Source organism: Neoarius graeffei, chromosome 7 (genome assembly GCF_027579695.1).
Source record: "Neoarius graeffei isolate fNeoGra1 chromosome 7, fNeoGra1.pri, whole genome shotgun sequence".
In the NCBI taxonomy this organism is placed as follows: Eukaryota; Metazoa; Chordata; class Actinopteri; order Siluriformes; family Ariidae; genus Neoarius; species Neoarius graeffei.
This window is the reverse complement of record NC_083575.1, coordinates 89,680,299-89,824,477: the sequence shown is the minus strand read 5'-3', so window position 1 is coordinate 89,824,477 and position 144,179 is coordinate 89,680,299. Positions and strand designations below refer to the sequence as shown.

General features: G+C 42.2%; 1 protein-coding gene across 1 annotated transcript; it reads left to right on the top strand.

Annotated features, from left to right (window-relative positions):
• Positions 1 to 65,068: 65,068 nt before the first annotated feature.
• On the top strand, positions 65,069 to 66,358 carry LOC132888947 (uncharacterized protein K02A2.6-like). The gene has a single exon (XM_060925033.1). The coding sequence runs from the start codon at positions 65,069 to 65,071 to the stop codon at positions 66,356 to 66,358; it is 1,290 nt and encodes a 429-aa protein (XP_060781016.1).
• Positions 66,359 to 144,179: the final 77,821 nt, after the last annotated feature.

The window sequence follows — 144,179 nt, the reverse complement described above, 5'->3', positions numbered from 1 at the left end:
CAAGAACTCTCTATTAATATCGCCAAATTGGACCAACAACTCGCTACTTGCCCCTCTCCCAGTTTACTTAAACAACGTGTTGATTTACAGACTGAATTTGATCTCATTACCACTAGTGATGCAGAGCGACTTCTCTTACGATCACGCTCCACATATTATGAACATGGCGACAAGGCAAGTCGGCTCCTGGCTCATCAACTACGTCGCCAGGCAGCCTCACGTATGATCCCTCAGATAAAAGATTCATCTGGCTCATTGCATAAGGATCCCATTACCATTAATTCTGTTTTTCACTCATTTTACTCCTCTTTATATACATCTGAATCTTCACCTGACACCACTGAAGTGAATTCATTCCTGGATAGCCTCAATTTTCCTGTGTTAAGCTTAGATGCTGCTAAAAAACTTGACTCCCCATTAACGGTAGAAGAAATCACTCTCGCTGTGAGTAGCATGCAAAATAACAAAGCTCCTGGCCCTGATGGATTCCCAGTTGAATTTTTTAAGAGATTTCAGGAAAAACTGCTCCCTTTACTGCATGCTCTTTATAAAGAATCACTGGAACATGGCACTCTCCCTCCCACTTTAAGGCAAGCCTCCATAAGTCTCCTCTTAAAAAAAGATAAGGATCCAAATCTCTGCAGCTCATACAGACCTCTCTCATTAATAAATGTAGATGCTAAGATCCTTGCTAAAGCTTTGGCCTGTCGCCTGGAAAACATTGTACCAACTATTGTCTCACATGAGCAAACTGGATTTGTTAAGGGGCGGCAGTTATTTTTTAATGTCCGCACACTCCTAAATATTATTTATTCTAAAACTACCACAACAACACCCGAAGCAGTAATCTCGGTTGATGCAGAAAAAGCTTTCGACAGGGTTGAATGGGACTATTTATTTACTATACTAAAGAAATTTGGACTGGGAAATGGGTTCATTTCATGGATACGTCTCCTTTATACATCTCCACAAGCAAGCATCTCCACTAATGGCATCCAATCCAGTTTTTTTACTCTAACCCGTGGTACCAGACAGGGGTGTCCCCTATCTCCTCTATTGTTCGCACTAGCTATAGAGCCCTTGTCAATCTTTCTGAGGTCCTCCTCAACTTTTAGAGGGATCTCACGATTGGGCACAGAATTTAAGTTGTCACTTTATGCTGATGATTTATTGTTATATGTCTCAGATCCTGTCCTTTCCATTCCCACAATTTTATCTGCTTTCCAGAGATTTGGATCATTCTCAGGCTATAAAGTGAATATCTCTAAAAGTGAATGCTATCCTATTAATGCTTCAGCATCACAGCTTACACAGTCAGATATCCCTTTTAAGATGAATCTGTCTGGCTTTAGGTATCTTGGGATCAGCGTTACTAGAACGTTAAAGTCACTTTTTTCTGCTAATTTTTTACCTTTAATGTCTAAAATTAAATCTGACTTCCAAAGATGGAGAAGCTTGCCTCTCTCGTTAATTGGAAGAATTCACGCAGTTAAAATGAACATTTTGCCCAAATTTCTATTTTTGTTCCATTGTCTCCCACTTTTCCTGCCAAAGCAGTTTTTTAAAACAATTGATCAAACTATTTCTGATTTCTTATGGTGTGGAAAGGCTCCCAGGATCCGTAAATCCATACTTCAGAGATGTAAATTCAATGGTGGATTGACACTTCCGAATTTCCAACTGTATTATTGGGCGGCACATATTCATAAAATTTCATTTTGGTTCAAATCTACCAATCTGCCATGGTGCAACTTGGAGGCACAGTCATGTGTTTCATCCTCCTTACCTGCTTTACTTACCTCTTCTATTCCATCTAACCCCTCTGGCTTTACAAATAATCAAGTGGTTCTCTCCACACTTAAAATTTGGTATCAATTTAGGAAGCACTTCAAATTTAAGTCAGCGTCTACATTAGCTCCTTTACTGAAGAATAATTTATTTCAACCTCCGTTTACAGATTCAACCTTTCTTGCATGGCATAATAAAGGCCTGAAATGTTTTAAAGACCTTTACAAGGATGGTATTTTTCGCAGCTTTATAGATCTCTCAAAAGAATTTCATCTCCCACCTTCTCATCTCTTTCGATACTTTCAAATTAGACACTGCGCTAAAGCTTTGTTTCCAGTTTTTCCTTCCTTACCGCCTACTCTACACTGGGAGGTGTTTTTAAACCGCGATCCACTTCAAAAATCATTTATTTCTAAAGTTTATAACGAACTTCTTTCTTTTGATTGCTCGCCAGTTACTAAAGTTAAGACTGCCTGGGAAGATGAACTGGATCTAAACTTGGAGGATGACTGGTGGGACACTGCTCTTAAGAAAATTCACACAAGCTCATCCTGTGCTCGTCTCACACTTATACAGTTTAAAGTACTGTTTAGAGTCCATTTTTCCAAAGCTCGATTGTCTCAAATCTATCCCAGTATTGCTGACAAATGCGACAAATGTCATGCCTCATCCTGCAATTTAACCCATATGTTCTACTCTTGTCCGCTACTCTCTTGCTTCTGGTTGAATTATTTTGATACCATGTCTAAAATACTATCAGTGACCATAAAAGTCTCCCCCCATGTTGCTATATTCGGGCTCCCAGAGGACCATAACCGGTTTACCTCTCATCAATTGGATATTTTAGCTTTTACTTCCTTACTGGCAAGACGCCACCTTCTACTCCACTGGAAGTCGACTAAAGCTCCCTCGAGTCGTCAGTGGCTCAGTGACGTCATGTCTTTTCTAAAGTTGGAAAAGATCAGATATTCAGTGAACGGTAACTCTGCTAAATTTTATAACAAGTGGCTTCCCTTTCTTACATTCTTCCACTCTCTCCAGTCTCTGCCCCCTAACTGACGGACCCTCTCGTTCCCTTTTTTTTTTTTTTTTTTTTTTTTTTTTTCCCCTTTTGGTTTTATTTGTACTGTGTAGCTTTAATATTTTAATTATTTCATAATAGAATCTCGTTATCAATTTTTATTTTTTTTTTTTTTGAATTGTGTAATGTTCTTGTTTGTATGAAAAAAAAAATCCTAATAAAAATATTAAAAAAAAAAAAAAAAAAAGAAGCAGTTTAATTCGACATTAGCCGCATTATATTTGTATTTTATTATTAAAATGCTTGAGAAAAAGGATTTCTCTGTTAGATTGGTCTGAACTACATCACTTGCGGAATGTGTATTATTATTATTATTATTATTATTATTATTATTATTATTTTATTTATTTATTTATTTTTTTTGGGGGGTGGGTTCTCCCAGATGCACATTTTGTACTGAGAAACAGACAAGAGTTTTCGCTCAAGAGTAATACAATGCCAATATATGACAAACGCTGTCATTGTTCAGGCTGTGATTCCATAAAACTTTCAATCTGCTTGTGTCTGATTGTCCTCTTTTTTTTTTTTTACCCCATTTCCCCTCCTAATTTGGACTTGACACATGAAACAAGCCAAGCAAAATGCTGCTCATGCTGCATCACAGGGTAGCATTACACACTATCTGTGCTATCAGCCCTCTTCCACATACACTTTCACAGACACTCACCATTCATCATCATCTACATAGTCCTTTATTAGTCCAAACAAGCATGGGTTGGACTGTCATCTGGTGCTTTTCCTCCATTCGACTTGATGTTGTGCAAGGCAACTGGATATTCCTTTGGATCGTAGATCTTGATCAACAACCTGATGCCAGGTTTTCCGAGGGTGGCCACGACCCTTGGAACCATTCACCTCCAGGCACTGAACATGTTTCAACCAGTTGCTTTCATCACATCTCTGTATGTGGCCAAACCAACATAATTGACAGCGTTGTACCTCGTTTTCAATGGAGTCAGTGATGACAAGACTCCTCAGTTCATCACAAGATTTCATCTCCTTCCAGGAGGAGCTATACATCCAACGTACCAACGTGGCCATTTCATTACGAAGAAGTCTCTGAACATCCTCAGCTTTTAATGGCCATGTTTCACAACATCAATGTTGACCGAACAGAGGTTTGATACAATTTGCCCCTCACTTTCAACAAAACAGCTCGGGAAGTCAGAAGAGGCAGCAACTCGTAGAATTTTTCCATCCACTGTGCACTGTGTTGATCACAGAAGATTCAACTGCACCACAGGCATCCAAGATATCACCAAAATAGCAGAACCTATCAACAACGCCCAGATTGCAGTTACCAAGTTGTCACAGATTGTTCTGAATTAAAATCTCCAGAGGAACGTTTACAGCAGAAGCCAATAACCTTTGATAATGAACCTTTAATGCCACTATATCTTTCATGAACCCAATGACTGCAGTAAGAGCAGAATAATTGCTGCCCACACTTTTCTAGCAGACACCAAAGGGGTGCTTGCCAGTTTTATTGGTAGTACCATGGTTGTACTGAGAAATCATTACCTTAGTTTTACTAGCTTTCACTCGTAGACCTTTCCTTTCCATACCATCTTTCCAGCTGACAAACAGGTCATCTAGTTCTAGGCTCTCAGCAATCGAGATGAGATCGTCTGCATATCGCATCTCCCAAGGTAGCCCTTTCCTCAACTCTCTTGATAAAGCTTCCAGAGCAATTATGAAAAGCAGAGGACTCAAAACAGATCCCTGGTGAACACCAAGTCTAACTGGAAATGCCTTGCCTAAAGTGCCATTAATGTTTACTGCACTTTTAGCATCCTCATACATAGACATGATGACTCGAATAATCCAGTCCTCGATACCAACAACTCTCCCCAACTTCGCCCATTCCAAAATTTTTCGAGGAACCCTATCAAAGGCCTTTTCAAGGTCAACAAAAGAGAAGTATAGGTCTTTCTTTTTTCCAGGTAACGTTCTTGCACATGTCGTGTAATAAAAATCGCAACTCACCATTGGAGAGAGAATATAACCCTCTCAGGCAGAGAACATAGACAGTTTTGTTCTCCTGATGATGGATGGTTGGAACACTGTTGGTCTCAATCATCTCTTTTTCTTTTGCACTTCTGAGGAGCCCAGTAACTGGATCTTTAGAGGTGATGATACACAAAACAACTTTTTGGGCAATGTTGCCAGGCAATTGCATTTCAACACTTTCCCATTGAGATCGGGCAACATAATTTCTATCTGAACGATTTTGATCTTTTTGGGCAACTTTTTGAGATCATCCAATCAGAGTGCCAGTAGCAAATCACATGACCACCTGAGAGCTTCTGAAATTTTCAGTAAAGAGGGTGGCATCTCTGGCAGTGGAGCAAAGAAAAAGAGAGACAAATAATATCTTTTTATGCCGGTAAGTTATGTGTAAACCCAAAATGCGGAATTTGCCTCATTTAATGCTTAGAAAACCAACAGACATCAATTTTTATGTGCTCAGGTTGTAATTAAGACATTGATTTTTTGCAGCTAAGTGTAAACTGCCATTAGCTAACCACCGCTCCATAGAGATTGAATTGGATTTTGCTAACTAGCAGTGGTTTTTGCTAACATAGTTAGCTGAAAGTTATCGCTAGCTACACTACCATTCAAAAGTTTGGGGTCACCCAGACAATTTTGTGTTTTCCATGAAAAGTCACACTTTTATTTCCCACCATAAGTTGTAAAATGAATAGAAAATATAGTCAAGACATTTTTCTGGCCATTTTGAGCATTTAATCGACCCCACAAATGTGATGCTCCAGAAACTCAATCTGCTCAAAGGAAGGTCAGTTTTATAGCTTCTCTAAAGAGCTCAACTGTTTTCAGCTGTGCTAACATGATTGTACAAGGGTTTTCTAATCATCCATTAGCCTTCTGAGGCAATGAGCAAACACATTGTACCATTAGAACACTGGAGTGAGAGTTGCTGGAAATGGGCCTCTATACACCTATGGAGATATTGCACCAAAAACCAGACATTTGCAGCTAGAATAGTCATTTACCACATTAGCAATGTATAGAGTGGATTTCTGATTAGTTTAAAGTGATCTTCATTGAAAAGAACAGTGCTTTTCTTTCAAAAATAAGGACATTTCAAAGTGACCCCAAACTTTTGAACGGTAGTGTATGTAGAGGTAATGTTAGCTCTCTTGCGTCAAGTTAAAAGTGATGGGCGGCTGATTTTTTTTTTTTTGTGAGTTGTAATAGAAATTGTCTACAAGTAACTTATCGTCTAACTTATTGTCTAACTCACCTGGTTGCCCGTTGCCGGCAACATTGCCCAAAATGTTGCCCCGTGTATCATCGCCTTAAGAGCATGTTTGTACCTATTAGTCCATTTGCATCAAAGCCAAATTGAGATTTTTATTTTTTAGCTATTTGGTTTGTTTTGGTTTCACATCACAAATAATTACATCCCAATACATACTGATAAAACTCTTATGAACTAATAATAACCTTTGGCAAGTTTGAGTAGAAATCACAAGCACAAAGAACATGAGGTAAATAAATGATGATATAATTATATATATATGGGTCCGTCTCAGAAACTGGTCTCTCATTTGGGACATTATGGTCAAAAAATAAATTTTCTAATTTTACTTTTTTTTTTTTTTGCATTTACCGAACACTCAATGTTTCTTTTGTCATGTTTAATAAGAATAAAGATAGCATCTTGCTTTATCTGGCCTCCACTGTGGAACATTGTTTTGATTACAATTCAAATGCTTTTGTAAAATTGATTTACATATAAAATAACTCCATCATGAAGAATTAAAGCCCCTCCTTCACAGATGAGTGAAAATATTGAATAAATTTCCTCTTTTTGATTGCTTGGGTTAAAAATGCCAAGTTATGATGACTGAATTGATTTTTCACTTAAATATGAATAATATGATACAGTTTGGGTATTTGATATGGTGAAATAGGACACAATGGAAAAATCAAGAACGCACCGGAAAGATGAGAATAACGGCGGTGGTAAAAGAACAGCGACTGTACCGGCTGAAGGTCGCGCGGGTCTCTGCTGCGGCGCGCGAGCAACGGGACATCACTACCGCACCGGACGGAGCGCGAGGCGGGGGCGGGCGGGGCAAAATGACTGGCCGTAGATTCTATCAAAAGTTCGATCTAAATTGACCATGGTTGCAAAATATTGGCCAAAAATCCGCAAACACTACGAAATATGAAAGTAAGATGAAAAAGAAACATTCTATTGCCTTATACTGCAAGACTAAAACAAAATAAAACTGTCAAAACTCACCTTTTCAGCGATAACGTCCGAACAGATCACCCGCGTAACAGAGAGACCGCAAATGGAAGCACGATCAACTTCTAACTGTTGGAGTGGAAAATTCCATTCTACACATGCAAATTGTTAATGCGTGTCCTTCCCCGCACACAAATAACACGCTACGGTAAAAAATAGACCACGACTCATTTTATAGCTCAGAAATTCATACAAGACCAGCTACCATCGTAACATATTCTGTAAGAAACATATTCTATACCTAACTTTCAGCTTTCATTTTAAAAAACAAAATCGCAGATTTATAACTAAATTTTTATATGGCGTAGTGATTTTAAGTTCCTACTTTTGGTGAGGTAGCGACCTCGACCCTGAGGCTTTCCGTTTAGATCAAAATACACGATCGTATTGGTTTTGGGTTTGCGGAAAATAGAGTTACGACGGTGATCAAATATTTTGCATGATGTTTTATTATGGGTATGATTATTCTGTAAGCGCACCAATCCTTAGGCGTATAAAGTTACAACTTAAAATACAATTAGTGATAACTGTAGACTTTTCAGTGGACTACAACCTTTTTAAGGGAATGCGATGTAGTCGACCGTTTATCATGTCCCAGATCAAGCCGCCATTTTTCCACAAATTTGCAGAATTTTTGCCAAATTCTGAATAGAGTATTCACATCAAAGATTTAGTTTTATCTGTATTATTTCTTTCATCATTTTATTTCAAATTAAAGCCAACATCATTCAAAACCGTATAGTTTATTGACTGTGAGTATATTTATTGGGGTACCCCCACAGTACCCAGTTTCTGAGACAGACCCATATAGCTAGTTTTAAACATTTTGCGTACCTTTTTCTTTTATTTTTTTCTCAAATCTCCAGAACACATGGCATTTATGCGGTTTTCTGTCTCAGTCTGCACCTCATGGCTTGTTTTACAGTTCACACCTACAAAAATACTCAAAACACACAGCATGTTTGATTCACTTCCTGCAGTTGAGTCAATCAAGAGTCAAATCGCTTTCTAACTGCAATCGAACTGCAAGAGAGTAAGCACACCAGGGTTCCTGGGAAACAGACTGCATGTGTGAAAGCACCATAATATTCCATTACTGCATCCATTAAATCCTATCATCACTGATGGCCAAGACATCTGGGATAACAAATGAATTTACTGAAAAATAAAACACAAAAAGCTATTCCAATCCAGTTTAATTCATGTAAAATAATCTGGAATCGGTGGCACACCAAACAGTTTGTCACCTCTATTTAGCTGTTTGTGAAGTGATGAACTGTCAGACAGTGTGTGTTGATAGTGTGCAGTCGTGTGTGGAAATGATGTGGATGACAAACACAATTAGTGATTCCAGACGCAAGCGCTGAGCTAAACATCGTGCAGGGGCTGAGTGATGACACGCGGCACGTCAGCACGCATCTGACGAGACGATGAACAAATTGGCACCTGGGGGAAAAGGATTGTTTCAAGTGTTTTTGAAAACTGAGAAGGAAATATACGCATACCGGCCCGAACACACAAGAATGCAGAGAGACACATAAGCAGGGTGGACAGATTGCAGAGAAGCGAAGCATGAAGTACACAAATAAAACCGTGTCCAGAAATGAGCGATGATAAAAAGCAGTCATGCTTTACACTGTCCCTGTCTTCATGCATGACTAAAAAGTGCAAAAGAAGTGGAACGCAGTCGATATCAAATGTAAGGTGCGCTAATCAACGCAAGCATAGAATTTTTCTCATGAAATCAACTTGAAAGAAAAACGACAGGTTAAACTGTGTGGAAAAATGTGCGGATTAGGTTCTGATGTGATCGGAAAATCATCATGAGGGACCTGAGGCCAAGTGCAGACTTTGTTCATTAGACAAGCTTTTGAAGTGGAAAGGCGAGCTAACAGACTGCATGAATTAATAAATCATTTTACAGAAAGGTGAGTCACTTCACGAAACTCTTCACTTTGGCTAGAAGATCAGTTTCAGTGCAGAATATGTCTGTCTAGTGACCAAGATATACAAACAATTCCTGTTTATACCTAAAAAAACCCAGCATGGGCTCTTTTAACCCAGTTTCGTTGTTAATCCAGTGTGCTCAATTGATTTTTTAACCCAGCATGAGGGTAAAAATGACTACACAACTGGATTATCGACTCAAGCCTTTATGGTTAGTAAAGTGTATACTGCATTACATTAATGGCATTTAGCAAACACTCTTACCCAGAGTGGCATACAACATACCCAGAGCAGCCTGGAGAGCAGTTGGGGGTTAGGTGCCTTGCTCAAGGGCACTTGAGCCACACCTGCTGGTCCAGGGAATTGATCCAGCAACCTTTCGGTCCTAAAGCTGCTTCTGTAACCATTATGCCATGGCTCACAGCTTGGTAATGCTTCCAAGAGATGAGGTGAGTAGAATTGATAACGTGCAGTGGTGCTTGAAAGTTTGTGAACCCTTTAGAATTTTCTATAATTCTGCATAAATATGACCTAAAACATCATCAGATTTTCACACAAGTCCTAAAAGTAGATAAAGAGAACCCAGTTAAACAAATGAGACAAAAATATTATACTTGGTCATTTATTTATTGAGGAAAATGATCCAATATTACATATCTGTGAGTGGCAAAAGTATGTGAACCTCTAGGATTAGCAGTTAATCTGAAGGTGAAATTAGAGTCAGGTGTTTTCAATCAATGGGATGACAATCAGGTGTGAGTGGGCACCCTGTTTTATTTAAAGAACAGGGATCTATCAAAGTCTGATCTTCACAACACATGTTTGTGGAAGTGTATCATGGCATGAACAAAGGAGATTTCTGAGGACCTCAGAAAAAGCGTTGTTGATGCTCATCAGGCTGGAAAAGGTTACAAAACCATCTCTAAAGAGTTTGGACTCCACCAATCCACAGTCAGACAGATTGTGAACAAATGGAGGAAATTCAAGACCATTGTTACCCTCCCCAGGAGTGGTGGACCAACAAAGATCACTCCAAGAGCAAGGCGTGTAATAGTCGGTGAGGTCACAAAGGACCCCAGGGTAACCTCTAAGCAACTGAAGGCCTCTCTCACATTGGCTAATGTTAATGTTCATGAGTCCACCATCAGGAGAACACTGGACAACAATGGTGTGCATGGCAGGGTTGCAAGGAGAAAGCCACTGCTCTCCAAAAAGAACATTGCTGCTCGTCTGCAGTTTGCTGTTCTGTATGGAGGAATGGGCTAACATTCCTCCAAGCCGGTGTGCAGGACTGATCAACAGTTACCGGAAATGTTTAGTTGCAGTTATTGCTGCACAAGGGGGTCACACTAGATACTGAAAGCAAAGGTTCACATACTTTTGCCACTCACAGATATGTAATATTGGATCATTTTCCTCAATAAATAAATTACCAAGTATAATATTTTTGTCTCATTTGTTTAACTGGGTTCTCTTTATCTACTTTTAGGACTTGTGTGAAAATCTGATGATGTTTTAGGTCATATTTATGCAGAAATATAGAAAATTCTAAAGGGTTCACAAACTTTCAAGCACCACTGTACATGTTATCAATTCTACTCACCTCATCTCTTGGAAGCATTACCAAGTCCAAGAGTTGCAAATTTGGTTGTGTTCTCTGGGTGGGCGGAATGGCATCCACTTCCCCCCTGGTCAATCACAGTGACATGAATCAATCATGGATGTGTATGAGGTGATGGATGCAAAAGAGGGCAGATAGTGCTTTCCTTTGAATATATTACAGTACCATGTGGTGCAGCATGGGCAGCAGTTTGAACTGATGTGTTTTGCTGGTTTCTGTTTACCTTTCCTTGTTGGGACCAGTAGTGTGATTGTAGAGAGCTGGCTGATGGGTGGGAATTGGCAAGATCAAATTGGGGACAAAATTGTGGAGAGAAAAAGTACATCCAATTTCTCATACTTCAGACTTTTTTTCCCCTCTCTCTGGTTGCCACTCTGTCTGGTCAGGCACAGTGGAAAATTGCAGAAAATGAATCCTGATGCATCATGCTTATTCTTTTTCACATCCACATACCCTATGCTTGATTGTCCATTATCAACCCAGTTTTGATCACAGTGACCCAACTACCTGCCCCGATAAACTCAACCCAGCAACTGAGTTGTAAAAATAACATAGCATTTTTTTTTTTTAGTTTATATTTTATAAATGATAACACATTAAAGGCTATGATGCTGTGGGCCAAATATAAACACTACATTAGCATTAAAATGAGCATTAACATTAATGGGATTGACATAAGACCATTTTGCGAACAGCTCCCAGAGGTGTGTGTTTGTGGTCTGATCACTTCACCTCAGTCTCCACGAAGCAGAATCGACTCAAACTCCATTTAATCTTTCTGACCTGTGAACAGAGATTTGGTGCCATGCTGATTAACCCAGATTCTCTTTTACACACCATGCGGCTGAATACACATCACAAATCACATGCTGACTGACGACACCAAAGATGTCAACCCTTACACACTCCACTGCTGCTAACATTGATGCCTTTTTAGCCAGTTCTTACTGACAGTATATATATTTTTTTAACTTCCAGCGTTGCAATGTTGTTCATGCATATCTAGCTGAAATTATATGGGTTGCTTGCCTTGTTTATTCTGGGCTCAATGCCCTTTGAGGCATTTATTGTTTATGCTTTAGCCTCATTACCAGGGCTACAAGCAATTCATCAGTCTTTCATAAGATACTCTGTGTTAATAAGGCTTCCAAGGTGGAAGCTTTCTTTTTTTATCCTCATGGACTTGCATGTTGGTTTGAGTTATTTACAGCGATTTTGTTAACATGCATACTTGGATATTAACCCGTCCTAACAATTTGTTGTCAACGATACATCTCCATAACATCACTATCTCTCCAAATCAGGATCATTTATTTGCACGACCCTCCACAATTATTGTCCCTCACTTGTAAAGTTTAATAAAAAGGATTAGGGAAAAAAAAAAACACCTTTTGGTGAAGTCGCTTCATGTCACACTGGAAAAAAAAAAAAAAGAAAAATCCAACCTTTAATTGAAACAAATTTATTCAGAGAAAAACAAATCCGTCATCAAGAAATAATTATTTTAAACAAAAACATGTGCCATGATTATTAGCACCCCTGCATTTAATACTCTGTACACCCTCTCTTTGCCAGGAAAACAGCTCTGAGTCTCTCCTATAACATTTTATAAGGTTGGAGATCCAGAGCAGGGCATCTGAGCCCGTTCCTCTTTACACAATCTCTCCACATCATCCAGGGTCCTCGACCCTCGCTTGTGCTCTCTCCTCTATAGCTCACCCACAGGTTTTCGCTGGGGTTCAGGTCAGGGGACTGAGATGGCCAAGACAGAAACTTGATTCTGTGCTCAGAGAATGATGTTTGTGTTGATTTGGACACATGATTCGGATCATTGTCCTGCTGGAAGATCCCATGATGACCCAGTTTTAGTTTCCTAAAATGCAGAGGCAGACAGATTCTGATTTAAAATGTCCTGGTGTTTCATGGAGTCCATGATGTCATGGACCCTAACAAGGTTTCCAGGGGCTCTGGAGGAAAAACAGCCCCAAAACATCACAGAACTTCCACCATATTTTACAGTAGGGATCAGGTTCTTTTCATTATCGCCATCCTTCTTTTAACACCAAACCCACCACGAGTGTTTTTTGCCAAAAAGCTCTATTTTTGTTCTATCGGACCAGAGAACACGGTTCCAATCAAAGTTGTAGTAGCATTTCGCAAACTTCAGGTGCTTACATTTGTAGTTAACTGACAGAAAAGGCTTCCTTCCTGGCAAATAATCTGTTGGCTATGAGGTGCCAAGTGTCACCGGGCCCATTTCGTGGACGAAATGCATTTCGTCCATCACAGAATGCATTTCGTCATCACAAAATGCATTTTGTCGGACGAAATGCATTTCGTCCATCACAGAATGCATTTCGTCATCACGAAATGCATTTCGTCCATCACAGAATGCATTTCGTCATCACGAAATGCATTTCATCCATCACAGAATGCATTTCGTCATCACGAAATGCATTTCGTCCCACGAAATGCATTTCGTCCATCACAGAATACATTTCATCCATCATGAAACGCATTTTGTCCCACGAAACGCATTTCGTCCATCACAGAATGCATTTCGTCATCACGAAATGCATTTTGTCGGACGAAATGCATTTCGTCCATCACAGAATGCATTTCGTCATCACGAAATGCATTTCGTCCATCACAGAATGCATTTCGTCATCACGAAATGCATTTCATCCATCACAGAATGCATTTCGTCATCACGAAATGCATTTCGTCCCACGAAATGCATTTCGTCCATCACAGAATACATTTCATCCATCATGAAACGCATTTTGTCCCACGAAACGCATTTCGTCCATCACAGAATGCATTTCGTCATCACGAAATGCATTTCGTCCCACGAAATGCATTTCGTCCATCACAGAATGCATTTCATCCATCATGAAACGCATTTTGTCCCACGAAACGCATTTCGTCCATCACGAAACGCATTTCGTCCCACGAAATGCATTTCGTCATCACAAAATGCATTTCGTCATCACAAAATGCATTACGTCCATCACAGAATGCATTTCGTCATCACGAAATGCATTTCGTCCCACGAAATGCATTTCATCCATCACAAAATGCATTTTGTCCATCACGAAACGCATTTCATCCCATGAGATGCATTTCGTCCATCACGAAACGCATTTCGTCCCACGAAACGCATTTCGTCCATCATAGAATGCATTTCGTCCATCACGAAACGCATTTCATCCCACGAAATGCATTTCGTCCCACGAAACGCATTTCGTCCATCACGAAATACATTTCATCCCACGAAATGCATTTCGTCCATCACGAAATGCATTTCATCCCACGAAATGCATTTCGTCCATCACGAAATGCATTTCATCCCACGAAATGCATTTCGTCCATCACGAAATGCATTTCGTCAGACGAAATGGGCCCAGTGACAGTTGGCACCCCATAGTTGGCATGGACATGGAGTCTGATGGTGGTTTTGGAGACTCGGAAACCCAAATCTCCAAAACTTTTTCATGTAATTCACCAACAGTGATCCTTGGGGATTTTTTGCCTCTCTTACCCTCACTGTACGTGGGGGCAAAATAAACTTGGGTCCTCTTCCAGGCGAGTTTGTAACACGTCCACTTTTTTATTATTGCCCTACGGTAACAGGACATAGGAAATGGACATTTTCAGGCGAGGAGCTATATTTTATAACCATTCCCTGACTTATGAAGGTCAACACACTTCTCCCTCATTTAGTTTGTGTGTCTCTTATCTTTCCCAAGTAGATGTTGAGGGAATTTGGCCTCCGTGCCACCTCATATTTGTTCCCGAGTTAATCAGGAAGTCATGGATTACAGCTTGAAGGTTCCTACACACTCCAATCAACTCAAAAATACTGTACAATTTAAATGGGAAACATGTTTCAGTTACACTGTGTTCACTATCATTTCCTGGGGTGACAGTAATAGTGGCACATCTGTTTTTTGTTGAAAATATATTTCTTGATGAGGGATTTGTTTTGCTCTGAATAAATTAATTTCAATTAAAGGTTCGGATTTTTCTTATTTGTTTCAGTGTGAGATGAAGATACTTTACCAAAGGGTGGATTTTTTTTCCTAACCCTTTTAACTGATCTTTACAAGGGTTGCTAATCATCATAGAGGGCACTGTATATGGAAGAAAAGAAAGTTTGGAAAAAAAAAAAAAAACAACAACAACAACGAATGAACTGCTTCAGTCACATCATCAGTGTCTTTTGTATTTACCATCACAGCATGAATGGGTATCTGAATTAATCAGTGCAACACCCGCTGTTCAAAACACGTTCAATAAAAATAAACACTCAAGTAGTTCCAAGAAGAAATAAGCATCTGTGTGTAATCCCAGTTGCTAATGCTGAGACATTCTGCACTGCTGGAAAGAGATGACTTGCTAAACTGTAACAACTCCATTGCATTTGAGCACAGATGGACATGTAGAGATGAAATCTGAAGATAAACCCTCCATCTGCTGTTCCCATCAACGCTGCAGCCTCCTGCATGTGCTACGATAAAGGGACAGTATTTGGTCCTGCAGAGCTGTTGGAGAAGAACTTACAGGTCAGGCACTGATCGAAAGTACATCTCCTGGCTGAGTTTTACACAGCAGAGCCACTCAATACCGATAAAGCAACTTTACCTCAGCATGACAATATTGCTAATAATTATTGAAAGCTAGGAGGAACTGAGAAGCATTATGAAAATTAAATCAAGCTTAATGCTTACAACTAGCTTTAAATTGAAGATGGTCAAAGTGATGTTTTCAAGATAAATATAGCTTTTAATATCAAATGTTCCAAGTAGGAAGAGGATGCTGGCGTTGTTAGGGGACATCCATCTGGGCATGGATATCAAGTTTGAATGTTTCCCCTCTTTATTGGTAGTTAATAATAACTTTTATATGTCAACCGCTGCAGAGGTTTAAAACATCCATCCATCCATCCTCTACAGTGTCCTCCACAATTATTGACACCCCTTTTAAAGATTAGAAAAACATTAACCTTTTGGTGAAGTCGCTTCATCTCATACTGAGAAAAAAAAAGGAGAAAAATCCAAACTTTAATTGAAATATATGCATTCAGAGAAAAACAAATCCCTCATTAAAAGTAATTGTAATAATTATGTTCTTGTGATGGCGGCACGGTGGTGTAGTGGTTAGCACTGTCGCCTCACAGCAAGAAGGTCCGGGTTCGAGCCCTGTGGCCGGCGAGGGCCTTTCTGTGTGGAGTTTGCATGTTCTCCCCGTGGGTTTCCTCCGGGTGCTCCGGTTTCCCCCACAGTCCAAAGACATGCAGGTTAGGTTAACTGGTGACTCTAAATTGAGCGTAGGTGTGAATGTGAGTGTGAACGGTTGTCTGTGTCTATGTGTCAGCCCTGTGATGACCTGGCGACTTGTCCAGGGTGTACCCTGCCTTTCGCCCGTAGTCAGCTGGGATAGGCTCCAGCTTGCCTGCGACCCTGTAGAACAGGATAAAGTGGCTACAGATAATGAGATGAGATGAGACGTTCTTGTGACGGCAGCACGGTGGTGTAGTGGTTAGCGCTGTCGCCTCACAGCAAGAGGGTCCGGGTTCGAGCCCCGTGGCCGGCGAGGGCCTTTCTGTGCGGAGTTTGCATGTTCTCCCCGTGTCCGCGTGGGTTTCCTCCGGGTGCTCCGGTTTCCCCCACAGTCCAAAGACATGCAGGTTAGGTTAACTGGTGACTCTAAATTGAGCGTAGGTGTGAATGGTTGTCTGTGTCTCTGTGTCAGCCCTGTGATGACCTGGCGACTTGTCCAGGGTGTACCCCGCCTTTCGCCCGTAGTCAGCTGGGATAGGCTCCAGCTTGCCTGCGACCCTGTAGAACAGGATAAAGCGGCTAGAGATAATGAGATGAGATGTTCTTGTGACGGTGGCGTGGTGGTAACACACAGGCAGTGGCCTGTCTGGATCCAAAGTGGTGGATTTTTTTGTGTCATTTTGTTCCTCTGCTCGACACTATATAGCAAATGGACACCCGATCAACTGGTGTTCGTGTCTACCATCGCCAGACACTCCTATTTTTTCCATCTCCCATCACCTATCCTCACAATATTCTACAGAGGGACTATTGACAAAGACATGCGGTTAGGTTAATATGAGACGGCCTTGGGCTGAGGTGCCCTTGAGCGAGGCACCGAACTCCCAACTGCTCCCCGGGCGCTGTTAGCATGGCTGCCCACTGCTCTGGGTATGTGTGTGTGCTCATTGCTCACGTGTGTGTGCATGTGTGTGTTCACTGCTTCAGATGGGTTAAATGCAGAGAGGAATTTCACAAGTGTGTGATGAATAAAGTTCTTCTTCTTCTTGAGAGCATTCTGAGCAGCTGCATCATGGTCTGGTTTGGGAATTGCACCGTCTCAGATCGCAAAACCCTACAGCGGATAGTGAGGACAGCTGAGAAGATCATCGGCATCTCTCTTCCCTCTATCATGGACATTTACACCGCATGCTGCATCCGGAAAGCTACCAGCATCATGGCCGACCCCACACACCCCTCACACAATCTCTTCATCCTTCTGACGTCTGGAAAAAGGTACCGAAGCATTCAGGCCTTCACAGCCAGACTCTCACAGTTTCTTCCCACATGCTATCAGACTCGTCAACTCTGAGGGACTGATTCTCATGGACTGTTGAACAACCACTCACATTGCAGTATTTGCACAGTGAACAATATTGCACTCTTGCTTGCAGTGGTTACAACGTCTCTCTCTTTCTCTCTCTCTCTCACACACACACACAAGGTTTACATTTATTTATTCCATTTTCATACACCACTTCAATTCCTCGTGCCATCAGACTTCTCAACTTGGACTGATTCTCACGGACTGTTGAACACACCACTCACAGTGCAATCTTTGCACTGTGGACAAAAATGCTCTATTGCCTTACAATGTTTACAACGTCTCTCGCATGCACAAAGTTTACATTTATTTATGTCCTTCCATATACTATCTCAATATGCACACTCAACTCTGCACCTTATGTGGTTGGTTGAAGAGAGCAACTGGACTTGCTTGAAGATTCTTGAAAACGTTTCGCCTCTCATCCTAAAGGCATCCTCAGTTCTGTCTGACTAATAGGGAGTATCCAGTATTTATCCTCTCATGGATCATCATAGAATCCGAATCAGAATGCTGATGGCTGCATTGTAGGTGGCTGATAAAAGATGTCATAGACACCCACCTCTGTTCAGTGATGGTCGTTCCAGGTTGACAAAATGAACGATCCTCTCTGGCTAAGATGTCTGCCAGGTACTATGTACCTGGATGACTGAGAATCTTCACAGACATGTTTCTACGCACTTTGGGATGAGATCCCTTGGACTGGTGCGGGAGTATGAGAGGACTTCCAGAAAACTGGCAGACATCTTAGCCAGAGAGGATCGTTCATTTTTGTCAACCTGGAACGACCATCACTGAACAGAGGTGGGTGTCTATGACATCTTTTATCAGCCACCTACAATGCAGCCAGAATACTTGAAATTTCAAGGCAACCGTCTGCATTAAGAATTTTATGTTTTGCCAACGATGTGCCCATGATAATCCAAACTATGATAAAACTGTTATCTTTATTAAGAATTCTTAATTAAGTCAATTTTCAATTCCTCATTCTGCCAACATAGATTTCTCTTTTTGCTGAACAGTGGCATTCACAGTAGTGCAAAAAGGCAATTGAGGTTATCACAATTTTTTTTTAGATTTTTTTGGGGCTTTTTTCACCTCTATTTGGATAGGACAGCGTAGAGACAGGAAATGAGCAGGAGAGAGAGACAGGGAGAGATCGGGAAACGACCTCGGTTTGGAACCGAACCCAGGTCCCCGGATTTATGGTATGGCACCTTATCCACCTGAGCCACGACGTTTAATTTATCATTAAACTATACATGCCTTTTTTCATTGTTCTACACAATTACAAAACTTCAATATTGAAATAAAGTTTTTAAAACCCACATTGTGGGTATGGCGTCGTGGCTCAGGTGGATAAGGCGCCATACCATAAATCCGGGGACCCGGGTTCGATTCCGACCTGAGGTCATTTCCCTCTCTCCCACTCATTTCCTGTCTCTACACTGTCCTATCCAAATAAAGGTGAAAAAAGCCCCCCAAAAAAGTCTGATAACCTTAATTGCCTTTTTGTACTACTGTGAATGCCACTGTTCAGCAAAAAGAGAAATCTATGTTGGCAGAATGAGGAATTGAAAATTGACTTAATTAAGAATTCTTAATAAAGATAACAGTTTTATCATAGTTTGGATTATCATGGGCACATCGTTGGCAAAACATAAAATTCTTAATGCAGACTGTTGCCTTGAAATTTCAAGTATTCTCAACTATTCTTTTTTTATAGTGTATGATGATTCATGAGGGGATAAATACTGGATACTCCCTATTAGTCAGACAGAACTGAGGATGCCTTTAGGATGAGAGGCGAAACGTTTTCAATAATCTTCAAGCAAGTCCAGTTGCTCTCTTCAACCAACCACAGAGTACTATGTACCTGGATGACTGAGATTCGTCACAGATATATAACTCTGCACCTTATGTTGCTTGTATCTGCATTTTATGTTGTTTGTGTCATTTATTGTCTGTTATTGTCTATTGTGTCATTTACTCTCTGCAGTATTGCACTCTTGCACTTTATGTTGTTATCTGTAGACTTGTAGTCCTGTGATGTTCAATGTAGCACCGTGGTCCTGGAGAAACATAGTTTCATTTTAACTGTGTACTGTACCAAGTGTATATGGTTGAAATAACAAATAAAAAGACCTTGACCTGATTTTCAAACTTGTGCCATGATTATTGTCACCCCTGGAAATGACAGTGAGCACAATTCAACTGAAACACGTTTCCCATTTAAATCGTACAGTATTTTTGAGTTGATTGGAGTGTGTAGGAACCTTCAGGCTGTAATCCCTGACTTCCTGATTACCTGGGGAACAAATATGAGGTGACACAGAGGCCAAATTCCCTCAACATTAACATGGGAAAGATAAGAGACACACAAACCAAATGACGGAGAAGTGTGTTGACCTTCATAAGTCAGGGAATGGTTATAAAATATAGTTCCTCGCCTGAAAATGTCCATTTCCTATGTTCTGTTAGGGCAATAAAAAAGAAAAAAAAGTGGACGCCAACTGGAACTGTTAAAAACTCGCCTGGAAGCGGCGGAACCAAGTTTATTTTGCCCCCCACGTACAGTGAGGAGGAGGAGGGTAAGAGAGGCAAAATAAATAAATTTAAAAATCCCCAAGGATCACTGTTGGTGAATTACATGAAAAATGAAAATCTTGGGGTTTCCAAGTCTCCAAAACCACCATCAGACTCCACCTCCATGCCAACAGGTTATTTGGAAGGTCTGCCAGAAAAAAAAGAAAAACCTTTTCTGCCAGTTAACCAGACACATAAGTGCCTGGAGTTTGGAAAACACTACTACAACTTTGACTGGAACCATGTTCTCTGGTCTGATGGAACAAAAATGGAGCTTTTTGCCAAGAAACACTCGCGGTGTTTTTGGTATAAAAAGAAGGATAGCTGTAATGAAAACAACCCGATCCCAGCTGTAAAATATGGTGAAAGTTCTGTGATGTTTTGGGGCTGTTTTTCCTCCAAAGCCCCTGGAACCCTTGTTAGGGTCCATGGCATCATGGACTCCATGAAACACCAGGACATTTTAAATCAAAATCTGTCTGCCTCTGCCAGGAAACTAAAACTTGGTCGTCACTGGATCTTCCAGCAGGACAATGATCCGAATCACATGTCCAAATCAACACAAAAATGATTCACTGAGCACAGAATCAAGCTTCTGCCCCGGCCATCTCAGTCCCCTGATCTGAACCCCAGTGAAACCCTTTGGGCTGAGCTGAAGAGGAGAGAGCACAAGAGAGGGTCGAGGACCCTGGATGATCTGGAGAGATTGTGTAAAGACGAATGGTCTGAGATGCCATGCTCTGTATCTCCAACCTTATAACATTTTATAGGAGAAGATTCAGACACTTTTTTGTTGAAAATAATTCTTTCTTGATGAAGGATTTGTTTTTCTCAGAATAATTTTACTTCAATTAAAGGTTGGATTTTTTTCCCTTTGTTTCCGTATGAGATGAAGCGACTTGACCAAAAGATGGATTTTTTCTAACCCTTTTTACTAATCTTAAAGGTCCCATGGCATGAAATTTTCACTTTCTGAGGTTTTTTAATGTTAAAATGAGTTCCTCTGACCTTCTTAAGTCACCCCAGTGGCTAGAAATTTCATAATGTGTAAACCAAACTATGCCCAACATTTGAGAATGGCGCGTCAAAACGGCGTGTTGATAAACTCTTCCCTTTACTACGTCAGCAAGGGAGATGATCCCCACGCCCCCCCTCTGGATTCCCACCCACTGTATGAATTGCCCGCCCAGTTGTAGTGAGGAGACCATAGAGGACACAACAACATGGCATCACCTAAGCGAGCGAAACATGGAAATTGCGCTGTACATGGATGTGACAACACAGAAAAGAGTCTGTTTTTACTGCCGACGGGAGAGCCCCTGAAGACACAGTGGCTTAATTTTATTTACTTCAATAATACGCCGTCGAGTCTACCTAAGATGGTGTATGTTTGTCGGAAGCATTTTCCTGAGGAAAGTTTCCACAACTTGGGACAGTACAGGGCAGGTTTTGCACATCAACTGTCACTGAAGCCTGGGTCCGTACCAAGCATCCCTGCCGCATCAGCCACAAACACCGAACAAGTAAGTGTATAACTGTTCAGTTGTTTTGCCGTGTTTTAAAATCGGTGCCACGTTAGCCTTGCAATGGCTACATTAGCTGTGCAGCTAACTGCTTCCTGCAGTTAGCCAGGTACTCTGCGCTACAAAACCAAAAAGCATGCAGCATGCTCTGTTAAACTGAGTTTAGTCTGGAAATTGACTGTAACTTATGAGCTTATGTTTTGCCGTGTTTTAAAATCGGTGCCACGTTAGCCTTGCAATGGCTACATTAGCTGTGCAGCTAACCGCTTCCTGCAGTTAGCCAGGTACTCTGCGCTACAAAACCAAAAAGCATGCAGCATGCTCTGTTATAATAGCCAATCAAAACAGTTTTTACAAAGACACCCACATTCTTTTTTTTAAGTCACTCGTTCATTTTATTTGTTTGTTTGTTCAGTAAAAACCCAAACATTTGTTGAATTTATTTTATTTCCTCGTGTCACACCTTAATGATGTCAGCGCGCAGTATTTTTCCCTTCGCGGTTTGTTCCTTCTCTCTCGCCATAGTAAGACACCCACATCCGCTTGTTCTGACCCACTGGAGGTAGCGTCACAGTGCTGTTAGCCAATCAGAGGTAACACGTTTACATGTCATGAATATTAATGATAAGACCCGCCCCCACCCTCTACCCTTCCCCGCCTCCATGCTTCTCATTAGCAAAACGACGCACTGGGAAAAGGGCTGAAATGGGGCTTTCTCCCAGGAAGCTATATCTACGTGCCGAGGGTTCATTTCGAGAAAGGCTGCGGATATAACATCCGGAAACCTCCACGTGCCCGTTTAAAGCATCAACAAACCACCATGCCATGGGTCCTTTAACAAGGTGTGTCAATAATTGTGGAGGGTAGTGTATACCGCTTATTCATCAGGGTCACGTGGGATGCTGGAGCCAATCCCAACTGACTTTGGGCGGGGTACACCCTGACCCGGGCACCAATCTATTGTGAGGTTGTTTCAAACAACCACTGAATCCCTTTATCCATGATGCTGTGAGGCGACAGTGCTAACCACTACACCACCATGCTGCCTGAATCAAAAATATTTAAGCAAATTGGCTCGATTTATGCTTTCTTCTGAATATCAGAATAAAACTCTGAGTTAGACATGGAATTCCTTTGATACCATTATTATCTGTCCAACATTTGGCAAAAGTTGACAGTAACACCGAGCATGTTGTAACTGAACACGATAGTTTAATTAGGTTATAATATACTGTATTCAGTATCACAGCACGTAAGGACAAGGTTAAATGTACCGCAGTCTGAAAGCAGATAGGAAAATGACAAGTAATAAATTGCCCAACACTGTTAAAGCTGTGAAATGGATAGATTTCTTGTTTCATCTATGAAAGACCCCAAGGATCCAAGGCAGAGAAGTGTGTGACCTCAGCAGTCAGAGTAGTTAAAGAAAATTTCATTGTAAGACTTTGAACCTATTAGCCATCAAACACAGCATCTGCTGAAAGCAATATGAAAAGAGCCATGTGAACACTTTTTAGTGGCACTTAATCAAAGGAAATCCATCTCTTACTTTTATCTTTTTAGAGCCAAGTCTATTTCCGTTCCACACAAGGTCAGTCTGGTCCTCTGTGCACACTGACCTTTTTTTTTTTTAATGTTAGCTGGACCTCATGTCATATTTATGATTTATTGAGAAAAAAGCATAAAACAAAATGATTGCCTTCTATAGAAGGTGAGACAATGTGTAATTTTACGAGTAAATGATTTAACAATTCCCTGACTGTCATAAAACCCAATCTATTATATTGCTGTTAAATATAATATAATATAATATAATATAATATAATATAATATAATATAATATAATATAATATAATATAATATAATATAATATGTGTGAAATCTACATGCATAAGGAAGGTGAATCTAAAATCATCTACATAGTGCCTTGCGCATACTGTGATTTTATGTAGAATCATGAATCCCTGATCTCAACCTTGGATGCAAGTACTGCAACCCTCTGTTGTTGTTGTTGTTTCTCTTTATTTTGGCAAAAAAAGCAAGTGCTTGTGATTAAAGGCAGTGGTATTGTCAGTATTGAAAAACCCAGTTTCAGACACTTCTACACGAGGAAAATCTGCCAACATCAGGGCTCAAGTCAATTTTATTTGTATAGCACTTTTTTTTTAACAATAGACATTGTCACAAAGCAACTTTACAGAACAGATATAAATTTTAATCATATGGATGTATCCCTAATGAGCAAGCCTGAAGTGATGGTGGCAAGTGAAAACTGCCTGAGATGAGGAAGAAACCTTGAGAGGAACCAGACTCAAAAAGGAACCCATCTTCATCTGGGTGATAACAGAGATCATGATTATAAATAACTTGTTTTTATAACTGTCTTATATGGTCAAAAAGTGCAATTGTGTAACCGGGATATTCATTATAGTTTTGAAATGAAGTCTATTTTGTTGAAGTTATCAACTTATTGATGGAGACTTGAGTGTAAAACTGCTCCATGATAACTGCAGTCCTAATATTATCATGGCAATTGTAGTCCTAAGCCATTGTGGCAAAACTATAAGTGTACAAAATCCAATATGGCTGCCAGGATTTGATACAATGGTATCAGGTTCACCTAGCCATTAAAACAATACGGTGAAAGATTTAAGGCCTAAATGTTTCTTAAACCTGTTTTTGTTTTGCCAAATTTTCTTTGAAAGCACATAAATTTGCAAAGTAAAGTAAATCAATATGCAATATTGTGAAATGTGCATTAAGAAACATGAATACATGATACAAATCAAGCTTTTATTGTTAATACTATGTTTACATTGATATATAACTAATATGTTTCTCAAAGTTTAATAAACTTTGTTTATTAAACTTTGAGAAACATATTAGTTAAAACTAATATGTTTCTATAAGTTTTAATAGTTCTTTTTTTTTTTCTCTCCATGCTCTTGCAGAAGGCGGTCACATTCTCTCCCTCTCCCTTCCCTTATCTTTCCTGCTTCTGCTTCTGCTGTCTCGTCCATCTAAGTGTCTATATTCTGAGAGACTCTTTCCGCATTACTCTCCGAGCTAAAAACCATGGAATTGATAAACCGGTCTCTTCACGCAATTAACACAATCTTCTCGACGAGAAGCCTGGGTTTGGGGGAACCAGCTTGTCCTGCCGGAACGTTCGCAGCTGGCTATACGATGGACGCATGGGAGAAGTAGTGGGTCGTGTGCCTGGCGGTTCTTTCTGTGGAGGACATTGAAGACATCTACCTATTCGGAACCATGATTACAGGACTTTTGCTGATTGGATTATGCATTGCCCTGGTTTATCGAGGAAATCAGAAAACGGTGACAGCTGTTCAAAGCCCCATAAAGCTGCCCGACATGATTGAAGCGGTGGGCAGAGCTGTCGGCACTCAGACTGTGGCTATTCAGAACTTGACCTGCAACGTGGATAAGCTTGACCCGCAACGTGGATCTTGGAGAATCTTTCGGCTTTGCAGTGGAAATTAGATTGTTTTGGAGACCAAGATGGACATGGACATGCAGCATAGGTGTGAAAAAGAATGCGTCTGCTCTCTAAGACCAAACAAATTCCAATCTTATCTATTTCAGCTCCCTAGCCAGCACTGGCCTTGGCCAGGTCGTTGCTGGGACAACAATTCCCCTGGAGAACACTGCTGTTAGACTCTCTCTTCGAAATTCCTTCCCCCACTCCCTGCGGTCGCCGCTTTTCACCCCCAGTGTGACAAGCGGGTGCGTGACCAACGCCCTCATGGCTGCAGGAGCGGACGGCTGCTTGCTTGCACTGGGTTACCTCTACCTCCTCCCCTCCCCCTCTACCCCCCCACCACCCCTGATCGCCTCCCCTTTCCCCTCCCCCCTCAAGTCCTGTGTCATGATGTAAAATGTACTTGTGTTTTCTTGTGCTTATGTGCTGAGGTTTTTTAATGTTCCCACACTGTACTCCCGCAGGAGCATAGAGTGGGGGTGTTATTTTTTCTCCTCTCCTTTCCTCATGTTCTCTGTAATTTCTTTTTTTCCCCTGTCTTCCTGTACTGTCCCCCTCTGTAAGGACAGGTTGATGGTCAATTTCACTGGTAAAACAGTGATAATAAAGGGTCCATTCCAAACATGGTACACTGGTCCATTAACTTACAGTCTGGTCACCTCAGTAACATAATAGCATAACACTGAGCACCTAGTCTGAATAATCAGTGTCCTCATCATCAATAGACTGGTTCCAACACCCACTACTTCCCTGGCATGAACAGAATACGCTGCAGTTGATCCCTGTGCTACGGCAACCACACCTGTGTGTACTACATGCTGTTTCACTGCTACAACTACATTTCATAAGTTTTAATAGTTCTTTGGGTACAAGAGCAGTGCCTTGTGGAAGATGTCCCTATCCATCATCCATCTGTTGGACGTAATGGCACGGATGCTGGATCTGTTGCATTTCTCCAGATGGCAACCTGCAAATGTGCACAGGCGACATTTTCCCCAAATGCTTAATTTGTGGGCAGTAGACTTTTTAGTTTGGGAGTACTTGTTGTGCTATGACTCACTCTGGATGTCCAAATGTTGTATCAAGCTTCATACAATGTGTTGCATTTACTCTGATTGTAACAAGCTAGCATGAAGGATATGCTTTGTGACAGGATATCATCATGAGCACTCATTACATCTCCAAGATGATTCAGCAGATACTTTCCAGACTTCAGTACATGAAGTGCAACTGCCTTCCCTACCCCATAATATGTTCCAACCGTGTCACATCCAGTGAGACCATGGGCAGCAAGAAGGTGAGGCATAATATCACTGTGTTTCTCTATGGATGCATGCATGTCCAAGATCTCCTTTCCATGAATCAAAGAAACCATGAAGATCCTTCCAGTGATACCTTGCATGAATGAGTGATGCATCAGCAGCAGAAAAAATATCTGTATAGTCAGCAACTACCAAGGAACAGTCTGGCTGAACATAGGCCACATGGTGTATAAGAATGGTGTCTGCCTCTTCATGTTCAATGGACATATCATGTTGTACAATGGCCACTCTATGGTGAAGTTCAATGGGAGTCTGCAAGCTGCCAGTATCAGTAGGCTGACATGGGTGCTGTGTGAGACGGCTGTGTGAGACGGCTGCCTCTCCAGTAGCTCTGTAGTTTTTAGCTCTTTAAACCTCTTTTTTCCACCTTTTTTTACTTTCTGCTCTTCTTACGAAGACATAGTGTGTTTTACTTATATAACATGGATATTATTAACTTTAACATGCAACCAGGAGCCAGTTTTCTCACTTATTCGAGAGAGGAGCTGCTGGCCCTGAAAACAATGGGACAAGCCAGGATACAACACCCCATCCCGGCTGAGCTGAGGAGGAAACCCAGGGGCTGCAAAGCTGGAGCTAAGCTAAAGGCTAGGCTAGCGGACAACCGGCGGTGCTGCAAACCATCCATTCCCTCCATTATCATGGGGAATGTGAACTCACTGCCGAATAAAGTCGATGAGCTATCTGCTCTGAACAACCAGCGGATTTACCGGGAGAGCAGCTTATTTATCTTTACGGAGACATGGCTAACACATCTCGTACTGGATGCTAACATGGACCTGCAGGGATTCACTGCTGTGAGAGCTGACAGAGACACTAACACATGCGGGAAAAGCAAAGGTGGGGGACTCATCATTTATGTTAACAACCGCTGGTGTAACCCGGGACATATCTCTGTAAAGACAGTTTTATGTTGCCCAGACATGGAGCTGCTAGCCTTTAGCCTGCGGCCATATTATCTGCCGAGGGAGTTCAGTCACGGGATCACCATCTGTGTTTACATCCCTCCGAGGGCAGATGCAGCCGCTGCATGTGAGAGGATTCACTCTGTCACAGCAAGGCTGCAGACACAGCACCCTGAGGCATTTATGATCATTTCTGGGGACTTTAATCCCCAGAATCCACAATACTTTGGACTCTACTTTGGCTGCTTTTTACCAGGCTGTGGATTGTCCAACAAGGAACAACAGGACAATTGACTTGCTGTATGCTAATGTGAGGGATGCATACAGAGCCACACCCCTCCCCCCACTAGGGAAGTCTGACCATGACCTGGTTCATCTACAGCCAAAGTACACCCCCCTGGTTCAAAGGCAGCCTGCAACAACTAGCTCCATCAGGAGGTGGTCCCCTGAAATGGAAGATGCCCTCAGGGACTGCTATGACATCACGGACTGGGATGTGCTGCTTAGCCCACACTGTGAGGACATAGAGGTGCTGACACACTGTCTGACGGATTACCTTAACTTCTGTGCAGACATGGTCTCCCCCGCTAAGACTGTATGGTGTTACCCTAATAACAAGCCATGGGTAACACAGGAAGTCAAAGCTGTCCTCAACAGGAAGAAGGCCGCCTTCAGGAGCAGGGATAGGGAGGCGATGAAAGCAGCATAGCAGGAGGTAAAATGCTGTGTGAGGGAAGCTAAGGACAGCTACAGGAGAAAGGTGGAGCAGAAGCTGAAGGAGAACAGCATGAGGGAGGTCTGGGAAGGTGTGAAAACCATCACAGACCACAATACAAAGACCAGAGTTGTTGAGGGGACAGTTCACCAGGCTTCTTCAGTTCTTCAGTTGGTTCAACCAGCCCACGTCCCCCCCACCATCTCCCTCACTTCAGCCATCTCTCCTTCTTCCCTCAACACACCTCCCACCAGTCATCACAGCAGCCCCCTCCTCCCCCACCTCAACACAGACTCCTCCATGCATTACTGCAGACCAGGTCAGAGGTCAACTGAGGAAGCTTCACCCCAGGAAAGCAGCAGGCCTGGACAAGGTGTGCCCCCGACTACTGAAGACCTGCGCTGCTGAACTGGGTGAACCACTCCAACGCATCTTCAACCTCAGCCTGCAGCTGGAGAGAGTGCCCACCCTCTGGAAGACATCATGTATCGTTCCAGTTCCCAAAAAGAATCGGCCCAGCAAGCTGAACGACTTCCGACCGGTGGCACTCACTTCACATCTGATGAAGACGTTGGAGTGGCTCTTCCTCAGCCTCCTCAGACCCCAGGTACAACATGCCCAGGACTGTCTGCAGTTTGCATACCAGACAGGTGTTCGTGTGGAAGACGCCATCCTCTACCTGCTACACTGAGCCCACTCGCATCTGGATAAGGGAAAGGCACAGTGAGGATCCTCTTCTTGGACTTCTCGAGTGTCTTCAACACCATCCAGCCCCTACTGCTTCAGGACAAACTGAACAGGATGCGAGTGGACCCCTGCCTGGTCACCTGGATCTCCAGCTACCTCACTGACAGGCTGCAGTACGTCAGGCTGAAGGACATCACATCTGACACTGTGATTAGCAGCACTGGAGCACCCCAGGGCACGGTGCTGGCCCCTCTTCTCTTCACCCTGTACACCGTGGACTTCTGCTACAACTTGGAGCTGTGTCACATTCAGAAGTTTGCTGATGACACAGCCATCGCTGGGTGTATCAGTGACGACAGAGAGGAGGAGTATAGGAGCCTGGTGAGGGACTTTGCTGTGTGGTGCAACAGGGACCATCTGCAGCTCAACACCTCGAAGACCAAGGAGCTGGTCACTGACTTTGGGAGGTCCAGACCAAGGTCATGACCAGTTCTGATTGAGGGAGTTGAGGTGGAGGCTGTGGATTCCTACAAGTACTTCAGGCTGTGGCTGGACAGCAAGCTGGACTGGACTTGCAACACCAACCACTTGTACAGGAAGGGACAGAGCAGGCTGTACTTCCTGAGGAAGCTGCTGTTCTATCATTCTGTGGTTGCCAGTGTTGTTTTACACTGTGGTGTGCTGGGGGGGCAGCACATCCAAGAAGGACACATCCAAGCTAGACAAACTGATCAGGCGGGCTGGCTCTGTGGTCAGCATGAAGCTGGACTCTGGTGACAGTGGCAGAGAAGAGGTCTATGGACAAACTGCTGAACATCATGGACGATACCAGTCACCCTCTGCACACCGTCATCAGCAACCAGAGGAGCCTGTTCATTGACAGAATGCTCCTTCCCAAGTGCAGGATGAACAGACTCAAAAACTCCTTTGTCCCTCATGCCATCAGACTGTACAATCCCTTTCTGGGGGGAGGAGGGGTAACAGGAGGATAGAGGACGGGAAGGAGCAGTAGCCTAGCCTAATAATAAGCAATATCGGACAACGTGCAATATAAAGTGCAATATCTCTCCTGCCGCCACCCCCCTTATCCCCCTTTTTTTCTTTCCCTCCTTCCCCCCTCCCCCTTACTCTCTTCTCCATATCTTATTCTTTTTATATTTGCATATGTAAATACTTAATTTATTTTAATATTTCTAGAAGTTTTCCTCTATTTCTTTTGTCTGTTTATCTGTAATGATGCTGCTGGAATCTTAATTTCCCTGAGGGAACCCTCCCAAAGGGATCAATAAAGTTTTATCTAATCTAATCTAATCTAATCTAATCTAATCTAATCTAATCTCTAGTAACAACTAATCGGTTGGCCTGAAAATAAAATTGTACATATTTTCAATATATGAAGTAGCTGATTAATACACAAACTGATATATGTTTGATACTAGTAAATCTGTTTCAGAAATTACCTGGAACTCTTCTTTGCTTGTTACTAGACCTTCACAAATGAGGTGAATCAGTTGAGCCTTGTTCTTTGATCCTGTCAGGTGGCCATCTTGGATTTCTCAAAATGCTCAAGGGTGAGAAGTCCACACCCACCTGGAAATAAATACTTGGGCCCAATACTAAAATAATATGAAGAGAAAAAAAAAACTTTATCAAAAACTTGCTGGGTTGACCCCAGTGGCTTCTAGACTAGATGCACAGAAATGCAGATGGGCCATGAGGCCCACACCAGAGCGACAGAGTTACCCACGACTGCGGCACAAATGGCCCGGCCAAGCCACCATGGAATGCCTGGCCTTGTGAGCTTTTGTATACTATTCTCCTCTCCTAACAAAGCACTTTGCACAGTAAGGTAAGACAAATGATGTCATGTCCCCATCGTGTTCTCTCTCTGGACCTCCAGACCTGATACCAAGTAGTGCACAAAAGTGCCACAGACCTGACGGGTTTGGAAGTTGCCCTTTAGTGACAACTAACTTGCTGAGCGATGTCATCCATTGGCCATTTGAGTGGCTCTTTCACATGCCATCTGGTGGTGTGGCATTGACCCTGTTGGGTTCATCTGCCACATTGCACCAAAAAGTGCCCTGCTGCCAGCACTTTATTGGTGATGTACTATTTAACCCATAGCTGGAACCCAGGCAGGTGCTACCACTCCGGGTAAGAGCAGACCTGGGAGCAACAGTGATTAAGGGGTAACTCCACTTTCCCCAATACTCAAGTCCTCCCAGACCTGAGACTCACCACCGGTTGCAGTTTAAAGTTATACCCAGGACTCACATCCAGATAGTGAGGCAATAGTCCCATGAATGTAACACAAACATGAACTTGTTTTTCCTGTATCATGCAATAAATGTTATATTTCTTAGCTTAGCAGTGTTTCAGAGATGAACAAGGTTAATACTATCTATGCATATGGGCCTATTCGAATTACTACATAAACCTAAAGCTTATTTCCGACTGCTTGTGGTCTTGGTAGAAATACTTCTATATTAATTAATTGAATGCAGACATTTCTTGACAGTATCATTACTGACAAAATTATTAGCTCAGTATGTGAAACTACTCAAGCAATTTAAAACCATCTGTCTAGATCTCTTTATATATTTTTGGATGTTATTAAATATATTCCAAAATTTGTATTCAAGTTGTATAGTGTAAACAAATAATTGTGGTGCTGTAAGTGAATCCCATGCCATAATTATCCTAAACCCATTCAGATCCAAAACAAGTGTTGCCAGGCAAAACAACCCTCACCCGGCAGCACTTATTTTATACCTATATGTTGCTAATGGTAAAACTTCTCAGTCATCAGCTGTCAGGTTATAGTCCTATGAAAAGCCATGACCTTGAGTTTGACATTTCAGAGTCATTCAAGGTCAAAGGTCATGGTGGCAACTGAAAGCCCATATGGGACTTCTTATATGTTGATAATGGTAAACATCTGGCTATCATGAACCATTTTAAAGTTAAAGCCTTTTGAAAAACCCTGACCTTCAGTTTGACCTTTCAAGGTCACTCAAGGTCAAAGATCATGGTGCCAAATGAAAGTGCATATGGCACTTCCTATAAGTTGATAATGGTAAATCTCTGTCTATCATCAACCATTTTCAAGTTACAGCCCTCTGAAAATCTGTTACTTTGAGTTTGACCTTTCAAGGTCACTCAAGGTCAAAGACCATGGTGCCAAATGAAAGGCCATATGGGAGTTCCTATATGCTTATAATAGTAAACATCTGTCTATCAGCAACCATTTTTGAGCTATAATGGAAAATATGTTATTTTAACCGAACGGTTGACCCTTCCAGTGACTTTCACCCGATTACCCCCAAAATTTAATCAGGTAATCTACGGACCATTGCCCACCTACCCTGAAAAATTGAAGTCAATCGGTGCAACCGTCTAGACGCTAGATTGTTAACAGACAGACAGACACAAACAAACCGCACTGATTACAATACCTTGCCCCACTTACTCCGTTGCGGGTGAGGTACCTAGTTTTATCCAAAACCACTCAGTGGGCAGAGATGATTGCTTTACAGTCTACACTATTCAGCCAGGAATGGGATTCTTTATCACATTCTGCACAATTGCATGTTTTAGAAACACATTCAATAGAAAGAAAGAAAAAAAAAGCACAGTGCACACGATGATCAATTTGAGGATTCATTGGACATTATGGTCAGAACATTTTCTGATAGGGAAGCACCAACAATTAATTGTTTCCCTAAAGGGACAACTTGAACTTTTTATGGCAACACACTGTATATGAAACTATTTTCCAAGGTGTATATCAGGAAAACTGAACAAGATGCACAGTGTACAATATAGCCAGGAGCATCTGAAGCTCACGTGGGATTTTGCCCATAGTTTATGATCCAGCTAATAAGTCCATGCTAACTCATTTTCCCCTGCATCAATGAACTTTTTTGCATGTTGGTAATTTGAATTCCATTTTGAATGTTGGAAGTCTGTACTATTATTTCAAACGATCCAAGTGAATCACGTGTCTCACAAAGATTCTTTCTAATTACTTAGCCTAACTGACTTGTCACTTAAATTGAATGGGTTTTAATCCATTCTTTAATAAGCCTTCATAACAACTAAGCAGAGGGGAACCATCAGGGCCTTCTAGGTCTTCAGAGAAGCCCAAACATTATCAGCATTTCAAATGTTATATTTAATTTCTTTCATTATTTTGTAATTTCATTATAATTATTCTCTTGTAATTCTAAATTGGCCTCATTTTCTATCAAATTTACTTCATAAATGAAAGGGTTACTGTCCCTGAAAACATTAAACTCGAGTTATTCAGTGAGATTTTTTTGTTTGTTGTCTCTAGGCTGAGAAGAGTTTAGAGCTGGCTCACTCACTGGTTAGGACTTCACTGACGGGACATAAGGCCATGGCAGTGTATTTTTATGTAGGAAGTGACAGATGAATTAACCAATCAGATTTTGATTTGTAATGGGAGGGACCAAGGCTCGAAGGCCAATGTGAGCTTAACCGTGAGTCGGCACCATCAGCACAGCAGCACCAGCAGGTGTAACCTTCATCAGTAGTGTTTGCGAATGCTAATAAAGCGGTCAAGCCAGTGCTATCAAGAACAAGTAGCACAGGCTAACGACCGAAAAATTAAGATTTCTGTCTCCAGACTCTTCTTCCATGCTGCACACTCGCTACAGTATTTTTCACTCAGACTTAAGTATTCATTTCCCTGTGTAATTTAATTATTTACTTTTAAGATCAGCATCAATAGCTACACACAATGGAGCGACCTGGCAGCCTGCCACTCATCCCTTGCAAAATCCTTTGCCCTGTTTTTTTTTTTTGTGTGTGTGTCTGGCTAAGTTTTGGCTGAGCTCAAGTCCCAGCTCTAAGAGTGATGGTTCACCACTTCAAATAGGCCTATTAATAATATCAAGATAAAACAAGCAGATATTTTTATTCAGAATATGCTCCGTTGATGGAGAGTTCAGGAATAAGATCCTCTATGCTTCAATCAATATAAAAATATTAATGTACACATTTAAATAATGATATCTGAAAAGTTGTTTTAAGTTAAGTTCATAAGATAAATCTTTAATGAGTGGTCTGTGGGTTATTTTTCTTTTCTTTCTTTTTAAGTTAAAGGAATCCTTGGCTACAAAAAGTTGGAGACCCCCTGCTGAACCCAGCAAAGGTGTCTTACTGTGCATCCAAGGAATTGCCTTGGTTTGAGTACGTCATTACACCCAAACTTAAGATGCTAAACACCTGCTGACACTCTCTGATCAGGCTCAGTGTGACACTTTTAAGGAGCACAATCCTCCTTTTGGCGTATTGAATTATTTGGCAGGAGCCCAAAGAGAAAAGGATGGAGCTGTGTAGTCAAAACTGGGTAAGTATATCGGACATGGTGCTTTTTTAAAATCTCATTTTCTGCCAAATTTAGACAATTTGTTTGTCTTTAGTGACTTCTGTAATATCATACTAACAGATGGCTTAATCTTTAAAGTCGCACAGTGCATTGGTGATGCGTTACATTGAGTTTCCCTTAACTGATATTACAGTGGTGCTTGAAAGTTTGTGAACCCTTTAGAATTTTCTATGTCTGCATAAATATGACCTAAAACATCATCAGATTTTCATACAAGTTCTTAAAGTAAATAAAGAGAACCCAGTTAGACAAATGAGACAAAAATATTATACTTGGTCATTTATTTATTGAGGAAAATGATCCCATATTACATATCTGTGAGTGGCAAAAGTATGTGAACCTCTAGGATTAGCAGTTAAAATTAGAAGGTGAAATTAGAGTCAGGTGTTTTCAATCAATGGGATGACAATCAGGTGTGAGTGGGCACCCTGTTTTATTTAAAGAACAGGGATCTATCAAAGTCTGATCTTCACAACACATGTTTGTGGAAGTGTATCATGGCACGAACAAAGGAGATTTCTGAGGACCTCAGAAAAAGCGTTGTTGATGCTCATCAGGCTGGAAAAGGTTACAAAACCATCTCTAAAGAGTTTGGACTCCACCAATCCACAGTCAGACAGATTGTGTACAAATGGAGGAACTTCAAGACCATTGTTACCCTCCCCAAGAGTGGTGGACCAACAAAGATCACTCCAAGAGCAAGGCGTGTAATAGTCGGCGAGGTCACGAAGGACCCCAGCGTAACTTCTAAGCAACTGAAGGCCTCTCTCACATTGGCTAATGTTAATGTTCATGAGTCCACCATCAGGAGAACACTGAGCAACAATGGTGTGCATGGCAGGGTTGCAAGGAAAAAGCCACTGATCTCCAAAAAGAACATTGCTGCTCATCTGCAGTTTGCTAAGGATCACGTGGACAAGCCAGAAGGCTATTGGAAAAATGTTTTGTGGACGGATGAGACCAAAATAGAACTTTTTGTTTTAAATGAGAAGCATTATTGTAGAACCAGAACAGGTGGGTGGAGCACAGAAGCACGGCAGGCCAGAACTGAGTTCTCAGAAACTCTTTTATTTTTAATGATGTGTGGCTTTTCACTCATTCAGTCTCTCACACATGCATTCGGGTCAGGAGAGAGCTCCCTTTCTCTGCTCTCTCTCTCCTTTTATAGGGCGCTGTCACTGGGGAAGACATACAAACACATATTAACTCACATCAGGTGCAGTGATTCTGCCACTTACCTTCCCTGACTCCGCCCTCCATTCATAGACTGATGCTTGACCCCGCCCCTGCTGCCACATACCCCCACTGCCCGACTCAGGCTGGGGAGCCGTCCGGCCTGCAGCTGATCCCCCCCCCGACGGGAGAGGACATCCGCCACGACCATCTGCGCCCCTGGCCTGTGGACCACCTTGAACTTAAATGGCTGGAGTGCCAGATACCAACGGGTGATCCACACGTTGGCATCCTTCATGCGGTGGAGCCACTGGAGGGGGGCGTGGTCCGAACAGAGGGTGAAAGGGCATCCCAGTAGGTAGTAGCGGAGGGCGAGGACCACCCACTTGATGGTGAGGCACTCCTTTTCTATGGTGCTGTACTGGCCCTCAGGCACCGACAGCTTCCGGCTGATGTACAGCACTGGACGATCCTCCCCCTCCACCTCCTGGGACAGAACAGCCCCCAGTCCTTTGTCCGATGCGTCCTTCTGCAAAACAAAGGGGAGAGAAAAGTCAGGGGAGTGTAACAGTGGCCCCCCACACAGTGCAGTCTTTACCTCAGAGAAAGCCCGCTGGCATTGCTCCGTCCACTGGACCGGATCTGGTGCCCCCTTTTTAATGAGATCAGTCAGCGGGCTGGTGACGTCCAAATAATTAGGTATAAACCTACAATAGTAGCCAGCCAGCCCCAGGAACTGTCTCACCCCCTTTTTGGTCTTGGGCCTCGGGCAGGCCGCAATTGCTGCTGTCTTATTAATTTGAGGACGCACCTGCTCATTGCCCAAGTGGAAGCCCAGATACTGTACTTCTGCCCGCCCAATCGCACACTTCTTCGGGTTGGCTGTGAGACCTGCTCACCTCAGCGACCTAAGGACGGCCCTTAGATGTTTTAGGTGTCGCGGCCAGTCATTACTATAAATAATGATGTCATCTAAGTACGCGGCCGTGTAGGTGGCGTGGGGGCAGAGGACCCTATCCATAAGCCGCTGGAATGTAGTGGGCGCCCCAAACAGCCCAAAAGGAAGTGTGACGAACTGGTGTAAGTCAAATGGTGTGGAAAAGGCCATTTTCTCTCAGGATAACAGAGTCAAGGAGATCTGCCAATATCCCTTTGTCAAATCCAGTGTCGAATAAAAACGAGCCGTGCCTAGTCAATCAAGCAACTCGTCAATACGAGGCATTGGGTACACATTGAATTTAGACACCGCGTTGACTTTTCTATAGTCCACACAGAACTGGACTGACCCGTCGGCCTTGGGAACCAAGACCACCGGGCTGCTCCAGTCACTGTGGGACTCCTCAACGATGCCCATTTTGAGCATGGCCTTGAGTTCTTCCTGAACCACCTTTTTTTTTGTGTTTGGGCAGTCTGTAAGGGTGGCTGCACACTACCACCTCCGGGGGCATCTCAATGTGGTGTTCTATGAGGTGGGTGCAGCCGGGCAGGGGTGAGAATCTCATCTCATTATCTCTAGCCGCTTTATCCTTCTCTACAGGGTCGCAGGCAAGCTGGAGCCTATCCCAGCTGACTACGGGCGAAAGGCGGGGTACACCCTGGACAAGTCGCCAGGTCATCACAGGGCTGACACATAGACACAGACAACCATTCACACTCACATTCACACCTACGCTCAATTTAGAGTCACCAGTTAACCTAACCTGCATGTCTTTGGACTGTGGGGGAAACCGGAGTACCCGGAGGAAACCCACGCGGACACAGGGAGAACATGCAAACTCCACACAGAAAGGCCCTCGCCGGCCCCGGGGCTCGAACCCAGGACCTTCTTGCTGTGAGGCGACAGCGCTAACCACTACACCACCGTGCCGCCAGGGGTGAGAATATGTCAGAAAATTCTGTCTGCAACTGGGCGACCTCCGTGAGTTTCAACAGATTGAGGTGGTAAATCTGTAACGCCCCACCCCTGTCCGTTCGCCACACCTCATAGTCGACGTCCCCGACTCGCCGTGTGACCTCAAAGGGTCCTTGCCACCTGGCGATCAATTTGGAGCTCAAATCGGGCAACAACATCTCCCGGTGTGAATTCCCTAAGGCACGTGCCCCTGTTGTACAGATGGACTTGACGTTCTTGGGCCTGCCGCAAATTCTCCTGGGTTAGGTGCATGAGGGTGTGGAGTTTGGCACGCAGGTCGATAATGTATTGAATTTCATTTTTGCATGTTGAAGGTCCCTCCTCCCAATTTTCATACAGCACATCTAAAATGCCACGTGGCTTATGCCCATATAATAATTTGAACAGTGAGAACCCTGTGGAGGCTTGTGGGACCTCTCGCACTGCGAATAACAGGGGCTCGAGCCATTTATCCCAGCTGCATGTGTCCTCGCTTACAAATTTTCAAATTATGTTCTTGAGGGTGCGGATGAACCGTTCGACTAAGCCATCCATTTGTGGGTGATAAATGCTAGTGTGGATAGGCTTAATTCCCTGTAACCCATACAGTTTTTGCAGTGTGTGTGACATAAACGTAGTGCCTTTATCAGTCAGAATCTCTTTGGGGATTCTGACTCGGGAGATGATGCGGAAGAGTGCTTCTGCAATACTGCGTGCTGAGATATTGCAAAGAGGCACTGCTTCCGGATATCGCGTTGCATAGTCCACCAGAACTAAAATAAAGTGATATCCTCGTGTTGACCGATCTAATGGCCCGATGAGATCCATCCTAATTCTTTCGAACGGGGTCTCGATTAATGGCAGAGGGTGCAAAGACGCTTTTGGAATGGCCACTGGATTTACTAATTGGCATTTGCGGCACGCTGTACACCACCTACGGACATCGCCGCGAATCCCTGGCCAATAGAACCAGGCCATTATTCGGGCTCATGTCTTACCCTGCCCTAAGTGTCTGGCCATGGGATTAAAGTGAGCCGCCTGGAATATAAATTCCCGGCGGCTCTTTGGGATCAAAAGCTGTGTTATCGGTTCCTTTGTCTGAGTGTCCTGCATCACTCGGTATAACCTATCCTTAATAATAGAGAAATAGGGGAAGGACGGGGTGGCATTTGGCTGGAGCATTTGACCATTGATTACTCTCACTTGGTCAAACGCATGCCGCAGAGTCTTGTCTCGCGACTGCTCTAATGGGAAATCCGCAAGGGATTCCCCGAGAGAGGGAGGAGGAGCCTGCTGCTCCTCACTCTGACGCAGTGATGATGTAGATGGCTCTGCGACAGCTGCTCCTGCCAATGCCACACTGGGACCTCTCCCCACTAAATTATGGCAGGCCCCACTCTTCACTAAATGTGACATTAATTCCTGAAATCCCGGCCAATCAGTCCCCAAAATTATTGAATGGGTAAGGCGAGGATTAACCGCTGGCTTTACTCTAAATTTCTCCCCTCGAAATAGAATGTGGACCGACACTAAAGGGTAGTTGTGAACATCCCTATGCACACACAACACCTTCACCAACTGTGCTCTCCCCAATGCCTCGTCTTGCACCAGGCTTTGGTGGATTGAGGTCTGATTACAACCAGAGTCCACCAAAGCCTGATACGTATCCACTTGGATACTCACTGATATGCGATATGCTCCGGCCCGATCGAGGGCGGTCTCTGACATGTCGGGGATCTGGACCACAGCGCCCACCTCCATTGCCGAGTACTGCTGCTGAAGGTGCCCCGGCTCCCCGCAGCGCCAGCATACCAGCCCAGGCTCTCCCTCTGCACTGGTGTTTCGGAGCTCACTCACCTGAGGGGGGGAAGATACAGACATGGAAGTAGGAAACGGTAGGGCACCGCGGGTGCAGCGGGCCGGCTGGGTTGGAGCTGGCCCCCACCTCCGCGGTGGGGGAATGGGGTGAGGACGAGAAACAGAAGGGGGGAGAGAGAGAGAGGGGGGAAGAGGAGACATACTGTCCTGCCATTGGAACAGCCACCATATGGTCCTCTGCCAGCTCGATGGCCTGATCCAGCGATGCCGGGCGATGGCACTGGACCCACTCCGCTGTTCCTTCCGGAAGTCGGGCGATGAATTGTTCCAGCGCCACCAGGTCGATGATTCTCTCAGCATCATGATTGTCGGCCCTCAGCCACCACTGGCAGGAGTCCTGGAGTTGCTGGCCAAACATGAACGGCCGGTCGACCTCTTCCAGGCGCAGCGCGCGGAAGCGCTGCCATTGCTGCTCCGGGGTGCACCCCACACATTGAAGGACGGCCCTGCAGAGGTCGGTGTAGACCAGCCGGCTGTCGGCGGGGAGCTATAGCTCGGCCAGCTGCGCCTCGCCTGTTAGCAGGGGAAGGAGGCGCGCCACGTGCTGTTCCACTGGCCAACCCCATGCCTCTGTTGCCTGCTCAAAAAGAGCGAGGAAGGCTTCGGGGTCATCGTGCGGATCCATCTTCATTAGGGTGAGGTGGGGAGGGTCTGCGGCGGTGGTGATGGTGGACCCCGCTGATGCGAGCAAGTGCCGGAATGCCTGGCAATCTTCCTGCTGTGCCAGCACCAGGGCTTCGAACTGTTGTTCTTGCTCCTTCTGGAGGGTGACCAGCGCCTGGTGCTGGCTTTGTTGGGCCGAGGTGAGGGCATGGACCAGGTCCTTGAAGGGGGAGGACTCCATGGGGCTGTCTCCTTCTGCGCTTCATCCCGGGTTTCGGCACCACTGTAGAACCAGAGCAGGTGGGTGGAGCACAGAAGCACAGCAGGCCAGAACTGAGTTCTCAGAAACTCTTTTATTTTTAATGATGTGTGGCTTTTCAGCTCATTCAGTCTCTCACACATGCATTCGGGTCAGGAGAGAGCTCCCTTTCTCTGCTCTCTCTCTCCTTTTATAGGGCACGGTCACTGGGGAAGATGTACAAACACAGGTTAACTCACATCAGGTGCAGTGATTCTGCCACTTACCTTCCCTGACTCCGCCCTCCATTCACAGACCGATGCTTGACCACGCCCCTGCTGCCACAGTTATGTTTGGAGAAAGGAAAACGCTGCATTCCAGCATAAGAACCTTATCCCATCTGTGCAACATGGTGGTGGTAGTATCATGGTTTGGGCCTGTTTTGCTGCATCTGGGCCAGGACGGCTTCCCATCGTTGATGGAACCATGAATTCTGAATTATACCAGCGAATTCTAAAGGAAAATGTCAGGACATCTGTCCATGAACTGAATCTCAAGAGAAGGTGGGTCATGCAGCAAGACAACGACCCTAAGCACACAAGTCATTCTACCAAAGAATGGTTAAAGAAGAATAAAGTTAATGTTTTGGAATGGCCAAGTCAAAGTCCTGACCTTAATCCAATCGAAATGTTGTGGAAGGACCTGAAGCGAGCAGTTCATGTGAGGAAACCCACCAACATCCCAGAGTTGAAGCTGTTCTGTACAGAGGAATGGGCTAAAATTCCTCCAAGCCGGTGTGCAGGACTGATCAACAGTTACTGGAAATGTTTAGTTGCAGTTATTGCTGCACAAGGGGGTCACACCAGATACTGAAAGCAAAGGTTCACATACTTTTGCCACTCACAGATATGTAATATTGGATCATTTTCCTCAATAAATAAATGACCAAGTATAATATTTTTCTCTCATTTGTTAACTGGGTTCTCTTTATCTACTTTTAGGACTTGTGTTAAAATCTGATGATGTTTTAGGTCATATTTATGCAGAAATATAGAAAATTCTAAAGGGTTCACAAACTTTCAAGCACCACTGTATTTAATGCACTCATTAATCTGAACAAACAATAAGCTTCAGCAATAATAAAGAAATGTGATATTACGTAGAATTCCATATAATTTACCACAAAGTAAATGACAGCATGTTCCTAAATGTTGATAGCTTACAGAACTCTGGTCTCCAGATGTTAAATTTGGAACTTGGATCAGCTCCAGTTATGAATTTTGCCAGTTATACCACACCATTGTTTCACAATTTTCAATTCAGATTATTCAGAAGGTGTTGATTAATTTTCTATTACACCAGCTCTGACAGCTGCAAATCACAGGTTTATAGTAATGAGACCGTCAACGACGGTGTAGCTCATTCCGGCCCTGTCTAGTCCAGAAGGAACAATCTAAAGTGGGCAACCTTGCACAGTTCTACTCTCAACCAGTCCAGCTCAAATATTATTAAAATATCTGACATTAGTCTTGTCCATGAATTTACACCAAAATATCCCTATATATCGAAAGGGTATAGTCTGGTCGTAGTTGGTGCAAAAGGTCATTGTAGTAGCATTATATACAGACTTGGTACTGCATTTTAAACTGCGGGTGCCCTCCACTGTTCTTGTCCATGCCTAGTTGATAGTTCTGCTTCAGAAATTTCTGGAGCTCAGTCACAACCCAGTGTTTACACAACAATGAACTTTCAGAAGTCTACACAAGAGATTTATCGAGCCATTATTACAATAATCTGTACTTCAGTACCTCCCACATGATTACTCAGCAGTCAGTCAGTAATATCGATAACCATGGCTAAATAGTAAACACTATGGTAGTGATGAAATATCATGAGCTACTGAAGTTCTCAGCTATATTTGTTTGTAAGATTGCAGAAGCTGTTGAGATCCCAAGAACCACACTGAGGTGACAAATGAAGATGATTATTACTAGACTTAGTACACTATGCCAATAATCAGATCTGGCGCAAACCGACTGCTGGTAAATTATTAGGGATTAATTAGTCCTGAACTTTGTTAATAATTGTAATGAAGCACATCTGTGTAGAAGCAATATACACCCTAGGAATACCAACCTATTTGCCAGAAAGAATCCAAAACAGTGAGGAATTGACCGAGAAGAAGTGATTTTTGTTGAACTGCTCATTAAGGTTTAATTAGTCCACAACTTCATTAATAATTGTAATTCAGCAAATCTGGGTAGAAGTCATATGCACCCTAGGTACCCCTACCTTCAAGCCAGAAAGAATCAAAATCAGTGAAGAATTGAGGGAGAAGAAGCGATTTGTGTGGAAATTGCTCATTAGGGATTGATTAATTACACCATATCTTCATTATTAATTGCAATTATGCAAATTTGGGTAGAAGCCATATGCACCCCAGACAGATCTACCTTCCTGCCAAAAAGAATAAAAATCAGTGAAGATTTGAGAGAGAAGAAGCGATTTTCATTAAATGTAGATGACATTGGATGGATGACGGATGACAGATGGACAACACATGATGACATATGTTCATCGCCTGTTGGCCGGATGAGCTAATAATAATAATGCACTCATTCTAATACATTATCATTTCTACAGAAACAATGTCCAAAGGAACTTCTACAGTAGACAGTCCACAAATGGATAAAAAACAAACAAACAATGTGTATAAGAGTACTGAATATTGGCATGGCTGTGATTCAGCGTAGGCACAAGCCTGCAGGCTGAGTGCAGTAGCTAATCACAACTGTACCAATAGTCAGTATAATCGCACTCTTGTTAGATTCAGATGAAGAAGAAACAGAAGGAGGGATGCAAACTTTACTGAATACACCTTTAACAGAAATGTCATATACCTGTAAATCAATGTAAGCTAGCTTCTTTGGGAACAGAAGATTTGGGCCTATTGTGTCCAAAATGTCACTTAGTCAATATTAATTTCTGGTTTATAGAACTGTTGTATAAATGTAATATCATACTCAAAGTTGTGCTGAATATCAGCACAGCTATGATTAGCCTACGACTGAATCACAGCCAGACTGATATTCAGTACAAAAGTCCTTCTCATGTGATATTTCTTAAAGACCAACCAAAAGTAGTGCAGAAGATAAGTGAAACAATCGTTCAAATGATGAGACAAGCAACAAATTTGGCATGAATTACTCTGAGGTTATTTTTGAAGCAAAACTTATTAGCCACTTAAAAATTCAAGATGGCCACCATTTTTCAAGATGGCCACCAATGCCATCCATCCATCCATTATCTGTAGCCACTTATCCTGTCCTACAGGGTCGCAGGCAAGCTGGAGCCTATCCCAGCTGACTATGGGCAAGGTACACCCTGGACAAGTCGCCAGGTCATCGCAGGGCTAACACATAGACACAGACAACCATTCACACCCTCCAAAAATCCATTTGAATTCCAGCTTGTAATGCGACAAAACAGGACAAACACCAAGGGGGATGAATACTTTTTGCAAGACACTGTACCTGTACTACTACACCCCTTACACTGCACACTGTTTTTATTCACTAACATTAATCATACATTCAAATAGAAGCAAAGGTACCTGAAAATGACACAAAGGAGATTCTGATATATTTAAAAGTGCTGGAATCATTTTCTGCATCGTAAATAACATCGGAATCGGAATCAATATCATTCATGTTGGACATCTGTATCAAATTTTGTGTCAAAACGTGATCGTATTGTCAATGGCTTGAAAAATGGATGCTGTTTTGAAATTTTAAGTGGATAAATATGACAAATATTCACTTATCTGCTGCACTAAAAGTTATAAAAGGTTTAAAGGTATTCTGGAAGATTTTTTAACAGGTATTGATTATTGTGGTTGGAATTCTACTGAGCACTGGTGAACACTGAGCATTGATGAACGGAGGCTTATTTGGTTTATTATTTTTAAAAAAATCAGTTAATACATGTGTTAGTTACTTTATAATTGGCCTCCAACCTGAAGTTCCTGATTTGTTCATGTTAATTAATGGGATAAATGATGTTCGTTAAGGGATCATCAATGTAAAGCATCACTAGAGCATTTTATCTCAGTTACTCATTGGTTTTAACGACTAAAAAGGGATATGATTTGCACCAAATTAGCCATGTGACGAATGTTAATATCTAAAGGTGTAATAAAACAGGATGTATGGTGAGAAAGTGTTAACTGTGTGTATTCATAGCTTGGCAGCAGAGAACAGTCTGTGAGTGGAAACACTCGAGACGCTGTATTATATTATCCAGATGACAATTACAGTGACAAATTAGACTTTCCAGTGTGCATCACTGGAACAATGGAGGAAATGAGCTGTTGCCATATTCCAGCTACTAAAGAACATCTTTATGTTCTGAAAAATAGCTGACAGAAAATCTTTTAACACTCAGTAGATAGTGGATGATCAAATTTTATGTGTAGGCCTATATAAAGTGTGGTTGTGCATCAGTGGCCATTTTGTCACATGCTCAGAAGTAAATTAAGAAGGTTTTATTGGTAATAAAATATTGTACTGCTCCCTAAAATGTTATTCTAATCTAATATAGAGCTAAAATTGCCTTGGTTGAATGTGACAAACATTTAATTGGTTGCATGCAGGAAGTGTGCATTATTCATATCCCTAACACTGTGTGCAGATTTGTGGAAGAGCAGCTAAAGGTTGATAAAACATCCCTCGCAGAAAGACGAGACACACAGCGCCTGGCAAATGGCTCCAATTTTGTGGTTGAAAATAGATATGGATGAATAACTAAATGTCTGGCACCATTTTTCTCGCCGTGACAGCGCTCCCTCTGGGCTTTTTTTTCCTCTCCTCCATGCTCTGTTCAACCTTTTTCGAGGTGGGAAATCCATTGAATTTCAATTTCTCCTTCTGTAGGGAAGGAACACCCTAAGGGTAGAAGATTTGACACAACTACATTCCAGGAACGACATGATATCTCTATCAGGCTCGGAGAAATAGCACCGGGACAGGAGAGACCCACAAACACCTCAGGAAATATTTTGAGGAACATTAGATATGAAAAAGCGGAGATGAAAAATATGTAAATTGAGGTTAGTGTCTCACTCTGAAATGAAAGATAAAAGGACAAATGTGTGTCATGAAGCATGTGATGAAGAAAGGCTTACAATTCCTAAAAACACAAATAAATAAATAAATGTGTGCATGTTTGTGTGGTTATACTAGAGCTAATGCAGTTTTGAGACCATCTCGTCCATACTGTCAGGACTAGTAGAGCAGGCGAATGCAAAAACGGACCATTTATTAAGTAAAGTGCAAACATACAACCAAAATGTGAAAACATAAACATAAAGTGTGGATACAAGGCAATAGCCTAATGGTTAGAGACGCAGCTTTGGGACCAAAAGGTTGCCGATTTGATTCCCTGGACCCAAGGAATGGCTGAAGTGCCCTTGAGCAAAGCACCTAACCTCCAACTGGTTACTCTGGGTATTTTGTACATTGCTCTGGATAAGAGCATCTGCTAAATACAATTTATGTACAACCCCGATTCCAAAAAAGTTGGGACAAAGTGCAAATTGTTAATAAAAACGAAATGCAAAAATTTGCAAATCTCAAAAACTGATATTGTATTCACAATAGAACATAGACAACATATCAAATGTCGAAAGTGAGACATTTTGAAATTTCATGCCAAATATTGGCTCATTTGAAATTTCATGACAGCAACACATCTCAAAAAAGTTGGGACAGGGGCAATAAGAGGCTGGAAAAGTTAAAGGTACAAAAAAGGAACAGCTGGAGGACCAAATTGCAACTCATTAGGTCAATTGGCAATAGGTCATTAACATGACTGGGTATAAAAAGAGCATCTTGGAGTGGCAGCGGCTCTCAGAAGTAAAGATGGGAAGAGGATCACCAATCCCCCTAATTCTGTGCCGACAAATAGTGGAGCAATATCAGAAAGGAGTTCGACAGTGTAAAATTGCAAAGAGTTTGAACATATCATCATCTACAGTGCATAATATCATCAAAAGATTCAGAGAATCTGGAAGAATCTCTGTGCGTAAGGGTCAAGGCCGGAAAACCATACTGGGTGCCCGTGATCTTCGGGCCCTTAGACGGCACTGCATCACATACAGGCATGCTTCTGTATTGGAAATCACAAAATGGACTCAGGAATATTTCCAGAGAACATTATCTGTGAACACAATTCACCGTGCCATCCGCCGTTGCCAGCAAAAACTCTATAGTTCAAAGAAGAAGCCGTATCTAAACATGATCCAGAAGCGCAGACGTCTTCTCTGGTCCAAGGCTCATTTAAAATGGACTGTGGCAAAGTGGAAAACTGTTCTGTGGTCAGACGAATCAAAATTTGAAGTTCTTTATGGAAATCAGGGACGCCATGTCATTCGGACTAAAGAGGAGAAGGATGACCCAAGTTGTTATCAGCGCTCAGTTCAGAAGCCTGCATCTCTGATGGTATGGGGTTGGATTAGTGCGTGTGGCATGGGCAGCTTACACATCTGGAAAGACACCATCAATGCTGAAAGGTATATCCAGGTTCTAGAGCAACATGTCCTCCCATCCAGACGACGTCTCTTTCAGGGAAGACCTTGCATTTTCCAACATGACAATGCCAAACCACATACTGCATCAATTACAGCATCATGGCTGCGTAGAAGAAGGGTCCGGGTACTGAACTGGCCAGCCTGCAGTCCAGATCTTTCACCCATAGAAAACATTTGGCGTGTCATAAAACGGAACATACGACAAAAAAGACCTAAGACAGTTGAGCAACTAGAATCCTACGTTAGACAAGAATGGGTTAACATTCCTATCCCTAAACTTGAGCAACTTGTCTCCTCAGTCCCCAGACGTTTACAGACTGTTGTAAAGAGAAAAGGGGATGTCTCACAGTGGGAAACATGGCCTTGTCCCAACTTTTTTGAGATGTGTTGTTGTCATGAAATTTAAAATCACCTAATTTTTCTCTTTAAATGATAATTTTTTTCAGTTTAAACATTTGATATGTCATCTATGTTCTATTCTGAATAAAATATGGAATTTTGAAACTTCCACATCATTGCATTCCGTTTTTATTTACAATTTGTACTTTGTCCCAACTTTTTTGGAATCGGGGTTGTAATATATAGACGAGAAGCCATTTCCAGTTGAGAGGACGCTGTGTGCATTTTGGCTGCCGCTTCTCGTCGGAGCGTTTGCTTTTTCTTTTTTCCCCTTTATTTTTCCCTTTTTTTTCTTTTTTCCCCTTTATTTTTCCCTTTGTGTTTGTATGGTTTGATATTTGTTCTTTGTTTGAATGTTTTGTCCACCGGTTTTGGAGTAGCTCCAGACCCAGTTTTGGGCATCGGTTTCTTCAGGCCTTGATCCGCCATGAGTGATCCCTGTGCTGCTCACTATGGACTGCAGTGAGCTTGTTGCTCTCTTTAACATTGGGGTTGTCCAGCAAACTAAGCAGCGATGCTTCTGTGCTTGGTGTGGTGTTCTGAGTGATGTTGTCTGGTGGCATTGTGGTGGCTTTACAGGTGGTTTGGGACATACCAGAGCTCTGTACAGCAGCACTTCTGTGCTTGCTTTGTGGATCCATGGCACAGTGTTCTGAGCATCACAGCAGCTACGTCACTGTAATTATAAGTTGGGCGGCACGGTGGTGTAGTGGTTAGCACTGTCGCTTCACAGCAAGAAGGTTCTGGGTTCGAACCCAGTGGACGGCGAGGGCCTTTCTGTGTGGAGTTTGTATGTTCTCCCCGTGTTTGCGTGGGTTTCCTCTGGGTGCTCCGGTTTCCCCCACAGTCCAAAGACATGCAGTTATGTAGGTTAACGTCGGGTGGCCTTGGGCTGAAGTGCCCTTGACTTAACCCCTGACTGCTCCCTGGGTGCTCTAGTGTGGCTGCCCACTGCTCTGGGTGTGTGTGCATGTGTTCACTGCTTCAGATGGGTTAAATGCAGAGGATGAATTTCACTGTTCTTGAAGAGTGCACTGTAAAAAAAGAATAGTTAAGAATACTTGAAATTTCAAGGCAACAGTCTGCATTAAGAATTTTATGTTTTGCCAATGATGTGCCCATGATAATCCAAACTATGATAAAACTGTTATCTTTATTAAGAATTCTTAATTAAGTCAATTTTCAATTCCTCATTCTGCCAACATAGATTTCTCTTTTTGCTGAACAGTGGCATTCACAGTAGTACAAAAAGGCAATTGAGGTTATCAGACTTTTTTCACCTTTATTTGGATAGGACAGTGTAGAGACAGGAAATGAGTGGGGGAGAGGGACGGGAAGGGATCGGGAAACAACCTCGGGTCGGAATCAAACCCGGGTCCCCGGATTTATGGTATGGCGCCTTATCCACCTGAGCCACACCCACGATGTGGGTTTTAAAAACTTTATTTCAATATTGAAGTTTTGTAATTGTGTAGAACAATGAAAAAAGGCATGTATAGTTTAATGATAAATTGTGATAACCTCAGGGGCATCGTGGCTCAGGTGGATAAGGCACCATAAATCCGGGGACCCGGGTTCGGCTCCGACCTGAGGTCATTTCCCGATCCCTCCCCATCTCTCTCTCTCTCTCTCTCTCTCTCTCTCTCCCGCTCATTTCCTGTCTCTACGCTGTCCTATCCAAATAGAGGTGAAAAAAGCCCCAAAAAAATCTAAAAAAAAAAAAATTGTGATAACCTCAATTGCCTTTTTGCACTACTGTGAATGCCACTGTTCAGCAAAAAGAGAAATCTATGTTGGCAGAATGAGGAATTGAAAATTGACTTAATTAAGAATTCTTAATAAAGATAACAGTTTTATCATCGTTTGGATTATCATGGGCACATCGTTGGCAAAACATAAAATTCTTCATGCAGACGGTTGCCTTGAAATTTCAAGTATTCTCAACTATTTTTTTTTTACAGTGTGCATGTGACAAATAAAGGGTTCTTCTTCTTCTGAAAGTATTATTATGAAGCAATATCAATGACACACAACAATTACAACAGACGCTTGACATCCAGACACTGAAAAACTAGAACTTAGAAGGAAAATTATCTCAGTCCAAATGAAAAACCTAAAAAAGCCTTGAAAACGCTTGCACCAGCCAAGTCGTTGGTAATAATATGACACAAACTGTTACATCAAATGCCTCAAGAATAACATATAGCATATTGAGAATTACAGAAGGCAGAAACATACTCTTCAACCACAGCAAATTCTGTTGGAAAAAAAATTGCCCCACCATCTCCAAGTTCTCTGTCTGTCCCCCTGTCTGTCTCACTCTCTCTCTGTTGAGTTACATGTCAATCCTGAGACACCAGTGATGCTGATCTCTTCTGGTCTTCGGACCTGCCCGATCCATCCTGATGCCCTACTTCTGGCTGGAGTCTCATCACATCACTCCTGTGGAGGACAGCCCCATTTGGACAGTCAAAAAAAAAAAAAAACTTAGAAGTTGGCTCTGGACACTTAGTTTTGCTATGATGGCTGATGACTACAAGTACAATCACCATGATAACTTCAGGACTGCAGTTGTCATGAACAGTTTTGCACTCAAGTCTCCGTCTGATAACTTCAACAAAGTAGACTTCATGCTAAAACTATAATGGATTTCCTGGTGGCACAGTCATACTTTTTGACTCCTGTATATAGGACACAGTTAAAGAAGCAAATTATTTATAATCATGCTATCTGTTATCACTCAAACTAGGGCGGGTTCCCGTTTGCTCTCAAGGTTTCTTCCTCATGTCGTCTGAGGGAGTTTTTCCTCACCACCATCACCACAGGCTTGCTGATCAGGCATAAATTAATTGATTAGGGATAAAATTAGCTGATATGTTTAAAGTCTTTAATTTTCTGTAAAGCTACTTTGCGATAATGTCTGTTGTTAAAAGCACTATGCAAATAAACTCACTTGACTTGACTGAGTTCACTAGGGTGTTATCCAAAATCCTAATTCTCACTGTTCTGTAGCACCATAGTGGTGGTGGTGGATTATTCTGGCGCCACTGCATAAGGGTGTAATAATAAAAGAAAGTGATTTTAAACTGCAGTCAGTCAAGTTATCAAATAAGAAATTACAGACCTTCAAGTAACCCCGTGAGCAGTCCTAGCATGTTTATAACACTCAGATCTTTTTTTAACCTTCATCCTACCAAGTGGGGTCCATCTGGACCCCGCACCTATATGTTTGTTTGCCATTTTAAAAATATGTGACATACTGCCTCACCGTTTTATGAATTTGTCAGAATTTATGTCTTAATTAAAACACTAAAGCACTGGAAGATCAGCTTTTTGCATTGTGAAGGTATAATTAATTTGTTACTGGGGTCCAATCGGACCCCAGAGTAAAGTTTATCTGTCTTTCATTTTATAATTGAATAGCAGACTGAAAGTTAACTTCTTTTATTTCTTTTATGTTCCATAATGAAACTACCAAGGCATTCCTTCTTGGGGTCCGTGTGGACCCCACTGCTGCAATAAGCACAGGCTGCAAAACAAAAGCCCTAAATTATTTTACAATTACTTTTTTGTTTTAAATTCTGTAAGAAAAGACCTAAGTTGTAATCCAGAATGTTTTACAGCTGCATGAGCTGCAAAAATCATGGATATAATGCCAATTTTTTTTGTGGCGCTATAATTTGCTACATGTATGCTAGTTATTGCAATATTATTGCAATGTTATTGCATTTATAATACATCATTGATATTCAGCCATAGTGGATTTTGTTCTTCAATAAAGTTATGTCTGTTTGCTGCATTGAATTGGTTCTTACTGCATTGATTTCAAGGTATTCCCTCCTGGGGTCCATACGGACCCCGCCTGGTAGTTTGTGTATGTAAAATTGGCTGGTAGGATGAAGGTTAAGTGTGTTCTTTATGCCTTGGGCCCTTTAGTGTATTGCTGTTATTAATACAAGATGTTCTGAACAAAACTTATCTGGTGATTTTGTCTTTATAAGCTTTAATTTTAAAGAAAAGTATTGGGGTCCAAACGGACCCCACATGGTAAGATTAAGGTGTAAAATAGCACGGTAGGATGAGGGTTAAACATACTGTAACTGTGGCCACATGAAAGCAGTTCAAATTTTAATGACAAAATAGTGTTTTCATGTAGTCAGGATGCTAAAAACGCAGATTTAAAAAATAAAAAATAAAAATCTGTAGCAGTGTGGCGGCGGCACGGTGATGTAGTGGTTAGCACTGCCGCCTCACAGTAAGAAGGTCCTGGGTTTGAGTCCAGCGGCCGACTAGGGCCTTTCTGTGTGGAGTTTGCATGCTGTCCGTGTGGGTTTCCTCCGGGTGCTCCGGTTTCCCCCACAGTCCAAAGGCATGCAGGTTAGGTTAACTGGTGACTCTAAATTGACCGTAGATGTAAATGGTCGTCTCTGTGTCAGCCCTGTGATGACCTGGTGACTTGTCCAGGGTGTACCCCGCCTTTCGCCCATAGTCAGCTGGGATAGGCTCCAGCTTGCCTGCAACCCTGTAGGACAGGATAAGCAGCTACGGATAATGGATGGATGGATGGATCGGTGTGGGCGGGGCCTAAGTGCTCATTACCATGTTCAGAAGCTACTGTTATAATTTTTCTTCCCAGGTGAGTTTGAGTGTGTGTTGCTGTGTATTCCTCTTAATTAATCTGGGTTGTGTTTCATACCGCAGGTATGTAATGTGATGGTAAATAGAGGAGCTGCTGCTGCTGCTGTTCCAGCTTCCTCATCTAAGTTTGCTAATGAGCTCATCATTTCCTTCTCCAGAGTGGAAAAAAAATATCATGCAAACACAAACACAGGAACAGAGCCAGGACTTTGGTTGACTTTTCTGAAAACAAACTCAGCACACACACACACAAACACAGAAATAAAATATCATGAATAAAATGAACTCATTTACATAAGAAGCCAGTCAAAAGCCAGTCCTTTGCATCATTTGCCAATTTCATTACTCTGGACTCGGTATAAATTTAACATCAACATGGCGAACCATGAAATATGACATTGTTATCAATGATATAAAACAATATATTATATTATCCAGTGTCATATAGTATATTATAACTCCAGCAGTGTGTTGGTCAGGAACAATGCTCACCCAACAGCCTCAGGTCTGAATTAGGAGAGCCATGGCCATGTAAATCAACGAGACATGGACCACTGTGAAAGGTCAGACCACACGTAATTGTAGCTAATTAAAATGCTTCAATGAGATGGAAATTTGAAATTTACAACTAGCCATTAAATCTGAGAAGACAGTGCTAATTGGACATTAGCACCCTGGAACTCACTGCTGGGATAATTGTCATTTTCAATTGCTTTCATAAGCCGCTATTAGTGCGGAGCAGGTCAAGTGATTTACAAATGAGACACGACCACGAACAGGAGGTGAGATATGGGTAGACCAAGACATGAGCCTGTACAAAATGATTGTGGTCTGAGGGAAAAGTTGAAGGTGAATGTATGATTGTTACAGTTTGCCAACAAAACAACTGCTACAATTTACACATTAATCGACATGAAATGTAATTTTGAACAAGTTTTCCGTCCACATTTCTGAGTGGAACGTCATTTCAGATGGAGTAATGTAAAGCAGGACATTGGGTTTATCCATTGCTTTGAATTGGCTTGGGGTCAGACATTGATGAGCTTTCAGTTTTAGCCCAGTAGTTCAGGCATTGTGCTACAGATTGGAAGGGTGCAAGTTCAAATCCCAGAGCAAGGCACTTAATGTTCAGTTGTATCCTATCTCAACTGTAAGTCGCTTTAAGCCAAATGAGATCAATCACCAACAAGACTCTTGGGACTCATATTAGTGTCATGTATGCAGGTGAAAGACGGATATAAAAGCAGTACAGAGTTTATTGCAAACAAATCCAAATCGATAATCAAAGGCAGAGTTGGTAAACAGGCGATGATCAGGCAAGGTACAAACAGGATATAAAAGGCAAAGATGATGAGCAGTAACCAAATAAACAGCATGACTCAACAAAGGCTTTCTAAGTTCAGGTACGAGAACACAGAGTTTACTTTGCAAAGTCCTTGTGCTGTGAGAGTGCTTATATACAGATTGGTGATGAGGTTGTGACCAGGAACAGGTATGTGTGATAATCAGTATTCTGGAGATATTGAGGGCGGTGAGGTGCAGGACGGTTGTTGTAGTCCATTGTGGCTATGTTTGAAAGCTGGTGCAGACATGACGATTAGCCTTTTGGAGGTTGAGACAACCCATTTCTGCTTGCTAAATAAACACCCTTATAAAACATGTCATCATGTTACTGGTTATTTTTGTAAGTAGTTCATTAAGAGCACATAGACGTAATAAACAAAAAAAATAGAGGCCATTTGGAGCTGGACACAAATCTCTACGGTTTGTTGGAAGCTTGATGTGATTGACGTGAATGAAGTGATTAAAAAATTAAGTGACCAAAGATCTCATCTCATCTCATTATCTCTAGCCGCTTTATCCTGTTCTACAGGGTCGCAGACAAGCTGGAGCCTATCCCAGCTGACTACGGGCGAAAGGCGGGGTACACCCTGGACAAGTCGCCAGGTCATCACAGGGCTGACACATAGACACAGACAACCATTCACACTCACATTCACACCTACGCTCAATTTAGAGTCACCAGTTAACCTAACCTGCATGTCTTTGGACTGTGGGGGAAACCGGAGCACCCGGAGGAAACCCACACGGACACGGGGAAAACATGCAAACTCTTTTACCCTAACAACATTACCTGGGGGCAAACAAGCAGTGGGGGGGGGGGGCAGATGGGTATACTGTCAAAGAAAACCCAGTTGAGACAATCTGCAAGGCCAGATATGTGACAAAAGGCTGTAGTCAAGTTGCTGGCATTGATTATAATGAGACTTTTCCCCGGACCGCTGATATGACATCTGTACGTATTTTAATGCAGCTTGCAGCTCAATATGACTTAGACTTACATCAAATGGATGTCAGAACAGCATATCTACATGCCCCTATTGATTGTGAGGTATTTATGGAACAACCTGAAGGATTTGAGGTGGCATCAAAGACAGGAGAGAAATTAGTCTGTAAGCTTAACAAGTCACTTTATTGTCTGAAACAGTTAGGACGAAATTGGAATAAAATGCTGCATGATTTCCTTATTGAAAATGGTTTTGTGCAGAACTCAGCTGACTTATTGTGCTTACAGTAAACAAACTGAAAATGAGAAGGTGGTATTGATTATTTGGGTTGATGACCTTATCATTGCAGCAAGTGATGGTCAAATACTCAAAAGTGTGAAGGAAATGTTGGCAGCTAAATTCAAAAGTAACGATCTTGGAAAACTTAAAAATTTCCTAGGCATTGATTTCACACAGAATAAGGATGAAGTAAAAATGAACCAGAAAAGATGCATCACAAAAATCTTGGAGAGATTTGACATGACTAACTGCAAATCAAGATCAACCCCATGTGAAAACAAAATCAAATTTGACAACGAAGGTGAATTGGTTGATTCTAAAAGGTATCGTGAAGTGGTTGGCAGTTTGATCTATGTAATGACAAGTACTAGACCAGACTTGAGCTTTATTGTTAGCAAGTTGTCACAATATTTATCTGAACCAAAAGAACAACATTGGGTTGCAGCAAAGCATGTGTTGAGGTATCCAAAGGAGACTGTAAACTAGGAATCATGTTACAAGCAAAATGATGTAAATCTTAAACTTGTGGCATATTGCGATGCAGACTGGGCAGGAGACCAGAATGACAGACGCAGTGTGACTGGTTACTGTTTTAAGCCCTGTCCACACGGCAACGGATTCAGATGAATCTGATAAAATTGTTTATTGTTTCGGCCTGGCGTCCACACGGCACAGGCGTTTTGGGTGCCCCAAAACTAAATCTTTTGAGAACGGGTTCCAGAGTGGAAAAATCTGGGAACGGCCCCATTGCAAAGTCGTCTGGATGAGTAGAACGGATTTGTTTATGATGACGTCACAACCACATGACTGTCAGTGCTTCATGCCGGGTAGAAGTGTAACGAACTCGATGCGAGTTGTCAACAAATCCTACAACTTGGTTCATGAAACGCGCTTACAAAATATTTTCACTGTGAATATTTATTGTGTAATGGTGCAAAGTGAGAGAGAGAGAGAGAGAGAGAGAGAGAGTGAGAGAATAGCCCTTAGGGCAGAGTCTTTAGTCCAAACACTGCGGAAGCAGTACCAAACCGCGCACCGCCTGTGCGCTTTCCAAAACCAAAAACAATCCTGCCAGCAAAAATAGGAAAAAAAAAAGGAGCGATCTCACCTCTTCAGATGTTGGTTTAAGTCCGACAATACATTCCTCAAAAAGGGCGTAGAAGAACAAAGTAATCCACCAACGTGTAGCATTCAATTTATTCTGGACCATTAAAGAATTCTGGAGGATATCAGAATGTTGGCGTACTGGCTTCCATCTACCCCCGTTCATTCTTCTTTCCGTGTCTTTCGTTTTACGCTACTGATTAATAATCAAAACTTTATGTGGCTGATGCTACAGAAGAAGGGGTTTATGTGCATGCGTCTACTTATTCTATTGTTCTGGTGTCTCCGATGGGACCATCTTACAGTGCACGTAGAGGTGTGGCATGTGTATTGCATCGTTTTCAGCAAGCGTTGCGTTGCCATATGTACCTGATATTTTACTGATCCGTTGCCCATGTGGACGCGATATTTAAAAAAAAAAAATCTCGTTGCTGTTGTCGTGTGGATGTAGCCTTAGTCTATTTGAGACTGGGCCCATTATTTCCTGGAAGTCTAAGAAACAGGCCACAGTTGCTTTATCCACATGTGAAGCAGAATATACAGTATTGCTTTGGCAGCTGCTACACAAGAAAGCCTTTATCTTGTGAACTTACTGAATGGAATGGACTATGGATGTGAATATGCACCAGTGACTATTTATGAGGACAATCAAGGTGCGATTGTTCTTTCTAAAAACCCTGTTTGTCGCCAAAGGTGCAAACACATTGACATTCAATATCACTTTGTCCGATCAGCACTCAGTGATGGAAAAATAACTCCGCATTACTGTCCTACAACAGAAATGGTGGCCGATATTTTAACAAAGCCTGTAACTAAAATAAGAATGGACAAATTTGTGTGTTTTGTTTTCGAGAGGATTTGCAGAGAAGTGGAAAGAGAGAATGTCCGAAGCGTACCGAATAGCTGCCAGCAACAGTCAACAGTCCAGTGCCAAAGGCAAGCAGTATTATGACAGGCGAAACAAAGGTGTCACCCTTCAACCTGGAGACAGAGTCCTTGTCCATCACCTTGCAGACAGAGGAGGTCCCAGCAAGCTGAAGCCCTACTGGGAGCAGAAGGTCTACATTGTCAGAGAGCAAATAGGTGATAACCCTGTCTACAAAGTCAGTCCTGAAGCTGAAGACTGACCAGTTCGCACTCTCCACAGAAACCTGCTGTTCCAAGTGAATGACTTACCTGTAGAGCTTCCAGTCACGCCCGGACCTGTTGAGTCACGAAAGAGAAAAATAAAGTCAACACAACCATCAAGACCTGTTGAAAGAATACAGAGTGAGACAAGTGATTCCAAGACAGATGAAGAGAGACCTTGTTATTGGCTGTGGAGACCCAGGGAAGTGCTGCAGTTTGAGACCTTTGCACACCACCAAGTGGCCACTGGTGAACCACAGATCGGTGGTGAACTAAGCAGAGTGCTTTCTGGGCCATGCAACCATGACCAACCTGAACCAGAAGGATGTGAAGCTGAGGAGGTACCGGGAGAATCTGATAAGAGGGCACTGCCAGTGAGAGAACTCCAGGCTTGTGAGGAGCAGGCGATGCCCCAGGCCAGTGACCCAGCTGAAGATATGCAGGAGCCACCATCTGATGTTCAGCCTGGACTGAGAAGGTCGACCAGAGAAAGGCACCCCCCACAGATGTTGACCTATACCTCTCTCGGGCAACCATCATCGCAGCCACACACTAGTGTCGGTTCTCTAGATGCTCAGACAACATATTACGCACACCCTCAGCCACAGTCAGCTATCTACTCTCTTCAGCCTACATCTCACCTCATTCCACCTACACTTCACTCTCTCCAGGCCACACCTTACTCTGTCCAGCCTGCGCCTTATGCTGTCCAGCCCACCTCTTATGCTGTTCAGCCCACACCTTGTTCGGCCCATCCCACACACATGATGCCCTTCACTTACTTGCCATCCCCTTACCTCATTCACTGCTTTTGAACATGTCTTCACACTGGCCTATCTTAAGGTTAACATGTCTTTGTCTTGGTTGTGAATTCCAGTGGGTCTTTGGTCAAGGATAACTTAGCTGTTAGTAGCAAGTGTCGTGTAATAACTGTGGAAACTGAGAGCAATATATACATGTCCACTAGGGGGGGCAATGAGTAGAAGAGTTACCTGTTGGGAATGTGACTCAAGAAGAAGAGAAAAAACAAGTGCTGGGACTATTAGAGATGATGTGATAGAGACTGCACTGTGTTCGTCAGTAACAAAATAAACTTCCCCCTTGTTCAGCAAAAAAGTCTCCCGTGAGTTACCACATAAATGGTGACGAGGATAAAGTTACGTCGGATGCCTCGGGTGAATGCAGATGAATGAGTAAGACTCTCTGCTAAGTTGCTAAGTTAGCAAAACAAACCGGACTTTGTAATAAATAAATAAATAAATAAATAAATAGCATGGCGGCGGCTATGGTGGGAAGTACTGCTCCTTTTGATAGCCAAACCCAGACGTGGGAGGAATATTGTGAGGTGCTCCACCATTTTTTTGAAGCTAATGAAATTGACGATGCAGGTCGACAGAAAGCTATTTTGCTCAGTTCAGTGGGCAGTCAGACTTATAGCCTCATGAGGAACTTAGTCAATCCCGCCAAGCCAGGAGACAAGACGTTGAATGAACTTGTCAAGTTATTAAAGGACCATTTCAACCCCAAACCCAGCGAGATTGTGCAGCATTTCAAGTTTAATTCCAGAAACAGAAAGCATGGAGAAACAGTTATGGAATATGTTGCTGTTCTGAGGAAATTAGCACAAGACTGCAACTATGGAGACAAGTTATCAGAAATGATACGTTACAGACTGGTCTGTGGCATCGGAGATGACCGCATACAGCGCAGACTGTTGTCAGAGCCGGATTTGAGCTTCGAAAAGGCACTGAAGCTGGCCCAGGCCATTGAGACAGCCAGCAAAGATGTAAAAGACTTACAATCTTTGGAGTTTGCACCATCACCCATGAGGACACCTCAGGCAGTGCACAAAATGTCAACAAAAACTATGCCCATGTTGGGTGAGACTCAGAACATATACAGGGCATAGAGTAAAAGTCTTGGGAGCAGCTGTGGTTAAGGTGCAGCACAAAGGGCGAGTGCAAGACTTGCCTGTGGTAGTTGTAGCAGGTTCAGACCCCAGTCTGGTAGGTAGGTACTGGATTAGGAGGCTAGGTTTACAGTGGAGATCAGCACCCCAGGTCCATCACATCCAGAAAGAAACCTTAGAAGAGGTACAGGGGAGACCAGAAACTCAAATCCATCATGTAAAAAAAGAGACCTTGGAGGAGGCACTGGGGGAGTATGGGGAGGTTTTCAATGATGAACTCGGGAGATTTAAAGGCCCCCCAGCGAAAATATATGTGGACAAGGAAGCAGCCCCCAGGTTTTTTAAAGCCAGGCCCGTCCCATATGCCATGAGAGGAAGAGTTGAGGCTGAACTCAACCGTCTCCTTTCCCAGGAGATTATTGAACCAGTAAAAAATGCTGAGTGGGCCGCGCCTGTGGTCCCTGTGTTAAAACCTGATGACACAGTAAGACTGTGCGGAGATTACAAACTGACTGTAAATCAGATCTCCAAACTGGAACAGTACGCAATTCCCAGAATTGAGGACTTGTTTGCTACGCTGTCAGGTGGACAGAAGTTCACAAAGTTAGATCTGAGTCATGCCTATCACCAGATTCCCCTGGATGAGGAAGCAAAGAAGTATGTGACCATAAATACTCATAAAGGATTGTTCACATACAGAGTGCTACCTTTGGCATTTCATCAAGCCCAGCGATATTCCAACGGACCATGGAGGGACTGCTGCAGGGCATCCCTCGTGTCACCATCTTCCTCGATGACATTCTCCTCACAGGGAAAGATGACCAAGAGCATCTGCAGACTCTGGCCATGGTGCTGAAACGGCTACAGGAAGCTGGTCTCTGACTTAAAATAGCCAAATGCTTATTCATGAATGAGGAAGTGATGTTTCTGGGTCATAAGGTGGATGCAACAGGACTGCACCCAGTCCATGAGAAGGTGCAAGCAATCCAAGAGGCACCCACACCTTCAAATGTGACAGAGTTGAAGGCATACCTTGGACTGTTAAACTATTACAACAAGTTCCTGCCCAATCTGTCAACTGTTCTCGCTCCAGTGCACAAACTACTACAAAAAGACACAAGGTGGCAGTGGCACAGCAAGTTGCTTTTGTTAGGATTTGAACCTGGTTCGTTGGTGTGATGATCCAGCAAACCCCCACTAGGCCACCAGGGGAATGACTCAAATGCAGAGGCATGAGGCGGAAGTAGAAAAAGTAACAAAAGGTTTATTTATACTATGTACACTATATACAATCCAGGGCAAAACAAAAAAAACAAAAACAAAGAGTATAATTCAAAAAGAAAAAGGCAAAAATGCAAAAGCTCAGAAGGTCCACAAAACACAGTACAAAGGAAACTGGAGAAAAACATAACAGCACAAAGACTCCGTGACAAGAGGACTGAACTAAGGGGTATAAATACACAAACTAATTAAGGACACAGGTGAAGATAATTAGGACTAACAGGCAATTAACAAAAAAAAAAACACAAAACACAGGAACAGTGGCGGCCTCTAGAGGCCAAAATAAATATGACACGAAAAGGAAATAACAGCGGCCTCTAGAGGCCAAAACAGTCCAAGTCCTAACAGGACCCCCCCCTCTAGGAGCGTCTCCTGACGTTCCCAGGGCGATCCGGATGGGCCGAATGGAAGTCCCGACACAGTTCTTTATCTAGGACATCCCGAGCAGGAACCCAGCAGCGCTCCTCAGGACCATAGCCCTCCCAGTCCACCAGATATTGCAACCCGCCGCGGACCCGGCGGGAGTCAAGCAGGAGATTCACAGTGAACACAGTCTGCCCCTGGAAGATGCGGGGGGGTGGGGGGTTCCTAGGGGCAGGGGCATACGTAGACGTCAGTACGGGCCGCAACAGGGAAACATGGAAAGTGGGGTTGATCCTCAGAGTCCGGGGCAACTGGAGCCGGTAGGAGACAGGGTTCACCCTGCGCACCACCTTGAAGGGGCCAATGTAGCGAGGAGCAAGCTTGCGGTTCTCCACCTGCAGCGGAAGGTCCTTAGTGGACAGCCAAACCCGCTGCCCAGGGCGGAAAGTGTGTGCAGGTCTTCTGTGGCGGTTGGCCTGAGTCTGGTTGGTTCTGGAGGTCTGTATGAGGGTCTTCCTGACCTTGCTCCAGGTCTTGCGACACCGTCTCACATATTGGTTGACCGAGGGCACCCCCGCGTCCTCCTCCTGGTCCGGGAACAGAGGTGGCTGGAACCCGAATTGGCACTGGAATGGCGACAGCTTGGTGGCCGATGACTGCAAGGTGTTGTGGGCGTACTCTGCCCATGGCAGCCAGGTGCTCCACGATGTCGGGTTATCCATAGCCAGGCCTCGCAGGGTGGTTTCCAGGTCCTGGTTGAGCCTCTCCGTCTGACCATTGGACTGTGGGTGAAACCCAGAGGAGAGGCTGGCAGTGGCTCCGATGACCTTGCAGAACCCGTGCCACACTCGGGAGGAGAACTGGGGCCCTCGGTCTGAGACGATGTCCTGTGGAAGACCAAAGACTCGGAAGACATGATTAAATATAAGTTTCGCTGTTTCAAGAGCAGAGGGGAGTTTGCACAGAGGTATGAAGCGGCAGGCCTTGGAGAATCTGTCAACAATGACCAAAATGACCATGTTACCTTGTGACTCAGGGAGACCCGTGATGAAGTCGACTGCCACGTGGGACCAGGGATGCCGGGGAATGGTCAGAGGATGCAGGAGACCCTGGGGACGCTGTCGTGGGTTCTTGGTTCTGGTGCAAACCTCACAGGACAGGACAAATGACCTTACTTCCTGCTCCATGTTAGGCCACCAGAAGCGTCTTTTCAGGAAGTCCAGGGTCCTCCGAGCTCCCGGGTGGGCGGTGAGAGGGGAAGAGTGACCCCACTGGAGAACCTTGGCCCGGGCTTGATGTGGGACGTACAAGAGGCCCGGTGGCCCCGTCCCAGGACCGGGGTCCTGGCGTTGGGCTCGTCGAACAGCCTCCTCAATACCCCAGCGGACAGGGGCCACAATCCGGGACACCGGGATAATAGGCCCGACTTCATTCTCCCTGTTAGTGGCAGAGAACAGCCTGGACAGTGCGTCAGGTTTGGTGTTCTTGGAGCCGGGACGGTACGAGAGGGTGAAGTCAAACTGACTGAAAAACAGGGCCCACCTAGCCTGTCGAGGGTTCAGTCTCTTGGCTTGCTGGAGGTACTTCAGGTTCTTGTGGTCAGTCCAAACCAGGAATGGATGTTGCGCTCCCTCCAGCCAGTGCCTCCACTCCTCAAGGGCCAGTTTGACCGCTAGCAGTTCTCGATCCCCCACATCGTACCGGGACTCCGCAGGACTCAGGCGGTGGGAGAAGTAAGCGCAGGGGTGGAGCTTTCCTTCCGAACGTTGAGAGAGTACCGCGCCAACACCACTGTCCGAGGCGTCCACCTCCACGATGAATGGTTGGGAGGTGTCCGGGAGGACCAGAATGGGTGCCGTGCAGAAGCGGGCCTTGAGGTCTTTGAACGCCTTTTCTGCCTGAGGAGACCAGCCATAAGATCCACCTGTCCCTTTGGTGAGGTCTGACATGGGTGCTGCCACAGAACTGAAGTTCCTGATGAACTTGCGGTAGAAGTTAGCGAATCCTAAGAACCGCTGAACCTCCTTAACGGACTTGGGAGTAGGCCAGTCCCGGACGGCCAGGGTCTTGGCAGGGTCCATTTGGAGTTGGCCTGTCCGTACAATAAATCCCAGAAAGGAGACCTCGGGAACATGAAATTCGCATTTCTGGGCCTTGGCGAACAGATTGTTCTGTAGCAGCCTCTGGAGAACCTGGCGGACATGGTGGCGGTGCTCCTGCACGGTCTTGGAAAAGATAAGGATGTCATCGAGGTAGACAAAGACGTACAGGTTAATCATATCCCTTAAGACGTCGTTGATTAGGGCCTGAAAAACAGCTGGTGCGTTGGTGAGTCCGAAGGGCATCACCTGGTATTCGTAGTGCCCAGACGGGGTGTTAAAGGCAGTCTTCCACTCGTCTCCCTGTCGGATACGGATGAGGTGGTATGCGTTCCGTAGGTCCAACTTGGTGAAGACGGTGGCGCCTTGGAGCAGGTCGAAAGCAGTGGACATCAGCGGAAGGGGATATCGGTTGCGCACAGTGATCTTGTTCAGGCCCCTGTAGTCAATACATGGTCGAAGCCCCCCATCCTTCTTGCCGACAAAGAAGAAGCCGGCTCCAGCAGGTGAGGTGGAGGGTCGAATGAACCCAGAGACCAGGGCGTCTTTGAGGTATTCCTCCATGGCCTTGCGTTCTGGCTGAGAGAGGGAAAACAGTCTGCCACAAGGAGGGGTAGTCCCAGGGAGCAAGTCGATGGCAGTCGTAGGCCCGGTGCGGAGGAAGAACGGCGGCCCTGCTCTTGCTGAATACCTCCTTGAGATCCCAGTACTCTGTGGGAACTTGAGATAACTCTGTGAGATCAGGGGGCTCGGCAGGAGACACAGGAGAGCTAGAGAGCAGACAAGAGGCATGGCATGCAGGGCCCCATTCCACAACCTGGCTTGTTACCCAGTCTATGCGAGGGTTGTGGCGAGTAAGCCAAGGAAGGCCTAGAATAACTGGGAACTCAGGTGAAGGAATCAGGTGCAGGGATATTTCTTCCTTGTGACCTTGAGACTGGAGGAAGACTGGAGAAGTAACTTGGGTGACTCTACCATCACATAATGCTTGGCCATCCAGGGCAGACACAGACAGAGGGACTTCAAGAGGTGCAGTAGGTATATTGATGCTTTGGGCGAAGTGAATATCCATAAAGTTCCCAGCCGCCCCTGAGTCTATCAAAGCTTGACAAGAATGGACAGACTCACCCCAGGAGATGGAGACCGGGATGTAGATTCCTTGGCCAGGGAGTCCGGGAGAGAGAGTAGGCCCCGTCACAACCCTCCCTCGGCTGGACGGGGCGGTCCTTTTCCCAAGAGTTCGGGACATGATGCTCGGAAGTGACCAGGCTTGCCACAGTAGATGCAGCACTTGTCCCTCCTTCTGCGCTCCCTCTCAGATGCGGAGAGGCGAGTACGACCCACTTGCATGGGTTCTGGACAGTCACTGAAGGAGGTAGACGGTCTCCAGGTAGAGGTAGGGAGGCTGGGGGGGCTCAAGGCTTGGTGGCGTTCTCTCATCCTGTTGTCCAGACGAATAGCATGTGAGATGAGGGTTTCGAGGTCACTTGGGCATCCAATAGAGGCCAGACCGTCCTTGATGGGGTCAGACAGACCATGGTGGAAGGCTGACACCAGGGCAGTCTCGTTCCATCCACTTACTGCTGCGAGTGTTCGGAACGAGATGGCGTAATCTGCGACGCTTCCTCCTTGCCGGATGGACATGAGCTTTCGGGCTGCGTCGGTACTGATGTCTGCCTGATCGAAGACCCGAAGCATCTCTTCAGAAAACAGCTGGAAATCAAAGCACTCAGGTCCCTGTCTTTGCCAGATAGCAGTAGCCCAGGCTCGCGCCTTACCAGCTAATAAGGTGATCACAAAGGCAATCTTGCGGCGATCCGTAGTGTAGGTGGTAGGCTGAAGCTCAAAGGTGAGTTGACACTGGGTAAGGAACTCTCGGCACTCACTGTGCTTGCCGTCATACCTCTGTGGTGCAGGAAGGCTGGGTTCACGAGGTGAAGAAGGCAGCATGGTAGGAGGCACTGGAGCAGGAGTGGGAGCTGGATCAGGAGCAGGAACTGGATCAGGAGCAGGAGATGCAGGCAGAGATGTCAGCTGTGCCAGGGTTTTCCCAATTTGCTGAAGCAGTTCCTCGTGGCGAGCAAGGGCCTCACGTTGGCTGGTGAGCGTACGTCCATGAGCGTCCATGGTCGCTCCAAAGCGTGTCAAAGCTGCCATAATTCCCTGAAGGTTGGCCGGGTAGACAGTTGAAGCAGCCTCTGCTGAGTCGGTCATGACGGAGTCTTTCTGTTAGGGTTTTGCTGGGATTCGAACCTGGTTCGTTGGTGTGATGATCCAGCAAACCCCCACTAGGCCACCAGGGGAATGACTCAAATGCAGAGGCGTGAGGCGGAAGTAGAAAAAGTAACAAAAGGTTTATTTATACTATGTACACTATATACAATCCAGGGCAAAACAAAAAAAACAAAAACAAAGAGTATAATTCAAAAAGAAAAAGGCAAAAATGCAAAAGCTCAGAAGATCCACAAAACACAGTACAAAGGAAACTGGAGAAAAACATAACAGCACAAAGACTCCGTGACAAGAGGACTGAACTAAGGGGTATAAATACACAAACTAATTAAGGACACAGGTGAAGATAATTAGGACTAACAGGCAATTAACAAAAAAAAACCACAAAACACAGGAACAGTGGCGGCCTCTAGAGGCCAAAATAAATATGACATGAAAAGGAAATAACAGCGGCCTCTAGAGGCCAAAACAGTCCAAGTCCTAACAGCTTTTGAAAAATCAAAAGAAATGATGCAGTCTGCTGAAGTGCTTGTGCATTACGACCCAGAGAAGGACATTGTGCTGTCACATCGGATGCCAGATGGAGCTGAGAGGCCCATTGGATTCACCTCACAAACATTAAATGCAGCTGAGAAGAACTATTCACAACTGGATAAGGAAGGACTAGCAGTGATGTTCGGAATAAAACATTTCCACAAGTATATTTATGGACGAAAATTCACTATAGTGACAGACCACAAGCCCTTGTTGTCACTTTTCAGTGAGATGCGAGCCGTACCACAGATGGCCTCACCCAGAATCCAAAGGTGGGCAGTAACCTTGAGAGCCTACGAATACACGATAGTGTATAAGGATGGGGAGAGACGGGAGTTCTCATGCTGGAGAGTTCTGACATCACGCTGGTTACAGCTGATCAAGTGAAAGCATGGACAGACAAAGATCCAATACTCTCAAGGGTGTGGGAGATGGTACGAAATGGCTGGTCATCAAAACTGAAAGGGGAGGAGTTTGCCCCCTATGAGGTGAGGAAACATGAACTCAGTATCCAGAATGGGTGTGTGTTATGGGGCTCGAGAGTGATTGTGCCAAATCCAGGTAAAGAAAATGTTATGAGGCAGCTTCATCAGTGCCACCCTGGAGTGTCCAGAATGAAGGCACTGGCTAGGAGTTATGTATGGTGGCCAAAGTTGGACAAAGAGGTGGAGGATACTGTAAGGGGCTGTACAACATGTCAAGAGCATCGCAACATTCCTGCACCAGCTCCATTATACCCCTGGGATTGGCCTGACAAACCGTGGAGCCGTATCCATGTGGATTATGCCGGACCGTTTATGGAAAAAATGTTTTTTGTGCTCATTGATGCACATTCAAAGTGGATGGACATGTATCCAGTGAACTCTGCCATTTCAGCCACCACAATCAAGTGCCTACGTACAAGTTTCAGTAACCATGGACTGCCTGAGTTGTTGGTGTCTGATAATGGCACTTGTTTCACCAGCACCGAGTTCAAAGACTTCTTGAACAAAAATGGTATCCGTCATGTGACCTCTGCACCCTACCATGCTGCCAGTAATGGGTTAGCAGAGAGAGGGGTACAAACATCCAAGAGAATGATGAAAAAATGTCCAGAAGGCACACTGACAGCTAAGGTAGCCAGAGTGTTATTTAGCTACAGAGTAACTCCTCACACTACAATAGGTCTATCCCCAGCAGAGCTGCTTCTCGGGAGGAAGCTACGTTGCACCCTGGATTCAATCCACCCAGATCTAAGCAGGAGAGTGAAGGGAAACCAAGAAAGACAGATAAAAGATCACAACAAGAAGGCAAAAGGATGCTGGTTCAACAGAGGAGACTCAGTGCTGACCCAGAACTTCAGTCTAGGACCCAAGTGGATCCCGGGAATTATTGAGTCGGTGACTGGACCAGTGTCATACAAAGTGATGCTGGGTGATGGGAGAGTAGTGAGGAGACATGTGGACCAGATTCACACTCACCACCAGAGACCAGGAAAATGCAACAGCAACCAACCAGCTGGCTCTATTCAGTCAAGTCAGGTCGACAAAAAAAATGACGCATGGCTGGAAGCTGAGGAAGTGCTACTCAGTAGTGACAAGTTGGAGGATCCAGCAGCTGTTGAAGCTGTAGGGAGCTCAGAGACTGAACAAAGAACTGTAACAAATGCAACTCCAGTAAGGAGAAAGTCAAAAAGGGAAACTAAGTTGCCCAGTTACCTTAAAGATTTTCAGTTGAACTAAGTGAAAGTTAATAGTGTTGGTTGGCACTTAACCAGAGTTAAAGATAGTTATAGGGTTCCTGTGAGTTGTATAAAAATGCTTAAGGGGAGAGGGATGTAATAACTGTGGAAACTGAGAGCAATATATACATGTCCACTGGGGGGGGGGGGGGGGCAATGAGTAGAAGAGTTACCTGTTGGGAATGTGACTCAAGAAGAAGAGAAAAAACAAGCGCTGGGACTATTAGAGATGACGTGATAGAAACTGCACTGTGTTCGTCAGTAACAAAATAAACTTCCCCCTTGTTCAGCAAAAAAGTCTCCCATGAGTTACCACATGTCGGGAGCCACTTTTGTAGTTGGGGAGCGTGTGGCGCACCCAAAATAGGTGACCACAGGTCTTTAAGTGCATTACTACTTTTGTTTAGTATTTCATATTTCTTAACTATTATTACTTTAGAACGGCCTAGTGCCTAGTAGGAACATAAGCGCGTGACACAGGTGCCGCAGGTGCGTCTGGGTTGCTAAGGGGGCGGACCACCGCTCAGCCCTCAGATGCACTTTGGATGAAGTATGTGAAAGCAGCAGCCTGTGTCATCTCGTGATTTTATCCACCTGTTTTACAGGTACATTATCTTTATTACTGCTGGTACCACTCTTGGGACCCGTAATACTCTGATTGGCTACTCTACTACTACTAGGATATCAGCTCATATACCGTGAGTTGAGAAAACAAAATGGCAGAGCGTGTTGTCGAACCAACCAATGCCAAAATAAAAACTCTATTCAAAAACAAAGCAGCAAAGTCTGGAATAAAAGTTTTTGATGGTAAAAACGTACCTTTTTTTTCACAAATTATTATTATCGCATTTTTCACAAATTGCTCCTGTCATTTCACTGGTTTGTTTACATTCTAAGCGGAAATGATTTTGTCTGACGTTTTGTATAAAGTTTTTATTGATCGAATTTGCAAAAAAAAATACTCTGTTTTTTCAAAATCCTGTGAATGTGGATAGAATAAAACAGTTATTCCACTCAATCTTGTCATACGTGGCTTATAACCAACTCGGTGCTACATGCCTCGTTAGCTATCTGCTCATGTATGACTCAATTTCCTGGAATAACTGTTAATTATGTCACTCAGATCTGCGATGCATTTCATATGAAAAAAGTGAGTTTTTCAACACGAGAAGATATCTTCAAGCCAACGTATGATTTCTTTTTATTATATACTCATGTCCATATAATATTCATTGATATGGTGACGTTTTCTGAGAGGAAAACACTGCCAGTGTTGCAACAACCAACCATATTGACAAAGATAGCCACAGCCATTCCATAAGAGACAGGAGACGATTTGTTTCACCTTTCTAAATGTAATGCTAGAGCATGATGGACATTTTGAGAGCCTTCATCGGATTACATAATAAACTGATGTCTGTTTAGTGTGTACAGTACAGCACGTAGCTCTCCAACAAGTTGATCAAACTGTGGTGTTCAGTGAGTGCGTTTACATGCACATAGAGAAAATCAAATTTCTGCCGTTGCTCGACTGAAATCGAAGTTCTAAATGCCATGGAAACACCTTAGCTAGGCTGAAATCGAACCGAACTTGATTTCTCGTAATCGAGCTACACGACCTAGATTATGCGATTTTTGCCGAGCTACTTAGTGCATGTAAACCCTATTGAGCTACGTAGTCGAGCTGCTTACTTCAGCACTGCCCCTTCCGGAAGTGACGAGTGATGAGACCACAAGTGGGAAACACAACAGCCTCGGTCGGCATGACACTTCACCTTAGCCGCCACTTTATTAGGAACACTTGTGTCTGGGCATGTACGCACCCATTTCCAATTAGTTGTTCAGTTATTAGCATGTTAGCAGGCTAACAGTTAATATGTTCACCATTACAGATCAACTTCAACTTAGTGGCCATTTTATTAGGAACACTTCTGTTCGTACATACAAACTACAAACACTCTTCTTGTGAACACGGAACTGATAACTTTGTTTGTACTCTTGAACAGTGTTGCCAGATTGGGCGGTTTCCTGCTCAATTGGGCCTTTTCAAGTGTATTTTGGCAGGTTTTGAACGTATTTTGGGCTGGAAAACGTCAGCAATATCTGGCAACACTGCTCTTGAATAGCTCTTCTTCATGATGACAACCGGAAGTGTACCAACACGATGGGGCGTGTAGCGCCACCTGTGGCTCGGGCGCACAATGTACCTCACACAATAGCTCGATTTCCTTGTGTGCATGTAGGATTGGATTTCTCTGGCACCCCTGCTGGGACCCTTTGCTCGATTACCGACAACAGCTCGATTTGGATGTGCATGTAAACGCACTGACTGTTTGAGGAAATCGCACTCGGCTCGCAGTCTTTAGAGTCTAGACAGACTGCCTGTTTGTACCGCTGTGATTATAAAATTAAGAAGCTTTGCAGGCAGAAACCAAGGCGAGGTTATAAAGTAAATAAAAAAATGTTGGTGAAATATACAGTATTTATGGTTCATCTGTCAGAGTATGTTATATGCAAGAAATAAATAGTGGACAAATTTAATCTTTTTTTTGGCTGTTTGTCAGAATTCAGGTTTTGTATAAGATTATATAAATATATAAATAAATAAATAAGTCACTCAGCCAGCCATATTCTTTTTTTTTTTTTGTGAACGTCCACAGTTTTTTAAAATCACAAGATCACCTGATATATCAGATTACATGGGGTGTGATCTCAAACTGTTCACCACAGGGGCGTAGCTGGGGGGGGGGGGGGGGGGGGGGTCCTGGGGTGACCATGACCCCCCCTTTGTCGGACCATACATTTTTTCAATAGCCACATAAGAATATTAGAAAAGTGCCCACTGTAATTTTTCTAACATTTTTTTTTTTAAACTAGATTGTGACCTCAGCCTTGACTTCCTGTGGTTTGGGCACAAAAACCCAGTTTGTCAGACTGTGTGTGGGAGAGCAGACGTAAGTGTAGATATGTTAAATAATACACAGTGCGATATGAGCATAAAGTGCGTGAAATACACACAACAGGCAAACAGTCCGAAACAGCAGGCAAAGTCGTAATCGAGGAAACAGGCAGGAGGTCAATTGAGGTGCGGACAGAATATCAGAGGCAAAACTATACAAGATCAAGGGATGAGAAACAGGAGTCGAAAAACCAGGAGATCAACAAGGACAGGGCCAGGAAACAAGGCTCAGTAAGGCACACGAGATGCGGCGTAATACTTCGCATCGTCCTTGCATGGGCGCGGTCCTTAAATAGCCCAAACGTAGTTCACTGATTAAAGACAGGTGTTCTTTGTTAAAGGTGCGCATGCCAGAGCTCGTTAGGTGCACACCCAGCCCGATGCGCGCCTTCAGGTGCACGAGCCAAGGTGCGTGGGACTGACGCAGTTCTGCGCAAGTGCAACACGATTGCACGAGAAAGCATGGTCAAGCTGCCAGTGTAGCTGCAGTCTTTTTAGTTGCGAATTACGAGTATTTAGTCTCGTGTTAATAATTCACCATGTCAAAACAAGTGAAACTTTCCTTCTTTCAACGTGAAGAGAGGTAAGCAATTTATTATCTATTTTTTTCCATCAAAGTTGCATTTTGTGGCTTCGAAGCTACAACCCCGATTCCAAAAAAGTTGGGACAAAGTACAAATTGTAAATAAAAACGGAATGCAATAATTTACAAATCTGAAAAACTGATATTGTATTCACAATAGAACATAGACAACATATCAAATGTCGAAAGTGAGACATTTTGAAATTTCATGCCAAATATTGGCTCATTTGAAATTTCATGACAGCAACACATCTCAAAAAAGTTGGGACGGGACAATAAGAGGCTGGAAAAGTTAAAGGTACAAAAAAGGAACAGCTGGAGGACCAAATTGCAACTCATTAGGTCAATTGGCAATAGGTCATTAACATGACTGGGTATAAAAAGAGCATCTTGGAGTGGCAGCGGCTCTCAGAAGTAAAGATGGGAAGAGGATCACCAATCCCCCTAATTCTGCGCTGACAAATAGTGGAGCAATATCAGAAAGGAGTTCGACAGTGTAAAATTGCAAAGAATTTGAACATATCATCATCTACAGTGCATAATATCATCAAAAGATTCAGAGAATCTGGAAGAATCTCTGTGCGTAAGGGTCAAGGCCGGAAAACCATACTGGGTGCCCGTGATCTTCGGGCCCTTAGACGGCACTGCATCACATACAGGCATGCTTCTGTATTGGAAATCACAAAATGGACTCAGGAATATTTCCAGAGAACATTATCTGTGAACACAATTCGCCGTTGCCAGCAAAAACTCTATAGTTCAAAGAAGAAGCCGTATCTAAACATGATCCAGAAGCGCAGACGTCTTCTCTGGGCCAAGGCTCATTTAAAATGGACTGTGGCAAAGTGGAAAACTGTTCTGTGGTCAGATGAATCAAAATTTGAAGTTCTTTATGGAAATCATGGACGCCGTGTCATTCGGACTAAAGAGGAGAAGGACGACCCGAGTTGTTATCAGCGCTCAGTTCAGAAGCCTGTATCTCTGATGGTATGGGGTTGCATTAGTGCGTGTGGCATGGGCAGCTTACACATATGGAAAGACACCATCAATGCTGAAAGGTATATCCAGGTTCTAGAGCAACATATTCTCCCATCCAGACGACGTCTCTTTCAGGGAAGACCTTGCATTTTCCAACATGACAATGCCAAACCACATACTGCATCAATTACAGCATCATGGCTGCGTAGAAGAAGGGTCCGGGTACTGAACTGGCCAGCCTGCAGTCCAGATCTTTCACCCATAGAAAACATTTGGCGCATCATAAAACAGAAGATACGACAAAAAAGACCTAAGACAGTTGAGCAACTAGAATCCTACATTAGACAAGAATGGGTTAACATTCCTATCCCTAAACTTGAGCAACTTGTCTCCTCAGTCCCCAGACGTTTACAGACTGTTGTAAAGAGAAAAGGGGATGTCTCACAGTGGTAAACATGGCCTTGTCCCACCTTTTTTGAGATGCGTTGTTGTCATGAAATTTAAAATCACTTAATTTTTCTCTTTAAATGATACATTTGATATGTCATCCATGTTCTATTCTGAATAAAATATAGAATTTTGAAACTTCCACATCATTGCATTCCGTTTTTATTTACAATTTGTACTTTGTCCCAACTTTTTTGGAATCGGGGTTGTAAGTTTTCGCGCAGTTTCTAGAACACAACATCAAGAAAACATGGAAGAAACAGCAATAATGGAAGAGCCAGTTTCTAAGCTACCTAAAACTAGCAATGGTAATTATTTTTTGTTACATAATGTACTCAGGCTGCCGGTCAGTGCATGACCCTCCTTTGAAAAATCCTAGCGACACCTCTACACCAAATGAAATTAGCAAATTAGCTTGTTAAAAAAATCCACAAGATCAATTTAATTGGAAAACATTGCCCTTCACCCAATGTTAATTAATACGTGTGGGCCAATGAAACGAGCTGTCAGAAATGGTTGAGTTCAAGAAGACAGCATGCAGAAAAAGTGACTGCCAAATTTCTATCCATAATACAGAAAGTTGTTATTTTTTTCCCCCCGCATGACAAGTCAACGTCGGATCTTGTAATCACCGCCTTCTTTCTTGTCGCGAAATTCTCAATAGTAACAGCTTTTGTAATCTCTCTCTCTCTCTCTCTCTCTCTCTTTCTGTGAGACATTACCGCGGAATATGAGAAGTCACAGGATAATCACACCTTCATCTCTTCTGCTTCTTGACAACTGTAATTAAGGTTCACTTTGGCAATGATCTGCCACTACTGCATGCATTCACTTTCCAGCAGTCTGTTTCTATAATGTGTGTGACACAGTCACCGAGCATGAAGATTGGCACTCGAGGCAAAGTTATAATTTAACCCTGGAGAGATTGTTTGTTTTTACTTGTACATGTGAGCAGACCTGGAACTGTTTAGAGTGCTTTGGGTGAAAGTAGCATGCTTAATGGTGGAGAGCTGGCATCATGTGCCAAAGCTGCCTGAAGGATAGATGCTGTGCTCACACTTTAGCATGAGGTTGTGATTTTTTCTGTCTGCAGCCGTTTTGTTTCCATTCTGATGAGACACCTGCTGTAGCCGATAAGCTTGATTACGATCCTCCGGGCATGAGTGATTGTGCTTTACTCTGCCCTGGGCACACATACTGTTGTTTTTACATTCTGGCAGCTGTCCAACTTGTCACTGGTTTCACAGTCCGAGAGTCTGCTCCAGGTTCTGCGATACTCCCCATGAGGCCAGGCATCACATATGCCATCTCTCTATTTACATTTCTCGGTTCCTTTTCCTTTCCACCTCCCTCTCTGCCACCGAAGGAGTTCGTTCTGTGCTTTGTGTACAGCATGATGACCCTCGACAGACTCATTTCTCAGCAAGAACCACCAGACATGAATGTTAGCCTGCATATGTAATGAAACAGCAGCAGATGGCTTCGCCTCATACATCAATATTTTCTTTATTTTCAGTCTACGTCTGAATACGTTGCATTTTGTTACATTCATCTTGCTTTACTAGCTAAATCCCTGAATAAGCAGAGCCATCTGTTGCCATTTCATTATATATGCAGTGTTATATTCATTCGAGTTTCGTCTGACATTGTGCTCTTTGAACAGACAACAGGCGCTGGAAAACACATTGCTAGTCATATTGGTGTTTAATTGCTGTCGTTAAAATGCATTTTGAGCTTCGGTAGGGAAGGATACAAAATATTGAATGCTGCTGTGATCTAATTTTTTTTCCTGGAAAATTTGTGTTTGTATATATTTTTTTCTTCACTGTTCTTTCTTACTGTCACGTCTACAGCTTTCCACCACATCACTGTAACGTCACCTGGATATTAAGTTTATATTTTTCTACGCATGCATTGACATTTTAAGGCTTAAATTCAAATGATAGTTCAATAGATGCACAGGGAAGTTTACTCATATTCATAGTAGGATTGCGCAGGTAATTACAGTGGTATGCAAAAGTTTGGGCACCCCTGGTCAAAATTGCCGTTACTGTGAACAGTTAAGCAAGTTGAAGATGAAATGATCTCCAAAAGGCATAAAGTTAAAGATGACTCATTCCCTTTATATTTTAAGCAAAAACATTTTTTTTTATTTTCATCTTTTACATTTTCTAAATGACAAAAAAGGAAAAGGGCCCAAAGCAAAAGTTTGGGCACCCTGCATGGTTAGTACCTAGTAACACCCCCTTTGGCAAGTATCACAGCTTGGAAACTCTTTTTGTAGCCAGCTAATAATCTTTCAGTTCTTACCTGGGAGATTTTCACACATTCGTCCTTGCAAAAGGCTTCCAGTTCTACAAGTTTCTTGGGCTGTCTTGCATGCACTGCTCTTTTGAGATCTATCCACAGATTTTCAATGATGTTTAGGTCAGGGGACTGTGAGGGCCCAGGCAAAACCTTCAGCTTGTGCCTCTTGAGGTATTCCATTGTAGATTTTGAGGTGTCTTTTGGATCATCATCTTATTGTAGGACCCATCCTCTTTTTAACTTCAACTTTTTTACAGATGGTGTGATGTTTGCTTCCGGAATTTGCTGGTATTTATTCAAATCCATGCTTCCCTTGACCAATGAAATGTGCCATGTGCCACTGGCTGCAACACAACCCCAAAGCATGATCGATCCACACCCATGCTTAAAAGTTGGAGAGGTGTTCTTTTCCTGGAATTTGGCACCCTTTTTTCTCCAAACATACCTTTGCACATTGTGGCCAAAAAGTTCTATTTTGATTTCATCAGTCCATAGGACTTGTTTCCAAAATGCATCAGGCTTATTTAGATGTTCATTTGCAAACTTCAGATGCTGAATTTTGTGGCTAGGATGCAGGAACGGTTTTCTTCTGATGATTCTCCCATGAAGGTCATATTTGTTCAGGTGTTGCTGCATAGTAGAGCAGTGCACCACCACTCCAGGGTCTGCTAAATCTTTCTGGTCTTTTGCAGTCAAACAGGGTTTTTTATTTGCCTTTCTAGCAATCCAACGAGCAGTTCTTTCAGAAAGTTTTCTTCATCTTCCAGACCTCACCTTGATCTCCACTGTTTCTGTTCACTGCCATTTCTTAATAGCATTACAATCTGAGGAAACAGCTACCTGAAAACACTTTGCTATGTTCTTGTAGCCTTCTCCTGCTTTGTGAGCATCAATTATTTTATTATTCAGAATGCGAGGGAGTTGCTTAGAGGAGCCCATGGCTGTTGATTTTAGGGACAAGTTTGAGGAGTCAGATAATTTATACAGCTTTGAAATCTGCATCATCTGACCTTTCCTAACGAAGAATTTGAACAAGCCACAGCTCAATAAGCTAATTAAGGTCTGGAACCTTGGTAAAAGTTACCTGAGAACTCAAATGTATTGGGGTGCCCAAACTTTCACATGGTGTTCCTTTACTTTTTTCACTCTCCAATTGTACAAAACAAAAATAATATACGAATTTTGCAGAAAACGCTGAAAAGAAATGTGTCATCTTTACCTTTATGCCTTTTGGTGATCAGTTCATCTTCTGCTCACTTAACTATTCACAGTAACAGACATCTTCAGTAAGGGTGCCCAAACTTTTGCATGCCACTGTGAGTTGATTTTCTAGGTGCGATGTTTGGATTATTAAAATTACCTGCATGTACCGGTACTTGTAATTCAGTCCTCTATGGTTGCCAGAATTTGCTTGAGTAGAAGTGTCCGAGACCTTTTTTTTTTAATAGCATATAGACACTTCCTTTAAATAAGAAACACTTGCCTTTTAGCCTGAAAAAAAAAAAAAAACCTGCGGGATAGAAAATGTGGACTGAACAAGCAGATCAGGTTTGTTTTATACTTCTGAGGATGTAAGAGATGAAATGATCCGATAAATGAAATATTCAAAATTTTACCATGTTGGCATTTCAAACTAACAGTGCAGATGAACACATTACATTAATGGCATTTAACAGACACGCTCATCCAGAGATATGTACAACATACCCAGAACAGTCTTGGAAGCAGTTGAGGGGTTCGGTGCCTTGCTCAAAGGCACGTCAGCTATTCCTGTTGGCCCAGGGAATCAAACCAGCAACCTTTTGGCCCCAAACCATGAGGCCAAAGCTTCTACCAACTAGCAATACAAACAGACGGTAGTAATCTTGTTTACATCTCCGTATCATCATCTCTTCAGAATCAAGAACAAGTTCCTATTAAAGTGGCCAGTGAGTGTATAGTTGTTTGGCTATCCATGGGGGAAAAAAAAAGTAGAGTTGATACACTGGGAATTGTCTTTGGAGTTTGCATGTTCTCCCCGTGTCCGCGTGGGTTTCCTCCGGGTGCTCCGGTTTCCCCCACAGTCCAAAGACATGCAGGTTAGGTTAACTGGTGACTCTAAATTGACCGTAGGTGTGAATGTGAGTGTGAATGGTTGTCTGTGTCTATGTGTCAGCCCTGTGATGACCTGGCGACTTGTCCAGGGTGTACCCCGCCTTTCGCCCGTAGTCAGCTGGGATAGGCTCCAGCTTGCCTGCGACCCTGTAGAGCAGGATAAAGCGGCTACAGATAATGAGATGAGATGAGATAAAGCAGTGTTGTAGTCAAGTCACTAAACCTTGAGTTCAAGTCCAGTCTCATGTCCCCAGTGTTCAAGTCCGAGTAAACTCCAAGTCATTAAAAGAAAATTTCAAGTCGAGTCTGAGTCCACTATTGATCCAAGTCGAGTCTGAGAACAAGACTCCAACCACACTATTTGACGGTGGTTGTTTCAGTGCCATTAACATTAGTTTGTTCCTGAACATGACCACTGAAAATGTTTTAAAACTCTCAGTCTGTCTTTATTAGGAATGTATACTCACCGGCCACTTTATTAGGATAGCAACACCCATCCACCTATGCAGTTATCTAATCAGCCAATCCCTCAACAGCAGCACGATGCATAAAATCATGCAGATACAAATCAAGAACTTCAGCTAATTAATGTTCACGATGTTCAAACATCAGAATGGGAAAAATTGTGATCTCAAAGTGTGACTTTCTTTCTCTGTGGCATGGGTGTTGGTTTGAGCCAGATGGACTGGTTTGAGTATTTCAGAACCTGCTGATCTCCTGGGGTTTTCACACATAAGAGTCTCGACAGTTGACACAGAATGGTGCGGAACAAAAAAAAACCACTGGGTGAGTGAGCGACAGTTCTTTGGGTGGAAACAAACACCTCGTTGATGAGAGAAGTCAGAGGAAAATGGCGAGATTGGTTTGAGCTTTTTTACCAGGAAGGATGTAGTAACTCATATAATCACGTTTTACAACCGTGGTGAGCAGAAAAGCATCTCAGCATGCAACATCAGAAGACCACATTGGGTTCCAGTACTGCAGCCAAGAACAGGAATCTTAGAATCAAGAACAAGTTCCTATTAAAGTGGCCAGTGAGTGTATAGTTGTTAGGTTGTCCATGGTGGAAAAAAAGTAGAGTTGATACACTGGGAATTTTCTTAGGAGTTTGCATATTCTCCCCGTGTCCGCGTGGGTTTCCTCCGGGTGCTCCGGTTTCCCCCACAGTCCAAAGACATGCAGGTTAGGTTAACTGGTGACTCTAAATTGACCGTAGGTGTGAATGTGAGTGTGAATGGTTGTCTGTGTCTATGTGTCAGCCCTGTGATGACCTGGCGACTTGTCCAGGGTGTACCCCACCTTTCGCCCGTAGTCAGCTGGAATAGGCTCCAGCTTGCCTGCGACCCTGCACAGGATAAGCGGCTAGAGATAATGAGATGAGATGAAATGAAGCAGTGTTGGAGTTGAGTCACTAAACCTTGAGTTCAAGCCCAGTCTCGTGTCCCCAGTGTTCAAGTCCGAGTAAAGTCCAAATCTCATCTCATCTCATTATCTCTAGCGGCTTTATCCTGTCCTACAGGGTCGCAGGCAAGCTGGAGCCTATCCCAGCTGACTACGGGCGAAAGGCGGGGTACACCCTGGACAAGTCGCCAGGTCATCACAGGGCTGACACATAGACACAGACAACCATTCACACTCACATTCACACCTACGCTCAATTTAGAGTCACCAGTTAACCTAACCTGCATGTCTTTGGACTGTGGGGGAAACCGGAGCACCCAGAGGAAACCCACGTGGACACAGGGAGAACATGCAAACTCCGCAAAGAAAGGCCCTCGCCAGCCACGGGGCTCGAACCCGGACCTTCTTGCTGTGAAGCGACAGCGCTAACCACTACACCACCGTGCCGCCAAAGTCCAAATCATTATAAGAAAATTTCAAGTCGAGTCTGAGTCCACTATCGATCCAAGTCGAGTCTGAGAACAAGACTCCAACCGCACTATTTGACGGTGGCTGTTTAAGCGCCATTAACATTAGTTTGTTCCTGAACATGATGTATGAACAGGTGAATGTGCTTCTCTTTATCAGGGAGTGTGAAGTATTCTGTCAGAGATGGTTGGGAGACAGATGTAAGTGTAGAAGGTGTGTTTATTAATACACGTGAAGACAGTAAACAATCCAGAACAGCAGGCAAAATCGTAAAACGGTGAAACAAGCAATAGGTCGAGCGAGGCACAAACAGGCTATCGTAGACTCAGCAGAATCAAAGACGAGAAACAGGAAATCAGGGATCAGGAACCCAAACAAGGAAATAAGGCTCGGTAATGTGTCAGCACTTCAACTCAATACTTCACAAAGTAAGTGTGTTTTTACAGTGTTTATTTAGGCGCGCTGATTGTGCCTTCATTCTGTGCAGGTGCGAGTCGTTTACGGCGTGCGAGGGTCCGCTTGGTGCACACGCTGTCCGGAGAGCATCCGAGAGTCTATCTGATGCACACACCAAGGTGCGCAGGTGTGACACTCTTGCGCAAAATTAGTTCAAAATTAATGTAGATATAAATATTGTTTGCCAAATTATTATGGCATGTTACAAAAAATAAAGAAAAATCTGAGTCCTCGTCTCCAATTTACGAGTCTGAATGCAGTTAACGCACGAGTCCGAGTCATCAGTGCTCGAGTCCAAGTCAAGTCACGAGTCCTTAAAATTAGGGCACGAGTCGGACTCGAGTACTACAAGTCTGGCATAAAGTTCTAATATGCAGTATCAGTCAAAAGTCTGTACACCCTTACTCTGCGCATTCATAGGTTTTTCTGTATTTTTTTATTTTCTACATTGTAGAACAATACTGAAGACAGCAAAACTATGAAATAACATATATGGAATTATGTGTTCAAAAAAAAAAGTGTTAAATATCCCAATTAATTTTTTTCACCGTGCGGTTTCCATCAAATCCTGCACTCTGATTGGCTGGCGAGTGGGTCCATAGCCTACGATATGGACCCTAGTTACGGACCCTGGTTACAGACCTCTGGTGACTCGCTCGTTCACAACAACAACAAACATAGTAGATTTTTTTGTCAACATTTATCTTTTTTTATAAGATTTATTTATAAGATTATCAAAAATCTTATACAGCGGTGCTTGAAAGTTTGTGAACCCTTTACAATTTTCTATATTTCTTCATAAATATGACCTAAAACATCATCAGATTTTCACACAAGTCCTAAAAGTAGATAAAGAGAACCCAGTTAAACAAATGAGACAAAAATATTATACTTGGTAATTTATTTATTGAAGAAAATGATCCAATATTACATATCTGTGAGTGGCAAAAGTATGTGAACCTTTGCTTTCAGTATCTGGTGTGACCCCCTTGTGCAGCAATAACTGCAACTAAACATTTCCGGTAACTGTTGATCAGTCCTGCACACCGGCTTGGAGGAATTTTAGCCCGTTCCTCCGTACAGTACAGCTTCAACTCTGGGATGTTGTTGGGTTTCCTCACATGAACTGCTCACTTCAGGTCCTTCCACAACATTTTGATTTGTTTAAGGTCAGGACTTTGAATTGGCCATTCCAAAACATTAACTTTATTCTTCTTTAACCATTCTTTGGTAGAACGACTTGTGCGCTTAGGGTCGTTGTCTTGCTGCATGACCCACCTTCTCTTGAGGTTCAGTTCATGGACAGATGTCCTGACATTTTCCTTTTGAATTTGCTGGTATAATTCAGAATTTATTGTTCCATCAATGATGGCAAGCTGTCCTGGCCCAGATGCAGCAAAACAGGCCCAAACCATGATACTACCACCATCATGTTTCACAGATGGGATAAGGTTCTTATGCTGGAATGCAGTGTTTTCCTTTCTCCAAACATAACGCTTCTCATTTAAACCAAAAAGTTCTATTTTGGTCTCATCCGTCCACAAAACATTTTTTCAATAGCCTTCTGGCTTGTCCACATGATCTTTAGCAAACTGCAGACGAGCAGCAATGTTCTTTTTGGAGAGCAGTGGCTTTCTCCTTGCAACCCTGCCATGCACACCATTGTTGTTCAGTGTTCTCCTGATGGTGGACTCATGAACATTAACATTAGTCAATGTGAGAGAGGCCTTCAGTTGCTTAGAAGTTACCCTGGGGTCCTTTGTGACCTTGCCGACTATTACAAGCCTTGCTCTTGAAGTGATCTTTGTTGGTCGACCACTCTTGGGGAGGGTAACAATGGTCTTGAATTTCCTTTATTTGTACACAATCTGTCTGACTGTGGATTGGTGGAATCCAAACTCTTTAGAGATGGTTTTGTAACCTTTTCCAGCCTGATGAGCATCAACAACGCTTTTTCTGAGGTCCTCAGAAATCTCCTTTGTTCATGCCATGCTACGCTTCCACAAACATGTGTTGTGAAGATCAGACTTTGATAAATCCCTGTTCTTTAAATAAAACAGGGTGCCCACTCACACCTGATTGTCATCCCATTGATTGAAAACACCTGACTCTAATTTCACTTTCAAATTAACTGCTAATCCTAGAGGTTCACATACTTTTGCCACTCACAGATATGTAATATTGGATCATTTTCCTCAATAAATAAATGACCAAGTATAATATTTCTGTCTCATTTGTTTAACTGGGTTCTCTTTATCTACTTTTAGGACTTGTGTGAAAATCTGATGATGTTCTATGTCATATTTATGCAGAAATATAGAAAATTCTAAAGGGTTCACAAACTTTCAAGCACCACTGTACATTTTTGCCAGCATTTCTCAGGAGAATCACATTAATTTTACATCATGGATAGTGATAACGACAGTCTTCACAGTGAAAGCGAGTTTTACTACCCTGAGGAAGAGGAAATAAAAGAAAACATTTCAGGAGAAACCTCTAACTTGCTAACGCTGAGCAAAAACATGGTTGAATCCTGAATTACTCCTATTTGTATAAATAGGGGACTACATAGGCGGCAAAATATAGTTTTTGTCCTGCCATGGAAGTGCGCTTGTATACTGAGGAGGAAGCCATTTGCATTACAGCCATGAATGAGGATTCATAATAGCATTAATTTTACAGCATGGATAGCGATAACGACAGTGTTCACAGCAAAAGCGAGTTTTACTACCCTGAGGAAGAAGAAATAAAAGAAAACATTTCAGGAGAAAGCTAAAAACCTCTAACTTGCTAACGCCAAGCAAAAACATAGCTGAATCCTGAATGACTCAATTTTGTATAAATAGGGGACTACATAGGCGGCAAAATGTAGTTTGTTTGTTTTTTTCCTGCCATGGAAGTGCACTTGTATACCGAGGAGGAAGCAATTTGCATTACAGCCATGAATGAGGATTCAAATTGGCGGCTCGCCTCGGCTCGATTTGGTTTTCCCTTTCGGGCGCTCTCGTTTTCTGTTAGAATTTGGTAAAGAAAAAAAAATATATATTATTTACCAGCTTAAGGTCGGTCCGTATGGTGAAATACCGTGACCTCGGCCTTGAATACTGACCTCGGCCCTTAGGTCCTCGGTCAGTACTTTCAAGACCTCGGTCACGGTATTTCACCATATGGACCTCCCAGCTGGTAAATAACATATATATATTTGATATTTTAGATTCTTCAAAGTATCCAGTGTTTACCTTGATGACGCTTTGCACACTATTGGTGTTATCTTAACCAGCTTCATGAGGTAGTCACCTGGAACGCTTTTCTATTCACAAGTGTGCTTCGTCAAAAGTTAATTGGTGGATGAGTTTCTTGCCTTCTTAATGTGTTTGAGATCAAACAGCAAATAGTAAATAGTAAATAATAAAAATACTCTCTAAAATATAGCCCTATTCCACACCACAACTGCAGTAATCCATACATATTACGTCAAGAACCGTTCAGTAAAATGAAACAACATTCATCATTACTTTAAGACATGAAGAAGTGACTTTGAATTAATAAAAATAAAGAAAAAGCATTGAATTAGAATATGTGTCCAGACTTTTGACTGGTACTGTATGATACTGGATTATATAATTCTTTAGTATCATTGATCGCAATGTCATATTTCATGGTTTGCCATGTTGACATTCAGCTTATTCTCTGGAGTCTGGAGTAATGAAACTGGTGCAAGATGCATCCCACACGCAACTATTGATAGCTGTTGAAAGACTGGGGTCACAACTCGGAAATGAGTATGATTTATGAGGAAAATTGTGGAAAAATATCACAGGATGTGAGCAAGTTCAGACTGTTCCTCTCACACTCACATCAATGATCTACGTGTTGGAGAAAAGGTACTGGATCAAATCCTGAAGTATGAGACAGACTTCAGGCAGATCTGTGAACTTTCAAGATGAGCAAGGAAACTGATTTGTTTACCAGGTGCCAAGGTGTCAAGGTGCATGGAGAGAGAGAGAGAGAGAGAGAAGGCAGCCCAAGTGCAGATGTTGAGCTCATTATCTCTGGCAGAGTGCAGATTCTCCCTGAGGCCATGCTCACCAGGGTCCAGCCAGGTGGAGGCCCTCCTGTTGAGACACTCTGGTTTGCTATTTCCTTTCTTCCTTCTCTCTCTCTCTCTCTCTCACACACACACACACACACTTTCTTATTCCCCGATTCCCCACAGCCCACCACTTCCTCCATCTGACAGGGTCCTTTTGCTCCTCAACCTTCTTTCATCTTCTTTTCTTCTCAAGGAGCAACTCCCTCACCTTCTTTCCTGTCCTAATCACTTCACCTGGATCTCATCATCCATATCTCCAGATTCTCGGTCCTTTTCTTCCTTCTCTCTTTGCTCACTCCTCTTCTCTTGGCTTGTTGCTCGCAGCAAAATGTCTCTTGAGTGGGGTTTTCTACACTGAGGTGTAGAGGTGATGAGGAACTAAAAGGAAGGCTGGTTTTTCTTGCTGTCCTGTCTCCCTCTCTCTCAGACAAAGTTTGTAGCCCAGAGTGTGGTGTGATATATATATATATATATATATATATATATATATATATATATATATATATATATATGTCTATGTTTTTATATACTACTGAGGACCAAATGTCCCGACAAGGGGAGTAAAATCTGACAATTTCGACCTTGTGGGGACATTTGGATGTTTCCCACAAGGAACTTGCTGTTATGTTTTTTTAAACAATAAATAAATAAACTAGAGAAGCACTCGGAGAGTGCAGACCTCTGCCAAGAATCCTTTAAAAAATTCCGGGATCCAGACGGTGATCTGGATCACCGCCAAAATTTAATGGATTGTTACTTGTGCCCAGTCACACCTCTGGGAAAAATTTCAGAGCAATCCGTTCATAACTTTTTCCGTAATGTTGCTAACAAACAAACAAACAAACAAACAAACAAACAAACAAACAAACAAACGCTACCGAAAATGTAACATCCTTGGCGGAGGTAATAAAAGAGCCCAAAAGTTTCATTTTTATGACTGAGGTGAAGGTTAGGGTTAGGTTTAGTTGCAGGCACAGCATTAATTAACTGCAATAATAACTAGAAAAGCACTCGGAGAGCGCAGACCTCCGCCAAGAATCCTTTAAAAAAATCTGGGATCCAGGTGGTGACCCGGATCACCGCCAGAATTTAATGGATTGTTACTTGTGCCCAGTCATACCTCTGGAAAAAATTTCAGAGCAATCCGTTCATTACTTTTTCTGTAATGTTGCTAACAGACAAACCAACCAACCAACCAACCAACAAACAAACAAACCAACGCTACCGAAAACATAACCTCCTTGGCGGAGGTAATAATAATGATGTCAGTCCAAGGTCCTTACAAGGATAGTGAGACAAACATGTGCATCCATGGTGTGTGAAAAACCCTAGCACTTTCACATCTCTGTGGTTCTATTTTCCAGACTATCGGCCCATCAAGACCACATTACGCCTCTCTCCTAAGCATCTGGTTTACCTCAAGGCCACACATAATGAGATCAGGAGAGAGGCTAATTGTCTGAAACTTGTTCATCCTCTTAAAGATGGACAGTGGTGCTTGAAAGTTTGTGAACCCTTTAGAATTTTCTGTATTTCTGCATAAATATGACCGAAAACATCATCAGATTTTCACACAAGTCCTAAAAGTAGATAAAGAGAACCCAGTTAAACAAATGAGACAGAAATATTATACTTGGTCATTTAAATGTATTGAGGAAAATGATCCAAAATTACATATCTGTGAGTGGCAAAAGTATGTGAACCTTTAGGATTAGCAGTTCATTTGAAGGTGAAATTAGAGTCAGGTGTTTTCAATCAATGGGATGACAATCAGGTGTGAGTGGGCACCCTGTTTTATTTAAAGAACAGGGATCTATCAAAGTCTAATCTTCACAACACATGTTTGTGGAAGTGTATCATGGCACGAACAAAGGAGATTTCTGAGGACCTCAGAAAAAGCGTTGTTGATGCTCATCAGGCTGGAAAAGGTGACAAAACCATCTCTAAAGAGTTTGGACTCCACCAATCCACAGTCAGACAGATTGTGTACAAATGGAGGAAATTCAAGACCACTGTTACACTCCCCAGGAGTGGTCGACCAACAAAGATCATTCCAAGAGCGAGGCATAGGCCAGGTCACAAAGGACCCCAGGGTAACTTCTACTTCTAAACAACTGAAGGCCTCTCTCACATTGGCTAATGCTAATGTTCATGAGTCCACCATCAGGAGAACACTGAACAACAATGGTGTGCATGGTAGGGTTGCAAGGAGAAAGCCACATGCTCTCCAAAAAGAACATTGCTGCTCGTCTGCAGTTTGCTAAAGATCATGTGGACAAGCCAGAAGGCTATTGGAAAAATGTTTTGTGGACAGATGAGATCAAAATAGAACTTTTTGGCTTAAATGAGAAGCGTTGTGTTTGGAGAAAGGAAAACACTGCATTCCAGCATAAGAACCTTATCCCATCTGTGAAACATGGTGGTGGTAGTATCATGGTTTGGGCCTGTTTTGCTGCATCTGGGCCAGGACAGCTTGCCATCATTGATGGAACAATGAATTCTGAATCATACCAGTGAATTCTAAAGGAAAATGTCAGGACATCTGTCCATGAACTGAATCTCAAGAGAAGGTGGGTCATGCAGCAAGACAACGACCCTAAGCACACAAGTCATTCTACCAAAGAATGGTTAAAGAAGAATAAAGTTAATGTTTTGGAATGGCCAAGTCAAAGTCCTGACCTTAATCCAATCTAAATGTTGTGGAAGGACCTGAAGCGAGCAGTTCATGTGAGGAAACCCACCAACATCCCAGAGTTGAAGCTGTTCTGTACAGAGGAACGGGCTAAAATTCCTCCAAGCTGGTGTGCAGGACTGATCAACAGTTACCACAAACGTTTAGTTGCAGTTATTGCTGCACAAGGGGGTCACACCAGATACTGAAAGCAAAGGTTCACATACTTTTGCCACTCACAGATATGTAGTATTGGATCATTTTCCTCAATAAATAAATGACCAAGTATAATATTTTTGTCTCATTTGTATAACTGGGTTCTCTTTATCTACTTTTAGGAATTGTGTGAAAATCTGATGATGTTTTAGGTCATATTTATGCAGAAATATAGAAAATTCTAAAAGGTTTACAAGCCTTCAGGCACCACTGTACAGCCACTAGCAAGGGACAAAAACAAAAAACAACAAAAAAAACAAAAAACATAGCCATCTCTATGACCTGTTTCATCCTTTCATCCTGTGAACCAGCATGAATCTCTTAAAGTCTAGGGTGCTGGGAGGTGTGGCTCGCCATGACAGGTGACAGACATCCCCAAAATTAATCAAAAATAGTTCTACAATCATAATTTCAATACACATAATCTTTGTCTGTTTGGATATGTAAGACCGCAAAATACAAGGTGTTTCAAAAAAAATTTGATATCATTTCACAATCTAATAACTTTGCCAATTCTCATTCAGTTGACCTCAAATTTTAACAGCATGTGTGGAAACAGGTCAAAATGTTATTTTTAATGTTTTTTTTTTTTTTTATATATTTTTCAGTATAGAAATGCCATTCACTGGAAAAAAAGGCGTTTTGTGTGTTAGAGTACGCTCGAACACAGTCGAACAAGACTGCAGCGTGCAATTACGAGAGAATTGGCTAAAAATGCACCAACCGCAATGCAGATTTGGACATGGCAGAAAAAGTTCAAAGAGGAAAGCTGTCTGTGCAGGGCAAAAGGATCTGGACGACCACCAGCATCGGAAGAGACGGTCGAGCGGGTTTGCGAATATTGAAAATTTGTGAAATCGTTCATGGAATCCACATACTTTTGAATTTCTCATTCAGATTTTGAGGACGGCGGCACGGTGGTGTAGTGGTTAGTGCTGTCGCCTCACAGCAAGAAGGTCTGGGTTCGAGCCCCGGGGCCGGCGAGGGCCTTTCTGTGCGGAGTTTGCATGTTGTCTGCGTGGGTTTCCTCCGGGTGCTCCGGTTTCCCCCACAGTCCAAAGACATGCAGGTTAGGTTAACTGGTGACTCTAAATTGAGCGTAGGTGTGAATGGTTGTCTGTGTCTATGTGTCAGCCCTGTGATGACCTGGCGACTTGTCCAGGGTGTACCCCGCCTTTTGCCCGTAGTCAGCTGGGATAGGCTCCAGCTTGCCTGCGACCCTGTAGATGGATAAAGCGGCTAGAGATAATGTGATGTGATCTCATATTGCTCAACATTAAGCCTGTTCAGTTTCATTTGCCTAGACTATGTAGTTTCTGGAATATTTACATCTGAAATAATATCAAATTTTTTGAAACACCCTGTATATACCCAGTGTATTTCAGTAATGTTGTAACTGTTACTACGCCTGAGTAAATTGTGACAAACCAAAAGAGAAATGCTCATTTTTTAATCCTTGCCTAAAGTTTATTCTGGATGAGACAGTGAAAGGCCATTATCTGTAGCCGCTTATCCTGTCCTACAGGGTCGCAGGCAAGCTGGAGCCTATCCCAGCTGACTACGGGCGAAAGGCGGGGTACACCCTGGACAAGTCGCCAGGTCATCACAGGGCTGACACATAGACACAGACAACCATTCACACTCACATTCACACCTACGGTCAATTTAGAGTCACCAGTTAACCTAACCTGCATGTCTTTGGACTGTGGGGGAAACCGGAGCACCCGGAGGAAACCCACGCGGACACAGGGAGAACATGCAAACTCCACACAGAAAGGCCCTCGCCGACCGCTGGACTCAAACCCAGGACCTTCTTGCTGTGAGGCGACAGTGCTAACCACTACACCACCGTGCCGCCCTGGAGGGAACCTTATGACCAAAATATTTTTTGCCCGAAACTCTATTCCAGTAAATGACAACATGACTACCTCATCTTAACAGCTGCTAGTTTGTTTATACTGCTTATTTCATGTTTCATGTTTACCTGCTATACCTCAAGTGCCCTTGACTGTTTGGTTATTTGAAGCAATTTATGTGTGTGTGTGTATATATGGTATATATATGTATGTATATATGAGTGTTTCGTCTATGTCTAGTTCATATCTAGAGTGTTTATACTGTTTAGATTGTCTGTTTGAGTGTTTAGGTGGTGTTTACATTAGACCGTATCCGTCTCGTTTTCGTCGCGGATGCACTGTCCGTTCACATTAAAACGCCGGGAAACGACTCCACAGGCGGAACAACTTGAATCTGCCAGGGCCCACGTATTCAATCCATTACGTATCTGATCCGGTGCTGTGTAAACATTGAGGAACGAGGATACGCTGTGCTGAGCTCTAGCTGAAGTCGTCATTGGACAACGTCACTGTGACATCCACCTTCCTGATTCGCTGGCGTTGGTCATGCCACGTTGGTCATGTGACGCGACTGCTGAAAAACAGCGTGGACTTTCACTTCCTGCTATTTGTCCCGAATCACGTGCGCATCGTGCGCTTCACTCGCGCGCTCTGTGAGCTGTGCAGGGCCGGAGTGCGCACCCTCCAGAGGGCACTCGCTGTTCAGGGCGGAGTGATTTGGAGCGCAGGATGCCTGCGGAGCCGAGCGTATCCGTGTATTGGCGTTGCTGTGTGCACGCGAATCGTGTATTGGCGTTGCTGTGTGCACGCGAATCGTTTTAAAAACGTTAATCTGATGATCCGCTGATACGGTCTAATGTAAACACCACCTTAGTCTGTGTGTAGTTCTTATCTAGTGTTTACAGTTTATATTGTCTGAGTGTTTCGTCTATGTCTAGTTCTTATCTAGTGTTTATATTGTTTATTTATACTGTTTATATTGTTTGAGTGTTTAGTCTATGTCTAGCTCCTATCTAGAGTGTTTATACTGTTTATATTGTTTGTTTTTTTCAATTATTCTATTTTTCTTTATTGCATTGCCTGTTTGCACCGTGGGTCAGAGAGGACTGAAATGTCATCTGTGCTGTATGTCGAGCATGTATAGCATATTTGACAATAAAGTTGACTTGACTTGACTTGATAGCAATGGTCCCATGCCACTTTTTTGTCATCATCTCCTTGACTACAATTGAACAAAAAACCACAGAAATATCACAAAGTACATAGATGCGACAAAAGTTTTAGTAAGTATAAAACTTACCAAAACAGCATTTTTTTATGCTGAAGTATTTTTTTTTTTAAATTTAGGTATTTTTTTTTAAATTAAATAGTGAATTGGGTGAATCATAACATGCCCATTATGAGATGATCATGAATCAAATATTATATTGTTCTCCCTGATTTAGCTGCTTTTACTCACTTCATGCTTCAAGCTTTCTATTGGCAGATAGTTTTGTTTCTTTCGAGAAACTTAAAATTCTTAATCATCGACAAATTATCAACCCAGAGAACAAAACTGTTGCAAACTTGAAATGAGAAATGCATGTCTAGAAAAAGGTTTAATAATCATATATTTGTTTTATTACACTTATTACCTCGCCTGCAATGGAGTAAGTTGGGAGAGGTATTGCAGTCAGTGCGGTTTGTTTGTTTGTGTGTCTGTCTTTTCACAATCTAGCATCTAGACGGTTGCACCGATTTACTTTAAATTTTCAGGGTAGGTGGGCAATGGTCTGTAGATTACCTGATTAAATTTTGGGGGGTAATTGGGTCAAGGTGAAGGTCAAGGTCACTGGAAAGGTCAACCTTTCGGTCAAAACAACATATTTTCTATTATAACTCAAAAAACAGTTGCTGATTGACATATGTTTACTACTATGAGCACTTCCATGTGGCCTTTCATTTGGCACCATGATCTTTGACCTTGAGTGACTTTGAAAGGTCAAACTCAAGGTCACAGATTTTACGAGGGCTGTAACTTGAAAACAGTTGATATTAGACAGATATTTACCGTTATCAACTTATAGGAAGTCCCATATGGGCTTTTATTTGGCACCATGATCTTTGACCTTGAATGACTTTGAAATGTTAAACTGCAGGTCATGGATTTTCATAGGACTATAACCTGACAGCTAATGATTGAGAAATATTACCATCATCAACATATAGGTATAAAATAAGTGCTGCCGGGCGAGGTTTGTTTTGCCTGGCAACACTTGTTTGTATAATAGGAAATACTAAATTGATCTGACTTCATAAGATATTTTAATTTGTTAAAATGACATGAGGGCGGCACGGTGGTGTAGTGGTTAGCGCGGTTGCCTCACAGCAAGAAGGTCCGGGTTCGAGCCCCGTGGCCGGCGAGGGCCCTTCTGTGTGGAGTTTGCATGTTCTTCCCGTGTCCGCGTGGGTTTCCTCCGGGTGCTCCAGTTTCCCCCACAGTCCAAAGACATGCAGGTTAGGTTAACTGGTGACTCTAAATTGAGCGTAGGTGTGAATGTGAGTGTGAATGGCTGTCTATGTGTCAGCCCTGTGATGACCTGGTGACTTGTCCAGGGTGTACCCCGCCTTTCGCCCGTAGTCAGCTGGGATAGGCTCCAGCTTGACTGCGACCCTGTAGAACAGGATAAAGCGGCGAGAGATAATGAGATGAGATGAGATTTTAGTGAGTGAAATGACAAATGCTAAATAAAATATGACAGAAGTTTCCAGATTTTTTTTTTTAATATGGCTAAGTCATGTGATTCAGGCTGTTACTGGTCAAATTTGCCTCACAATTTAACATTCATATCAATTTACAATATTTTATTCAAAGGTTTATGATGACAAAGGTGACAGTCAGGGTTAGAGAAGTTCACATTTTCTAATGAGTTCATTCACCTGAATTTGAATAAAACCCATTTACTCATCAAATGTAACTTCCTTGTTGACCCAGACACATGTAGTAAATCAGGATGTGATAAAACGCTTTAAAAGCACAGTGTTTTGGTACACAGAGGTTATGGTACACTGTCCATTTGGATTTAAATACACAAATGCATAAGAGCCTTTGAATGGATAATTACTGCAGTGATTAATGTGTTTCAGTTGGCAACAATTCTTTGAACCCTAACTGATGCAGTGAGTAGTTTCTCATTTCTGAAACAAACATGTCGGAAGATGTATCCTGTACTCATGGAAAAGATGTTACTGTGTTTCAGACAGTGTTGGGCACGTTACTTTCAAAAAGTAATTAGTTATAGTTACTAGTTACTTTTCCCAAAAAGTAACTGAGTTAGTAACGGAGTTACTTTGTCATAAAAGTAACTAATTACCAGGGAAAGTAATTATTCCGTTACATTTTGTTCCCCCTCAAAAAAAATCAAATTCAATTAGTGTAATCATAATAAAAGTGAATGTTAAATGTGTTTAATGACTGAAATGGACACTTAACAGAACCAATTAGTAATGTTATCTACACTATATTAATATGTTTGTGGGACAGTGTGAGATAAGACATCTATCAAATGTAATATATTTTTGTAGTTATTAAAATTATGTTACTAATTACTGGCCACTGACGAGGACAAACGCTTTGTTCCTCGACATAATGTGCATTGCACGTAAACACTCTTGCCTTTTATTTCAAGTAATGAAAAGTAATGGCTGTATTTCCAGTGTGAAAGCGCAGTGCTGCGCTGACCGCTCGCCATCGCTGTGTCTTCTGATTGAAAGAGCACGCAGTAGTGCAGTAGGCGTGGCCTACCTACGTCTGTTGTCCAAATCTACTCTGATTGGCTTACTGTGCCGTTGTCTCGTGTCTCCCCGCCCCACACTAAAGCAGGGTAAAGAAAGGCTGAAGGAGCAGCGTGCCAGATGAAAACAGCTTTAATAAAGTAACGCATAGTATTTTATTGTAAGTAACGGGAACGGCGTTATAACGATGTAAAAAGTAATTAGTTAGATTACTCGTTACTAAAAAAATCAACGCCGTTAGTAACGCCGTTATTTCTAACACCGTTATTCCCATCACTGGTTTCAGAAGGTCAAATTATTGGCCTGCATCAAGCAAAAAAACAACCAAGGAGATTACTGAAATGACTGGAATTGGGTTAAGAAATATTCAATGCATTATTAAAACCTGGGAGGATTGTGAAGAACCGTCAACTTCATGGGAAAAAAATGTGGTTGAAAAAAGATCCTGACTGACCATGATCAGAGATCACTTAAAGCTTTGGTGAAGTCGAATCGTAAAAAAAAACCCCACAACAGTAGAACTCAAAGCTATATTTAATAGAGAACGTAAGCGCATTTCTACACTCACAATGTGATGAGAACTCAAGATTGGGACTAAACAGCTGTGAGTCCAAAAGAAAATCACTTGTTAGTGAGACTAATCAGGAGAAAAGGGCTTCATTTTTCGAGGGAGCATAAAGATTGGACTCTGGAACAATGGAAAAAGGTCATGTGGTCTGATGAGTCCAGATTGACCCTGTTCTTGAGTGATGGGTGCGTCAGGGTAAGAAGGGAAGCACATGAAGCGATGCTCCCATCATGCATAGTGTCCACTGTACCAGCCTCTGGATGATCTGCGGTTGATTCAGTTGGTCAGGTCGAGGCTCAGCAACATTATGGGGCAATAAAATGAAGTCAGCTGATGACCTGAATGTACTGAATGACCAGGTTATCATCACATCAATGGGGTTTTTCTTCCCTGATGGCACGGGGATAAAATTAGGGCTCAGATCATGGAAGAGTGGTTCAGGGAGCATGAAGAATCATTTTCATACACCACAGAGTCCTGACCTTAACCCCACTGAGAATCTTTGGGATGCTGGAGAAGATTTTACACAGTGGTTCGACTCTCCTGTCATCAGCACAAGAGCTTGGTGAAAAATTACAACTGTGGACTGAAATTAATGTTGTGACATTGCATAAGTTTATCGAAACAATGCCACAGCAAATGCATGCTGTAATCAAAGTTAAAGGCGGAGCAACCAAATATTAGCGTGCACGACTAATTATTATTATTTTTTTGGCAGTGCAGTGTATTTATGCCCTGCACATTTAGTCTAGAAAGCAGTTCAGTTCCTACTCTGACAGTGTGTGTATATTATATTGTATTATAAGAAATCACAAAGAAATAAGATAAATGAGAGAATAATTCATTTCCTGCATGATAGTGACAGCTCTCATCCATAAAGTGGATATCGTCCTGTAAAAGGATCCTTTATAGTGCCATTCCTAAAGGACCATGGCCAATCTAGTTAACCTCATCACCCCTGTGTAATTCAACACTTAGTGGAAGAGAGAGTGTGAAATTGGAGATTTGGCAAATGAAACATGTTTTGACAGCTGTAAAATCAGTAGCATGGTATACACCTCTCTCTCTCTCTCTCTCTCTCTCTCTCTCAGAAGCAGACAGTTTTAATGGAGATGATTGCAATAATTATATCCCAACATATTTCAGCAATTAAGTGCTACTGCCATACAGATGACTGCTAATAAGGAGGCACAGGAGAAAGAGACTTTGTGTATGTTCGCATTTCATCAGCTTTGCTCTGTCACTGTTTTGAGTCAGCTGCCTTATACCTTATGACATCCAGTAATTTTCAAAATGAGGAGGATAAGAGAACATGAACAAAAAGAATCATAACTATAACCTTCATATTTCACAGTTATTCCACGAAATTGAGTCGTACAACCCCAATTCCAAAAAAGTTGGGACAAAGTACAAATTGTAAATAAAAACAGAATGCAATAATTTACAAATCTCAAAAACTGATACTGTATTCACAATAGAACATAGACAACATATCAAATATCAAAAGTGAGACATTTTGAAATTTCATGACAGCAACACATCTCAAAAAAGTTGGGACAGGGGCAATAAGAGGCTGGAAAAGTTAAAGGTACAAAAAAGGAACAGCTGGAGGACCAAATTGCACCTCATTAGGTCAATTGGCAATAGGTCATTAACATGACTGGGTATAAAAAGAGCATCTTGGAGGGGCAGCGGCTCTCAGAAGTAAAGATGGGAAGAGGATCACCAATCCCCCTAATTCTGCGCCGACAAATAGTGGAGCAATATCAGAAAGGAGTTCGACAGTGTAAAATTGCAAAGAGTTTGAACATATCATCATCTACAGTGCATAATATCATCAAAAGATTCAGAGAATCTGGAAGAATCTCTGTGCGTAAGGGTCAAGGCCGGAAAACCATACTGGGTGCCCGTGATCTTCGGGCCCTTAGATGGCACTGCATCACATACAGGCATGCTTCTGTATTGGAAATCACAAAATGGGCTCAGGAATATTTCCAGAGAACATTATCTGTGAACACAATTCACCGTGCCATCCGCCGTTGCCAGCTAAAACTCTATAGTTCAAAGAAGAAGCCGTATCTAAACATGATCCAGAAGCGCAGACGTCTTCTCTGGGCCAAGGCTCATTTAAAATGGACTGTGGCAAAGTGGAAAACTGTTCTGTGGTCAGATGAATCAAAATTTGAAGTTCTTTATGGAAATCAGGGACGCCGTGTCATTCGGACTAAAGAGGAGAAGGACGACCCAAGTTGTTATCAGCGCTCAGTTCAGAAGTCTGCATCTCTGATGGTATGGGGTTGCATTAGTGCGTGTGGCATGGGCAGCTTACACATCTGGAAAGACACCATCAATGCTGAAAGGTATATCCAGGTTCTAGAGCAACATATGCTCCCATCCAGACGACGTCTCTTTCAGGGAAGACCTTGCATTTTCCAACATGACAATGCCAAACCACATACTGCATCAATTACAGCATCATGGCTGCGTAGAAGAAGGGTCCGGGTACTGAACTGGCCAGCCTGCAGTCCAGATCTTTCACCCATAGAAAACATTTGGCGCATCATAAAACGGAAGATACGACAAAAAAGACCTAAGATGGTTAAGCAACTATAATCCTACATTAGACAAGAATGGGTTAACATTCCTATCCCTAAACTTGAGCAACTTGTCTCCTCAGTCCCCAGACGTTTACAGACTGTTGTAAAGAGAAAAGGGGATGTCTCACAGTGGTAAACATGGCCTTGTCCCAACTTTTTTGAGATGTGTTGTTGTCATGAAATTTAAAATCACCTAATTTTTCTCTTTAAATGATACATTTTCTCAGTTTAAACATTTGATATGTCATCTATGTTCTATTCTGAATAAAATGTGGAATTTTGAAACTTCCACATCATTGCATTCCATTTTTATTTACAATTTGTACTTTGTCCCAACTTTTTTGGAATTGGGGTTGTACATGAGCTGATAGCTGATGAGGCGCATAGCACCAAGTTGGCTATAAGTCGTGTACGACAAGATTGAGTGGAATAACTGTTTTATTCTATCCACATTCAGTGGATTTTGAGAAAAAGAGCTTTTTTTTTTTTTTTGCAAATTCAATAAGTAAAAACTTCATTTAAAAAAAAAAATCAAACAAAATAATTTCCACTTAGAACGTAACGTATGTATGTATCACCCACTTCAGGTTTGACGATCTGGGTCCCCCCTATGCCGTCTCACCCATCTGGCCTGCTGGCGAGCTTTGAGGTTGCGTTCTGAGAGCGCTTTTCCCTGACAGATGTTGGCGCGCCAGGACTTTCTGTCAAGGGCAATATCATGCCAGTCTTTTTTGAAGCCGAAAGCCTTCAAGCGGTCTTTTATGCAGTCTTTCCAGCGTTTCTTCAGTTGACCTCTTGGCCTTGAACCTTGTGCTAACTCACCGAAGAGAAGTTGCTTTGGTATCCGGGTGTCTGCATACATGGACCAACCAGTGGAGCCCATTGCCGCAGATGATGGTCTCTACGGTGGTTAATTTTGCATGCCTGAGGGCCTCAGTGTTCATGATGTGATGCCACCACTTGATGTTGAGCAAGCAACGTAAGGACAAACCGACAGTTTGACAAAATGACAGTAGCAATTTGTGAAAAATGCTATAATAATAATTCTTGAAAAAAAAAGATATGTTCTTACCATCAAATACTTTCATTCCATATTTTGTTGCTCTTTTTATTTTGCATTTTTTGGGGTTTTCTTCTTATTTTTATTTTTTATTTTTTGTTGGTTGGCAAACCAACTTAAAGGTCCATTACCATCACCGACTGGGTTGGAGTGTGGAACAGGAGATATTGGAGGGGAAAAAAAAATTATTTTAGATATTTCTGTTTCTTTTAAATACTAGATAATTTTGGGGGTTTTGTTTTCAAGTAGAGTTTTTTATTTTGTCTTCAGTTGGTTCAGCAACACGTTCTGCCATTTTGTTTTTCTCTACTCATGGTATATGAGCGGATATCCTAGTAGTAGAGTAGCCAATCAGAGCATGCGTGAATGTGGATAGAATAATACAATTTCTGCCACAATGGTGTTGAATGCTCAATCCTCATTGGTCAAAAGTTGTTTATTAATGTTCTATAACAACATCGATGCACTCATTCTATTCTATTCTCGTTTACATCCTAAAATCTTACCCTTGTATGACGGACACTTCATAAAACAGCCAGAGGTAAAGCTGTAACTTTTCTGACTTGGAAATCTTCAGGATAGACGAGCTTGAGAAGATTGTGATTTCTTGCTTATGTCTTACAACTGTTATTAATTTCAAGATAGAGGAATAAAAGAGAATGGTAATGTAAGGTAATACAGTAGCTGTTCTAATAAATAAATAAATAAATAAATAAATAAATATAACCATATAACTATAAATTAATAAAATAAAAAATATATAATGTGTCATTCTTCTTCTAATTAACATAAATTATTAGTGTTGGCAAAACCAGGAGAGCCTGATGACTTTGAAATGAATTTGGAAGTGATCATTTATTTCCTGATTGTTTCACACCATTAAAGGTAAGTTGAAAAGTATGACGTGTCAGTCCTTAGTCAGTCTTGAACTAATTTTAAAATGGTAATCGTTGCCAAATTGCAGTGGCGTAAGAGGAATAAAACACTTTTGGAAATAAATAAAATACTTATTATTCCTTTCATAAATATGAGACTCCTATAAATGAATCAGTACAGATACAGAAGTATAAGCCGATAACCTTAACTTCACTTCCAAACCTTTGAATGGATAGTACGTACTGTATTTTTAGGCTTTTGCTGTTCCTGAATAAATCCCAGAAGAGCAGATAGCATGCTACATGGTCCTTCTGAAATAATACACACGCTGTGGAGCCATTAGATCTGCAGAGAAAATAAATCACGGCCATAACCAGGCCAAAACCCACTGCTTGCAGAGATGGTGAACGAGTGCGTCAGGCCTCTGATTCTAATCATTTTTTGTTCTAATTTAACACGATTTTTATCCTCCTTTGTGTTTTGTAAAATCAACTAATTAGACAGCATGTGGACATCCAGGAGGACAGCAGGGTAGCCATGCCATCATCTCACTGTTCTGAAAGAGGATGGACAATCCCTGTTGCTCACAACAGTGGGAGCTTGCTGGCTTTGTCTGCAGTCAGTTGGCAGTCGTTTATTATTTCAAATAACAAGAGTTTCTGAACAGCAATATTTATTGTATGGATAAGAAATTTGGTGTTGAAACACATTTCTAAACAAGCCTTATCTAGGATAGTGATACGAAACTATTTGTTGTTAGTGCAGCACAATGGTTAACACTTCAGCTTTTCCTGCTGGTCCAGGGAATCAAACCAGCAACCTTCTGGTCCCAGAGCTGCTTTGCTAACCATTAAGCCATGGCTTTCCCCATTGATCATGGTTCATGATGATGACAAACTCATTATTGCATGACAGTGTTGTAGTCAAGTCACTAAACCTCAAATCCGAGTCCAGTCTCGAGTCCCCACTGTTCAAGTCCGAGTCAAATCCAAGTCATTAAAGAAAATTTCGAGTCCACTGTTGATCCGAGTCCAGTCCGAGAACAAGACTCCAACCACATCATTTGACGGTGGCTGTTGCTGCCTTTCTGTGAAAGTGTCTCTGCTACTGTGTTGGACTAACATTACTGCTCGACTGCCCCGTTTTTTAATAGGCTACAGATAAAAAGCTTGTTCATCGCTCAGCAAGCCCCGCCCACTATCAACAGGGCAAATAACATGAGAGAAGGTTAACACTAGCTAGTTCATCACTCAGCAAGCAAGCCCCGCCCGCTATCAACAGAGCAATGAACATAGGTGTCACTTCCTTCTCTGGGTGGAGTCTTACCAAATGGCGATTGAAGTTCGAGGTCGTCCCCGTCGTCTCCTCGATAGTTCTTCTACATATGGAACACATAGCAGTGCATTTTTTCCCACTGCACGAGAAGTCTGTATAAGCAAAGCGGACAATCCTAGGGGCGTTCTCTCCAGGCATTTTAGTGCCGTTAACGTTAGTTTGTTCCCGAACATGACATATGTACAGGTGAATGTGCATTCTCTTGCACAAAATTAGTATAAAAATGAATGTAGATATAAATATATTCTGCCAAATTATTATGGCATGTTACAAAAAATAAAGAAAAAAATCCGAGTTCTCGTTTACGAGTCAAATTGCAATTAATGCATGAGTCCGAATCCAAGTCCGAGTCATCAGTGCTCAAGTCCAAGTCAAGTCACGAGTCCTTAAAATTAGGGCACAAGCTGGACTCGAGTCTGAGTCCTGGACTCAAGTACGACAAGCCTGTTGCACGACACCAATAATACAGTGAAAAGTGTAGCTTGTTACCAGGAAAAGCTCCATTATTTTGAAAATATCTCAGCTACTGCCATGCTACTAAAATGGTGCCAAACTAGTAGACTGGGGAAAAAAAAAAAGGCTTATTGAATTTACTTAATTCAAACACATACAGTGGGGCAAAAGAGTATTTAGTCAGCCACAAATTGTGCAAGTTCTCCCACTTAAAAAGATGAGCGAGGCCTGTAATTTTCATCATAGGTACACTTCAACTATGAGAGACAGAATGGGGGAAAGAACCCAGGAAATCACATAGTAGGATTTTTAATGAATTAATTGGCAAATTCCTCGGTAAAATAAGTATTTGGTCACCTACAAACAAGCAAGATTTCTGGCTCTCACAGACCTGTAACAACTTCTTTAAGAGGCTCCTCTGTCCTCCACTCGTTACCTGTATTAATGGCACCTGTTTGAACTCATTATCAGTATAAAAGACACCTGTCCACAACCTCAAACAGTCACACTCCAAACTCCACTATGGCCAAGACCAAAGAGCTGTCAAAGGACACCAGAAACAAAATTGTAGACCTGCACCAGGCTGGGAAGACTGAATCTGCAATAGGTAAGCAGCTTGGTGCGAAGAAATCAACTGTGGGAGCAATTATTAGAAAATGGAAGACATACAAGACCACTGATAATCTCCCTCGATCTGGGGCTCCATGCAAGATCTCACCCCGTGGGGTCAAAATGATCACAAGAACGGTGAGCAAAAATCCCAGAACCACACGGGGGGACCTAGTGAAGGACCTGCAGAGAGCTGGGACCAAAGTAACAAAGGCTACCGTCAGTAACACATTACGCCACCAGGGACTCAAATCCTGCAGTGCCAGATGTGTCCCCCTGCTGAAGCCAGTACATGTCCAGGCCCGTCTGAAGTTTGCTAGAGAGCATTTGGATGATCCAGAAGAGGATTGGGAGAATGTCATATGGTCAGATGAAACCAAAATAGAACTTTTTGGTAAAAACTCATCTTGTCATGTTTGGAGGAGAAAGAATGCTGAGTTGCATCCAAAGAACACCATACCTACTGTGAAGCATGGGGGTGGAAACATCATGCTTTGGGGCTGTTTTTCTGCAAAGGGACCAGGACGACTGATCCGTGTAAAGGAAAGAATGAATGGGGCCATATATCATGAGATTTTGAGTGAAAACCTCCTTCCATCAGCAAGGGCATTGAAGATGAAACGTGGCTGGGTCTTTCAGCATGACAATGATCCCAAACACACCACCCGGGCAACGAAGGAGTGGCTTCATAAGAAGCATTTCAAGGTCCTGGAGTGGCCTAGCCAGTCTCCAGATCTCAACCCCATAGAAAATCTTTGGAGGGAGTTGAAAGTCTGTGTTGCCCAGCGACAGCCCCAAAACATCACTGCTCTAGAGGAGATCTGCATGGAGGAATGGGCCAAAATACCAGCAACAGTGTGTGAAAACCTTGTGAAGACTTACAGAAAACGTTTGACCTCTGTCATTGCCAACAAAGGGTATATAACAAAGTATTGAGATGAACTTTTGTTATTGACCAAATACTTATTTTCCACCATAATTTGCAAATAAATTCTTTAAAAATCAGACAATGTGATTTTCTGGATTTTTTTTCTCATTCTGTCTCTCATAGTTGAAGTGTACCTATGATGAAAATTACAGGCCTCTCTCATCTTTTTAAGTGGGAGAACTTGCACAGTTGGTGGCTGACTAAATACTTTTTTGCCCCGCTGTACATTGGTTCCATGTGAATGAATTGTGTTCCATTAACAGTGTTGGCTTTTGTATATCCAACACCTCAATATGAAACCCAAGTCACTGGGGCTGTGAAATCGTGATGTTTCCAGCTGCACTGTCATACCACAGATGTTTTATTCAGGTTCATTTAAGACTCTAGTCATTTCTACTGTATCCATCAGCACCTCCATTTTATAATGTTATGGGTCATGTTAATATGACGTGAATTGATCACACTCACTCGACATCATACAAACTGGTAATTATAAACTCGCGTCAGTGAAATTTAGTATAAGGAATGAAATCGCATTTTGAAAAGAAACTTTCAGATATACAGTCCTGTGCAAAAGTCTTAGGCACATGTAAAGAAATGCTGTCGACCAAAAATGGCTTAAAAATATAATGAAATGAAATGTTTCAACATTAAAAAAAATACTATGAACGGTAAGCAGTAAGCCATAATAAATGAAGCAAAGTCAATATTTGGTGTGAGATGAAATTCCCTTTGCTTAAAAAAAAAAAAGTAGTCTGAGGTCCAGTGAGTGGAGTTTTATCAGGAAATGAGCTGTAGGTTTTACTGAGCATCTTACAGAGCCAGCCACAGTTCTTCTGGACACTTTGACTGTCACACTCACTTCTTCATTTTGCACCAGAACCCAGCAGCCTTCATTAATTTGTACTAGCAGCGCTGGCGCAAATTGCTACTCTCACTCAGGATCTTTCTACTTTATTTTTCTTCTTCTTCTCCTAACACTTTTAAGAACACTATTTCTCCCTTAGTTTTCAACCAGTCATCATCAAATTTCACATGACGAATACATCTGGGCTGAATTCAGTTGCTATGACTTTTGGTACTGATCTGGATCACAGAACTGGAATGATCCATGAAAAACAGGCTTTTTCCCTCAGCGTCATTCTCTGTCTCTTACCGTTGGATCTGGATCTATAGGGTAAGGTGACCAGACGTCCCGGTTTGTAAGAGCTAGTGCAAATCACTGTGACTTTGTCACAGTATCTATCTAGTTATGTTTTCTTTTTTAATCTGAAAAGTGCTTTCTTATGTAATATGCTGCTCAGATGCAAACCTTTTTTTTTCTGTAACATTTAATTTTCTGCTGGAAAATGAACGTTTGGAACTCTAAAATGTTTTTGTCATGTTTTGACTCGATTATGTACAAGTCATAAAATAGAAATCTATAACCAAGTTTGTATGAATAATAATAATAAAACCAAGACTTTTGTCTAAGACTTTTGCACAGTACTTTAGTTTTATGTAAATGATACATCGTATGTTCTCTTAAGGGCGGCACGGTGGTGTAGTGGTTAGCGCTTAGCGCTGTCGCCTCACAGCAAGAAGGTCCGGGTTCGAGCCCCGTGGCCGGCGAGGGCCTTTCTGTGTGGAGTTTGCATGTTCTCCCCGTGTCCGTGTGGGTTTCCTCCGGGTGCTCCGGTTTCCCCCCACAGTCCAAAGACATGCAGGTTAGGTTAACTGGTGACTCTAAATTGACCGTAGGTGTGAATGGTTGTCTGTGTCTATGTGTCAGCCCTGTGATGACCTGGCGATTTGTCCAGGGTGTACTCCGCCTTTCGCCCATAGTCAGCTGGGATAGGCTCCAGCTTGCCTGCGACCCTGTAGAAGGATAAAGTGGCTAGAGATAATGAGATGAGATGAGATGTTCTCTTAAATCTGATTGTCCACATCTTCCTTTTTTTCCCCGTGTATACAGTATGTATCTCACTACTCTGTAACACTGACATTGTTTATACATATGATAGCTTATTATTTATTTACTTTTTTTTTTTTTAAGCTCTGGCTTAACACGTGCCTGGTGAAGCTGAGGTCTGGATCAGAGCCTCATTTGGTGATCTACTCCAGATCAAGTCTCACATCCTCAACATTTCTGACTTCTGTATATACCGTATACATCCTTCTTCAAAGAAAGAAACTTTGTGCTCTGTTTAGCTGATAAGGATGGCTTAAGCTCCTGATGCTCTCCTACAGTGAGCTGTTGTCTGCCCCGTTTTGTTGAACATTTCTCTGGCAGGCTGATGTTTTATTCATCCCAACAGGTTAGCAGCAGGATTAGTGGTGCCAGTGCCAGTTTTCTCTCTGTCCACAGCAATGCGCCGGAGGCTTAATGATGCTGAAAAGCTGCAATTCCTAATGGGAGGAGAGCAGCTGCACAGCAGCCTCAGGTCCAGAAAAACTCCACTTTGCTGGCTCTTTGTTTTATTTTAATCACCAATCAGGGGGCTGAAGAGATCATACTGATGTGCTGTGTGTTTCTTCTCTTCTCTTCTCTTCTCTTCTCTTCTCTTCTCTTCTCTTCTCTTCTGTCTCACAATGACATTTCTCTCCTGACATCATCTGCACCATTGCTCACCGACAAAGCAAACAAAAAACCCCCTACAATATCCAGTCCGCTAGAGTTCTCTAATGCACTTCATCAGGATTCCTCTGCATAATTATGCTTTGGGATGATAATAAAGAAATGCCTATAAAGCTAATAAACATCCTCATGGGCTTGTCTCCTGAATAATCACCACATTTGCCACCTGAAGGAGGAAAATATTCATGTTATTCCTGATGCAATGCAATATCACTCATGTAATGTGATGCCAGATGGCATTTATGGCATTTATGCTGGCAGGGTGGCACACTCGGAGCATCGCTGCACTGGGGCTTGTTGTATTTAACAGCTGTTTGGAATCATGACAGCTCACATCAATCATAACGGATGGTCCAAATTTGATGCCTCCCTCGAGCCAGCTTTAACTGAAACATCAGCATTTTCCACTGGAGAATTATGGAAAGGATGTGGAGCAAATTGCCAGGACGGCCTTTAATGAAGCTTTTCGTACAGCTAATTGAAATCTGTAACACAGATGTGATGTAATGTAGGTTATTCAAACAAAAAGGCTGACATGGACAAAAACTACGATGCATAAGTCACAACTTTTCAGCATCTATTCTATACACAGATTCAGATATATAATTTTAGACATATTGAAAATAAAAACTTATTTATATTGTGCCTTTCAGGGAACCCAAGGATGCGTTACATAGTGAAATAAAAATAGTGGGGGGGGGGAGTGCTTTTGAGTTATGGCCAGGTTCTTGCCCAAACTGATAATCACATCACTAGTTTTTCCTCTGGTGAATCAAATACAACATCACACTTGCCAGAGCAGTTGGGGGTTCGGCACCTTGCTCAGTGATACTTCTGCTGGTTCAGAGACTTGAACTAGCAACCCTTTGGTCCCAAAGCTGTTTCACTAACCATTTGGTCATGGGTTCCCCTAGAAAGCTAAAGTCCTTTCTGCACTGCATGGTGCATTAGGTGGCGCCAAGCTCCGTTTCTGTAGCCCTCTGCCTCTCGCCTATTACATAGCTAGGGTTACAGTGGGGGGGCTGGTCCTCTGGTCCCCAGTGCACTTTAAATTATTGAGAAAGGTAGGGGAAGTGCAAGGGGTGAGAGTTGTGCAGTAGGTGCAAGTGTCAGAGGGCCAGAGCTGGGCTAATACACTGGTGTCACTGGTGTGGGCTGGCTGTGTCTGGGTCTTTCGTCTGTCTGCCACTGGACGCTGGAGCGAAGGTGATCACTGGTGAGAGCGCTGAGATCTTGATAGGTTTCCTCATTGTTTTTGGTGTTGACAATGTGGCCTACGCATGAGAGAGAGAGAGAGAGAGAGAGAGAGAGAGAGAAAAATCAGTCAACATACTCTGAAAGAACCCAACTAACCTCTGTTTGTGGCTGCGCCTCTTTATCCTCCCCTGGCTGCTCAAGGAGGGTAAATTGAGGCACTGTTGAAGCCACTCCAGCCATGTGCAGTTAGCAGGCTCTCCGCTGTGGCCATGCTGCTTTCTGCAGTTCAAAACAGTGGTGTTGAAACATCATTGCCTTTTCAGTGGCGTGACAAGTGAGGAGTGGAGTAAGGAGAATTCTTCCACTCAATCTTGTCATACATGGCATACATGGCATTCTACATGTCATACATGGCATACATGGCATTCTATCCACATTCACTGGATTTTGAGAAACAGAGCATTTTTATTTTTATTTTTAAAAAAATTGGCTAAAAAATGCGATCCAAAATGTCTGACAAAATCATTTCCACTTAGAATGTAGCAATTTGTGAAAAATGCAATAATAATAATTCTTGAATTTTTTTTAAAAAGATGTGTTCTTACCATGAAATTCTTTCATTCCATAATTTGTTGCTTTTTTTTAATTTTTTCGGCTTTTGTTTTCGACTAGAGGTTTTATTTCGTCCTCGGTTTGTTCAGTAACATGCTCCGCCATTTTGTTTTTCTCTACTCATGGTACATGAGCTGATAGCCTAGTAGTAGAGTAGCCAATCAGAGTGCACGATTGCTCATATCCAGTCAATGTGGATAAAATATATGTACACAGTACGGTGCAAAAGTCTTAGGCACATGTAAAGAAATGCTGTGGACCAGGGGTTTTCAAAATGTGGGAGAGTCAGCCCCCCCAGAGAGCAAATAAACAACAGCGCCCCCCCACCACAATTTTTGTTGTTGCTATACTTAATGTTCCATTCGTATTTAAAAAAATGGTTGTTGTACACATTTTTATTTTTTTCTTTTACACATTTTAAACATCTGTTTTTTTTTAAAACATCTTTTTTTACGGGGCAGCACGGTGGTGTAGTGGTTAGCACTGTCGCCTCACAGCAAGAAGGTCCAGGTTCGAGCCCCGTGGCCGGCGAGGGCCTTTCTGTGCGGAGTTTGCATGTTCTCCCCGTGTCCGCGTGGGTTTCCTCTGGGTGCTCCGGTTTCCCCCACAGTCCAAAGACATGCAGGTTAGGTTAACTGGTGACTCTAAATTGACCATAGGTGTGAATGTGAGTGTGAATGGTTGTCTGTGTCTATGTGTCAGCCCTGTGATGACCTGGCGACTTGTCCAGGGTGTACCCCGCCTTTCGCCCGTAGTCAGCTGGGATAGGCTCCAGCTTGCCTGCGACCCTGTAGAACAGGATAAAGCGGCTACAGATAATGAGATGAGATGAGATCTTTTTTTTACACATTTTAAACATCTGTGCTTTTAATGTGTAAAAAAAGTGTGACTTTTCAGTGTTTTCCATGAAAAGTCACACTTTTATTTACCACCATAAGTTGTAAAATGAATAGAAAATATAAAGACATTTTTCTGGCCATTTTGAGCATTTAATCGACCCCACAAATGTGATGCTCCAGAAACTCAATCTGCTCAAAGGAAGATCAGTTTTATAGCTTCTCTAAAGAGCTCAACTGTTTTCAGCTGTGCTAACATGATTGTACAAGGGTTTTCTAATCATCCATTAGCCTTCTGAGGCAATGAGCAAACACATTGTACCATTAGAACACTGGAGTGAGAGTTGCTGGAAATGGGCCTCTATACACCTATGGAGATATTGCACCAAAAACCACACATTTGCAGCTAGAATAGTCATTTACCACATTAGCAATGTATAGAATGGATTTCTGATTAGTTTAAAGCGATCTTCATTGAAAAGAACAGTGCTTTTCTTTCAAAAATAAGGACATTTCAAAGGGACCCCAAACTTTTGAACGGTAGTGTAGGTAATAAAAATCGATCCATTTTGTCTCTGGCAAAGGCTAGCTGTAGTTCGCTAAATGTCTGCAATAGTAACTTATTCTGGTGTATTTTCCCTCACGTTGCGCCCCCCCCCCCCCGAAGAACTCTGGCGCCCCCTAGGGGAGGCGCGCCCCACACTTTGAAAAGCCCTACTGTAGACCAAAACTGTCTTAAAAATAATGAAATGAAATGTTTCAGGATTTAAAAAAAAATACTTTCAGCAGTAATCAGTAAGCCATAATAAATGAAGCAAAGTCAATATTTGGTGTGAGATGACCCGTTACTTAAAAAAAAGAACAAAATAGTAGTCTCAGGTCCAGTGAGTGCAGTTTTATGCGGAAATGATCTGTAGGTTTTACTGAGCATCTTACAGAACCAGCCACAATTCTTCTGGACACTTTGACTGTCACACTCGCTTCTTCATTTTGCACCAAAATTTTGCCAGTAGCCTTCGTTATGTTTTCTTTTTTAATCTGAAAAGTGCTCTCTTACGTAATATGCTACTCAGATACAAACTTTCTTTTTCTGTAAGATTTAATTTTGTTCTGGAAAACAAATGTTTGGAACTCTAACATGTTTTTGTACTGACTCGATAATATAGAAGTCATAAAATAGAAATCTATCACAAAGTTTGCAGGGGGAAAAAAAATCGGGTTCATATCAGGAATAACAGAAATGAACTTATTTTGCTCTCCACAACATTAAATGCAACTATCAACAGATAAAAGCGATCATGTCTTCTTTCATTAATAGGCTTTGCAGTTGTTAGCAAAGTGCTGTGGTATGAAAGAAATAAGGAAGCCACAAGCTAGTGGGTCGACATACAAGAATGTGCAAGCTGATCTGCAACACATCGAGGGCAGCAAGATTGTTCTTCTTGTTCGAAGAGTGATTTCACTTCATTTGGATTCCTCAGAACAAATGGCAGTGTTTCCTACATTGCACATTTAATCTCATTTCCTTTCTTTAATTACTAGACTCCATGTTCAACGATGAGCAGAATCAGTCATTCTGTGACACCAGGCCGAGTCACTGACACCACGCCATTCTGTAGTGTGTAAAGCTTTGAGCTCCACACCGTACACACACACACACACACACACTCAGCAGGAGCAAGAGGGAGGATGTGAGATGGCATGATGGAAAATATAAATATGAATGAGGGATTGTTTTTGCTGCCTGGCCAGGCGTGTGTAAATAACGCCTGCCAATTTAAATAGACAGAGACAGACAGGAGCATATTAAATGTTCTTCTACACATCTGCAGCTGGCACACTTTCTGCTCAGGACTCTGCACAGGTAATTGTACATTTATGATCTTAGGCCATAGTAAACCCAGTTTCTTCGAAATGACTTTGTGGGATGTTGAGTAACGATCTCTGCATATGGCAGCTCATCAATACTGCAATACTGCTCCAGAGTACTGCTTTCCGAAATAACAAGAGACAATAGATAGTTTTAGATATATGTCACCAAACACTGACTAGTGAGCACTAAAATGATTCAAGCTGTGCTGTTATGGGAAAATAATCAATAACAAGGTCGTGAAATGAAGCAGAGTTACTGTTACCACCCTAAGTAGATTATTTTGCAATCGTAGCACTTCCTAAACTGTTCCGTTCCTCAGACATCACAGCAATTCACATTTTTACCTTTAATGTTGTGGAACATCTGCAAAACATGTTACTTCCTGTTCTCATTTACAGTACAGCAACGATGAATAGTCGGTCCCTCACTGCTCTTTCTTTTGACCCTCTCTGTGATCGTTAATAAGACAAAAAAAAAAAAAGAAGAAACTCTAATGCATCCATCCTTACAAATAAACACTGAGAATTATTTTGTGGAAATGTGAACTCAGATGAATGTTGTAGTTATATTAGACACACAAGCACATTACATGTGCATTCAGAGTTGCATTCATTGTGCATAGTGAGGAGTCAATACTGAAATGGTATACCAATACCGAAAAAGCAGTGTCATACTCTTTGAGGCTAATGTTGTAAACAGGAATAATTATCACAATTAACTAACGTAACATGCTAATATGGAATATTTTTCAACATGAAAAGATAAACTTCATATCTTCGCACCATCACGTAATGTTCTTTCTATTATATGGACACAGCTACAAAAAAAAAAAAGCAAGTTAATCAAAATAATTTTAATTTTGAACCGGTTTGCCATTTTGAGAATGTGCGTCTAGTCAGTGGGAAAACAGTGAGAGTGATGTCATTGGAGTGAAATATTGGGAATAATTATTCATACAAGACACTTTTTGATGGAATAAAAGCATGTGTTCTATTCCCTTCTAGTACAGTAGGTTTCATTCATTTGGTTTGATCGCATGCAATATTGTTCGGATATCGCTTATCCTATGTGTATTACGTCACTCTACCCAATGGAGAATGAGCATTGAATATGGTTTACGATATTGCATGGTTGTCAAGACAACATGATGTTACACATCAGAGGCATAAAACTTCTGAGCTAGCGAGCGACTGGGACAATTTGTAAACAAACGTGGCCGCCAGGTTTGCTTCGTTAAATACGGAAGATTTTGAGAGAATTTTGAAAGAGAAAGACACGTTGAACAACCGAAAGGAATGTGTAAATCATGCTAGCTGAATGGAATGTATCTGATATACCACTCAATGGCAGGCCAGATTATTCAAATATGTCACTCAGATCCGCGATGTATTTCATACAAAAAATGTGAGATTTTCAACACAAGAAGATAAACTTCATATCTTCAAGCCAACGCATGATTTTCTTTTTCTTATATGAACACATTCACAAATAAAAAGTACCCACATTTATCAAAACAATTAATCGATTTCCTCACAAGTGACATATATGTATGTTATTTACCATCTGGGAGGTCTGTATGGTGAAATACCGTGACCGAGGTCTTGAAAGTACTGAGCGAGGCCCTCTGGGCCGAGGTCAGTATTCAAGGCCGAGGTCACGGTATTTCACCATACGGACCGACCTTAAGCTGGTAAATAATATATTTATTTTTTTCTTTACCAAATTCTAACAGAAAATGAGAGCGCCCGAAAGGGAAAACCGAGCCGAGCCGCCATTTTGAATCCTCATTCACGGCTGTAATGCAAATGGCTTCCTCCTCGGTATACAAGTGCACTTCCATGGCAGGAAAAAAACTACATTTTGCCGCCTACGGTATGTAGTCCCCTATTTATACAAAATTGAGTCATTCAGGATTCAGTCATGTTTTTGCTCGGCGTTAGCAAGTTAGAGGTTTTTAGCTTTCTCCTGAAATGTTTTCTTTTATTTCTTCTTCCTCAGGGTAGTAAAACTTGCTTTTGCTGTGAACACTGTCATTGTCACTATCCATTATGTAAAATTAATGCTATTCTCCTGAGAAATGCGAAAATAAATGTTGACAAAAAATTGCTACTATGTTTGTTGTTGTTGTGAACGAGCGAGTCTCCAGAGGTCCGTAACTGGGGTCCGTAACTGGGGTCCATACCATAGGATACGGACCCGCTCGCCAGCCAATCAGAGCGCAGGATTTGATGGAAACAGGACCGCGAAAAAAAATAGACATTTATGTCACGGTTTTGGTTCTCCATGTCCCAGATGATGAAAAATAACGAGTCACATATTTCCCAGTAAAACACTCGTGTCCATATAATATACAGGAATATATCACAATTAATTAATTAATTAATTAATTAATTAATTAATTAATTAATTGTGATATGTGACATATAACCATTGATTGATTGATTGATTGATTGATTGATTGATTGATTGATAGTATCATCCTTTTTCATTTTTGTGCAGGGATAAAATTCTGAACAATACTTAAAGGAGATACGCAGAACCATGGCCTCACTTTTTGTTTATAAATGGCTGGAGACCTCAAAAATGGCACAGGAATAGTTTTAAGCGTTAACAATAAATATAATATCGTCATTTTTATGATTAAAGTGATTCATAGGGGTCTGAGTGAATGACCTTGACATCTGTGATGTCACAGCAGGAAGGCTATCGGTCTCATCGCCATTTCCACTATACTAAAACACAGAGCTGACTGCAACTCCGATCCTCCATTTTGAGCTAATTTATCGCCATGCCATGTAGATGTGTTGCTGGCAGGTGCAGCAACATGACAGAAGGTGGATTTATGTTGCATTCATGCCCGAAGAATGTTCAAACTGCAAAGATTTGGATGCGTTTTGTGAGAAATTCATGGGCACATTGGACGCCTATGAAGTGGTCTGTCCTGCGCTCTGCACATTTTACTGAGAACTCGTCTGAAACCTCTGATCTGTTGAGGATCGTTGGCTATAAGCCCGCATTGAAAGAGGGTGCAGTACCAACAATTAAAGGAAAAGAAAACTACAAGAAAAGGAAAGTAAGTTCAGTTACACCAGTTCTCCTGGAGTGTGAGCTGAGCAGTAATGGTGGAGTACTCAGTATGGAGAAAATGGAGAATGAGTGAACCAGTCGTCAGATTTTTCCACTGGATATGCTTGCCTCAGCAGCAATATCTCGCCCTTACGTGGAAGAAGCGAATGAATGAAGAACTGAATGAAGAACTGAAAATCAGATTGTTTCAAAACAATCAGCCACAAGATAAGCCTCCAAGAAGCGAGAACACAGACGAGTAAGATGTGACTCTTATTTGGTTACATAACAACAACAACACTCGTTGTTGACCTGCATTTAGATTAATACATGTAACTTGTATTGTGTGTTTAAGTTAGCGGTATAAGATTATTTAATTTGCTTCAGAATGTGATTGTCTCAGTTCATCTGATTATTTAATTAGCCTTTTACATTTTATCAGTGAAAATGCATGCATAAGTTATAACACCTATCCTGTTTTAATGAGAGTCACATGAGACTGTCAGTTCAATTCCATCCAATTCTCTAGATGGCTTTGTTCTTTGGCTTTATTTCATAAGGTGGGGGCCTCTGTGGCCAATGTGTTACTATCGGAGTCACTTTCCGATGGTTCGAACTGATATGGTTCTATGTGTATAGCAGTAGCATGTACACACTCCAATTTCAGGACTGTCACAGTCAGATGTATTACTATCTGAGGAATCCAAAGAATCTCCAATAAATCCGAACAAAGAGACCACTGCAACCACTCTCGCCTGCCAAGTCTGGCTTTGGTTTGTAGCTGTCAAAAGCCTCAGCCTTAATACCGGTTACCGCAGTGATGTCACTCACCTAGGGCTGGCTGGCTCAGCGGGGCAGCTCGAATAGAATAGAATAGAATAGAATGCCTTTATTGTCACTATACACATGTACAATGAGATTAAAAGCGACTCCAATCACAGTGCAAACAGCATAAAATATAAAATATGCAATAAAAAAAGAGAAGGAAGGGGAAAAGAAAAAAAAAAGGGTGCTATGTACAGTGCTGTGTTCCACATTATGGAGTGGGGTATTGCATATTATAAGTATTGTACAGAGAGAGTCTGGGTATTGCACATTCTAAGTATTGCACATGGAGAGTCCGGGTATTGCACATTATAAGTATTGTAGTGAGAGTTAGACTATAAAGTCAGTGCATATTCGAGTTCAGGGTGGTTATGGCTTTTGGAAAGAAGCTGTTTTTGAATCTATCTGTTTTTGTCTTGATGCACCTGTAGCGCCTCCCTGAGGGCAACAGGTCAAACAGATCAAAGCCAGGGTGGGAGCTGTCCTTGATAATGTTCCTAGCTCTGCTGAGGCAGCATTAGGTGTAAATGTCCATCAGGGAGGGGAGAGGGCAGCCTATGATCTTCTGTGCTGTCTTTACTACTCTCTGAAGCCTCTCCCTGTCTACAGCAGTGCAGCTGCCATACCATACTGTGATACAGTACATCAGCAGGCTCTCAATGGATAAGCGATAGAAGGTCAGCAGCAGGTTGGAGTCTAGGTTGTACTTCCTGAGGACTCTCAGGAAGTGTAACCACTGCTGAGCCTTCTTGATGACTGCTGCGATGTTCTCTGTCCAGGAGATGTCGGCGGAGATGAGAACACCGAGAAACCGGAAGGTGTGGACCCTCTCCACACACTCACCGTTGATATAAAGGGGGGCTAGGTCACTGCTGTGCTTCCTGAAGTCAACGATGATCTCTTTGGTTTTCTTGGTGCTCAGAGCAAGGTTATTCTCCGAACACCAGGCTGCTAACTTCAGGACCTCCTCTCTGTAGGCTGCCTCGTCTCCCTTTGAGATGAGTCCGACCACAGTGGTGTTGTCAGCAAACTTGACAATGAGGTTGTTGTTGTTGTGGGTTGAACTGCAGTTGTGGGTGTAGAGGCAGTACAGGAGGGGGCTCAGCACACAGCCCTGTGGAGAGCTGGTGCTCAATGTGCGGGTGGAGGAGAAGTGGGGGCCAAGTCTCACAGTCTGGGGCCGGTTGGTGAGAAAGTCCTTTATCCAGGCACATGTGAGACGGGGGAGGCCGAGAGTGTCCAGTTTACTGATGAGAATGTCCGTGTTTATTGTGTTAAAGGCTGACCTATAATCCACAAAGAGCATCCGGACGTAGCTCTGGCACTGCTCCAGGTGGTACAGCGCAGAGTGGAGAGCTACGGCAATGGTGTCCTCTGTGGATCTGTTGGCATGATATGCAAACTGGTGGGGGTCGAAGTCTGGGGGGAGGTAGTCCTTGATGTGCTGAAGAACTAGTCTCTCGAAGCACTTCATGATCACTGGGGTGAGAGTTACAGGACGGTAATCATTCACGCTGGTGACAGGAGACTTCTTCGGCATTGGGATTATTGTTGCTGATTTTAGGCAGGGCGGGATGACTGCCTGAGCCAGGGAGAGGTTGAAGATCCTGGTGAAGGTGAGGGCGAGCTGATAGGCGGACGCTCTGAGCACCTTGCCAGGTACTCTGTCTGGGCCGGTAGCTTTCTTGGGGTTCACTGCCAGGAGTATCCATCTGACATCATGCTCCTGTACAGTGAATGGAGTAGTGCAGGAACCGGGTGGGGGTGGGGGCAGGGCTGTAGCAGATGAGTGATGCTGGGATGTTTCAAAGCGAGCAAAGAAGCAATTTAGCTCCTCTTCCAGCGGTGCACTCAGGTCTCCTGTTGACGCATCACAACCTCTAAAGTTTGTGATGTCTTGTATACCCCGCCACACCTCCCGTGTGTTGTTGCTGGACAGGTGGGACTCTATACTTATCCTATGGTCCACCTTGGCTTTTTTAATTCCACTTTTCAGGTCAGCTTGAGCAGCTCTGTACAGAGCTCTGTCACCTGACCTGAAGGCAGCGTCATGGGCCCTGAGGAGTAAGCGGACCTGGCTGGTCAACCAGGGTTTCTGGTTTGGGAAAACCCGGATGTTTTTGTCCACTGTCACATTCCCGATGCAGAACTTGATATAGTCCAGTACCGTTCCTGTGAATATCTCCAGCTCCTGGTGTTCAAATAAGTCCCAGTCTGTCTGATTGAAGCAGTCTTGTAGTTTGGAGAGGGTTGTAACATTCCTAATGGTGGGTCTGACTCTGCGTCTGAGGGGGGTGTAGGCTGGGGAGAGCCGAGGTGGGAGAGGGGTATGGCTCTGTATGCGTGCCTGATGTTGGAGTAAACATGATCCAAAGTGTTCTCCCCTCTAGTAGAACACTTGACATGTTGCCATGTTGACATGAATGCCGACTTTGCGGTCGATTTTAACTCTCAAAAATATTTTTTAAAAATTCCCAATTATGCAGCATCCAAGAGTCAAGGATGGAGATACTAACCACTCAGAAATGTATTTAAAAATAAAGGTTCTGAATATCTCCTTTAAACTGAGATGTAAATGTAGTGGTTGAGTCCTCAGTCAGCTTATCCTTAAAACCATGCAAGTTCAGTCTGGTGTTCTATTGATTGATTTTATTCAATCACGCAAAAACAAAGAATATGAACATGAAACAAAACAAACAAGATCTAGATATGCATGGCAAGAACATACAACACAGCTACAAATGGGTGGCATGGTGGTGTAAGTGGATAGCATGGCTGCCTCATAGCAAGAAGGTTCTGGGTTCAAGCCCAGTGGCTGGCGGGGGCCTTTCTATGTGGAGTTTGCATGTTCTGTCTGTGTGGGTTTCCTCCGGGTGCTCTTGTGTGTGTTCAACGCTTCAGATGGGTTAAATGCAGAGAGTAATTTCACAAGTGTGTGATGAATAAAGTTATTGTTGTTCTTCTTCTTCAAATGACAAAAGCAGGACAGGACTAAAATCCTGGTGCTCATTCAGCATAAATGTGAATCAAGTGAGGTGTTGGGGTTGATGGGTACCATAGTTTGGTGCCTTATTCAGCACAACCATGTCACACTAGAACTTTTTCTTTCGTAAAATGCAAAATAATTTAAAAAAAAAATCACATTAACACAAAAAAGACACATGCACAAAAATATGCCATTGCTTTATTAATCTGACATCTCAAAATAGCTAATTAAAAGTGTGATGTAACACTTTCTGTGTGTTACAAACTGATGTAGCAGTGTAACATCTATGACAAAAGTCACAGGGCTCGTTTAAGTCTAGGGGTATTTTATTGTAAAATAATAACAAACCAAACCAAGGGAAAACCAACAAAGAATTAAAGTATATACAAAGGGGAAACCAAAACCACAAAGGAGAAACAAGCAGGCATCAAAGAGACGTGGAGCCAGCCCCTGAGGAGAGAGAGAGTGTGTTCAGACTCCCACCCTAGTATTTATAGAGGAGACATCATTGGCTCTACACCAACCACCTGTGAAACAATTAAGTGCAACAACCATACAAAAATGTACTGGGGCCCCTAGTGGTAGGAGGACGTAACACTGTGTAAACATTACGATTTCCTTAACTCATTTTAGTATCTAATGGCTTTATCCAGCCATCCTTGTTCTACACTGAAGCCAATACCAGCTGACTTTGGGCAAGAGGTGGGGTACACCCTGGGCAGGTTGCTAATCTATCACAGGGCTAACACAGAGAGACAGTCATTCACATTCACACCTATGGGCAATCCAGTTGACCTAATCCACATGTCTTTGGACTGCAGGGGGAACAAGAGCACTCAGAGGAAACCCACACAGGCATGAAGGGAACATCCAAACTCCACACAGAAAGGCCCCAGTCGGCCATGAGGTTCAAACCCCAGAAAATTCTTGTTGTGAGGTGAAAAGTGCTAACCACTGCACCATTAATCACTTTATGAATTTCCATCCATTCATTATCTGTAACCGCTTATCCTGTGCAGGGTCACAGACAAGCTGGAGCCTATCCCAGATGACAAGTCGCTAGATCATGTCAGGGCTGACACAAAGAGACAAGCAACCATTCACACCTATGGTCAATTTAGAGCCACCAATTAACTTAACCTGCATGTCTTTGGACTGTGGGGGAAACCGGAGCACCCGGAGGAAACCCACGCACACACAGGGAGAACATGCAAACTCCACACAGAAAGGCCACTGGGCTCGAACCCAAAACCTTCTTAGTGTGAGGAGACAGTGCTAACCACTACAACACCATACTGGCCATACTTTATGAAGTTATTAATTAAAAATAAAATAAAATGCAAGTGTGATAGCCAGCTCCCCAAACCTGTGTCTCCCCGTTTTCTCTCCCCATCTTGTGCACCCATGCCAACGCTTCCAAAAGTCAGGCATTTCCAATCCCCTCTCTCTCTCTCCACAGATGGAACCATCCATGCTCACCAGAACCAGGACAAAGCCACGGCATGTGTGTAGGCATGACGGGAAAGCCATGCATTTCCAAAATCAACTTCTCCCTTCAGGAAGTAGGGATCTTGATCTGCATTCATGGCACACCTCAGGCTTCCCCTGATCAAGTAGGAATATTCAAGGGAGTACACATCAGGCCTTGATGGACTCAGGTTGTAATCAGATCACAGTTCATCAAAGCCTGATGAACTTGTGGAATGCACAATTGGTGAAGGTGAGGTATGTACATTGGGATCTTCGTGAGTATCTGCTGGTGCCCATTACAGTCAAATTCAGGAGAGAAAAGCATAGTGTAGAGGCAGTGGTTAGTGCTTGCCTCACTATTCACAAATTGGCTGGGGTTTCAGGCACTAGGAAAGCATTGATTTCTGGATGGTTCCTGCCACAGTGAAACTCACAGGGGTGGATGGGGGGGAAGGTGGATTGTGGTGCAGCATGGTCTTGGGAGGCAGTCCCAGGGCCATCTGCATCAGCTCCCTGTCAGGGGGATGCAGACTATGGGGAGGGCTCCGTCCCTCCACTCCCCTTCAGGATTTCCCTTCAGGATTTTCAGTTAGAACAGTTATAAGATGAAACCCTGACGCACCAAGTGAGAATAATCAATGGACAAAACTTTACCATTGATTGAGATCCCCTTTGAAAGATATGAATCACTTCAGACCATTAGATCTTACTGCATGAAAGCATTGCTTTGTTTTTGTCTTAGTGGATTATGCAATGCGATACCAGGAAGCAGTGCCTCTTTGCAACATTTCTGCATGCAGTGTTGCAGAGGCATGCTTCTGCTTTATTTACCAGGTTGGGATCCTGAAAGAGATCCTGACTGATCAAGGCACAACACTGATATCACACACACTTTGCAAACTGTATGAATTACTGGGGATTAAATTGATTCATACCACCATTTGCCATCCACAAACTGGCAGGCTGATCAAATGGTTTAATTAAAAACATCTCATCATCTCTAGCCACTTTATCCTTCTACAGGGTTGCAGGCAAGCTGGAGCCCATCCCAGCTGACTACAGGCGAAAGGCAGGGTACACCCTGGACAAGTCGCCAGGTCATCACAGGGCTGACACATAGACAACCATTCACACCTACAGTCAATTTAGAGTCACCAGTTAACCTAACCTGCATGTCTTTGGACTGGGGGGGAAACCGGAGCACCCGGAGGAAACCCACGTGGACATGGGGAGAACATGCAAACTCCACACAGAAAGGCCCTCGCTGGCCCCGGGGCTCGAACCCAGGACCTTCTTGCTGTGAGGCGACAGCGCTAACCACTACACCACTGTGCCGCCTAATTAAAAACATGATTCGTTCATTCATGGGGATGTGTGGAATTGGGATAGATGGCTGGAACCCTTCTTATTTGCAGTTCAAGAGGTCCCACAAGCTTCTGCAGGGCTCTCCCCATTTGAATTATTGTACCATATGGTCACAAGACATGTGGCCCATACAAACAGCCCCAAAACATCACAGAACCACCACGATATTTTATGGTTGGGATCAGGTTCTTTTCATTTTTGCCATCCTTCTTTTTACACCAAACCCACCTTGAGTGTTTATTGCCAAAAAGCTCCATTTTAGGTATATTAGACCATAGAACACAGTTCCAGTCAAAGTTGTAGTAGCGTTTCACAAACTTCAGGTGCTTACATTTGTGGTTAACTGACAGAAAAAGGCTTTTTTTTTCTTGCAAACCTTCCAACTTAATCTGTTGGCATGGAGGTGGCATCCGATTGTGGTTTTGGAGACTTGAAAACCCAAAGATTTTACTTTTTCTTGTAATTCACCAACAGTCATCATTGGGGATTTTTTTTTCTCTCTTACCATCCTCCTCACTGAACGTGGGGGCAAAATAAACTTGGATCCTAATCCAGGCAATTTTCTAACAGTTCCAGTTGGTGTCCACTTTTTATTATTGCCCTACAGTAGAAATGGACATTTTCAGGTGAGTAGCTATATTTTTTATAATCATTCCCTGACTTATGAAGGTCAACACACTTCACACATTTGGTTTGCCTTCTCTTATCTTTCCTCTTGTTGATGGATGACTAAGGGAATTTGGCCTCTGTGTTACCTCATATTTGTATCCCAGTTAATCAGGAAGTCATGGATTACAGCTTGAAAGTTCCAACACACTCCAATCAACTAAAAAAAGTACAATTTAAATGGGAAATCTGCTTCAGTTACATTATGCTCACTATAATTTCCAGGGGTGCCAATAATAGTGACAGATGTGTTTTTGTTGAAAATAATTATCTCTTGATGAGTGATTTGTTTTCTTCTGAATAAATTTATTTCAAATAAAGGTTGGCTTTTTTCTAATTTTTCAGTGTGAGATGACGCTACTTTGCCAAAAGGTGGATTTTTTCGAACCCTTTTTACTCATTTTTAGAAGGGGTGCCAATAATGGTGGAGGACACTGCATACCACCTCAATCTCCTAAAACTGTGGAGACAGGAGGTTTCTGAGAGGGAAGAGCTGGGACCAGAAGTAAGTCAAAAAACTGTGGCCCAGTTCACCTGAATTCACCCTGATTCCCTGTGGATACCATGTCTCGCTGTCCCAAAGGCCAGGTTGCAGGAGGAATATTTTAATGTGTTCTTGCCTCTTCCCAGTTACACAAACCTCATAGAGCACCACATCGAGATGCCTCCAGGCAGGTTGCATGCAGCCACCCATACAGCTTACCTGAAGGAAGAAAAAAAAGTAGTTTGGGATGAACTCAATGCTATGTTTGATATGGAGAGAATCAAGAAATCCCACTGTGGAGCAACCTCGTGGTCTTGGGAGCCAAAACTGAGGGTCAGTCCATTTCTGTGTGGACTTTAGAAAACTCGATGTAGTGTCTAAAGTTGATGCATATCTGATGCCCTGCATTGATGAACTGCTTGATTGGTTATGCAACAGCTGATTTGGTTGACAGTGGATTTACCCAAGATATACAGTGGTGCTTGAAAGTTTGTGAACCCTTTAGAATATTCTATATTTCTGCATAAATATGACCTAAAACATCATTAGATTTTCACACAAGTCCTAAAAGTAGATAAAGAGAACCCAGTTAAACAAATGAGACAAAATATTATACTTGGTCATTTATTTATTGAGGAAAATGATCCAATATTACATATCTGTGAGTGGCAAAAGTGTGTGAACCTTTGCTTTCAGTATCTGGTGTGACCCCCTTGTGCAGCAATAACTGCAACTAAACATTTCTGGTAACTGTTGATCAGTCCTGCACACCGGCTTGGAGGAATTTTAGCCCATTCTTCCGTACAGAACAGCTTCAACTCTGGGATGTTGGTGGGTTTCCTCACATGAACTGCTCGCTTCAGGTCCTTCCACAACATTTCCATTGGATTAAGGTCAGGACTTTGACTTGGCCATTCCAAAACATTAACTTTATTCTTCTTTAACCATTCTTTGGTAGAACGACTTGTGTGCTTATGGTCATTGTCTTGCTGCATGACCCACCTTCTCTTGAGATTCAGTTCATGGACAGATGTCCTGATTTTCCCTTTAGAATTCGCTGGTATAATTCAGAATTCATTGTTCCATCAATGATGGCAAGCCGTCCTGGCCCAGATGCAGCAAAACAGGCCCAAACCATGATACTACCACCACCATGTTTCACAGATGGGATAAGGTTCTTATGCTGGAATGCAGTGTTTTTCTTTCTCCAAAAATAACGCTTCTCATTTAAACCAAAAAGTTCTATTTTGGTCTCATCCGTCCACAAAACATTTTTCCAATAGCCTTCTGGCTTGTCCATGTGATCCTTAGCAAACCGCAGACAAGCAGCAATGTTCTTTTTGGACACCAGTGGCTTTCTCCTTGCAACCCTGCCATGCACATCATTGTTGTTCAGTGTTCTCCTGATGGTGGACTCATGAACATTAGCCAATGTGAGAGAGGCCTTCAGTTGCTTAGAGCTTACCCTGGGGTCCTTTGTGACCTGGCCGACTATTACACGCCTTGCTCTTGGAGTGATCTTTGTTAGTCGACCATTCCTGGGGAGTCCAAACTCTTTAGAGATGGTTTTGTAACCTTTTCCAGCCTGATGAGCATCAACAATGCTCTTTCTGAGGTCCTCAGAAATCTCCTTTGTTCTTGCCATGATACACTTCCACAAACGTGTTGTGAAGATCAGACTTTGATAGATCCCTGTTCTTTAAATAAAACAGGGTGCCAACTCACACCTGATTGTCATCCTATTAATTGAAAACACCCGACTCTAATTTCACTTTCAAATTAACTGCTAATCCTAGAGGTTCACATACTTTTGCCACTCTCAGATATGTAATATTGGATCATTTTCCTCAATAAATAAATGACCAAGTATAATATTTTTGTCTCATTTGTTTAACTGGGTTCTCTTTATCTACTTTTAGGACTTGTGTGAAAATCTGATGATGTTTTAGGTCATGTTTATGCAGAAATATAGAAAATTCTAAAGGGTTCACAAACTGTCAAGCACCACTGTACTTGCAGAATCCCTTGACTCCAATATCCTGAGGAAAAAAACCCCAGACCTTTTCCACTCTGTTTGGGTTACACAAGATTGTCACCCTTCCATTTGGGTTGTTTTGAGCCCAGGCAACATTTCAGTGTCTCAGGACGGAATCTTCCACCCACACAATACATATGTCATACAGGAAGCCATGGCCCAATGGTTAGAGAAGCAGCTTTGGGACCAAAACGTCACCAGTTTTGAATCCCTGGACAAGCAGGAATGGCTGAAATGCCCTTGAGCAAGGCACCTAAACCCCAAGTGCTCCCCAGGTATAGATATGTTGTATGATGCTCTGGATAAGAGTGTCTGCTAAATGCCTTTAATGTAATGTAATGCAATATGGCACTGCCTATTTTGATGACATCATCATGTACATGATGAGTAGGATTCACAGCAAACCCAAGGAAGTGTGCAATTGTGCAGGTGAAAGTATGGTATCTGGGTTTCCTCGTGGGTGGTCGAGCATCAGCTGTGAACAGAGAGGAGATAGGTACAACCAGCAGGTAATACATGATGAGTCTCACCTGTGTTGGATTACTGGCAACTTATTTATGTGTGTCTCTTGTGTTCTCGCTGGTAACCACAGAGAGAGAGAGAGAGAGAGAGAGAGATGAACAGCCCTGCACCACCATGTATATGCGCACGTGTGTGTGTGTGTGTGTGTGTGTGTGTGCAGAGAGTGAAATAATGTCACTGAAAAGCAAAACTAGGAAGTAAAAAAATAAAAAGCACCTTGAGTTGTCATGAGCCTGTCTCGCATTTCATCATTTACCCCAAACTGCAAGTGCTACTGCAACTAAAATAAGATATGCTGGATCAAGTGCTATTTTATTATCCACTGAGAGTGTAAGACATATTGTTAAAAAAATTGCAGCAATTAATGCACACTATTCTAAATAAGACAAACTGTGTAACCTGGGCCCAGCTCTATGGGGGGGCAATGTGGCCCTGGCCCACCCAATCACAAGGCTGCCACACCCACTTATATATATATATATATATATATATATATATATATATATATATATATATATATATATATATATATATATATATATAGCACTGTCACCTCACAGCAAGAAGGTCCTGGGTTCGAGCCGAGCGGCTGGTGAGGGCCTTTCTGTGTGGAGTTTGCATGTTCTCCCTGTCTCTGTGTGGGTTTCCTCTGGGTGCTCCGGTTCCCCCCACAATCCAAAGACATGCAGGTTAGGTTAATTGGTAGCTCTAAATTGACCGTAGGTTTGAATGTGAGTGTGAATGGTTGTTTGTCTCTGTATCAGCCCTGCGATAACCTGGAGACTTGTCCAGGGTGTACCCCGCCTCTGACCCATAGTCAGCTGACAGCTGGGATAGGCTCCAGCTTGCCTGCGACCCTGTAGAACAGGATAAGCGGCTACAGATAATGGATGGATATTGGTCCCCCAAAAATCTCCCTGGCCCACCCTGTTAGTAAGAACTGGATCCGGCCCTGGTGCAACCTCAGACCTGTGGACTACACTTTCAGAAAATAAAGTACATTGTTGTACCTTTAGGAGTACAATCGCTTGTCAGTGAGGCAGTCCTCATCTCATCTCATTATCTCTAGCCGCTTTATCCTGTCCTACAGGGTTGCAGGCAAGCTGGAGCCTATCCCAGCTGACTACGGGTGAAAGGCGGGGTACACCCTGGACAAGTCGCCAGGTCATCACAGGGCTGACACATAGACACAGACAACCATTCACACTCACATTCACACCTACGCTCAATTTAGAGTCACCAGTTAACCTAACCTGCATGTCTTTGGACTGGGGGGGAAACCGGAGCACCCGGAGGAAACCCACGCGGACACGGGGAGAACATGCAAACTCCACACAGAAAGGCCCTCGCCGGCCACGGGGCTCGAACCCGGACCTTCTTGCTGTGAGGCGACAGCGCTAACCACTACACCACTGTGCCGCCTGGCAGTACTCTCCAAGATACTTATTTGTACCCTTTATATACTGCTTGGGAACATATAGGTACCTTTTTGTCCCTAAAAAGCTACACATAGTTACCTTGAGGTCCAATAATGAGCTGTACGGGGTACATTAGTGTCGATTGTACCTTGGGGGACAGAAATGGACTCCTACTGTACCCCTACTTCTTACAGTGTACATATTCAATAAAAAAAATGTACTTAAGCAGCTGCATAACTCAGCTCTGAATAAGAGAATCATCTCCTACATAAACTTAACTTAAGCCGCCAACTCTGAATAATATCTGTTTCATCATCTAAGCTTAATGAACCAGAGTTGTGTTCCTTTGCTTGGTTGAAAAAAAAAAAATCTATTTTTATACTATCCTTTGGTAGTTTATAAATATGCCAGTTATCAGTAAGTGTACCTGTTTTGGTTTTGGACCAGTCACCTAATTAAATGTATCTTTATTTTGTTGTGTGCTGTAGGGTTTTATTACCAAAGTGCTGAGCTTGATAAGTTGCATGGTGTCCCAGCGGCACACACAGGACTCAAACTGGCTCTGACAGAATCAGGGCTCCTTCATGCTTGCTGTTTCTCATCAGTGTCATCCTTCAGCTGCCAGTGTCTCATGTAATTCAGTTTCCCCTGAGCTGCGCTGCAAATCTGTAAGCTGCTGCTCGAACGTAAAAATATGTAAAGCCAAGAGACTCACTGACATGCCAACCCTCCTTATCGCACACAAACCCGGCATGCGAAAACACATGAGATTGATTCATTTACAGGGAGATGAATGCCATTACCTGCATTTATCCCTGCTTTCAGAAATTAAAGCGACTGCGATCCTGAAATGGATCACAGCAAATTCTCCATGTGCCATTTCAGGAATGCTGGAGTTATTTCTCATCATGAAGACTGAGTGAAATATTGCAGTGTACATCATGTAACACACGGTCACATTGATTTGTGCGGCTTCTTGAATTCTCTCGCAGCAATCAGACATGTGCCTCTCAGGGTCGCTCATGGCTGCACTTTACGCTGATGAAAGCTGTGGCTGAACTCATATCCGAGTGTTGCACGGTCAATCGATAAGCACTTCCACAGCACCAGGTCCATCAATCTTCACTCGGTAAGGGTACGGCTGAATTCCACAGATCAGCTTCGAATCCAGGAGCTAAATACTAATGAAGAGAAGAGTGTTTTTTTTTTTAAATAGAAAATCATAATGAGAGAGTGTGTGAGAGAGAAGATTGAGATAGTTTAACTATTCAGGCAAATCACTTTTCAAATCCTGCTTTCTGGCCCAAATTCATCCTGTTGGATTCTGGATCTAATCTGAAAGAGACAGATGGTTTTGGGTTGCGAGATTTCATAAAGTCAAGCAGCTCCAGCCTATTGTTGTGACCGCGATCCAGATGTGTGGATCACCGAATAAATGCAGAAAAGAACACAAAAGGAAAGTTCCCCATGCTGGCGTTTTTCACAAGTTCAAATTTCTCTCATATTTCTGAATAAATGCAAACAGAAATGAACAATAAAAAAATAATAAAAAATTCAAAATAATCTTATTGTCACTCGTAGAAACCATGAAATGGTTCCTCACAGGTGACTTTTTCACTGTTGAAAAAAAAGTCACTGTCGCTCTGTAATCATTATTACCTTTAGTTATTTGTGTGAAAGTGTTTGATTTGACCTTTTGTCATAGGCCGATATATATATATATATATATATATATATATATATATATATATATATATATATATGTTATTTACCAGCTGGGAGGTCCATATCGTGAAATACCGTGACTGACGTCTTGAAAGTACTGAGCGAGGCCCTCTGGGCTGAGGTCAGTATTCAAGGCTGAGGTCACGGTATTTCACCATACGGACCGACCTTAAGCTGGTAAATAATATATTTATTTTTTTCTTTACCAAATTCTAACAGAAAACGAGAGCGCCCGAAAGGGAAAACCGAGCCGAGCCGCCATTTTGAATCCTCATTCACGGCTGTAATGCAAATTGCTTTCTCTTCAGTATACAAGTGCACTTCCATGGCAGGAAAAAAACTACATTTTGCCGCCTATGTAGTCCCCTATTTATACAAAATTGCATCATTCAGGATTCAGACGTTTTTGCTCGGCGTTAGCAACAGTTAGAGGTTTTTAGCTTTCTCCTGAAATGTTTTCTTTTATTTCTTCTTCCTCAGGGTAGTAAAACTCGCTTTCACTGTGAACACTGTCGTTATCGCTATCCATGCTGTAAAATTGATGCTATTTTGAATCCTCGTTCACGGCTGTAATGCAAATTGCTTTCTCTTCAGTATACAAGTGCACTTCCATGGCAGGAAAAAAACTACATTTTGCCGCCTATGTACGGTAGTCCCCTATTTATACAAAACTGAGTCATTCAGGATTCAGCCATGTTTTTGCTCAGCGTTAGCAAGTTCGAGGTTTTTAGCTTTCTCCTGAAATGTTTTCTTTTATTTCTTCTTCCTCAGGGTAGTAAAACTCGCTTTCACTGTGAAGACTGTCGTTATTGCTATCCATGCTGTAAAATTAATGCTATTCTCCTGAGGAATGCGAAAATAAATGTTGACAAAAAAATGCTACTATGTTTGTTGTTGTTGTGAACGAGTGAGTTGCCAGAGGTCCGTAACTGGGGTCCATAACTGGGGTCCATATCGTAGGATACGGACCTGCTCGCCAGCCAATCAGAGTGCAGGATTTGGACCGTGAAAAAATATGTTATTTACCAGCTGGGAGGTCCGTATCGTGAAATATCGTGACCGAGGTCTTAAAAGTACTGAGCAAGGCCCTCTGGGCTGAGGTCAGTATTCAAGGCCGAGGTCATGGTAGTTCACCATACGGACCGACCTTAAGCTGGTAAATAATACATTTATTTTTTTCTTTACCAAATTCTAACAGAAAACGAGAGCGACCGAAAGGGAAAACCGAGCCGAGCAGCCATTTTGAATCCTCATTCACGCCTGTAATGCAAATGGCTTCCTCCTCAGTATACAAGTGCACTTCCATGGCAGGAAAAAAAACTACATTTTGCCGCCTATGTAGTCCCCTATTTATACAAAACTGAGTCATTCAGGATTCAGCCATGTTTTTGCTTGGCGTTAGCAAGTTCGAGGTTTTTAGCTTTCTCCTGAAATGTTTTCTTTTATTTCTTCTTCCTCAAGGTAGTAAAACTCGCTTTCGCTGTGAAGACTGTCGTTATTGCTATCCATGCTGTAAAATTAATGCTATTCTCCTGAGAAATGTGAAAATAAATGTTGACAAAAATTGCTACTATGTTTGTTGTTGTTGTGAACAAGCGAGTCACCAGGGGTCCGTAACTGGGGTCCGTAACTGGGGTCCGTAACTGGGGTCCATACTGTAGGATACAGACCCACTTGCCAGCCATTCAGAGCGCAGGATTTGGACCGCGAAAAAAATAAATATATATTTTTTTCAGTCAACATTTTCAGCCTTTTTCCCCTTTGGGTCCAAAAATCAAAATTGTTGCTTTTGACTAATTTCTGACAAAATCCATAATCTATGTCATAAACTAATTACCTCTGGGAACTGTGTTGGAGGAGGTTATGTTTTCACTTCTGTTTGTTTGTCTTTTCCCAATATAATTCAAAAAGTAATGAACAGATTTTGATGAAATTTGGAGGAAAGGTGGCACATGGGCCAAGGAACAATTGATTAGCTTTTGATGCAAATCCCCATATGTACGTAAACATAGTAAACATCTGGATATTCTAATATGTGGTTTGGCAGAGGTATGCACTGCGCTCTAGCAAGTTCCCTATGAGTCTTAACTATCTAATATTTAACAGTTATTCCATGAAGTTGAGTCATACATGAGCTGATAGCCGACGAGGCACGTAGCTCCAAGTAGGCTATAAGCCATGCACGACAAGATTGAGTGGAATAACTGTTTTATTCTATCCACATTCACTGGATTTTGAGAAACAGACCATTTTTCTTTTTTGCAAATTTCATCTCATTCATCTCATTATCTCTAGCCGCTTTATCCTTCTACAGGGTCGCAGGCAAGCTGGAGCCTATCCCAGCTGACTACGGACGAAAGGCGGGGTACACCCTGGACAAGTCGCCAGGTCATCACAGGGCTGACACATAGACACAGACAACCATTCACACTCACATTCACACCTACGCTCAATTTAGAGTCACCAGTTAACCTAACCTGCATGTCTTTGGACTGTGGGGGAAACCGGAGCACCCGGAGGAAACCCACGCGGACACGGGGAGAACATGCAAACTCCGCACAGAAAGGCCCTCGCCGGCCACGGGGCTCGAACCCGGACCTTCTTGCTGTGAAGCGACAGCGCTAACCACTACACCACCGTGCCGCCCCATAAATAAATAAAAACTTTATCCAAAATATCTGACAAAACCATTTCCACTGAGAATGTAAACAAACCTGCGAAATGACAGTTGCAATTTGTGAAACATGCTATAATAATAATTATTGGGGAAAAAAGATACGTTCTTCCCATCAAATACTTTTATTCCATATTTTCTTGCTTTTATGCATTTTTTGCGGGGTTTTGTTTTCGAGTAGAGTTTTTATTTCGTCCTCGGTTGGTTCAGCAAAACAGTCTGCCGTTTTGTTTTTCTCTACTCACGGTATATGAGCTGATAGCCTAGTAGCAGAGTAGCCAATCAGAGCATGTGACTGCTCATATCCAGTGAATGTGGACAGAATATCTATTAATTTAAATGTGGAGGTGATTATAGGAACTCGTGCATGCTGTTTGGTCGAGAAATTCAGACTATTTCTTGAAAACCACCTCCGGCGACTCGGCAAAATGGAGTCCAATCGCTTCATGACCGTAAGTGAGGAAGAATTAGAAATGGATGGATGGAACTTGAAGTAAAAATGCAGGGTAAAAAGAAATTCTGGATTTTTGGAAAGAATTTGGATTTCACACATCCTACACATTGATATCCTGCCATGATGTCCTTGTTAATGATCGGCATAGAGACTGAATAACAAAACGCATGATTAGTCAGAAGGTCTTGTTTGAAAGCTGTGGGCCTTCTGTGTATAGTCTCATCTCATCTCATTATCTCTAGCCGCTTTATCCTGTTCTACAGGGTCGCAGGCAAGCTGGAGCCTATCCCAGCTGACTACAGGCGAAAGGCGGGGTACACCCTGGACAAGTCGCCAGGTCATCACAGGGCTGACACATAGACACAGACAACCATTCACACTCACATTCACACCTACGGTCAATTTAGAGTCACCAGTTAACCTAACCTGCATATCTTTGGACTGTGGGGGAAACCGGAGCACCCGGAGGAAACCCATGCGGACACGGGGAGAACATGCAAACTCCACACAGAAAGGCCCTCGCCAGCCCCGGGGCTCGAACCCAGGACCTTCTTGCTGTGAGGCGACAGCGCTAACCACTACACCACCGTGCCACACTCTGTGTATAGTACAACTTCGAAAATTGAATATAGAATAAAATAAAAAATACAATATCTTTTAAAGCAAAAACCAGAACATCTTCATTGCTGCTAAACTGTAAAGCTACACCTCGATTCGTAATCCGTATGTTTTTCCCAATAAGTTTCTCCACTAAAAAAATTCCTAACTTATGAAGCAATATGGAAGACTCGATTTCGAATGAGACCTGTGCCATTTGTGCTTCTCAATACCAGGAGGAGAACACTCTGCTGTCTTTCTGCTGAAAAAACTTGACTGTTTGGAAACGAACAGTTTCCTGAATGCTAATAAATGTGCACATATTGCAGAAGAAATCAGCCCACGCCTACAGCACCTCGCTGGGTCGCACCTTCTCTGCATGTGTAAGTGTGGAAGTCTTTCCTCGCTCTCTGCCTCTGGAGCTAGAAAGCAGCTTGGCCACTGAGGAGGACACACACACACACACACACACGGTTTGGATCTATTACAACAGCATGCAACCAACATACTAAGAAAACATGCAGTGGGATTGGAGGTGAAGAATTCCCTCATTTTCACAATAGGACACAAGGCTCATTTAACCCACACAGCCAAAATCATTTCTACCAAGCTGAAATTGTATTGTATTCGCAGTGTTACAGCTTGGGAAAAGCCTTCACATTGAGATATCTTTTTTTTTTTTTAATCTTTTCCTGTTATACATAATTCTGAAAACTATGTCTGAAAAATCTGATTAAAAGTGAAAAGGTAAAAAAAAAATCACATTTAAAGATTTCATTCTTGTTAGACAAAAAAACAAACAAAACAATGATTACCGAAAATCAGTTACTATATATTGATTGTATTTGCATTTAATTTAATGTGCAATCAAACCCATACCAATAGGAGTTATAATATTTTTTCAAATGTATCATTATTTTTATAGCGCTTTTAACAATAGACATTATCGCAAAACATCTTTACAGAATTTAAATGACTTTAAACATGAGCTAATTTTATCCCTAATTTGTCCCCGATGAGCAAGCCTGTGGTGACGGTGGCAAGGAAAAAGTCCCTCAGACAACATGAGGAAGAAACCTCGAGAGGAACCAGACTCAAAAGGGAACCCATCCTCATTTGGGTGATAACAGACAACGTGATTATAATAGTTTTAACAGTTTTAACATGAAGTCAGTTTCGTTGATGTTATAAACTCTTCATTGATGGAAACTTGAGTGCAAAACTGTTCATGACAACTGCAGTCCTAAAGTTAGCAAGTCAACTGTAGTCCTCAGCCATAAAAGCATTACTGTACAGTGGGATGCAAAAGTTTGGGCACCCTTGCTGCAAATGTCTGTTACTGTGAATAGTTAAGTGAGCAGAAGATGAACTGATCACCAAAAGGCATAAAGGTAAAGACGACACATTTCTTTAATATTTTCAGCAATATTACATTTTTATTTCCATCATTTACAGGCATAAAATACCAAAAAATGAAAAAGGGCCTGAAGCAAAAGTTTGGGCACCTGAAGTGGTCAGTACTTAGTAACACCCCCTTTGGCAAGTATCACAGCTTGTAAACACTTTTTGTAGCCAGCTAATAATCTTTCAGTTCTTACCTGAGGGATTTTCGCACAGACGTCCTTGCAAAAGGCTTCCAGTTCTACAAGTTTCTTGGGCTGTCTTGCATGCACTGCTCTTTTGGGATCTATCCACAGATTTTCAATGATGTTTAGGTCAGGGGACTGTGAGGGCCCAGGCAAAACCTTCAGCTTGTGCCTCTTGAGGTATTCCATTGTAGATTTTGAGGTGTGTTTTGGATCATTGTCTTATTGTAGGACCCATCCTCTTTTTAACTTCAACAGATGGTGTGATGTTTACTTCCAGAGTTTGCTGGTATTTATTCGAGTCCATGCTTCCCTCGACCAATGAAATGTGCCCTGTGCCACTGGCTGCAACACAACCCCAAAGCATGATCGATCCACACCCATGCTTCAGAGTCGGAGAGGTGTTCTTTTCCTGGAATTTGGCACCCTTTTTTCTCCAAACATACCTTTGCACACTGTGGCCAAAAAGTTCTATTTTGATTTCATCAGTCCACAGGACTTGTTTCCAAAATGCATCAGGCTTATTTAGATGCTAATTTGCAAACTTCAGATGCTGAATTTTGTGGCTAGGACGCAGGAAAGGTTTTCTTCTGATGATTCTCCCATGAAGGTCATATTTATTCAGGTGTCGCTGCATAGTAGAACAGTGCACCACCACTCCAGGGTCTGCTAAATCTTTCTGAAGGTCTTTTGCAGTCAAACAGGGGTTTTTATTTGCCTTTCTAGCAATCCAACGAGCAGTTCTTTCAGAAAGTTTTCTTCATCTTCCAGACCTCACCTTGATCTCCACTGTTTCTGTTAACTGCCATTCCTTAATAGCATTACAATCTGAGGAAACGGCTACCTGAAAACACTTTGCTATGTTCTTGTAGCCTTCTCCTGCTTTGTGAGCATCAATTATTTTACTATTCAGAATGCGAGGGAGTTGCTTAGAGGAGCCCATGGCTGTTGATTTTAGGGACAAGTTTGAGGAGTCAGATAATTTATACAGCTTTGAAATCTGCATCATCTGACCTTTCCTAATGAAGAATTTGAACAAGCCACAGCTCAATAAGCTAATTAAGGTCTGGAACCTTGGTAAAAGTTACCTGAGAACTCAAATATATTGGGGTGCCCAAACTTTCACATGGTGTTCCTTTTCTTTTTCACTCTCCAACTGTACAAAACAAAAATAACACACAAATCTTGCATAAAACGCTGAAAAGAAACATCTCGTCTTTACCTTTATGCCTTTTGGTGATCAGTTCATCTTCTGCTCACTTAACTATTCACAGTAACAGGCATTTTCAGCAAGGGTGCCCAAACTTTTGAATGCCACTGTAAGTGTCCAGAGCATCTTCCAAGTGTGACTTTCAGCTGTCTATATGGGGCCGTCCTCTACAGGAGCGATGTGATGAGACTCCAGCCAGTCATAGGGCATCAGGATGGATCAGGCAGGTCCGAGGAGCAGAAGAGGTCAGCATCTCGATCCCAGATTTTTATGTGTGAAAAAAATTTCTTTTACATACAGTACCAATCAAAAGTTTGGACACACCTTCTAATTCAATTATTTGTCTTTATTTGTATTAATTAAAAGTCACTTATTCATGTCTTAAAGTAATGATGGATGTCGTTTCTCTTTACTTAGTTGAGCGGTTCTTGACATAATATGTATGGATTACTGCAGTTGTGGTGTGCAATAGGGCTATTTTTTAGAGAGTATTTTTATAATTTACTATTTACTATTTGATCTCAAACGCATTAAGAAGGCAAGAAACTCATCCACTAATTACCTTTTGATGAAGCACACCTGAGAAAAGCATTCCAGGTGACTACCTCATGAAGCTGGTTAAGATAATGCCAATAGTGTGCAAAGCGTCATCAAGGTAAACGCTGAATACTTTGAAGAATGTAAAATGTCAAATATATTTTGAAATTTAACATCTTTTTGTTGAGCACATAATTCCATATACAACCCCGATTCCAAAAAAGTTGGGACAAAGTACAAATTGTAAATAAAAATGGAATGCAATGATGTGGAAGTTTCAAAATTTCATATTTTATTCAGACTAGAACATAGATGACATATCAAACGTTTAAACTGAGAAAATGTATCATTTAAAGAGAAAAATTAGGTGATTTTAAATTTCATGACAACAACACATCTCAAAAAAGTTGGGACAAGGCCATGTTTACCACTGTGAGACATCCCCTTTTCTCTTTACAACAGTCTGTAAACGTCTGGGGACTGAGGAGACAAGTTGCTCAAGTTTAGGGATAGGAATGTTAACCCATTCTTGTCTAATGTAGGATTCTAGTTGCTCAACTGTCTTAGGTCTTTTTTGTCATATCTTCCGTTTTATGATGCGCCAAATGTTTTCTATGGGTGAAAGATCTGGACTGCAGGCTGGCCAGTTCAGTACCCGGACCCTTCTTCTACGCAGCCATGATGCTGTAATTGATGCAGTATGTGGTTTGGCATTGTCATGTTGGAAAATGCAAGGTCTTCCCTGAAAGAGACGTCGTCTGGATGGGAGCATATGTTTCTCTAGAACCTGGATATACCTTTCAGCATTGATGGTGTCTTTCCAGATGTGTAAGCTGCCCATGCCACATGCACTAATGCAACCCCATACCATCAGAGATGCAGGCTTCTGAACTGAGCGCTGATAACAACTTGGGTCGTCCTTCTCCTCTTTTGTCCGAATGACACGGCGTCCCTGATTTCCATAAAGAACTTCACATTTTGATTCATCTGACCACAGAACAGTTTTCCACTTTGCCACAGTCCATTTTAAATGAGCCTTGGCCCAGAGAAGACATCTGCGCTTCTGGATCATGTTTAGATACGGCTTCTTCTTTGAACTATAGAGTTTTAGCTGGCAACGGCGGATGGCACGATGAATTATGTTCACAGATAATGTTCTCTGGAAATATTCCTGAGCCCATTTTGTGATTTCCAATACAGAAGCATGCCTGTATGTGATGCAGTGCCATCTAAGGGCCCGAAGATCACGGGCACCCAGTATGGTTTTCTGGCCTTGACCCTTACGCACAGAGATTCTTCCAGGTTCTCTGAATCTTTTGATGATATTATGCACTGTAGATGATGATATGTTCAAACTCTTTGCAATTTTACACTGTCGAACTCCTTTCTGATATTGCTCCACTATTCGTCGGCACAGAATTATGGGGATTGGTGATCCTCTTCCCATCTTTACTTCTGAGAGCCGCTGCCACTCCAAGATGCTCTTTTTATACCCAGTCATGTTAATGACCTATTGCCAATTGACCTAATGAGTTGCAATTTGGTCCTCCAGCTGTTCCTTTTTTGTACCTTTAACTTTTCCAGCCTCTTATTGCCCCTGTCCCAACTTTTTTGAGATGTGTTGCTGTCATGAAATTTCAAATGAGCCAATATTTGGCATGAAATTTCAAAATGTCTCACTTTCGACATTTGATATGTTGTCGATGTTCTATTGTGAATACAATATCAGTTTTTGATATTTGTAAATTATTGCATTTCGTTTTTATTTACAATTTGTATTTTGTCCCAACTTCTTTGGAATCGGGGTTGTATGTTATTTCATAGTTTTGATGTCTTCAGTATTATTCTACGATGTAGAAAATACAAAATACAGAAAAACCTATGAATGAGTAGAGTAGGGGTGTACAAACTTTTGACTGCTACTGAACACATCATTGATTTGAAATTTCCCATATTGTTGCTCTCTAATATGGATCTCTGACTAGGTATGTGACTCTGATCAGGGTGAACAATGTCCAGATGTGGTTTTACACACTCATTTACAACCCTAAGATTTGGTGCTCAAATGAAATAAACTGTATTCCCTTTTTTGGTGAGCTCATTAGTATGTTAACGAGTTCTGCTCTGATTGGCTGTTGTACATCACTATGGTTCGCGGTGGCCGTGTCCACAGGGTGCAGTGCGCTCCAGGAGACTCAGTCTGGAACTAAGACATACTGTAAGTACATAAGCTAGCTTGTGATGCTGTCTAGTTAACCATGCTAACTATTTGGATTTTGCTAGTAGCTAACGTTGCCATTACTACTTTCTTGCTTTTGAGCTTGACAAGAACACAAAGTTGTTAACTCACGAAGAAGCTTTCAGTTTAAGGTGATTCAGGGAACTCCACCATGGCATTGGGAGGAGTTTCTTTTAAAGGAGAACTGAAGTAATTTTTAAACTTGCTTTATTTCTTAATTAACATGCTATTCAATTACGTTTTCGGTTTTAGTAACCTTATATCATAACTCGTATTGGCAACTAATTGCAATTAAATATTATACTTACTGGCTTATTCGGTTTGTAGCCGTGTTGAATTTAGTTCGTTTGGTCCATGGCAGGCATCGCTTATCCGCGCGATCTTCATGAGACTTGTGCGAGACTTCGAAACGTGAAGAAGTGTCAGCCAAGTGTCAGTGCTGCCATTTTGAAAACTGTTTTCCAAACGAAATATTGCAGAAAAACGAGTTTAAATCATGATTACTGCCTACTTTTTTCAAACTTTCCTGATTGCTCTAAAAAAAAAAACAACAACTTCTGGCTTGATTACGTCAGCATTCAAAAGAGGATGTGCGTGTCTTTTGACAACATTGGCAGATGTTGGTCACTCTCCCTGTGTCTGAAATCGTTCCCTACTCACGGTATAGGGCACTATATAGTGAGGACGCCATTTTGTAATGTTGTCCGAAACCTTAGCGAGGATTATTTACACCATATATAGCACGGGCGATTGCTCTAAGACCACGAGGGAGGCTCAGCCTCCTCTAAAAATGACGAACATCGTGTAGGATGAATTGCGCTAGGCTTATGTTATAGCCGACCTTATAACATTGCTATTTCAGATCCAGAATCATAGAAATATATGCGCTCAATCCAACTACAGTGCGAAATCATTCCGTTATAACTTTAATGTGCGTGTGAGTTTTTCCCCCTCGTGACAGTGCGATGCAGCCCAGCCTCAGTGGACTTCCATGGCATTTGGGAGCTCTGTGCTTTTCAATCTCAACATGCAAGATGATTATTGGACAAATACTGCGAAAACGCCCACCCACGGAGTCTCACAGACTACCAGCCTCAGTGGACTTCAATGGCATTTGGGAGCTATGCGCTTTTCAATCTCAAAATGCAAGACGGTTATTGGACAAATACTGCGAAAATGCCCGCCTACGGACTCCCAGCCTCACATGGGAGGGACATGGCAGTTTCCGCGAGGAGACTGGTGATTGGTGAAAGCGGCCGGGTATTTTCTTTGATTGACAGCTCGTTTCAACTATAGACAGGCAGCGGTGAATTTCAGTTCAGTCCCATGCGGATTCACAAGTGCTGTGGTGTATTGTAAGAGATCAGCTTACATTTTGATTTCATTCATTACATACGGTTTCTACCAGCTTTTTTAGTTTGTATATATTTTCATTGGGGGCGGCACGGTGGTGTAGTGGTTAGCGCTGTCGCCTCACAGCAAGAAGGTCCGGGTTCGAGCCCCGTGGCTGGCGAGGGCCTTTCTGTGCGGAGTTTGCATGTTCTCCCCGTGTCCGCGTGGGTTTCCTCCGGGTGCTCCGGTTTCCCCCACAGTCCAAAGACATGCAGGTTAGGTTAACTGGTGACTCTAAATTGACCGTAGGTGTGAATGTGAGTGTGAATGGTTGTCTGTGTCTATGTGTCAGCCCTGTGATGACCTGGCGACTTGTCCAGGGTGTACCCCGCCTTTCACCCGTAGTCAGCTGGGATAGGTTCCAGCTTGCCTGCGACCCTGTAGAACAGGATAAAGCGGCTAGAGATAATGAGATGAGATGAGATATTTTCATTGTAAATAAAGTGTAAATATAGTGTTGTCAAGTTTGCTATCTTAGTTCCAGAAATTTCGTTTATTTGAGTGACTGAACTTGAACTTGAGGGGGCTAGTCAGCTAGCAAGAAAGCTGTGCACGGATGCCAAGCATTGCTGATTTAATTTTGGCGAAGCCATTTGCCAGTCTTCCTTTCGAGGAAAAAATTAAAATTAAAAAGCAGGGTAGACCAACGCCTCAAATTGACTTGGTGAAAAAGGTAGGGAATAATACTCGTTCCTTTCAGCTCTCCTGGTACGAGAAAGTGAATTGGCTAACAGCAAGTGACCCACATCAACAACAGTAAATAGGCTACTTTAGTAATATGTCATGGATGGACCAAAAATATAGAATCTATTTAAAATGTTTATGCTGAGTATATTATATTGGAATATATATTTTTCTGGATATGAATTAAACACAGCTACAATTTGGAAAACATTTTTAAACAAAAACACAGCCGAGAACATTTCACACTACGGACCTGGATTAAAAGTGAAGGGTTATCAAAATTGTCAATAAAACATTTCTCAGTCAAAATAAGTAAAATATAGGGAAAGTGTCATTGAATGAAATGTGTGGCACCCAGCTCTACTGCTGAGGTTCCTGACAAAGAGCTGCTTTCAATAATGATAAATTTTTAAACAACGTGTCACAATTTTAAAATATAATATGTTAAAATATACCCCTCCCCCCCAACACCACCATCATGTATATTGGACAGTAGGCTAATGGGCCAAAAGAACCTGTTATTTCACAGTTTGTGACCCTGCCAACAATCAGCCAGATCAGAGGCAAGAGTATGGGCAAAATTGATGTTTTTTCTTTTAAAATCTGGAAATATCGTAACCGACCAGCCTCCCTTGTTTGAAAGACTACCAGCCGCCACTGATATATAGTGCACTCAAAGTATCCCACAGTGCATCACAAAAAGTAGTGTACAACGATGGTCACTAACCAAAGCAATATATCCCATCATGCATTGCAGTCGCGCTGAAAGAAATCAAATTAAAAGTCTCAAATTTGATTTAATAAAAGGCAGTGGCAAAGAAGAAAGTATTCAGCCTTGATTTAAAAAAGAACTGAAAGACGCAGGGACTTTGTATTGATTAATGTAGGAAATGCGCTCAGTATAATATGGATTTATCACAAAAACACATGCATGTGTTTATTATTTTGAAACCCACTAGCCGACTGATTTGGCACGTTTTAATTGCGCGACAGTAATGACGTAAATACCAGCGCGACGGACTAGTGTCCGAAAGCCTTTTTTTTTAACCAATGAGCTCACTATATAGTCCTCTATATACTAATTCCCTATATAGGGAGTAGTGAACGAGTGAACGATTTCAGACCCAGGGTTTGATTTCCGCTGTATGTTTTACTTCCGTCCTACGATGTCTCACACAGGTCTCAACGAATCTTGTTTACGGCCATTGCTTTGACATGTGGACTGATATATTACAGAGCATATTTCAAACACTCATAACTTGCTATAGCAGCGACAAAATAGCTGTCAAAAATGAATTCCTACATTTAATAAAATGAGATAAAGAGAATTTTGATCATAAAAAATTTGCCTTCAGTTCTCCTTTAACCATGTCTCAGCAAAGCAGAAAGCAGTTGCAAAGTCATTTGTCTTTCTTACCAGCAGTTTCAATTCAACCAGTCGGTTGCTTATTGAGTGCAGGTTGGGGAGAAATAGTATGCTGAGGAGCACCAGTCAAAACTCATGGTGTGTCCCATGGCATCCTTATCTGCCTCTCGTTCTGTGAAAGTTTTCTCCAGAAAAGTTTTGTCTCCCATTTTTTGGTACAAAGTTCATAGCCATTAAAAAAAAAACAAAACTTTTTCTGACATTCCTTGCAGCAAGATCCAAAGTTATTCTCATATGAATGTGTTAAAACTTTACGGAATAAAACATTTCATTCATCAATACATTTAAATTCAAGGTAAAATATGTACGGTCAACAAAAAGTAAATACGTAAATGATGGCAGGTTTGTGTTAAACTCATTAAACAGAAATGCATCCATATACGAACTTAAAGGGGTGAAGTCACCCTTTCCAGAATCCAATTCGTTGTTTTTGTTCACATACAGGCCACTGCATTTTGAAAGCACATCACTCTCATCTGGCTGAATACCGGGCCTTTACAATATTAAATACAATAATATTGTATGCTTGATATTTTCTTTCCTTCGTGGCCACCCAGAAAACAGTGGATGACAATTCTGGTCCATGGCAATGGAATAATCATCGGAAAATGAAATGGATCAGTTGAAAGAATTTCAAATATAACTACTTTGACAAAATATGTTCAGTTTCATGTGACTATCACCACTACTACTACTACTACTACTACTACTAATAATAATAATAAAACTTTATTCTTATAGCATCAAGACAAATAATTGTTCTAAGCGCTTCACAAAAAAATATATATATAAAATTAATACAGCTATAAATCCATTAAAATATGCTAAATACATGCTACGAAATATAATGCTAAAATATCCATCCATTATCCGTAGCCGCTTATCCTGTGTGGAGTCGCCGGCAAGCTGGAACCTATCCCAGCTGACTATGGGCGAGAGGCGGGGTACACCCTGGACAAGTCGCCAGGTCATTGCAGGGCTGCCACATAGAGACAAACAACCATTCACATTCACACCTACGGTCAATTTAGAGCCACCAGTTAACCTAACCTGCATGTCTTTGGACTGTGGAGGAAACCGGAGCACCCGGAGGAAACCCACGCGGACACGGGGAGAACATGCAAACTCCACACAGAAAGGCCCTTGCCAGCCGCTGGGCTCCAACCCAGAACCTTCTTGCTGTGAGGCAACAGTGCGAACCACTACACCACCCATGCTAAATGTGTATTACAAATATATTGCTAAAAACTAATTACAAACTTAATCTTAAAACTAATTACAAACAGTATTGTCACTAAGAGAAGTTGAAATAAGTGAGTTTCCAACTGACTCTTAAAAGAAATAATAGAAATTGCTTGCCGAATAGTTAGAGGGATCCAGTTCCACAATTTAGGTCCCTGTTACTGAAAACTTGTGGTCATCATGCATTTTCAACTCGGACTTAGGAACTTATAACCATGGGGAAGCCATAGCCTAATGGTTAGAGAGGCAGCTTTGTGACCAAAAGGTCAGTGGTTGAATTTCCTGGACCAGCAGGAATGGCTGAAGTGCCCTTAAGGCACCTGACCCCCAACTGCTCCCCAGGCTGCTCTGGATATGTTGCATGTCACTCTGGATAAGATCATCTGCGAAATGCCATTCATGTCATGTCATGTAATGCAATGTAATAACAACCCATTGGAGCAGGAACACAAAGAGTAAGAACTAGTGCAAAAACTTAACACATTAGATGCATAATTCAGTGCCAGTCCATTAAGGCCCTTAGATAATAATAAAAAACCCTTATAAATAATAAAATTTTCAAGTGTAACTCAATTAAACTAGCTGTTATGTGGTCGTACTTCTTGGAAAATGTTACAGTACAGGTTGCAGTGTTCTGAACTAGCTGCAGGCGGCTCAGAAGAGCTTTAGGTTGACTGTATAAAATAGTGTCACAGTTATCCAATTTAGAAATAACAAAAGCGTGGATAAGGATTTCAGTCAAATCACAATTTAAATACTTTCTAATTTTACGATTGTTACTAAGATGGAAATGGCATGACTTGCAATTTATTGGTTGATCTTGTGTTTTTCAAACATAAGACAGTGGAATATTGATGACATAGAAAATGGTGTACTACTTCGAACAGAGGCTTCTGGGAAAGCTGAGCTGGGCCCTTTAATTTATCGTCATAACATGGGCATGATATCAATTTGTAAAAGCTACATCAGGCCTTAATCACTCTTCTGAGTGTCTACATGCTTCAGAGAATATAATTAGCAATTTATATTTAATTAGTAACCACAGTGAAAGGCACAATCAACTCTCAGGCCTTCTTGAGGATATTGAGGCTCGAGCTTAATTTAAACTTCGAGAAAATTACAAACGTCGTCTGTAACTGGTCTGTGTGCACGTGATAAAACTTTTAAACAAGAAAAAAAAATTTATTGGTCATGAATGAGAAGCCATTGAACAGTCAGTTGAAGAGAAATGAAAGTGTGTGTGCTGTGATGTGATAGTGTACAGCAAGGACCTCGGGTCCTGAGAGACTCCAAGAACTGAACTGTGCTCTACAGTAACTCCGATCACACAAGGCTGAGAAAAGCCAGGAGATACAAAGAGTTCAGACTCTCTCGATCGCTCTCTCTCTCTCTCTCACACACACACAATGCAAAACACAGACCTCAAGGGAGAACCTCTGAGGAACGGAAGACACTGTGCTTGCTGTACCACCGCCACTCGCTCATGATAATCAGGTTTCACACACTCAGAGAAGGACAGTCTCTCAAAGGCATGAAAAAACCTAAGCCACACTCTGCTGATTTTTTTTTTTTGGGTTGAAATAAAACAAAGGGGAGAAAAAAAAGTGTAGAAAAATAGCTGAATTTTTGCCTAAGCTGAAAATAAATGACAGCAGATGTGAGAGAACCTTGACGGGTATGACATTCAGTGTGAGAGAAATGATTCAATAATTCATGACTCCTTCTTTGACTCGTTATGTCTGACTGAATAACGAGCTATTTCAGGTTATCTTCTAATTGTGACTGAATGACTCATCATTGTAAGATATTATCATTATTTTCGCTTAATATCTCATTATTTTGACTTAATGTTATTCTGAGTGATTATCTCATTATCTCATTATTTCGCGTTAATTGTTAAGTCTAGATAACACTAACACCACACAATCTATCAATAACGCTAATTTAATGAGTCTTATCTGATAATCCTGACACTGCAGTATGTCAAAAGAACAGCATAACATCTCGAAATAACAGGTTATTGAGTTAAAATGATGAGATACGAAGTCAAAATAACAGCACATCTTGCAGTTCAGGACTTTTTTGCAGATAAAATCATGGCTTGAGGATAAAACTATTATATATTTCTAAGATCAGTAAAAAGGATGAGAAAAAAAATCCACCTTTTGGTCAAGTCGCTTCATTTCACACTGGAAAAAAAAAATCCAACCTTTAATCGAAATAAATTTCTCCAGAGAAAAACAAACCTCTTGTCAAAAAATATATTTTCAACAAGAGCACATGTGCCACTATTACAGACACCCCTGGAAATTACCGTGAACAAAATGTACACTACCGTTCAAAAGTATGGGGTCACCCAGACAATTTTGTGTTTTCCATGAAAAGTCACACTTTTATTTACCACCATAAGTTGTAAAATGAATAGAAAATAATATAGTCGAGACATTTTTCTGGCCATTTTGAGCATTTAATCGACCCCACAAATGTGATGCTCCAGAAACTCAATCTGCTCAAAGGAAGGTCAGTTTTATAGCTTCTCTAAAGAGCTCAACTGTTTTCAGCTGTGCTAACATGATTGTACAAGGGTTTTCTAATCATCCATTAGCCTTCTGAGGCAATGAGCAAACACATTGTACCATTAGAACACTGGAGTGAGAGTTGCTGGAAATGGGCCTCTATACACCTATGGAGATATTGCACCAAAAACCACACATTTGCAGCTAGAATAGTCATTTACCACATTAGCAATGTATAGAGTGGATTTCTGATTAGTTTAAAGTGATCTTCATTGAAAAGAACAGTGCTTTTCTTTCAGAAATAAGGACATTTCAAAGTGACCCCAAACTTTTGAACGGTAGCGTAACTGAAACGTTTCCCATTTAAATCGTACAGTATTTTTGAGTTGATTGGAGTGTGTAGGAACCTTCAAGCTGTAATCCATGACTTCCTGATTAACTAGGGAGCAAATATGAGGTGACACGGAGGCCAAATTCCCTCAACATCAACATGGGAAAGATAAGAGACACACAAACCAAATGACGGAGAAGTGTGTTGACCTTCATAAGTCAGGGAATGGTTATAAAAAATAGCTCCTCGCCTGAAAATGTCCATTTCCTACCGGTATGTTCTGTTCGGGCAATAATAATAATAATAATAATAATAATAATAATAAAGTGGACACCAACTGGAACTGTTACAAACTCACCTGGAAGAGGAGCCAAGTCTATTTTGCCCTCATGTACAGTGAGGAAGAGGGTAAAAGAGGCAAAAAGAAAAAAAAAATCTCCAAGTATCACTGTTGGCGAATTATATGAAAAATGAAAATCTTGGATTTCCAAGTCTCCAAAACCACCATTAGACTCCACGTCCATGCCAACAGGTTATTTGGAAGGTCTACCAGAAAAAAAAAAGCCTTTTCTATCAGTTAACCAGAAACATAAGTGCCTGGAGTTTGCAAAATGATACTACAACTTTGACTGGAACCATGTTCTCTGGTCTGATGGAACAAAAATGGAGCTTTTTGGCCAGAAACACTCGCAGTGTTTTGGTGTAAAAAAGGATGGCTGTAATGAAAAGAACCCGATCCCAACTGTAAAATATGGTGGAGGTTCTGTGATGTTTTGGGGCTGTTCTTCCTTCAAAGCCCCTGGAAACCTTGTTAGGGTCTATGGCATCATGGACTCCATGAAATACCAAGATATTTGAAATCAAAATCTGGCTGCCTTTGCATTAGGAAACTAAAACTGGGTCGTAATTGGATCTTCCAGCAGGACAATGATCTGAATCATATGTCCAAATCAACACAAAAATGATTCACTGAGCACAGAATCAAGCTTCTGCCCTGGCCATCTCAGTCCCCTGACCTGAACCCCAGTGAAAACCTGTGGGTGAGCTATAGAGGAGAGAGCACAAGAGAGGGTCCCGGACCCTGGATGATCCGGAGAGATTGTGTAAAGAGGAACGGCCTCTGATGCCCTGCTCTGGATCTCCAACCTTATAAAATGTTATAGGAGAAGATTCAGGCACATTTTTTTTTAAATAATTTCTTGATGAGGGATTTGATTTTCTCTGAATAAATATATTTCCATTAAAGGTTGGATTTTTTTCTTACACATACACACAAATATACGTAAACAAAGAAATGGCTTAAATTACGTTGACTTGTAATGTGCATTGAACAAAGAAACCAAGGCAAGGTTGAGATCTAATGTGTGTTGTTTGTTTGCTGACACGCTCGACTACTTCTGGTGATTGAAATTGTTTAATGTAGGAACCTAGGCTACGTGAAGAGTAAATAAATTAGCTATTAGAGGTAACTTCTGCAGTGAAGTGACAGTTGGATATGGACTACCCGGTGGCAGATGCAATTTCGGATTCTGCTTTTGTAGATTAATTGAAAATTGAGAAAACAAATATTTAAAAAAGAGCTATTTTAATGTATATGAGCTCTGTTGTCTTGAATTAGTGCTTCTACAAATCATGCATGCTAACTCAACCTGCTCATATATATATATATATATATATATATATATATATATATATATATATATATATATATATATATATATATACGTATGTGTATTTGTTTAGTTAAGTTTCTGATCCTTCTTTAAATACTTTTTTTTTTTAGAAATTTCCTGCAGTGACATATACAACATCAGTCAAAAGTTTTGGCACACCATGCTCATAGGTCATTTTTCCTATTCTGTGTTCTACTTTTTAATGAAGACATTAACATGCATCAAATTAAACACTTCAGGGCATGCTGTTATGGGAAAATAATCAACGCTGGGTTGATCTGATGACTCACAGTTACTGTTACCACCCTGAAGTTTATTATTTTCCAGCTGATTCAAGACTCAAGATTCTTTCTTGTCATTGTACAGAAAACATACAACGAAAGTCAAGTACACTCGAGTACTGGACTCAAATATTAAAAAAAAAAGGATAAATATATAAATAAATAAAATTTCCATTCATCCCATTTGTACCATGCACTCTCTGACACACACACTGCCAATGTATGCAGTTAAAAAAAGTGCTCAGTGATTACTGCACAGAATAATAATAGATTATTGCACATTAAAATTGTGACGTGTTTGAGGGTTTACTTTCAGCTCAGAGTTCAGTGTGATAATGGCTTCTGAATAGAGACTGTTCATGAGTCTTGTCGTGCATGTTTTGATGGACCTGTAGAACTTTAATATCATGAACAATTTCACTTTTTATGAAATCATTGAAGGATGTCATACTTTTTAAGCATTTACTGGAATGTAAATGAAACAAGTAAGTTCCTCTTATCACTTTTGTGAGAGCAGCTATAGTCATTCCCTCCATAATTCTCTCTCTCGGGCGGCACGGTGGTGTAGTGGTTAGCGCTGTCGCCTCACAGCAAGAAGGTCCGGGTTTGAGCCCCGTGGCCGGCGAGGGCCTTTCTGTGTGGAGTTTGCATGTTCTCCCCGTGTCCGCGTGGGTTTCCTCCGGGTGCTCCGGTTTCCCCCACAGTCCAAAGACATGCAGGTTAGGTTAACTGGTGACTCTAAATTGACCGTAGGTGCGAATGTGAGTGTGAATGGTTGTCTGTGTCTATGTGTCAGCCCTGTGATGACCTGGCGACTTGTCCAGGGTGTACCCCGCCTTTCGCCCGTAGTCAGCTGGGATAGGCTCCAGCTTGCCTGCGACCCTGTAGAACAGGATAAAGTGGCTAGAGATAATGAGATGAGATGAGATTCTCTCTCTCTCTCTCTCTCTCTCTCTCTCAGACCCCCACAGCTTGTCATGGTTCTACTTTCTGGCTCTTACAAAGCACTGAAACTGGAGACTCCTTCCATGCATGTTCAACAAATTCCTTACAGAAAACAAATCACTGTATCAACAATTAGAAATGTATTATATATTTATTATTAGATTATTGTACATCTTGGATTTATTGGAGTGACTGCAAAACAAATCCTGGTGAATGTGCGGTTACTGAAGAAACAATATAAGAATGACCTGTTCTCAAAAATGAATTAGTACCTTCTGATCAATCAGAATCAAGAATTTAACAGCGCTGTGTATAAATAGAGGATGTTACATGGTTATGTGAAGATATGAACGTTATCTTTGAGTGGTGAAAATATTTTCAACACGAGAAGATAGCTTCATGCCACTGTGTAATGTTCTTCATACTATGTGGACACATCCACACACAAAAAATGCAAGAATTTTAATTTCGAATCGGTCCGCCATTTTGACAACACACATCCAGTCAGTGGGAAAACACTGGGAGTGACATCATTGGAGTGTAAATATCAGGAAATATGTCACTCAGATCTGTGATGTATTTCGTATGAAAAATGTGAGTTTTTCAACATGAGACGATAAACTTCATATCTTCAAGCCAACGTGCGATTTTCTTTTTATTATATCAACACATTCACAAACAAAAAGTACCCAAATTTATCAAAACCATTCATCGATTTCCTCACAAGTGACATATAGAGGTTTATGTCCCAGTTTTGGTTCTCCATGTCCCGGATGGAGCTTGGATAAAAAATTCGAGTGGCGTATTTCCCAGTAAAACACCCATGTCTATAATTATGAAAGTTATTGAACAAAGGGACCCTATTTTATATTTTAAGTTCTTCCCTGATTAGGCTTAACACAACTCTTGGAATTTTATTAACTCGCCTCATTAAGTGGCTTTTCTTATACATCCCAAAATAGCCTGAACATCTCACGGCTTCGACGAAGTTCAAAATCAAAATTACTTGTTCAAGGAGTTGACAATTTATCGTTAAGTGACAACACACATGAATATTAACACTATGTACAATACATTTGTCTTGTAAACACGTTACAACCATGAGCCTTTATCAAAATGTCCAAACGTTTGCCTGATGCATGTCCATGTTCCTGATTATGAATAGTGTCTACTTCATTTATTACATCTTCCTCTTTCCTGTATTTAATATGGTGTATTATTCTGCACTCACATCCCTCTTTCTATCCCTGTATGTTAGAGACGACTCCATGAAGTTCAACCATGAACTGAGCAGATCTATGTGGAAACACAGAGAAGATGACTGGTGCTGTAAATCTCTGTAATTCAGTGGCTATGAATGGAGTGGAAACTTGTCTGGATTTATGACTGAGCTAGAGGAAGTTGGTGCCACCATGATCAAGCAGTGAATCACTTTAACCCCCTTGGGTCATTATGAATCCACTACTGTTGAGCCCTCACAAGCACCAAATAATATCCAGAACACTCACTGATGAGAGCAGGGATGCGTCACATCCCTTTAGTCAGAAAAATCATGTCCCCTTTAGGGTGAAAACAAGTGCAGTAAAAGTGCTGCTGCTACATTGGAAAA

Excerpts from the sequence above, each read along its gene's own strand:
- LOC132888947 (XM_060925033.1), top strand. The coding sequence starts at position 65,069 with ATGGTACGAAATGGCTGGTCATCAAAACTGAAAGGGGAGGAGTTTGCC.